The sequence below is a fragment of the Colletotrichum navitas genome, assembly GCF_030913465.1.
Source record: "Colletotrichum navitas strain CBS 125086 chromosome Unknown LY79scaffold_9, whole genome shotgun sequence".
Taxonomy (NCBI): domain Eukaryota; kingdom Fungi; phylum Ascomycota; class Sordariomycetes; order Glomerellales; family Glomerellaceae; genus Colletotrichum; species Colletotrichum navitas.
The window spans coordinates 1-128997 of record NW_026850555.1 but is presented as its reverse complement, the minus strand read 5'-3'; the positions used below and the strand labels follow the sequence as shown (position 1 = coordinate 128997).

General features: G+C 54.4%; 46 protein-coding genes across 46 annotated transcripts in view; 23 read left to right on the top strand and 23 right to left on the bottom strand.

Moving 5' to 3' along the window:
- LY79DRAFT_404237 (uncharacterized protein) overlaps positions 1-14 on the top strand; it is a 913-nt gene extending 899 nt beyond the window's left edge. Inside the window, exon 2 of the mRNA XM_060553044.1 lies at positions 1-14. This exon is cut by the window's left edge and continues 439 nt beyond it. The gene's annotated coding sequence lies outside the window, so the exon portion shown is untranslated.
- Positions 1-430, top strand: part of LY79DRAFT_404217 (uncharacterized protein) — an 877-nt gene extending 447 nt beyond the window's left edge. Inside the window, exon 1 of the mRNA XM_060553043.1 lies at positions 1-430. This exon is cut by the window's left edge and continues 447 nt beyond it. Within this exon, the coding sequence (XP_060417882.1) occupies positions 1-330 (330 nt within the window). The 3' untranslated portion in view covers positions 331-430.
- Positions 431-4133: 3703 nt separating this feature from the next.
- On the bottom strand, positions 4134-6352 carry LY79DRAFT_576825 (copper amine oxidase; the record flags this gene model as incomplete). The annotated part of the gene is made up of 4 exons (XM_060559831.1): positions 4134-5383; positions 5440-5805; positions 5860-6067; positions 6125-6352. 4 exons carry the CDS (start codon positions 6350-6352, stop codon positions 4134-4136), a joined length of 2052 nt encoding a protein of 683 aa, XP_060417881.1.
- A 202-nt stretch (positions 6353-6554) lies between these two features.
- On the bottom strand, positions 6555-8546 carry LY79DRAFT_404212 (fungal-specific transcription factor domain-containing protein). Its single transcript, XM_060553042.1, has 3 exons — positions 8075-8546; positions 7495-8017; positions 6555-7441 (listed from the first exon to the last, which is right to left on the bottom strand). Exons 1-3 carry the CDS (start codon positions 8508-8510, stop codon positions 6757-6759), a joined length of 1644 nt encoding a protein of 547 aa, XP_060417880.1. The 5' UTR covers positions 8511-8546; the 3' UTR covers positions 6555-6756.
- A 3348-nt stretch (positions 8547-11894) lies between these two features.
- Positions 11895-13407, top strand: LY79DRAFT_587548 (transmembrane amino acid transporter; the record flags this gene model as incomplete). The annotated part of the gene is made up of 2 exons (XM_060560783.1): positions 11895-13295; positions 13354-13407. 2 exons carry the CDS (start codon positions 11895-11897, stop codon positions 13405-13407), a joined length of 1455 nt encoding a protein of 484 aa, XP_060417879.1.
- Positions 13408-14230: 823 nt separating this feature from the next.
- Positions 14231-15217, top strand: LY79DRAFT_587547 (acyl-CoA thioesterase II; the record flags this gene model as incomplete). The annotated part of the gene is made up of 1 exon (XM_060560782.1): positions 14231-15217. One exon carries the CDS (start codon positions 14231-14233, stop codon positions 15215-15217), a length of 987 nt encoding a protein of 328 aa, XP_060417878.1.
- A 772-nt stretch (positions 15218-15989) lies between these two features.
- Positions 15990-17834, bottom strand: LY79DRAFT_666826 (polysaccharide deacetylase; the record flags this gene model as incomplete). Its single annotated transcript, XM_060563285.1, has 5 exons — positions 15990-16857; positions 16912-17060; positions 17117-17212; positions 17263-17500; positions 17560-17834. 5 exons carry the CDS (start codon positions 17832-17834, stop codon positions 15990-15992), a joined length of 1626 nt encoding a protein of 541 aa, XP_060417877.1.
- Positions 17835-22712: 4878 nt separating this feature from the next.
- On the bottom strand, positions 22713-24542 carry LY79DRAFT_508483 (family 2 glycosyltransferase; the record flags this gene model as incomplete). Its single annotated transcript, XM_060553951.1, has 3 exons — positions 22713-22940; positions 23036-24445; positions 24501-24542. 3 exons carry the CDS (start codon positions 24540-24542, stop codon positions 22713-22715), a joined length of 1680 nt encoding a protein of 559 aa, XP_060417876.1.
- A 5923-nt stretch (positions 24543-30465) lies between these two features.
- LY79DRAFT_508389 (polysaccharide deacetylase) lies at positions 30466-31917 on the bottom strand (the record flags this gene model as incomplete). Its single annotated transcript, XM_060553933.1, has 4 exons — positions 30466-30505; positions 30607-31516; positions 31572-31636; positions 31709-31917. The coding sequence occupies 4 exons, from the start codon at positions 31915-31917 to the stop codon at positions 30466-30468; spliced, it is 1224 nt and encodes a 407-aa protein (XP_060417875.1).
- Positions 31918-34058: 2141 nt separating this feature from the next.
- On the bottom strand, positions 34059-35383 carry LY79DRAFT_403554 (uncharacterized protein). The gene is made up of 4 exons (XM_060553041.1): positions 35072-35383; positions 34930-35001; positions 34418-34630; positions 34059-34354 (listed from the first exon to the last, which is right to left on the bottom strand). The coding sequence occupies exons 1-4, from the start codon at positions 35128-35130 to the stop codon at positions 34093-34095; spliced, it is 606 nt and encodes a 201-aa protein (XP_060417874.1). The 5' UTR covers positions 35131-35383; the 3' UTR covers positions 34059-34092.
- A 1640-nt stretch (positions 35384-37023) lies between these two features.
- LY79DRAFT_576818 (nucleotide sugar dehydrogenase) lies at positions 37024-38385 on the top strand (the record flags this gene model as incomplete). The annotated part of the gene is made up of 1 exon (XM_060559830.1): positions 37024-38385. One exon carries the CDS (start codon positions 37024-37026, stop codon positions 38383-38385), a length of 1362 nt encoding a protein of 453 aa, XP_060417873.1.
- A 2169-nt stretch (positions 38386-40554) lies between these two features.
- Positions 40555-41393, bottom strand: LY79DRAFT_576817 (uncharacterized protein; the record flags this gene model as incomplete). The annotated part of the gene is made up of 2 exons (XM_060559829.1): positions 40555-41220; positions 41388-41393. The coding sequence occupies 2 exons, from the start codon at positions 41391-41393 to the stop codon at positions 40555-40557; spliced, it is 672 nt and encodes a 223-aa protein (XP_060417872.1).
- Positions 41394-42367: 974 nt separating this feature from the next.
- Positions 42368-44990, bottom strand: LY79DRAFT_576816 (PX domain-containing protein; the record flags this gene model as incomplete). The annotated part of the gene is made up of 5 exons (XM_060559828.1): positions 42368-42577; positions 42633-43232; positions 43286-43425; positions 43473-44279; positions 44498-44990. The coding sequence occupies 5 exons, from the start codon at positions 44988-44990 to the stop codon at positions 42368-42370; spliced, it is 2250 nt and encodes a 749-aa protein (XP_060417871.1).
- A 1260-nt stretch (positions 44991-46250) lies between these two features.
- On the top strand, positions 46251-47261 carry LY79DRAFT_587541 (ribosomal protein L15; the record flags this gene model as incomplete). Its single annotated transcript, XM_060560781.1, has 2 exons — positions 46251-46600; positions 46676-47261. The coding sequence occupies 2 exons, from the start codon at positions 46251-46253 to the stop codon at positions 47259-47261; spliced, it is 936 nt and encodes a 311-aa protein (XP_060417870.1).
- Positions 47262-47971: 710 nt separating this feature from the next.
- On the top strand, positions 47972-48922 carry LY79DRAFT_508229 (short chain dehydrogenase; the record flags this gene model as incomplete). The annotated part of the gene is made up of 1 exon (XM_060553913.1): positions 47972-48922. The coding sequence occupies one exon, from the start codon at positions 47972-47974 to the stop codon at positions 48920-48922; it is 951 nt and encodes a 316-aa protein (XP_060417869.1).
- A 1747-nt stretch (positions 48923-50669) lies between these two features.
- On the bottom strand, positions 50670-51246 carry LY79DRAFT_542037 (uncharacterized protein). The gene has a single exon (XM_060556972.1). It carries the CDS (start codon positions 51033-51035, stop codon positions 50811-50813), a length of 225 nt encoding a protein of 74 aa, XP_060417868.1. The 5' UTR covers positions 51036-51246; the 3' UTR covers positions 50670-50810.
- Positions 51247-52119: 873 nt separating this feature from the next.
- Positions 52120-53848, top strand: LY79DRAFT_508275 (glycolipid 2-alpha-mannosyltransferase; the record flags this gene model as incomplete). Its single annotated transcript, XM_060553918.1, has 5 exons — positions 52120-52409; positions 52467-52865; positions 52918-53004; positions 53053-53455; positions 53507-53848. 5 exons carry the CDS (start codon positions 52120-52122, stop codon positions 53846-53848), a joined length of 1521 nt encoding a protein of 506 aa, XP_060417867.1.
- Positions 53849-54868: 1020 nt separating this feature from the next.
- On the bottom strand, positions 54869-57407 carry LY79DRAFT_700899 (dihydroxy-acid dehydratase). The gene is made up of 5 exons (XM_060564914.1): positions 57006-57407; positions 56728-56825; positions 56649-56656; positions 56480-56587; positions 54869-56409 (listed from the first exon to the last, which is right to left on the bottom strand). The coding sequence occupies exons 1-5, from the start codon at positions 57162-57164 to the stop codon at positions 54938-54940; spliced, it is 1845 nt and encodes a 614-aa protein (XP_060417866.1). The 5' UTR covers positions 57165-57407; the 3' UTR covers positions 54869-54937.
- A 3964-nt stretch (positions 57408-61371) lies between these two features.
- Positions 61372-62432, bottom strand: LY79DRAFT_587537 (uncharacterized protein; the record flags this gene model as incomplete). Its single annotated transcript, XM_060560780.1, has 2 exons — positions 61372-62223; positions 62292-62432. The coding sequence occupies 2 exons, from the start codon at positions 62430-62432 to the stop codon at positions 61372-61374; spliced, it is 993 nt and encodes a 330-aa protein (XP_060417865.1).
- Positions 62433-64118: 1686 nt separating this feature from the next.
- LY79DRAFT_403320 (uncharacterized protein) lies at positions 64119-64975 on the bottom strand. Its single transcript, XM_060553040.1, has one exon. It carries the CDS (start codon positions 64930-64932, stop codon positions 64381-64383), a length of 552 nt encoding a protein of 183 aa, XP_060417864.1. The 5' UTR covers positions 64933-64975; the 3' UTR covers positions 64119-64380.
- A 2551-nt stretch (positions 64976-67526) lies between these two features.
- Positions 67527-69031, bottom strand: LY79DRAFT_576809 (uncharacterized protein; the record flags this gene model as incomplete). Its single annotated transcript, XM_060559827.1, has 3 exons — positions 67527-67726; positions 68338-68459; positions 68790-69031. The coding sequence occupies 3 exons, from the start codon at positions 69029-69031 to the stop codon at positions 67527-67529; spliced, it is 564 nt and encodes a 187-aa protein (XP_060417863.1).
- Positions 69032-69200: 169 nt separating this feature from the next.
- On the bottom strand, positions 69201-70437 carry LY79DRAFT_403308 (uncharacterized protein). Its single transcript, XM_060553039.1, has one exon. The coding sequence runs from the start codon at positions 70214-70216 to the stop codon at positions 69371-69373; it is 846 nt and encodes a 281-aa protein (XP_060417862.1). The 5' UTR covers positions 70217-70437; the 3' UTR covers positions 69201-69370.
- Positions 70438-75452: 5015 nt separating this feature from the next.
- Positions 75453-76092, top strand: LY79DRAFT_508164 (uncharacterized protein; the record flags this gene model as incomplete). The annotated part of the gene is made up of 4 exons (XM_060553907.1): positions 75453-75683; positions 75741-75821; positions 75879-75996; positions 76064-76092. 4 exons carry the CDS (start codon positions 75453-75455, stop codon positions 76090-76092), a joined length of 459 nt encoding a protein of 152 aa, XP_060417861.1.
- A 985-nt stretch (positions 76093-77077) lies between these two features.
- Positions 77078-78944, bottom strand: LY79DRAFT_576807 (uncharacterized protein; the record flags this gene model as incomplete). Its single annotated transcript, XM_060559826.1, has 5 exons — positions 77078-77230; positions 77812-77900; positions 78071-78315; positions 78684-78757; positions 78873-78944. 5 exons carry the CDS (start codon positions 78942-78944, stop codon positions 77078-77080), a joined length of 633 nt encoding a protein of 210 aa, XP_060417860.1.
- A 2348-nt stretch (positions 78945-81292) lies between these two features.
- LY79DRAFT_508402 (family 16 glycosyl hydrolase) lies at positions 81293-82800 on the top strand (the record flags this gene model as incomplete). Its single annotated transcript, XM_060553938.1, has 3 exons — positions 81293-81410; positions 81461-81901; positions 81956-82800. 3 exons carry the CDS (start codon positions 81293-81295, stop codon positions 82798-82800), a joined length of 1404 nt encoding a protein of 467 aa, XP_060417859.1.
- Positions 82801-86675: 3875 nt separating this feature from the next.
- Positions 86676-87995, top strand: LY79DRAFT_508212 (Lactonase, 7-bladed beta-propeller-domain-containing protein; the record flags this gene model as incomplete). Its single annotated transcript, XM_060553911.1, has 3 exons — positions 86676-86933; positions 86993-87102; positions 87158-87995. The coding sequence occupies 3 exons, from the start codon at positions 86676-86678 to the stop codon at positions 87993-87995; spliced, it is 1206 nt and encodes a 401-aa protein (XP_060417858.1).
- Positions 87996-88316: 321 nt separating this feature from the next.
- LY79DRAFT_541979 (uncharacterized protein) lies at positions 88317-89414 on the top strand. The gene has a single exon (XM_060556971.1). The coding sequence runs from the start codon at positions 88724-88726 to the stop codon at positions 89216-89218; it is 495 nt and encodes a 164-aa protein (XP_060417857.1). The 5' UTR covers positions 88317-88723; the 3' UTR covers positions 89219-89414.
- On the bottom strand, positions 89415-90790 carry LY79DRAFT_541977 (cytochrome c oxidase subunit VB). The gene is made up of 5 exons (XM_060556970.1): positions 90482-90790; positions 90308-90355; positions 89958-90116; positions 89797-89897; positions 89415-89725 (listed from the first exon to the last, which is right to left on the bottom strand). The coding sequence occupies exons 1-5, from the start codon at positions 90570-90572 to the stop codon at positions 89558-89560; spliced, it is 567 nt and encodes a 188-aa protein (XP_060417856.1). The 5' UTR covers positions 90573-90790; the 3' UTR covers positions 89415-89557.
- A 45-nt stretch (positions 90791-90835) lies between these two features.
- Positions 90836-92566, bottom strand: LY79DRAFT_541973 (uncharacterized protein). The gene has a single exon (XM_060556969.1). It carries the CDS (start codon positions 92506-92508, stop codon positions 91078-91080), a length of 1431 nt encoding a protein of 476 aa, XP_060417855.1. The 5' UTR covers positions 92509-92566; the 3' UTR covers positions 90836-91077.
- Positions 92567-93747: 1181 nt separating this feature from the next.
- On the bottom strand, positions 93748-94911 carry LY79DRAFT_508267 (acyl-CoA thioesterase II; the record flags this gene model as incomplete). The annotated part of the gene is made up of 2 exons (XM_060553917.1): positions 93748-94581; positions 94636-94911. 2 exons carry the CDS (start codon positions 94909-94911, stop codon positions 93748-93750), a joined length of 1110 nt encoding a protein of 369 aa, XP_060417854.1.
- A 3235-nt stretch (positions 94912-98146) lies between these two features.
- Positions 98147-99340, top strand: LY79DRAFT_576801 (uncharacterized protein; the record flags this gene model as incomplete). Its single annotated transcript, XM_060559825.1, has 1 exon — positions 98147-99340. The coding sequence occupies one exon, from the start codon at positions 98147-98149 to the stop codon at positions 99338-99340; it is 1194 nt and encodes a 397-aa protein (XP_060417853.1).
- Positions 99341-99961: 621 nt separating this feature from the next.
- LY79DRAFT_508301 (flavin-containing amine oxidoreductase) lies at positions 99962-101535 on the top strand (the record flags this gene model as incomplete). Its single annotated transcript, XM_060553922.1, has 3 exons — positions 99962-100219; positions 100282-100330; positions 100400-101535. 3 exons carry the CDS (start codon positions 99962-99964, stop codon positions 101533-101535), a joined length of 1443 nt encoding a protein of 480 aa, XP_060417852.1.
- An 88-nt stretch (positions 101536-101623) lies between these two features.
- On the bottom strand, positions 101624-102501 carry LY79DRAFT_402617 (OHCU decarboxylase). The gene is made up of 2 exons (XM_060553038.1): positions 101888-102501; positions 101624-101839 (listed from the first exon to the last, which is right to left on the bottom strand). The coding sequence occupies exons 1-2, from the start codon at positions 102356-102358 to the stop codon at positions 101783-101785; spliced, it is 528 nt and encodes a 175-aa protein (XP_060417851.1). The 5' UTR covers positions 102359-102501; the 3' UTR covers positions 101624-101782.
- Positions 102502-102616: 115 nt separating this feature from the next.
- LY79DRAFT_541963 (WD40-repeat-containing domain protein) lies at positions 102617-104575 on the top strand. The gene is made up of 5 exons (XM_060556968.1): positions 102617-102721; positions 102774-102818; positions 102873-103311; positions 103366-103823; positions 103876-104575. The coding sequence occupies exons 1-5, from the start codon at positions 102709-102711 to the stop codon at positions 104343-104345; spliced, it is 1425 nt and encodes a 474-aa protein (XP_060417850.1). The 5' UTR covers positions 102617-102708; the 3' UTR covers positions 104346-104575.
- A 1111-nt stretch (positions 104576-105686) lies between these two features.
- Positions 105687-106703, top strand: LY79DRAFT_508464 (uncharacterized protein; the record flags this gene model as incomplete). Its single annotated transcript, XM_060553946.1, has 2 exons — positions 105687-106493; positions 106548-106703. The coding sequence occupies 2 exons, from the start codon at positions 105687-105689 to the stop codon at positions 106701-106703; spliced, it is 963 nt and encodes a 320-aa protein (XP_060417849.1).
- Positions 106704-107004: 301 nt separating this feature from the next.
- Positions 107005-109353, bottom strand: LY79DRAFT_541958 (uncharacterized protein). Its single transcript, XM_060556967.1, has one exon. The coding sequence runs from the start codon at positions 109244-109246 to the stop codon at positions 107324-107326; it is 1923 nt and encodes a 640-aa protein (XP_060417848.1). The 5' UTR covers positions 109247-109353; the 3' UTR covers positions 107005-107323.
- A 185-nt stretch (positions 109354-109538) lies between these two features.
- LY79DRAFT_541956 (WD domain-containing protein) lies at positions 109539-111265 on the top strand. The gene is made up of 2 exons (XM_060556966.1): positions 109539-109830; positions 109884-111265. Exons 1-2 carry the CDS (start codon positions 109626-109628, stop codon positions 111149-111151), a joined length of 1473 nt encoding a protein of 490 aa, XP_060417847.1. The 5' UTR covers positions 109539-109625; the 3' UTR covers positions 111152-111265.
- Positions 111266-111807: 542 nt separating this feature from the next.
- LY79DRAFT_625399 (uncharacterized protein) lies at positions 111808-112393 on the top strand (the record flags this gene model as incomplete). Its single annotated transcript, XM_060562096.1, has 2 exons — positions 111808-111926; positions 111983-112393. The coding sequence occupies 2 exons, from the start codon at positions 111808-111810 to the stop codon at positions 112353-112355; spliced, it is 492 nt and encodes a 163-aa protein (XP_060417846.1). The 3' UTR covers positions 112356-112393.
- An 80-nt stretch (positions 112394-112473) lies between these two features.
- LY79DRAFT_508331 (uncharacterized protein) lies at positions 112474-113424 on the bottom strand (the record flags this gene model as incomplete). The annotated part of the gene is made up of 4 exons (XM_060553926.1): positions 112474-112509; positions 112562-113153; positions 113207-113270; positions 113331-113424. 4 exons carry the CDS (start codon positions 113422-113424, stop codon positions 112474-112476), a joined length of 786 nt encoding a protein of 261 aa, XP_060417845.1.
- Positions 113425-114086: 662 nt separating this feature from the next.
- Positions 114087-115092, bottom strand: LY79DRAFT_508109 (putative amidoligase enzyme-domain-containing protein; the record flags this gene model as incomplete). The annotated part of the gene is made up of 2 exons (XM_060553898.1): positions 114087-114814; positions 114873-115092. The coding sequence occupies 2 exons, from the start codon at positions 115090-115092 to the stop codon at positions 114087-114089; spliced, it is 948 nt and encodes a 315-aa protein (XP_060417844.1).
- Positions 115093-117187: 2095 nt separating this feature from the next.
- LY79DRAFT_508440 (thioredoxin) lies at positions 117188-117703 on the top strand (the record flags this gene model as incomplete). The annotated part of the gene is made up of 1 exon (XM_060553941.1): positions 117188-117703. The coding sequence occupies one exon, from the start codon at positions 117188-117190 to the stop codon at positions 117701-117703; it is 516 nt and encodes a 171-aa protein (XP_060417843.1).
- Positions 117704-117917: 214 nt separating this feature from the next.
- LY79DRAFT_402373 (WD repeat domain-containing protein) lies at positions 117918-121532 on the bottom strand. The gene is made up of 4 exons (XM_060553037.1): positions 121146-121532; positions 120846-120985; positions 120651-120784; positions 117918-120595 (listed from the first exon to the last, which is right to left on the bottom strand). Exons 1-4 carry the CDS (start codon positions 121318-121320, stop codon positions 118132-118134), a joined length of 2913 nt encoding a protein of 970 aa, XP_060417842.1. The 5' UTR covers positions 121321-121532; the 3' UTR covers positions 117918-118131.
- Positions 121533-123545: 2013 nt separating this feature from the next.
- On the top strand, positions 123546-124872 carry LY79DRAFT_666799 (eRF1 domain 1; the record flags this gene model as incomplete). The annotated part of the gene is made up of 2 exons (XM_060563284.1): positions 123546-123626; positions 123754-124872. The coding sequence occupies 2 exons, from the start codon at positions 123546-123548 to the stop codon at positions 124870-124872; spliced, it is 1200 nt and encodes a 399-aa protein (XP_060417841.1).
- Positions 124873-125345: 473 nt separating this feature from the next.
- LY79DRAFT_576791 (aldo/keto reductase) lies at positions 125346-126403 on the top strand (the record flags this gene model as incomplete). The annotated part of the gene is made up of 3 exons (XM_060559824.1): positions 125346-125473; positions 125528-125603; positions 125660-126403. 3 exons carry the CDS (start codon positions 125346-125348, stop codon positions 126401-126403), a joined length of 948 nt encoding a protein of 315 aa, XP_060417840.1.
- Positions 126404-126855: 452 nt separating this feature from the next.
- On the top strand, positions 126856-127768 carry LY79DRAFT_656698 (uncharacterized protein; the record flags this gene model as incomplete). The annotated part of the gene is made up of 3 exons (XM_060562695.1): positions 126856-126940; positions 127242-127449; positions 127511-127768. The coding sequence occupies 3 exons, from the start codon at positions 126856-126858 to the stop codon at positions 127680-127682; spliced, it is 465 nt and encodes a 154-aa protein (XP_060417839.1). The 3' UTR covers positions 127683-127768.
- A 563-nt stretch (positions 127769-128331) lies between these two features.
- Positions 128332-128655, top strand: LY79DRAFT_666797 (uncharacterized protein; the record flags this gene model as incomplete). The annotated part of the gene is made up of 1 exon (XM_060563283.1): positions 128332-128655. The coding sequence occupies one exon, from the start codon at positions 128332-128334 to the stop codon at positions 128653-128655; it is 324 nt and encodes a 107-aa protein (XP_060417838.1).
- Positions 128656-128997: the final 342 nt, after the last annotated feature.

Sequence of the window (128997 nt, the reverse complement as noted above, 5' to 3'; positions counted from 1 at the left end):
GAGCTTCCTATTTGTACCAGGATAGCACACACCTTCAAGAGAACACGAAGCGTCCTGATGGCCGCTGCCTCATTAGCACTGTTGGGCTTGGGGATCCCGGGAGCTCGGTCAGCGCAACATATAGCTACACATACGACCTACCCCCGCCAACGATCGCTGATCAGTTGGGGGTCGTTTTTGATGAAAACTCGTTCTTGTCGAAGGTCATTCAACAGAATTCTCCAAAACAGATTCGACGACCCAGGCGTCGAAGACGACCTTCATCCAGGACCCGCTGCCATTCGAACCTCAGGGCATCACTCGTATCCCAGACTGGTCTGCGAAGTGTAGCTGGCAATCTCGAGCGACCTGGGGCTGGACAGTCTCTCTCATCCCTCATCTCATCACCACACGAGACATCAGCTCAGGAAGACAAATTCATTCAGCCAGTCGGAGACATCAGAGAAGACATTTATATTGGCCAAGAAGACTGTCGGGCATCTCCAATTGAGAAGGGTAGTACGAAAGACATACGACGCCTCAGCCTTCTTTCACTCCGGCGTGTGCGGCTTTGCATACAGAAGCGAGGTGGCCAGAGGGATATCATCGTCCACGTCATCCTCGTCATCACCACCATCCGTGATAACGTCTCTCTTGTCCCTGACAATCATCCGGCGGTTGTTCGTGGAGTAGGACATGAGGATCAGGGTTCTTCGCCGTGTCGGGGTTGTGTGCCTCTGCCCTGAAGCCGTCCATAGGCTCCACAAGTTGCCTGGCATCGCTCACAGTGGCCTTTGCTCGATGTTTTGGTGCTGTTGATGCGGACTGATAGAAGACGTGGACCACGAACAGGTGGGAAAACTTGTCCGATATCACCTTAAAGGTCTGATCGAGTCCATCGTCCCCCCATGGCCTACCAAGTCCCACACATCGACATCCTTCTACTCTTTTTTGTCAATCCTTCTTAGCTTATCGAAGCTAAAATTCATAGAAGTGTGTGCCCATCAACACCATCGAACCGGGCAGCTGGTTGGTGAAGGGCCTCTTTGCCATGTTAGTGCCTGCTTCGCAATATGCTTTCAATAGAGCTTTGCGTTCGGTGGCGAGTAATCCAGAGTACTTGTGGTCGGTGAGCCCGAACCGTCCGCGATTGACGAAATCCTTGGACCGGGTTTGTTGGCTTGGCGGCAGTCCCCGAATCCATGACTATAACTTCAATTTCTTCCCCCCCCTTAAAGTCCTTCGCCTTGTCCTACACTTGAGAAAAGTTCGCGGTCGACGCAAGGACAAGAGTTGGGTAAAATGGACCGTTGAGCCCCCCCCCCCCCCCCCCCCCACCGAGGGTGGCACAGGACAAGTGGCCGAGAATAACCAAGAAGTGGCCGCAGAGCAGTGGGCGGTGGATAACTCCACTAACACGTGTTCATTCACGTGCCCGTAGAGTATATATTCTATTGCCCAACGCCTCATCGACGACATCACCGCCAATTTACGCAAGAAGGCGGATAAGGCGCACGACCATGAGTAGCGCCTTGACGATCTGAAGACCCAGGCTGAAAAGGCGAACAACAAGATTGCGCTTCTTAACAAGAAGGCCGATAATCTCGATGCGCTCACCAAATTCAAGAACAGCACATTTAAGGAGTTAACAGAGAAGGTCAACCAAATTGCTGCCAAGCTCAACAAACAGGGAGCTACAGTCAACACTCGTGCCCTAACCGCGCAGTCTAAGACTATTACGCCAACGGTCTAGCGCAGTTAGACAGACAAACAACCCTATGACACCAACACAGACGACCTAGCCCAGGCGCCGCCTAAGACTAAGCGCTCTTAACGCAACTTTAGAGACAATAAGTAATAGGGTTATTACACAGGGAAGACAGCAATTACTACACTTTTATATTTATATAAGCCACTATTTAGCATATTCTCTTAGCAGAAGAAGACAAAGTCTTTTAAAGGGGGGGCACTTGTCATAGGACAAGAACATCATATTATAGATAAATAGGTAGGACAAGGGATAGCCCCGCTAGCACATGTCTAGGCATATGCCCATAGGGTATATATCCCATTGTCCATTGCCTCCTATTAGGGGAGGCAACCTAAATACACAATCTACACCCATACCTAGCTTTTGTCCTATGTCAATCGTTCAGCTCCTTGTTTATTGCTTGCCTCGTTTCACTGCTCTACTGTTACACTTCACCTTCGGACTGCGTCGCTTCACGTCACCATCGCAGCCTAGCTCCTCCTGTTAGATCCGCAACGGCTGGCAGGAAGGCTGTGTCAGAGGGTCGTCAGGATTCCCCAGGTGAGTTCCTTGCTTGGAGCCTGTCTTGGGTGCTTGGACCGGGGTTCTTCCCAGGATGCTTGGAAAACTAACCTTTTGGGACACATTCTACGTCACAGGGGTAAGGAGGATAAGGAAAGTAAAGGAACTCTGGGACGCCGATTGAAGAATAGGGCCTCTACCTTCTTGCCAAGACCAAGAACGACCACGCCAGTATCGAGGCCGGGATCGATGAAAGTACACCCGAGTATGCGAGACGAGGCGCAATCACGACAACTGGAACGGTTGCCGCTAGCCTTGGCGTAGAGAACAAGGGCTACAAGGATGTCTGGCCGAAGCTGGCTGAATTTCGTCAGGTCCAAGAAATCTACTTCCTCAGCCTCGTTTTTGTCGACAAGGCACACGATGTACGCAACGAGACGTCCAAGTTCGCCCAGGCGCTCTTCAACGTGGTGCGGCGGCAGACGCTGTGTCCCCTCTTTGAGTTCGCCATAGGCCGGGACGTCGTAGTGCTCTCCCAGGGCGTAGTTTGCGTAGACGGCGCCCAGCGCGAGGGACCAGTACTCTCTCAGCTTCTCGCTCTCGTCGGCCGACAGCTCGACGACGTGACAGAAGATGTCTCGCTGCTTCTTCGTCTGCCAAGTCACGTCGCGGGACATAATGGACTTGAAGCACGCCTTCTTAATGACGGGACTGTGGTTGTTGACGTGCTCGCGTACGGCGTTCTCGCGTTTAACTGCGTTGCCGATTCTCTTGGTTGTCATCGTGCTGAACCATATGCGGGCGCGCCTCTCTGGCTCCCGGTCGCTGAGATTCTTCATGGCCACATGGCCGCTGCACTCCTCCTCGAACTCCATGGCTAGATCCTCGACTGTTCACAGCTCCTCGAACTCGGGGTCTTCGTCCCAGTCCTCCGGCATGTTGTCCTACTCGGGCGGGGAATAGTACCGGAACCCCGGTGACGGACAACCTCGCCGAAATGAAGCTAATGTTCACCCTCGTACGCGGCAAGCACGGCACCAGTGACTTCAAAGCTGTTACTAGTTAATGAGTACAGCCAGGTTTCACAAGTAGTACCGGAGCGGGGATGGGGAACGCTGACACGTGCATGGATCGATCAGAGATTATACTTCTGATCAGAGGTATATTAGATAGAGGACCTGCGCATACGATAAGCGAGAGACAACATACTTTTTCCGACACTTCTCTTCTTCTGAAATCTGAACAAGAGCCTTACAACCTCTTCGAGACAGTCGTACGTGGTAACTCAGGCGATCGGGAGTTCCTTGCCATCTCTGATTAGAGTCTGGTACCTCTGATCGGTCCTTGAAAGCGCTGATCAGAGATCCCCTACTCAAGATGATCGGAGTTGGAACCTGAGTTGCTTTGTGTTGTGTAGTGTTGTTGTGTCTATTCACAGCTCCGCCACGACCAAAGTCCCCAACCACACCTCTACACGCTTTCAGTACATATCACGCGTCCCGATGCTGGAGGGTCTTGCCAGAAAAGTCAGTTTACTTGCACTGTTCTGACAAAATTGCGCCAATTCCGCCGGACTTTGGTGAAAAAGATAAGGAAAAGAAGAAGAACGAGGAGAGGAGAAGCAATGCAAGAAAGACTCCATCTATAGCATTATAATACATAACGTGTGAAAGTCGAGGTGAAAGTTAAAGTGAAAATCAAGATGAAATGTATGTTGAGAGATCCCTTGCTCTTCGCCTATGACCAGGCGTCTGGGTGGGTTCCTGATTCATCTGCCAACATGATCGCATAGGGGTTTCTTGCAGCTTGTGCACTTGATGTAGCATGTAGAATATGTATTGAAATCTACGCTAGAAGCTTTTATCAAACCGTCTATCCATTTTCAGAGCTTTGACGACGGTGCCCCGCAGCCACATCCATCATCATCCCCTCCGCCGCCAACATCCTTGCGCGATTCCACCAAGGTGCTCTTGTTGAAACTCTGCTGGCTCGGGGGTACGTCGAGAGCAGGGTTCTTGTCAAAGAAGTTGACCGGCTTCAAGTGCACCTTCAAGATCTCGACCGGCATCACGGGGAAATCCTCGATTCTCGGCACGTGGTTGATGCCGAACTGCACCCAGACCACAATGTCCGACTCGGGCGTCAGGGTCTCGTTGCGCTGCGACCAGCCTCGGACGCCGGTCCCTCCGCGGGACTGGTTCGTGTACCAGCCACCCGCGTAGAGCTCCCGGTCTCTGTGGGTTGTGACGTAGATGTTGTGGTCCGCGAACTCGGCGCGCTTGTAGTTGAAGCTGTCGCTGTCGCTCATGAGCTTCTGGAAGGGCGGGGCCACGATCTTGTAGGCCACCGGCTTGCCATTGACGGGGTTCAACGATTTCGGGTTGGTGATCTTGAACGTCCTGTTCAAGTCGACGTCGAGGTCCAGGCCTGCCGTCTTCTCAACGGCCTTATCCACAACTTCGTACCCGGTGCCGTGGGGGTTCCATTCGGGATCCCGCGGCATCTTGCGAGCTTCCGAGTAGACCAGCTGGTTGGTGTGGCCGTCGATCATCGGGTCGACGCGCAGGGAGAAGATGTGCTGATGGTGGCAGGCAAGAACGCCGGGATGGACGACGGTGCCGAACGACGTGCCCACCTTGTCCAGGTCGTGGTCGATGGGTTGCGTAGAGAGGATACCTGTGGCCCGGACCTCGTACGTCACTTCGCCCGCCTGGTTGAAGATGAACATGAGGATGTACTCGTAGTTGGAGACGGTGATGATGCTCTGGAGAACCAGTTCCCGAGATCGGACGACGGCGGCCCGTCCGGTCCGGTAGTTGGTGTGCTTCCAGGAGATCCCGGCGTCCTGCTCGTGGATACAGATGCAGTTCTCCCTCGGGTCCGGCTGTCCGCGGTCATCGGAGATGACGCCGCTGAGATACTGGATGCTTCCAAGGCAGTCGCAGCCCAGCTGGAGGTTGTTGGCGGTGGTGCCGGCACCCACGTCACCCAGGTCGAAGGCGGCCTTCTTGTGGAAAGGGTGGCGAGGGTCGCCGTAGGGCACGCTCATCTCCGAGAGGGATAGCCTGTAGAACAGCGAACGGCCATCGTACTTGACGTTGTAAAGCACCATGCCTTCACGCTGGTTAAATCCTACTCGAGAGTTAGTCGCTCGTGTGAATGTCCAGGCCATCACAGTCTCAACATACCAACGAAGAAACTCCACTTCTGCCATTCAACAACATTACCGGTCTCTCCGACAGGGGTGACGGTGAAACTGGGCCCCTCAGGCTGGCTGACGTGAAGTGGCTTGAGGTCCTTCCGCAAGTTCTGGCATTCGGGGATGTACTCGTTTCCGGGCTTGGGCCTGTAAGGGCTCAAAGGCTTGACGGTGTTGTCCGCACCGGTCGGCAAGATGTCGATGCGGATGATCTTGTACTCGTTGCATTCAACAACGGGCAAGATAGGAAGCGGGAACGCGTAGTGGTTTGAGTCGGGCTCGGCGCTGTTGTTCGGGTCTCTCATATAGAGGAAGACCTGATAGAGACGCTCGTCGTCGTTGACACCATCCGACCCTCGTGAACGTCAGCCTCCCCATTCCGTCGCTGTCAGGCAAACAGAGTCCTTACCGTAGATCCAAGGATCGGCGCAGACAACGGCGCCCTCTGGAAGTTCGAGTTTCTTGATCTCAGCCACGACCTTGGGGTCCTCGAGGGCAATCTTCTCCACAATCTGTGCCTCGTCGTAGTCGACGTTGCCATGGAGGTTGGCTCCCAGCTTGACGTTGCTTTCAACCTTCCCTGTCGTCAGATTGGCAACGGCTTCATGGAAGAGGTCCTATTTTGAGTCAGTGAGCATTCAGTTGATCCTCATGAGGCACTCTGATCTTCTTACCGTCCCCCTAACGTAGTAGGTCAGGAAAGCACGACGATCAGGTTGAGGCGGAGACTGTCCTTTGTCCCTCGCATCCAAGTAAGGCGCCAGTTGCGCCTTGGCTGGTTCGCTGAGCGTCACCACCTTGAACTGAAGAGAGACAGACTGTGGCCAACAAGTCTGGATTAACTGTGCAGCGGCTTGGATCTCCGCACCTGAGAGGGGGCAGAGGGGATGCGGGGCAGACATCTTGTGAGTTGTTGAGTGGCCGAAGTAACGCAATGACTTGAAACAATGACGAGAAAATCAAAGAATGAATGATGAAGGGAAAACATGCAAAGTTATAAGACCAGATGCGGAAGGCCTGATATGGTGGCCTCAAACTGCGGCGGCAGAAACTCTGCTTCTTATCAGTCCCCGGTTTTCCAACGTGAGTTCCGGCGCATGGGGCCTTCATTTGAGGGGTTGCACACGGGCTCCCGGTTTTGGGATGGCAGCGCGGCCGACCCGCTTCTTCCGTCCGGGGTTAAGCGTCCTGCAGCATTTGGTCGCGTCACGGCCTCCTCTTGGCTACAAGCCTTGCAAACAAGCGTGACCCTTGTCTGTCATCCCCGAGATCCGATGGTCTACCTGTATGGAGGCCAGTCCCATAACTAGAGAAACAACCAGCTGTCTTCCAGATCCCAAACGTACTGCAACCACGATTTCGACGCGCTTTCAAACGCACTCCGTGCCCACAGCCGTTCCAGCACGTTGATGGCGTTTCTGACATTGTAGCAGCATGAGGAAATCCAAACATCCCAATAGAGTGCTCGGACCATGTTTCTGAGCTCGATAGTCTGCGCTTCTGCTCCGAGAATGAACGCTGGCCATACCAGACTCTTGACGTGGAAGTCCTGGGCGGGTATTGACAACATGTGGAGTATGGCAGATGGGATATTTGCATCGAGATACTGTCTCGACAAATAGTCAGTTTCGGGAGCGACTCCGATAACCTGAGAGGCATAAACTTCAACTGCCGCCTTATAGGCATATGCAAGATGGGAGCGCGATTCGTGGTAGTTTGAATCCGAGAAGTCTGTGGCCCACACTGGAGGCGAGAAGGTCTGTAAGCTGTTGCACAGCTCTCTAATAACGGCCAGCCGTCCGGTGACAGTTGAAGAATCCGAGCGCAACGAGTTCACAACCGAAATCAAGTAGAGTAGCTCGGCAGGACAACCAACCCAGGTTTGGGTTTCGGACTGTCGCAGAGCTTGCATAAGAAATGGATCTAGTGAATCGAGGCGTTGGAAGAAAGAACCCTTTGCCGGTGCTAGCGTTGCGCCCAGAACTCCGAATCTAGCACAAGGGTCAGCATTGGGAAGATGGGGAGCCCAAAGTGATGTTCTCACGTCGTGTAGGCTGTGTCAAAATACTCCAGCCAGGGGGAAGATTCGTAATGCCCACTTTCTAGGGCCCTCCTGCGCTTCTGAAGAATCTCCCCGGCGCCTTCCAGATGGTACTCCCAACCCCGGCTACCGAACTCCACTACGTCCATGCATACGAAGAGAACGATGGCTGCAACCACCGCATCGTTGTTAGTCACGTCCTGGATACCTATCTCAGACTTCAGATATTCCAAGGCCTTCTGCTTGTGCGCCAGAGCTGTCTGCAGTGATGGAGAGAAACATGGTTGAGTCAACTGCCAGTCGTGGTCATGCGACGCATACAGCGAGGCAATATCAACAACTCTAGGTTCGCCTGAGGGGGGCTGCGCCTTGTTGATAAGCATTCGATGGGAGTAGTGAAAGGCGGATATCGCAACTACTGCATGAGACAGCGCCCGACTCTTGGTCATGAGTGGCATCAAAGCCAAGAAGGGGTTCCTGGATGTCTGATAGTAGACCACGCACTCCTTCGACATTTCCAAGTCGACTGGCACATCACTTCGGATTAGCGCTTTGGACATGGAGAAATCGGGTTGCAGCTTACAGTAGCGTATGTAATTCCGGAAGTCATCAGACATGTCCTGCAGATCGGGGTCTATAAGCGGCCTTGATAGTTCAGCCGAGAAGCGGCATGCATCTTGCATTGTCTCCGCCAAGCGATTCAGCATCCCAGACCTTGGGAGAGTAGGCCTGTCAAGCGCAAGCTTATCTGTCGACTCGCTCGTACCGAACGTAGCTCTTCCCATCATTCTGCCCCTGCTGGCCACGCTATTGGTCCAGACAAGCTTCTTCGGCCGGTCATAGCCTTGGCATCGCAGCTTCAGGGAGGAACAGCGGAGACAAGCTGGGAGGAGTCTATCGCACTTGGCCCGCTTCTGCCGGCAAGTCCAGCACGAGTTGGAGGCGTAAGACGCGTCAGGCATGGCTGTCCGGACATGTTTGGTTGGCCGGCAAGTGTTTCGCGCCGTCCGAGGTTGCATGAAGTTGGGTCGGGTTGTAGAGTTGTCAGAGTGGAAAGGTGACAGCGGGTCTTTTCTTATCGAAAGTTGGCCCGGCGGATCGGGGCCCGGCATCTTGCACGATTCGCGCTAGGCCATATTAGGAAGCCAAGACGCGGCCCTGGTCCAAACCCCAGATCCACCCTTCACTTACACGTCTGGATCCGGAAGTCTGGGGAAATGCAAATGACTTTGCAAACTGTAGACTATGATTCATCCCACCACGTAATTATCGATACTATCAAGTACCTGAGTATACAAGCCCGAGATAGAAACCGGGGCAATTCAAGACAGTAAAAACTGGGCCAGCCCCTGTGAAAGACAGCAATAAGCATCAGCTCAAAGTCGAAGGTGTGAAGTCTACAAACACCGCGGCAAGCCTCCCTTTAGTGCACCTTCAGGAGAATTTTGGGCATCTTTTCAGAGTTTGTAGCTTGTGATGGAGCTTTTTGTAGAGCTAGATTTTGTCGGGCTTCCCACATCCGAGTCGGTAAATAGGTTAAAGGTAGCCTCTCTCCGCTGCATGCGTCCTAATCTCAAGTGGTTCGAAGGGTATCCGTGGAACTAAGTACGATGTGACAAAGTCGTGCTAGAACCGCAACATGATGACCCGCACGCCAAGAGGGGGTGACCAGCTTTACAAGGGTTTTGGAATTCGCCATCTAGATAACTTTCGTCTGCACGTCTTTCTTCTCCTTCATGACTAGCACATTCGAAAAAAAAAGTTTACAGGCATCTCAACACCGCGCGCGCCATGCTGTGACCAGCCAAACTCGCCGTGACCATGGCTTCGCGGCTGAGTCGTTTCTGGGCCGATTCTACTCGATATCGACCTCTGACTCGGCTGCAGGCATTCTCGCTCTCTGCAATCAGGACGGGAGTGAGTGATAGAAACATGGAGGACCTTGCTGTTTACAGCGGAACTGTCCCGCATCGAAACCCGCCAGGGTGGGGTAAGAGCGACGACCTCCTCGTTCACGGGATTCGACACGTGGAAGTATCCAAAAACATCAGTGATTCCTGGTTACGTACGCGGTTAGATACATCCAAACTGACCTAACCATACTAGTACTAAGTGATATAATTCCAATTATCCTTACTTGTATATATTAAGTAAATCTCAAAAATCTCCTAGTTTGCTATAATCCCATATTAACTATAAAGTAGTTACTTACTATGAAGCGCACAAGGCCTCTAGCTATTTAAGCAACGGAGTAGGGTAGGGCGCATAGCTTAGAGGCATACTAGAGACTCAGGAGTGTTTTTTAGGTTAAATAAGCCAAGAGTCAGAGGTTAGAGAAGTTGTAAGGAAGAATCTCACTCTGATCCAGAGCAAGACATGCACAATTCGGCTTAGTCTGCAGCCTAGCATCCTCCTTCATTAATGACCATCGCTACCATTCCACCCGAGACGACGTACTGGGCCTACAGCTTCCCCGCCATGTGTCTATGCTTCAGTATCGAGATTGTTTAGCCCGTCGTTAGCTTGCCCATAGCCGCCAGGCTATCCTCCGCCGATCAGGTCATGGATAGTGGGCTGTTGCAGAGCTCCAATAATGTCGGTCACGCGCTGGGGCTCGCAGTTGCGACTGCACTCCAGACGAGTACGCAGGGGGTTGATTGGGACGGCGGCGGGTTTGCAGCTACGGTCCTGGGTATTGCTGTTGCTTTCTTTCGGGACCTGGGGCATGCCTAAGAATCGCCATTCCCGCAAATAGGTGCAATACGGAGGGACACATACATACGAGACCGTACCGTAGGAGATCACCCGACTGTCGATATATTTTACTTGAGTGGTCTGTACATGTGGTAAGCCACATCTGTGGCGGGCAGAACTGGTACTAGCCACACGAAGATGTTCCCAGCTTCACGATACGGTACTTGTGTAGCGGACAACTGCAGGCTCCGAGTATTATTAGCGGAGGCATTCTATTAGGACAGTTGAATTTGAATGTGCAATCTGAATTTGATAGATAAAGTCAAATTTCCAGACCTAGCTCAGTTAATTATCTTCTGCACTACCAATAGCTCTGTTGCGATATCACCGACCGGCCCAACCGGTGGTGAAGTGGAGCCGCTCCGAGGTCACGTGCCCACCTCGGTTGCTCACCTTCACCATGGTGATATCCACGGCAGTGACCACTTTCTCCTTCTTCTTCTTCTCTACTTATCAACAACTTCAGCAACCAATAGTCAATATACGCTATTGCTGCTATTCGATCGATCGCCTGTGATACCAACAAGCTCCCATAAATTCAAACCTCAAAAGGGTTTTACCTAGCTTGAAGCACGCAGCCGCTATCCGGCAGAGATTTCTCAAGATATAGGCAAGGGTCGAGACACACAAGCACGGAGGAGCCCTGCCAAAAGGCTCGTCATTGCCTGGGCAATCGGGTCGGCTCTACACGATTCAACAACCGAGCCGCGTTCTCATCTCCGTGGGACGGTGAGCAGGTTTGCCTCGGAAGTGGCTAGACGGCGAAGACTTCAAAGCCTGCAAAGCAACGGGCCCAACCCTTGCAAAGAAACGTGCAACCCCGGGAGGCCCGCCCCAATGGAGAGATTTCACAGACGTAATACGGCCCCTCTTGGTCTTCCGGACAGGCTCCGTGCCAAGCGAGCCGCGAAAGGAAGAAAAAAGTCTTCGGCGGCTTGTGGTATTGCCGCAGTGGCTAGTGGCGGGTTTTGCTCGGCTTTACGACAAGTAAAAATTCTTTTGCATTCATCTGAATGTCCTTGGTCATCCACCGTTTTACATAAAAGTTCCTCGCTTATGTTTCTGGATCGAGCAAAAGGCTCCGCAAGGAACCGCCGGGCGGATCTCTTAGCGCGGCTCAAACGAGCAATGCGAAGCTTCTTTTACGGCATCGAAACTTGGTTAATACGCCCTCCGCAATATCCCCCATGAAGGACAGTCCGAAGAACGCCCTGTAAGGGACCACGCAATTCAGAAATGACGGGGCCGTTTGACATCAATGACACACAACTATTAGATCTTATCAGCGTAGAATTGCGTTCTCCCCGTGTTTTGCAGACCCGTACGGGATTCTTGTTATCTGTCGCCCGTGGGGGCGAGATCATTCTGTGGAGGAGGCCCGGCTTCCACCGGCCAAGCTACTGACGACAGCCTCTTTTCAAGGATGCCTCCAATCCATCCACGACCATGTGGAACCTGATCCATCTGACTCGCACCTTGGGATAGCCGTTTAAAAGTAGCTAACGTCAGACGCGTCTTGTCTGCCTGCCTCCCTGAGTGCTTCGTTTACTCGTTGGCTTCTTTACATCTCCAAACTCTTCTCGATCCAACGTCGTCCACCAATCAGTTCCCAACTCTGCCGCCGCGGTTGAATCGAGCCTCTTCCCACCATGTCCAACGGTATCTCCACCACGATCAGCTCTGGTCACCACAAGGAGCCCAAGAGCAAAGATGGCTCGGATGCCGAGATGGGCCAGTCTCCTGATCCTTGGCCCGCGAACGACAACACCATGCTCGGCGAGACGAGCGATGAGATGAACGACGCCCGCCTGAAGCAGATCGCGGCTCAGGGCAGCGCTCACTTCCACCGCTTGGGCTGGAAGCGCCTGGCCATCGTGACCATCGTCGAGGCTGTCGCGCTCGGTGCGCTCAGCTTGCCTTCCGCCTATCACACACTCGGCATGTTCCCTGGTGTTTTCCTCACCATCACCATTGGGATGCTTTCCATCTTCACCAGCTACCTCGTTGGTCAAGTCAAGCTGGCCCACCCTCACGTTGCCAACTACGCCGAAGCCGGCAGACTCTTGTTTGGCCGGTACGGACGTGTCGGATACGAACTGTTCGGAGCCGCTCTTGTCCTCGAGCTTGTCATGGTTGTGGGGTCGCACGCCCTCACCGGAAGCATCGCACTGCTCGACATCAATGGCGGCCATGCCTGCTCCATTGTATTCTCCGCCGTGTCGGCCATCATCCTCCTCATCCTTGCCATCCCGCCCTCCTTCACCGAAGTAGCTATCCTCGGTTACATCGACTTCGTCTCCATCGTTGCTGCCATTGGAATCACCGTCATCGCCACGGGAGTCCAGGCCAACCAGGCTCCGGGCGGTCTTTCGGCTGTCGAATGGTCTGCTTGGCCCAAGGAAGGCGTCTCCTTCTCCGAGGCCTTTGTTGCCGTCAGCAACATCATCTTCGCCTTCAGTTTTGCCATTGGTCAATTCTCTTTCATGGATGAGATGCATACCCCTACCGATTACATGAAGTCCATGTGGGCGTCCGGCGTAATCCAGATCATCATCTACACAGTCACCGGCGCCCTGTGCTACGCTTTTATCGGTTCCTCGGTTCAGTCGCCGGCTCTTCTCTCGGCCGGACCTCTGATTTCCAAGATTGCCTTTGGAGTTGCCATCCCGGTCATCTTCATCTCCGGTTCGATCAACTCGACTGTTGCCCTCCGATACATCCACGGCCGCATGTACAAGAACTCGCATCTCAAGTATATCAACACCCCAATGGGCTGGGCCAGCTGGATCATCCTCGTTGTAATCTTCACCATCGTCGCTTGGGTTATTGCCGAGGCCATTCCCATCTTCTCCGACCTGCTTTCACTAGCTTCGGCCCTGTTCGTTTCGGGCTTCTCGTTCTACATCCCGGCCATCATGTGGTTTACAATCCTCTGCAAGGGCAAGTGGTTCGCCCGCGAGAACATCCTCATCAGCCTTGGAAGTATTCTGGCCTTCATTGTCGGCGCTGTGGTTTTGGTTGCCGGCACCTACTCGACGATTGTTGATATTGTAAGTCCCAGCTTCATCCCCGACGCCGGTCCCTCGTTTACCAACTAATTGATACCAGATTGACGAAACAACCAATGGCAGTGCTCATAAGCCATTTGCTTGCCGATCTTAGATCTCAGCATGTTGTATATTGTACTTAATTACTAGTTCTGGAAGGTCTTTTTGGACTGATCATGAGATACCCATTGTCAAAATTATTGCTTGCAGGAGAGCAACGTGCATGTGTCTCGTCTATACATACGGTGACAGGCTCAGGCTCAACGCCATTGCGTTGTAATGAGGACTTATGGAGGTATTTCAGCAGCACTCTGAGAGGCTAATACTGGACGCTAATTAACGTCCATCTTCAAGGCGCACCTCCTCGGTAGTATTATGCGGCACACCGTCGCTTAGCATGAGTCAGCGGTGAGCCAATCGGTAGCACCCCAGTCGCACTTGTAACGAGTGACCTTCTGGCACGAGGGAGTTCCCCGGATTTCCCGTTATGGAACCAACTCGAGAGCGGTTCTGTCAACTTGGGGGTTGGAATTGAGCTAACTGATTGGGAATTGACGTATAGTTCCCATCTGGCCATGGCGTTAGCCTCGCATACACCTCACGGAGTCGAATCTCAGTCAAATCCCCTAGTGACTTGTGCTTCGGCCTTTAACCGTCTCAAAACGTCCCTGAAGCCTGTTTAGGCATATGACCCATGGCCCCCCCACCTTCGCATTCCTCCGAAACCGAACCTCGGTTGGCGTCGGCGCCACGCTAAAACCCGACGCCGTGCCAACGTGACAATCCAATGGGGCTAGATTGGAAGCATCTCCAGGTCCGACAAAACGTTGCGTGATTACTTATCACTCTGGCCTTACAAGTAACAGTGTAACTTCGTCCAATCTCTGTGTGGTGAGAACAGGGCCAGCCCGGCACGTCAACTGGGAGTAGTACCGAACATGACCGACTCAGCGATGGCCGCCACGCTGCGGGAGCAGGTCGCGGTAGACGACTTGGGTTCTGACCAGTTCGTCAGCCGCGCGAACCCAGCCCGTATGGGAAACGCGGCGAACATCGCCTACGGAGGTTGCACCATCGGCGTCGGCGTCCAGGCAGCATGCAGTACCGTGCCGGCGCACTACCTCCTCTACTCGACCACGGGCAACTACTTGGGCCCGGCCTTGACGGACCGCAAGCTCAAATGTTCGGTCCGCAGAGTCCGCGACACAAGGACCTTCGCCACCCGGCTCGTCGAGATCAGCCAAGACCAAGACTACGGCAAGTCGAGGTTGTGCATGATCATGCTTGCCGACTTCCAAGTGAAGGAGGAGAAGTCTCTTTTCGTATACTCGGCACCGCCATCCATGCCCTATTCGTCCCCCGAGGAGTGCCCCGCCGTGGAGGAGCGGACAAAAGACTTGGTGCGAAGGGGAATCGTGACAGAAAAGGAGGTCAAGCTATACATGGCTTCTTTCGGCTTGAACGAGCGCTTCCTGGAGACCCGCGGCGTGCCAGAGACCGTCGGCCCAAACAACCTCCTCGGCATCGCCAAGAAGGCAAAGACGCCCCAGGACGACCTGCACCTCACCTCCAAGACATCTGCCGACTGGTTCCGTTGTCGGCATCCCATCGGACGCCTCCAGGACCGGCTTGCCGGCCTCGCTTTCATCTTGGACGGGGCCGTGTCCTTCGTCCCCCTGACACACAGCAACAAGTTCCTTGACGACGCAGGCCCTTGCTCTTCGCTCGACTTTGCCCTGAGGTTCTTCACGGGCGATGTCGACCTGGCAAAGTGGCACATCAGAGAGATGAAGACCATCACGGGCAACGACGGGCGGACCTACACCGAAGCTCGGCTCTGGGACCGAGAGGGGAATATGGTTGCAATCATGAACCAGCAGTCCATCATGCGGCCTCCGAAAGGGTTGGCTCGAGCTTCACTTTGAGACTGCCATTATGTTTACACTTGATCATGGGCTTACCGGCTTTGTTCTGTGACGAATGTCTGGGGAGACCATCCTAGACGCACCGGATGACGACGATAATGTAGAGAGATTCGTTCCGACATGTATAGAACTTGTATGCTATTCACAGTTTCCAGTTCCAGGTTGTTAGATGTTTTGAGAACAGCTCCAATTAGAATTCGCTATTGATCGAGGGGGCGGGCCTATGACCTCTGCAACCTGTGCAGACTTGCTAGACCATGCGATTGAACTTGATCGGGCTCTGAAAGAGAAGTCGAGTCTGAATGCAATCTAGCGTTCCTCCAATTGAACTCCTTTATTGGGAAGCAACAATGCCCCTGTTGAAGTCAGTGCCTTGGGAGATACTTGCTGCGATGATACTACAAGGGATAGCTGATGGACTGACAGATTGCATGGTCGCATGACCGCTGAGACTGTACTGTTTAAAAGGCAAAACGTATTATGAGTTTATCCCTTTCCCATCTCACCTATATATCATGTTCGTACATGTCTTGGTGTCGTCAAACCGTGCACCCCGTATACTTTTCCAATCCCGGATTCCCTTGACCTCAAACGCCGACGCACACACACTCTCTCTAAAGCCTCTACTTCTACTGGCTTAGCACTTTCGTTAAAACATTATACGCTAAGTAATCATCCCCATTGCGTAAGTTGGGAAGGTACAAGGAAGGAAAGAAACACATGCAAAAGACACGTCGAGTCATATGAAGTCCCGGACACGGGCAATGCCCGCTTAGTTGGACTTGCCACAGGTACCGAAGCCGGCCTGGCATCCTGTACCGCAGTGATCCGTCGTGGCGCCGCACCAGCCGTACTGGGAGCAACACGTCGCGCCAGGCTCCTGGATGCACGATGTGCCTCCTTGAGTGGTGCCACAGCGGCCGTTGGTGCTCAATGGCGGAGACACCGGCGTGCCGGTGGTCGCCGCTGCGGAGCTTGTGCGGGACGAGGTGGCGACGGTCGCGGGGGCGGAAGATGACGACGAGCTAACGCGGACGGACGAAGTCGGAGCCCCGGCTGTCGTTATCTGACAGTTCCCATAGAGCGGCTGGCACGCCGCCCCGCAGTGGTCGGCGGTATTTCCGCACCAACCAGCAGCTGAACAGCAGGTCGCGCCGGGCTCGTTGATGCAGGTGGTGCTGCCGAAGTTGGGCCCGCAACGACCGTCCTTGGAAGGGGCCAGACTGCCGGTGGGGCTAGACACGCCGGATGTGCCGGTAGTGGTGCGGGAGGAGGCGGCGGTGCTTCCGGTACTGCTTGAGGGCGGCGTGTTCCCGACGGCGCGGTACCAATTCTCTGCGGGGTCATTGAGGCATTCGCCGACGGTGACGGAACGGAAGCCATTGCGAAAGAGGGACTCGAGCATGTGATCGGTCAGGTTGTATACACTCTGATAGACGGGGTCATGCTCGATCTGGAGCCACTTGGTGGTCGCGGGAGACATGCCCTCAACATTGCTGTCCCAGATGTCCTTGGAGGTTTCGATCAGGACGGGACTGTCGTGCAGGTAACCCTCGGTGTCGAGGTTGAAGTATGTGATGTGGTAACCGAGATCATTCAGGTAGCCCTCACAAGTGGCATCGCAGGCCGAGTAAGGGGGCCTATAAGGCAGATTAGCTTGATGGCAATATCGCAGAATAGGCATGTCGGTCTACCTCATGTAAGTGGGGAAGTAACCCAGGAGGTCGGCGAACGCAATCTCGTTGTATATCATCTGGTTACGAAACTTCTCCGCGCTCACGGTTGTGAGTCGCTGGTGAGACCAGGTGTGGCTGGCAATCTGATGGCCTTCGGCAACCATGCGCTGTGACAGAGTCAATCGATGTACGTGAACGGCCATAGGAGAGGCAGCAAACAAACCTTGATGAGGGCCGGCCATGGGGTGGTGGGGTCATTGATCTTGCCCTTGCCCAGGTTGTTACCCGTAATGTAGAAGGTGGCCTTGGCATTGTACGCCTATATGCCCATTAGCACATATCATCAACTGCCAGCTGCAGGGTGCCTACCTTGAGCTTGTTTAGGAGATCCTCGGTGTAGATGTACGGCCCGTCATCAAAGGTGAGCGCGATGTCGCCGTATTGCTCACAGTGATAGATGGCCTGGCCATATGGAACCGCCCCGATCTTGGGACGGGCAATATTTGCCGTGTCCGGCCCATCGGGACGGATGTTGGCATCACATGCTGGACCATACTCAATCATGCAGGACGGCGCGGAGCAGTAGAGGTACCCTTGACCACACCATCTGTCGCACCGTTAGTATTGCGTGGTCCCAAGGTACACAAGCCAAAAGCAACAACGTACCCCGCGCTGGAACAGCAGTAACCGTCATCGCAGACCTGATTGCCGAAGTCGGGACCGCAACGGCCAACTGACTGACGCTTCTCCAGCTCGGAAGCCTCGCGAACGGGCTCAATGTGGGCGGCGCGGCGCTTGACTTGGCGACGGGCTGAGGTGAAATCCTGCAGAGCCCGTCTTCCAGCCATGATGTTGGGGAGTGGCAGCCCATCGCCGCCGTGGGCGCCGTGAGCGGCAGCCAGACCCCAACTGGCAGCGAGAGCAAAGGTGGTGAGAAGCATGGCGATCGAAAGGCTGCAGGAGAAGACCAATGTATGTACCAGGGAAATGTGAGTGTTGTCAAACGAACGACTGTCCCCCGGGTCAAAGCAAAGGGCGCTTAACGAGTGGAATGTGGCAGGGCAAGATTCAATCAAGAAGAAGCCGAGCCGAGTTAGAACAGAGGTAACGAATGCAGCAGGCAGGGACGAAGGCATGCACTGCTTTTGACGACTTACACTTGGGGAGAGCAACAAGACGGAGGGGCCGGCTCGGGGCCGGGAAATGTGTGATATAACAGTGAGTTATGCCGATCGGCCAGTTACAGCTATACGCAGCCGGGGACTATAAGCTGAAAATCCGGCTCTGACCAAGTGTGTGAGCGACTTACTGCATGTTGGGCCAATCCACCTGTTGCCCCATCCAGCTCAGATGGGGAGTCTGACTGCGGAGTACCCAGCGCAGATCAGTTCAGGCTTAGGGCAGCAGAGATATTGGCCAGGTCATGTTATGCGCCAGGTGTTGGTAGCGAACAGGCGTGCATGGAAAGACGTCCTGTACTGTCCGAAGTAGGGGTGCCTCAGTGATCTGTCGTTTCCTGGCGGTCTTGGCCTCCTGTTCTCGTGGGCCTCTGATACGAGCTCCAGAGGGCCGCGAATTTTACGCAGTGAGCGAAAAGCAACGACAGTGTGGCGCGGCAAGGAGACATGGGGTAGTTTCGAGCACAACAGCTGAACTATATTCAGAACGGCGAACGCTTTATGCCGACGGCCGGGATTGGCTCCGCCATTCGGACTGTGAACCATTCGGCACGCCGACTACTTCAAGTATGTCTAAGAAGCGATCCGCGACAGCCTGCTGTCTTGAAGGCACCAGCGCCCAGGAGCCTATACATGTGTGCCGAGGACCAGCGGCGCTGACATTATTGATCTCGTACATGACTCCATTGTTTGCCTGGTCTGGGAAGTGGTGTACGAAAGAAGCTCGATCGAGACACAAGTCGACGACGAATGTAAGCGGGGATGGATTCCGAACCAGGGCGACGGTCAGCTTTTGCGGGGACGTTGGAGGGCGTGAAGCATGAACTCCCGAAAAGAAACAATTGGTAATATAAGGACCCTAGTGTGAAAACTTTCCTTCCTGTTGCCGCATTGTGCCTTGCCTAGCGGTCGGTACCTTGCCTTTTCATGGACTCTCGCAGATCTGTCGAGTAACAGCGCGGTGACTGACAATGGTGCGATGGGATTGAAGACTGCATATTCCCAAGTTGGGTCTGTCACCCCGTCGACCCATGGGTTAACCGTTTTTTGACGAGTGGCAATCACCAGTGTGGGCTGACTGCTGACGACGGAGCCGATTCTGGTGATAACTTTCGGGTTCTCCGGCTGTAGTTCGTCCATTCCATGAAGGTGAGACCGGAAGGATGGTTGATGACATGCATTCAGAGTTTGTATCAATGAGAGATGGAAGGGCTAGGTAGGTTGTTGTGACAGAGGCGTGAGGGCAGTGACGCGATATGAGAGGGAGAAAGTGGATGAGTGGATAGAGTGAGAATGTGAGTGAGCGATCGAGCGCAGTGAGCCGGGGAGGGGTGTGTGTGTGTTTGCTCATCGAAGCGGCTTCTAAGAATATGCATAAATTTAAAACGCACGCCATGTCACAATCGGTGGAAACACCCACCCTGTCGCCCCTTTATCGTCATAAAACTCCATATTTGCTACCAACAGTAAGTTGTAGTTTACCGAGGATAAGCAGAGAAATGCTACGTACACCGTACATAGCAAGCAGACAAGCGCCTAAAGAAAGGACGAGTTACAGCATCCGCCACGTCTTATGGCAGCCACTCGCCTGCCGGAATATTGGCTTGGCGTCCCTTTCAATATGCGCCTGGGTGCCGTTGAAAGATGCCTATTCTCGCCTGTAAGCATGTTGTACGTGTACTTCGTAGGTGCCCCAGGACCGGTACCACCCAGCAGCCGGTGGCAGCACCCAGGGGCCCGGTGATGCAAGCCTGTCCGTGATTTTCTCCGTCACTCTCCTCGAAGCAACCACCTGGGTGCTCCAGTGTCGTGCAGACACGGGTTTGCCCAGACTTTGGGAACAGCCAACCACATTCCCCATTACACCAAGTTGAAGTCTTCTGGCTTGCCTGCCACGTTTCTATCCTTCTCGGTTCATAAATCCATCGTGATTCCCGCTGGCGCCACGAAGCAACTGCAAGCTTAACTCCGGGGCTCGGTACCAGCTTTTGACGGCTTGGGCCTCCTCCCTAAGGATTGCTCGCTTCGCTGGTTGCTGACGTCGTCCACTCACGCGCCCCCCCGCGACGCACGGGGCTTATGCTGCATCACGACCCAAAAGGAGCTATGCGCATCCCGTCGTATTCGGTCGTTGTACACTAGCACAGAGCATCACGTACTTCTAGGTGGAAACTTTTCCTTCTCATGGATAGAAAAAATCTGCCTCAGCTCCGTCGCCCGGCAGTTTCTTGTTCGGCTATGGAGCTCATGCCAAGAAAGCTGAAATATCTCACATGATGGCTATGGCGATAGATAGTACCGGTATCAAGGGGGGATGGTGTCCCAGTAATACGGCTGAGATGACCCCCCTCGGTAAGTCCTCCCCGCTGGCGTTGGCAGACCGCCACATCATGGTTGTGACACCCCAGCCTCTTCCCAAGACACGCCCTTACTTTGTCGAGGAACGAGTGAGACATCGTATCAAGCCGTCGATGGCTGGGATGCGACAAGAGATGTAGATGAGATGAGGGGTAACGCGGGCGGGCCTCAGGGTTTCCAGCCGAGTCGTGATGCATGATGTGTCTTGCTTGACTGCTCGCTAGGCTCTGGAAAGAGAATACCCGGGAACATTTTAATTTCATCCCACCGGCTGAGTGGGAATATGCCGGCGAATCGCGTCAAGGCGTTCCAATGGCCCACGCTTGATGCGTTCGAGCTGGAGCTTTCTTCCTGCGTTTGGTTCTTGATTCCCCGCCAGCTCCCTCATAACCAACCCCATTGAACTCCACCCCTGCACGAACTGTGCTGGATGAAGGACTGTTTGTTGCGAAAGATTGGTATTTCGGGCGCCGTTTACCGGAGGGGAGATGCGCCCCTGTCCGGAAAGCTTCCCCAGGCGGAGACCTTCGAGCCCGGTCTCTGCCCCACTGTGATCCGTGTGATTCAAACCGTGGTCGCTCGGGAGAAGCGCGGCGATCCAAGACAATTCGCATCGTTGCGTGGCCGGTGGGCTACGATCCCACAAGCCCCTATTGTTGGCCCAGATCTACGATACGATCCCTCTCCACGCGGCAAGGAAAACCGTTGCTGACTCAGGGGCCCTAGGTAGTGTGTTTTGAGTTTCAGCGCGATTAGGGTGAGAACGAGAGCGAGAAAAGCAAGGTGTGTGGGCGGGTTCGCGCGCCAGCTCGAAAGCTATCAAACTAGCCTAGCGCCGATGGTGCTGGCACACGGGCTTGGCCACCGCGGGCCGCGCTGCACGACCAGTGCTGACGTGCCTGTTCGAACGTTTCTTGACCCGAACGGCCTTGGGACGGGCCTTGGCAGCGAGTTCGTCTCCTGCTTACGGCGGACGTCGTGGAGCTCTCAAAGGGCGAGGGAGACGTAACAACGGAGGCATCTAGAAGGCAAGGGAGGCAGCATCCTCCCAGCTGGTGTTGTGCTTAGGTTCTCTGCGTCCCCGAAAGTTGGGACGAACTCATGACTAGATGCTTGGCCAAGACAGTTCGTCTCAACGACACATGCCGAAAGAGTTCAGCATGAGTGGCAAAGCGTTCTCCGCATAACCCGCTGAATGCCTCAGTTTTTACATGCTTCGCTGCGAAGTGGCCGGCTGCGAAAAGTTGGGCAAGACAGCAAAGCCATCGCTTCATCTGAGGAGGCCCTGCAGAGAGCAACACGTCGACTTCAGCTACCATATCGCAACGCCACAATTTCTGTTTGCGGAATCGATTTCGCACAGCGTGCCGTGTTTCGCCATCCATCCGCTGCTCTTGAGCTGGAGGTGTGGCAGCCACACGTCGCGCCTCAGGCGTCCTTGGTGCATGAGACTCACTAATACGGCCCATACGCTGAGTGGCTTGTCGAGTCAGAGTCTGCCGTGAGTGGCCGATGGCACGTAGAAGGGCATACTATTGATATCTTTTCTCGAGATATCTATCAATATTGACGCACGACGATGGAATGAATCCATTATGGCCTTTGCACGGTATTCTATTGACTAAACGGGAAACTTTAGGGAAAAGTGTATTATATGCTTAATGTATTTGGTATATATGCTTCATACGTCGTTTCATGGAGCCCACCACGCCTATACATTACATTAAATTGAGAAAGAAAAAAACGAAGACATCGAAAACAGCCACATGCGGTCCCAGCACGTCGGGAGATGCAACAAAAATGCAAAGAATCGAAAGCGTGGAAGAATCGGAAAGATCAAGGTCAGGCAGGGCCAGAGCCCGGACGCCGTCACCATCCGCTCATCCCCAGTGCCGTCTGTACAAGATGTCTCCAGTATGTGCAAATTCTCCAGCTCTCTCAAGATATGTATCTGATGATGGCGATCGGTGGCTGTGTGTTGTGTGATGTGTGCAAAAAGCGAATGAACCAATCCCAAACCCCCTCCTTTTTCTTTTTTCAGCCCGCCTCGTTCAGGAAACCCGTACGCTTCTCTCACCCCCACCACATTCGTCTGGTTGACGAGTCTAGTGTCCCCGGTTTTTTCTCCCCAGCCTTGAACAGGTGAAAACGCCATGTCAATAATTGAAAAATTAGTAAGAAAGCGAGGAAATCGACGGCCGCTAGGACGCCGACATCGTATCCCGACCTAAGATTCGGGGGAGGCGAGCAGCAGCGAACCCTCGCATCCACAAGAGACGCTTCTTAGAGAGTGCCACGACCGCCCTCGGCATCCATTTTCTCGTCGTCTCCCCCCTTGATGACCTCGCGGGTCTTGCCCCACTTGAAGTCGTCGGAGTACACGAGCGAGTAGCCGAGGATGATCATGTTGAGGAACGGCGACGTGGCCAGGTGGAAGAAGTAGCCGACAAAGTACTGCATGCGTTCGAGCATGTTTCTCGGCAGCCAGATACCGATGCAGAAAGTGTAGATCTGTGACGTGCCTCAGTCAGCAATCGTTGTCTCAGTTGGCGCGAGCCTCTCGGTCAAGGGGGAGAGGGAGAAGTAACACAAGGGAGAGCACTTACGTATCGGAACAGGAGAAGGGCGAACAGCGACATGAATACCGGATCTCTGACCAGCTCGTCGCCACGGCGGGCGAGGATGATGATCAAAGCGATGACGGCGGCCATGATGAAGGGAGTGATGAACCAAGTCATGACGGCGACGATGGACTGGAGACGCTCGATGGGGATGATGCCGGGGCGGAAGATCATGACGAACTCGTTGGAGATGGAACCGAGAGCCCAGCGCTTGCGCTGCGACAGGAAGACCTTCCAGTCCTGGGGCACGATGGTGAAGGCCTTGGCGCGAAGGGCCTGGGCGGTCTGGCGTTTTGGGAAGAGCGAGAAGATGATGCTGGCGTGGATCGAGTCCTCCGAGTAGTTGCCCATGATGTGCTGCGTCATGAGGTCGTTGGGCTTGGGGCAGTATCCGAAACGATTGCGGAGGACCTCGTCGCCGAAGGTGGCCTCGTCAATCTTAATCAGCTGACAACATCCAGGGAGGCAGTTAACCTTGCCAGTAATGCGGGACTGGAACATGCGGCGGAGGCCCTGCGTCTGGGAATACTCGACTGATTGGTACAGCGACCAGAGACCCCAGTTCTTGCCGTCGTAGTCGACACAGACGTGGCCGCATACACCGACTAGCTTGGGATTCTTGCGGATCTCCCTCAACATCTCCCAGATGCAGTACTCATCGAAGACGGTGTCGGCATCCATACCGACCAGGTACTCGACGTTCTCGAGGCCCTGTGAGACGAAGGCGTTGCCGAGATGCTCAAACAGCTCGTTGCTGAACATGGTCATGACGTTGGCGGAGCGCTTCTGGAAGTGGTATAGGAACGAACGAGCGAAGCATAGACTATCACGCTTGCCCTGGTTGTAACGCTTGCCGACGAAGAGGTAGGGGATGCCCTTGTAGTAACCGGTCTGGATCTTGGTCGGCATGAACAGCCCGTCGCGAGCGCGGTAGCCGTTCTCGAAAAAGCGCGTGGGGCCGGGCTCGAGGATGTCCTGGAGAAGATATTCCTGGGTGGTCTTCTCCATGCCGGCGCCCTTGACGTTGCCGTCGACGACGATGAAGATCATGCGCGGGTGTTCGTCAATATTCTTCTGCGCGACAAGGGAGTCCAGTGACCGCGTGAGCTCCTCAAACGTCTCGTTGTAGCAGGGAAGCAACATGACCATCTTCTCGGGCGTTTCCGGCACCTTCTCCTTACGGCGGAAGCAGAAGAAGATGGTCTTGAAGAGGAAGTGACCGAGGATGAAGATGATCATGATGAACTGGAGAACGGTGTTGGAGCTGAGGAGAACCATGAAGAAGTAATGGGCAACGTGGTACGTGAACGACACGTAGATGAGGGCAGCGTTAATGCAGAGCAGGCCGATGAGCAGACACCACTTCTGGAACTTCAACAGAGACTTTGATACCATCTTCAGCTCCGAGTCAGAGTCCCATCTCGGCTTTGCCTCCTCTTGTGTAACAGACGACACAAAGGAGGCAGCGGATTCGCCTCCACGAGATTGCCATGATTGATGGCCAGAGCCTGGTGTGCGGGCACCGAAGGGCAGGTCCTCGACGTTGAAGCCAACGACAGACTAAAAAGTCAGCACGGAGAGAACATAGGGAAGAGGATACTTCAACTTACTGAGCCCTGCGACTGGATTCTAGAACCAAAGGGCTGCGGGATAGAAAGACTACGGTGGCTGCGAGCCGGGGTAGACACCCCAGAGAGGCGAGACAACGGAGCACGGCTGCTCTCCGCCATGGGAGGATGAGAGGGAGGTGGGTGCATGGCGATTATTCAAGTATATGGATGGGAGTGAAATGTAAGAGATTCTCCAACTGAAGGACCTCGACAACGACAGATGAGTATCGAGCAGACGCAACGAAGAGCGAGAGACGGTGGGCGAGAAGGGGGGGCGATGGGAGATGCCAGGGATCTAATCAAGATCCTGAGAGTCGGGCCAACAACAAAACGAATGTGATGACTGCCGGAGGCAACAGAGTGAAGTTCCTGCCGAGGGAGGAGAGAGTGAGGAGGGGAGGAGTGGAGGATGAATCTTTATTCCTGAGGGAAGGGTCAACAGAATAAAAAGAGGGCCGGCATGGGGTAATAGAGGGTTGCATCAGCACGGCGGACCTGGGCGCGAATTTGGAGCTAGCCTCACGAGGCGGATGGTTCGACCAGCTGTCTGGGTCGGAATCAAAGCTCTTCTCAAGGTCAGGCAGACAGAGCAGGACGTCGGCAGCTCGCTCGGGGATGGGCAGGGTCCACCAGGGTCCGCCGCCGTCAACAGATTGGACTTGCTTTCTGACGGGAACGACATGTGTTGATGTCTCGCACGTACGAACTATTGCCTACGTGCAGTTCTGGACCGAGTGGACAACGACAGATACACGCCTGGCATGGCGGCAAAGACAGGACATCTGGCGTCAGCCGGGCAAGCATCATATGTGGAAGAGGTGAGGCCGAAGTCTACTCTTGCCCACTCAACCGGCCACGAGGTACATTAGAACGCCATCGGGTACCATGTCAGGAGGGTTCAAAAAGGACCAGGAGAAGCTTGGCCAGTCATTCATCGCCGTAGTTACCAAACGTGTGTGCGGTTGGCAAGTGGAGATGAGACAGCAAGCCCATGTCGGGGGGCGAGGGGGCGAGAGGGCTTCAGCAACATACGGAGGCGGCTGCAGGTGAATGAGTGGTGGACGGACTACGGTACGTCTGGCTGATGGCCGTTCACGCCCCCCCCGGATTTGATGCCGGCCGCTTGGCATATGGCCATTCGACCCTCATTGTTTAGCAGATTCGGTCGAGTGCGAGGACACCATGATGGCTAGAGACAAACCAGGGTTCGGTCCAGCCAGCTCGAACAACACATACATGCCAATCATAGCCATGTTAAACGGAACGAGATTCGTCCCATAGGACGGGCTCCAAATGAAGACAGTGAGGCGTAGAAACAAAAGAAAACAACAACACATTCGGGAACAGGAAGAAACGAGCACGCACACAGACGAAAGATGGCGTCCGGAGATGGCGCAGAAAGAAATGCACGGCCGATTATCCTCGCAAGGCGGGAGCCGCTCGCTAAGCAAGACAAGCGGAACAGCGTCGACTTTTGGTTGAGCGGTATGAGGTCGCAATTCGGGCCCTTGGCTTAGCGCCGTGATGATCCGAAGACCCCTGTCCAGTATACATGTCAGTTTCAACTTCAGGACACCGCTGCTTGGGAACTCACGTCGAATCGCGGCAGCTACAATAACCGCACTACGAGAGATAGTTTATTTCGGGCGTGGATTAACAGCGGAGAGGGGGCCCACACGAAGTAACCCAAACCAACCTTTTCCAGCAGTGTTCGCGGCTGATCACCGCTTCGATAAACCCCCGTCCACGGGGGTGTAGGGGCCGAGGAAAGAAGAGCCGCAGATGGAGAGCTCTTGATCAAGTTGGGCTGGACTTTTGCCTCGCCTTGCTAGTGCAGACGTCTAGAAGGAGACAGACACACAAACGGACGGCGCTGATAGACCAATCTCTTTGCTCTGTCTGCAGAAACAAACTGCATGGAAGGATCCGAGGGGCGAAAAGAGGAGATCAACATGTTGTGCTTCCTGCAGAAGTGAGCTGTAAATCGAACCAAGCCGGGTCAACCCTGTCGTGCCAAGCCCGTGTTCATGGATTCACAAGCTACACGAGCCAGCGAGAGGTTGTACAGTGCCTGCTCATGTACAAGGATGCCTATGAATGCAAAAGTAAGCTTGAAATCCGAACATCCGGTGAGCTCAACGGGGTTTAGGGGAACGTTGCTGTCATCAAGCACGCACGGACGTTGTTTCCGTGAGAGCAACCGCTGCCTGTTCTCCAATGCGCGCACGCTGACCGACAGCATCCGGGGAGTCATGCGCAGGGCAGCCCAGTGTCTGTGTGGTCGACCCAATCCTGCATCACTGTAGCCTGGCTGTATGCAACTTCGGACGACTGGAAGAACGGCGCGTGATGGGATGGCGTTGACTGAGCTGGACTCGACCACGTCCGCTTTCCTCTTCTTAGCTGCAATATCTGCTCTATGAACGGTTCGTGCGAGCGCCACGCAGCGCGATCAGCCCCAGGGTAGGAAGCGAAATTCAAGGCCGATCAAACAAGGTCAGCAAGACCTCCTTTTGCGCTCTTTTCCTCATCTGGGTCTCGATTAATCTGCTTTGGGCGATCAGAAATTAAAGATTTTTCTTTTCGGCTTTATCGAAGACCCCTGGGTAATAGATTCAGGTATCCCTCTCTCGAGACTTGTGCTGCTACCCGGCTGGGCAGATGTTTGGCGGTAGACCCAAAGAAGATTCCGCATGGGAATTGCGTGGGTACGGGAGCGGCCAGGCAGTCGACAGCCAGCCGCGGAAGAAGAAAGATGTGGCGTTGATGCATCGTCACACCATTGATGGCAACGTCATGCATCAAGGCCAAGGGTGAAAAGTCGTTTCCTCCGTGCCTCTCCCGGTCCCAAGTCTCAGCCCCCCCTCCAAAAAGAAAAGTGTGACTGTATGCGGATCGTGAGTGAGAGCGGAGGACACACAGGAGAGAGAGGGGGGGCGTCTAGAAGTCTGGAAACGGCTTACATGTCATTGCGATGAGGATGTGATGCGATTGGTGAGCGCGTTTGGTGGAGTGGTCGCAAGAATATGGGGAGGGGTATGCATCGTCGTTGGTGCTGTTAGGTAAATGTGAAGGAGGAGACTTTACTTGACTGGGAAAATGGGAACTGGGAACGCGGGGTTGCCACACGCCCCCCCTTTGGTTAGGTATATGTTTATGCTCATATCCGTTTACCCCGATAGTGTAAGATGGATGGATCAGGGATCCGGGGGGTTGGTTGTGTGGGTTAGTCGTCGGCGGCGGAAGCGGCCCCATATTTACACGTACTACCGTATCCTCTGACTTAACTGAATAACCGCACAGACCATACGCTAGACCCCTTATAGAAAGCGGTCAATCTATTTCTACACACACCCACCCATGTAACCCTAACCCTTGCCGCCTAACTTGCTGCTGACGTAAATGACTCCCTGTATTTGCCACATCTAGATCCCTGTTTCTGCCACCACGCCAGCCCCTTTTCAGCAGCCCGCGGTCTGTGCGGTTATTCAGTTAAGTCAGAGGATACGGTAAGTACCTGTACGATGTGCGATGTAGGTAGTAGTAGTAGTAGTTTAAAAGCCCCGGTGAGGGGCTAGAGTGACGCTAAACACGCAGAATCCCAGTTCCTGCGTTAGCCAGGGTCTAGTCTTCCAAGGCGACGCGCTCTTGGCAGCTTCCGAGGAGAGGGGGGGGGGGTTCTCGAAGTTGAACAGGGGTCGCGGAAGTCAATGGGAAAGTCGAAGTCGAGGGAACAGGTAATGTGCCTCGCAGTGTACGTAGTAGGAGCAAGAAACGGCGCTAGGAGATGGAGGCATTTCGTCCGAGGCCCGGCAGACCGTAGCAACTCTTGTCGGATGTAACGCACCTGTCCTTCAGGCAAATGGCGGCGAAGCAGACCAGAGGATCCCCACCCCCCTCTTCATGACCTTACAGTGGCCCGAGGCGTCATAAATGGGCACAGGTAGCTTTCGTGTATGCACCGGATCAGATCGATGCCTGACCATATGGCCTTCTGCAGCGGCCACCTGCTGGACGAGCCAGTACGGGCCATGGCAGCAGCAGCATCGGGCCTCCCCCGCGAAATGCTACGGTGTGGCGTCCCCTTTCTCCTCCCTGCAAGTTTTTTTTTAGTGTTTTTTCTTTCTTTTTCTTTTCTTTTCTTTCTTTGCTGTCCCTGAACCGGGTGCCGTCGTCCAGTCTCTATTAGACCTAGTCTATTTCCAACGGCACGCGGGCCGTGGTCCGTCATGGCCTAGCTTTGTCAACTTCAACGGGAGAGATTGAACGACGACTGAAGGTCTGGCGTCCGAATCGCGACGGCTGGGGCGTTTGTCCCTCCGGCAATCATCTTACTCTAGATCTCGTCTCCCGTTCGACTCGTTGCTTCGCCAGCAAGTGAGCGGGCAGGGCTTTACAAGCCATTGAGCGCTCTGCTTACTTGCGTCCTGGGCTGCTTCTCGACTGCCTTGGCATAGCGGAGACGAGGTCTGGGCTATGCAATCGGATGGATACTTTGTCAGGTCATGGTTACCCATAAACAGCTGGTCCAGCCCCACTGAAACATCCCATATCCATCGCCCGTTGACGAGGCAAAAGGCTCGTCGTACGTCGTAGCACGGCCACAAGAAGAAAAAAATCCTTTTTCTGTTTAGGGAGCCAATCACGGATAGTCGGAGCACGTCGTCCCCTCCTTCTTGGTGTTATGTGGTATAGCGGGATAGCGCTTGCTATGATGATATTTTCAGGCCCCAGTTCACCCACGGGCCGCTACGGGTAATTGCGTTTCGTTAGCACCACTCACTACCTACACATGGCCAGTTTAGTTTAGTTATTTTATTTTGTTTTCTTTTCTTGTTTCTCTCGATCTCTCGTATTTCAAAGTTGACAAACGAACATCGGCTCTTGTCGTTGAAATAACCACCTACCCAAGGCCAAGGGATGGTTCCATCCGGTGAGACAGAGGAGGCCGCCGTTGAGATGTCGCAAACGCGGGATACGGGCTGAGACGTGTTGCACTTACTCCGTACTCAATTATGCATTATTATCAAGCTATTTGCTCCTCGTTCTGCCTTGCCCTTAGTTCCGCAATATCCCAACGGTTTGTTTCCACTGCCGCGATGCGCAAAAGTCGCGTCAATCCCCCAACTCCAATCTCCATCGTATTTTGTCGGCCGTAAGAGTATACACCGTGAAGATAGATGGACCTAGTGAATAGGTGGTAGTGCATCGATGCCGACAGACAGCCTTGGCATTGTCGATGGATTAGAGCCCATCGATTCCATGACCCGTCTGCCCGCCTGCCCGCCTGCCCGTAAAAACTAAGCACGAGGATAACAAGGTTTACAACCTTTGCCCCTCATGTTCCTTGCCTAGTGCTACTACTAAATTATATTGCAAATTGTATTGCGGAGGGGCGGATATATTCAAGATAGGTACCCAGCTGCTTGCGGGTGAGGGCTCTCCCATTGGCTTTCGATAGTGCGAGCATAGTGGTCGTTCGCAAGGTTAGACGCAAGCGGCAGTATCCGCAGCTTGGCCCAGCATATTTCGATCAATTGCAGATCCCGAAAAGCGATTGGCATCCTGTTCCACAGTGGGCTGCGGAGCTTCCGCTGTAGTAATTTATGTGTCAGTAATTCGAATCGTTCAATAATGTCGCCTACGAATCGGCGAATGGCGCCCATGCCCAGAAACACCGGTAACAGGGAATTGAAGGGAGCGCAGTCACGTACCAGTATCCATATTGCGAGCAGCAATTCTTTTCGCCGTAGTGCTTGCAGGTTGCCTTGTACTGACTACCGCAAAGCCCGTTGGTAGTATCACTCACGTCTGGAGCTTGTGGCGCACAAGAACCAAAGCCTGCCTGGCAGCCCGTTCCGCAGTACGTCAGGCTCGAGCCGCTGTGATAAGGAGAAATCGTCAGCCGTCCCATTCATAGTATCACGGGGCGTTCTGGAGGCTTACCAGAACCCATATGGTGAGCAGCAGTTGCCAAATGTCGAGTCAAGACACGTGTAACCAGCGGTTCCACCGCAGGTCTGGTCCGGCGAGACCTTGGCCGTGGATGCAGGGGGTCTGGATGAGGTGGAGGATGTTCGCGACTGGCTCGTCGAGGTAGTCAAGGCCGTGCTACGCGTGGGCACGGAAGTTGTTGTACTCGTACTCGTGGACAGGGGCGCGATGCCGGAGCTAATGGCACCACCGGCAGGCCTGTACCAGTTCTCCTTGGGATCATTGAGACACTCGCCCACGGTCACAAGACGGTATCCGCGTGCCTTTGCTGTGTCGATCATAAACTGGGTCAGGTTGAACACGGTCTGATAGTGGACGTCGTGGGACAGCTCGATGTAGCTATTGGCAGCCGCATTTGTCGAGATCCCGCTAGAGAAGCGGTCTTTAGCGGTCTGGATTGTCTCAGAAGAATCATACATATAGTCCTTGGTATCGATGTTAACATTGATGATATGGTAGCCGAGCGTCTTGAGCAGGTTCTGGCAGCCGGAGCCCGCGTCGCATTCGAGGTAAGGCGGACGCATGTACGTGGGGATCCAGCCGAAGAGGTTACGGAATGACATTTCGTTGTAGATGATTTCAGTCCTCTGAATGGTGCTGTTGACCAAATTCAAGTTGCGATGGCTCCAGGTATGGCTCGCAATGTGGTGGCCAGCAGCGTGCATCCGGCGCATGACGGCCGGCCAAGCAGTATCCGGGTTATCCATCCGCAGCTTGCCCTTGTTGTTCCCGGCAACGAAGAAGGTGGCGGTGACATTCTGGGCCTCAAGGATGTCGAGCAACTGCGATGTGTAGATGTATGGGCCGTCATCGAACGTCAATGCCAAGGTACCGGGCACGGCGCAGGTGGTAATTATTGAGCCTGGAACAGACGCACGTTAGGCCTGTTCTGCAATGCACGATGAAGATGAACACACCATAAGGTACGGAACCCACGAGGGGACGGGCGATACTCTCCGTACTAGCGCCTGGTGGTGGAAAGCTAGTGAGGCCCTGTTAGCAACTCCGCTATGTGGACATCTGGAAGCGGGAAAAAAGTCTCAGTTTAACTTACAAGGTGTCGCAAGAGTCGCTGAACTCAATCTGGCATTGCGATCCGCCGCAGTAATCTGCCGTCGTTCCACACCAGCCGGCCTCTGAGCAACACTGTCCCGGAGCGCAGGACCCGATTCCAGGCCCGCACTCGGCTCGTTTGACGAGGGGACTGTGAATAGTGGCGGCTTTGACCGCCCCGGACAGAATGAATGGCAGTAGTCTATGCATGTTTTGGGGCAATATATGCTGCAACGAGGGTGTGGTTATGGAGATCGACGCTGCGGGCACAAACGAGGGATAGAATGCAAAGTTATCCAGGGATGGCGAGGAGCGGTATTTACAAGTGATGTTGGAAGCAGTAGCCAGCCAGTCTTTCTGGTCATACAAGAACGGTGCTCGTCTCGTCCAGTCCTGCCAAGGGCGCCGGTTGTCCTGGTATTCCTTGGGTCGGTCTTAGAAAAAGAGACGGAGTAAGTCGGTCTGAAGTGACGTGCAACTTGGCAGTCGGAGCAACGGCGCTGACAAGATGTATACGTTTGGCTGGGACCAGCCTTGGAAAATTCAATACGAGACGGCTCCCCGTTGCGCGTCGAACCAAGACCCGAGTGTATAGCATGACACGTTTCAACCACATCGCTGGATCCATCCATGTCTTCGGAGTGGCATTGGGACTTTGTCATGCCTACATGAGGAGAGAGACAACGGATGAGGCGTTCAGCAGGCGGCATACAAGTTGCAGCGCCACGCCAGTCGCGACAGACACGAGAACCTCTGAGAACTTGGGCAGGGTAATCTGTCTGAGAGTTGTTTCCCGATGGCGGACCCGGCTCGCCCGACTAAAGGCTGGGATCGACCGATATCACTCGGGGTACGAGTCCTCAAGCGCATCGCCGTGAAGGTGTGTGTTGGCAGGCTAACGGTGAGAAGCAAGAAAAAAAACTACTTTTCATCTGTCAATACAGCAAATGCAGAGTGAGACCAGATACATTGAGCCCCTGCAGGAGATGCAGAAGCTGACCAATACCTCACGGAGCTCTAGCCATTCACACCGAATTGACTGATGATGTGCCCTAAGAGGAAGACCAGGAAAGACTTAGCGGAAGATCAGACACCAAGAACTAGGGTGTGACTGGTAGGAGTTGACTAGGGGCCCTGACTGAGGGTAGATAACCCTTGTCGATTCCATTCATGCCATTAGTAGTTATCCGAGGGTTCCAAGGATAGGCCAAGCGGGAGGGGGGGAGGTGCGTCCTTGTCGTCCTTATTTTCTCATCAGAAGTACAACGTTTCTTTTCTGCTTGTCTCTCTTCCTCGCCCAGGGTCTGGCGGGAGGGATTGTGTCTGGGCTCGGCATCCGTATCTCGTTGAATCCGGGAGGATGAACTCTGGGATCCGTTGTCTTGCGATCTGCCATATTTGAACTTGGAAAGCAACACCACTTAAGACAACGATAGCGATGGGCATGAATGAAAACGTCTGGCAAGCTCACATGAATGAAGGGCGATTGTGTCTCCCCACAGACGGGCCAGCGGTCGAAAACCCCATCCCTTAGTCTTTTGTTGGCTTTCCGAGGACTTGGCAGCCTAAAGGGACCACAGTGAAGTCACCGGTCCCAGCTCAAACACTGCTCAGCCCAGTGTTGGAACCCAAGACCCGTTCGACTTGACTGACTTATGCCTCGTGGTATACGGCAAGCTTCATTTCGATTTTTGTTGCCTCCTTGGGACACATCGGCAACTCTTTGGCGCTCGGTCCAGGAAACAAAGCAAGACAATACTCCGATCTTTCTAGTGCCGTCAGCATCCTACTCTAATCCTTCCAACCTTTTTGGTGGATGAAGGAGACTCTGACTTGGAACTTTTCTTCATTCCGTTTCCATCAAAAACGCTGGTCGGCACAAGCGTATCAGGACATTGATGTCATTCTGGGCTGGACCGGCTCTTGAAATGGCAAAGGTCGAGTAAGAGCTGCAGCCAATCGAGTTTCGATCATGGACCTCGTATAACGAGAGACCGAGGGAGCACAGGTCATCAAACGGAAGCGGTGCTATGATGTCTGGAGCCAATGGTAACCCCAGCCCCGCACAAAAGCTGAGATGCACCTCGTCTTCTTTGCATCGTTGGCCCAACTTGGTAAGGCTACGGCTTCAATGCCAATCCTTAGACACCTGGCGGTGCCTCTGCAGTGTTCTAAATTCGCAATGCATCTTGCATTTGTCGTGCAGATGGCATCAGTGCAGAAGCCTCAGCATCGCATGTTTTGGTTCGTCAGCTAGTAACGAGGCGGTAGAGTTGCACCAATCATGCCAATGCCAAGGGCACACGCGGCGAGGATGATGGCGAGCCCCATCTTCGGAGAAGCTAAAGACTCTTACAGGTCGCACACAGTCAGGCTCTCTCGCGCTCACTGGCGTCGCGCAGACATCCACGGACGACATTGCGTCGGATTTTTGGCGTCCGAGACATTTCGGTAAGCGTTGTAGCGATGGGAGGCGGAAACCAGGGCCGCCGTAGTTCCCAGACTATAGCGACTGTCATGATGAGAGAGATTTGGGTTCTCGAATCTTGATCCCTTTTCAAGACAAGTCTTCATGCTTGGAATCAGCTCAATAAGTAGCGAGGTTATTCCAGTCGACGCGGCAGTCCGATCCCGCCGGTTAGTAAATCTTGTTGCCATATTAGGAGCTGAGGTCATTGCTTGTTTGGGCGAAGCATCATGCGATAGCTACCTGGGCGGAGTTGTTGCTCGAAGGAAAGCCGCGTACGCATAACAGTGTCTTTCGCCTGTGGCGCTACGCCAGTCCCTAGCAGACGACGACAAGCTTTGATGCGGACGGAAAGGGCAGAAAAAGGCGTCGAGGAGGGACAACCGGTCCATTGTCGTAGCTCTCATAGCACGTGTACGCGTGGATCGATGAAAGGGGCGTTTTGCGACGCGGAAGCTTGAGTCGAGATGGTAAGTGACTGACGGCATCGTGGAGAGCGGTCCGGATTGCCATCGACGAGCTCGCACCCCTCCCCTCAGCGTCTTCGTAGGCTAACCGAGGTACGTATCCAAGGCGGTCCCTCGCAAAGTCGCACAGACCCTTCGTCAGCCCAAGGAGCGTATTGAGATGAACATGGGAAGAGATGAAGGAGGGGATGTGTGTAAACTACTTCCTAGTAGGGAACCGAACAGATGGGGGGAATCGGGAAGTGATGGAGGGGCGTGAGAAGTTGAGTGAAGAGAAACACTACGTACCTTGGGGGAGTGGTCGGAGAGGCAACTCCGGCTCTATGCAATAAAGCCCTGGTATGAGTGTTATGCAATAATCTTAATCAACTGAGACTTGCATCCAGGGGGGCGGGTATAATGTATAACATATGCATATCAAGGTACGTACCTATTGAACCCGTGGAAAGCTGACCGAACGCCGCCCGCGCCGTTTCTCCCGCCAATCATCCCCGTACGCAACGTCCTTCCTTCTTTCTATGGCGCATCAACCACACGACATCGTTCTCATTTCCATCCCGACAGAGCTCGGCCTGCCAAGACAATAGCTTCCTGTCAACACCTCGAGTGGATACGCGTGCGCTTGACGGAATACGGGCTTGATGCCCATGCCATGCCCAACGACCTCGCCGTGTGTGCTCTGCAACGCAACGCAACGTAACGCAACCCAGGCAAGCGAGCTCGTCCCGGTGTGCTGCTCTCTTCCTCTTGCTCAGCCTCCATCCAGCCATCTCACCCCTCCCCCTCGCCTTCCGCTCGCTCTGACGGCCCCCTGCTGACGTATTCGCAAGCCTTCCATCAGAGAAAACTTTCAAGACCTCCAAGACAAGACCTCGCCAGGAAGTGAAATCTCTTTCGCCAAGAAAGAATGGCGGGGCCAGGCGAGATCGTCGGGCCCAAGACCGGTAGTCGACTAAGTCGTCTTCTCTCCGGCCCTTGGAGATGCGAGAGCGGCCCTAGGGTGCGCTTCCCGACCTTGTCGATTCACCTCGATCCGTGAGTACCCTGTCAGGCTTGCTCACGCACTTCCAAGTATGACCATGCAGCGGGCTGTGATATTCAACTCCGCGCCAGTTCCCAAGGAAGCATACCTCCCTCCCTCCCTTTGGGGCCCAGCCGTGCAGGCCGCAGCTTTGTCTGGCTTCTCTCAAAGTCCTCGACAGCAACTTTTTTGACGGGAAGGGGGAAGGGGGGGCGGCGCTCTGCACGGCCTCAAGCATTGTCGGGAGGCAACTCGGCGAGAAGTGCAACGAACTGACAGGGGATATGAGTGTCTCTGCCTGCTTCATGCATCCGAGTTTGCCATCTTGGCGATTCCACGGCCGAGTGATATTGCTGCTGAGTGACAATACGGTCTTCTTTCGGAGAAGTACTGTCTTATGTCGATGGTCTAGACACCTTGACCGGGGCAGAATGCCGCCATTGTCGTTGTGCTGATGCCATATCGCACTACTGCTTCCCTCTCTCCCGTGCAGTCCATGTTCGTCTTTGCCGAGGCGCGCCTGTGTTTTTCTTGTAGTTGCGTTTAGAGGGTGGAACCGTCAGCCACCTTCGAACTGCTTGCCATGGACGAGCTCTTCCCAGATGGACGGACTATTGCTGATGATCACCCGTTTGCCCCCCCCCCCCCCCCCCCTCCGGGTTCCGAGTCCTGTCTCTGCACAGGTGCCAGCCTGGACCTGAAACTATCATCTCGACTTCGTTTTCCTGGCTATTTTTCCTGTTGATTTGCTCACAGCCCTGTCGCTACCCCAGCCGCGTACCGCCGGCTATCTCTTGGGGTGGCTTCACCTCACCACTACCACTATGGCACGGCGTTCACGCCTGCTGCAGACGTGGATCCCGATTAGGACCGGCGGCAAATTCAGCTCGGCTTCGTAGCCATGTCTCAACCTTTGCTTGCCGCAGGTGCTGCCATGGTCCATGGAGAGAGACAGAGGCAGAGGGAGGGAGGGAGAGAGAGGCTGCCGCAACGATCTGGGTCTGTACAAGCTCGAGTAGGTGACGCCAGTGGCATGGTCACATCGAGTGAGCTGTCTCCTCCTTCTTACTCCTTGCGTCTGCTCATCATGTTGGCACCTCGGTTGGCAAGTCTTTTTAATTCCCGTCTCCGTTCTTTCCGACAAAGCTTCTCTTCCCTCTCTACCCATGCACCCCTCTCTCCCTTCTTCACATCTTGTCCCCGACAGCTGGCCACTTGGCAGTGTAGTTGACCACTTCGACAAGAAGATATCAAGAGGGTATCCTCCCTTTCCTCTTCCATAGATATCTCATCCCCACCACATATCCCGCCTCTACCAACATCCAGTTGTTCGTTTATACCTTCGCCTTATCATATTCGTAATGGATGCCCAGGTTCTTACCCCCGACACCCCAGAGCGATCTCCGACATGTCGCAACACCTACCCCTTTGAATCGACGGAAGGCAAGCCGGGGACTTGGGGATTCTCCCACGATGACTACTACCCCATCACTCCTCCCACCGAGGAGTGCGAGTCGGATGAGGAGCTCGCGACCGTTGCCAGTTCCATTGACCTTGAGGCGGAGCCGCTGGTGGCCGTTATTGGTGTCGGATATGTCGGAGAGCACCTCGTGGGCAACTTTGCTCGCAAGTTCAACGTCCTCGGATTCGACGTTTCCGAAGCGCGCGTGCAGGGCCTCGAGAAAGAGTTCGGCCCGGACAGCAAAGCCAAGTTCACCTGCAAACCCAGCGACATGGCGGCGGCTACCCACTTCCTCATCTCCGTCCCTACGCTCTTGCGCCCCGACCAGAGCATTGACTCGTCCTTCCTGAGATCCGCCCTCAAGAATGTCGCCACGTACGCACGTCCTGGCTCTGTGGTTGTCGTCGAATCCTCTGTCGCAGTCGGCATGACGAGAGAGCTGCTAGGCCCCCTCGCCAAGGAGCGTCACTTCTTTGCCGGCATGTCTCCCGAGCGTGTCGACCCCGGTCGTATCGAGCCCCCTGCCTTTGCCATCCCCAAGATCGTATCCGGCTTGGACGACGTGGTGCCTGGCTCATTAAACGCTATTGTCCGCCTCTACTCGCAGGTTTTCGACCACGTCGTTCCCGTTTCGCGGCCCGAGGTCGCCGAGATGACCAAGTTGTACGAGAACTGCCAGCGCATGATGTGCATTGCGTTCGCAAACGAGATGGCCGACGCGTGCTTGGGCCACGGTGTCGACCCCTACGAGGTGTCTGGCGCAGCGGCAACCAAGCCTTTCGGATACATGCCCTTCACTCCCAGTCTCGGTGTCGGTGGTCACTGTATCCCGGTAAACCCATACTACCTTCTCTCCAACAGCCAGTTCCCTCTCCTGCAACACGCAACAGAGAAAATGCGCGCCCGTCCAGCGGCCATCGCTCAGCGCGCGGTCGAGGCGCTATGTGCCGAGAAGCCGCGCCCCAGCGTCCTTGTCGTCGGCATGGGCTTCAAAAAGGGCCAGTCTCACCTGGCCAACTCCCCTGGCCTCGAGCTCGCAAAGAGCCTCGTGCTGACCGAGAAGGTCGATGTGTGCTGGGCCGATCCTCTCGTCAAACAGGAGGCGGTGCCACAGATTAACCGTCTGGACGTCGAGGACTGGAATATCAAGTCGCTCGAGCAGCGCTTCGACATGATCATTGTTGCCTTCCGGCAAACGGGGCTCGACTTTGATGTCCTGGGCCAGCTCGAAACGACTCGGGTCGAGATGTGGTGCAACTGAAGCTTCGGCCAAGGTTTGCGGCTACAATCGGGCTGACTGTGGCGCCTTCTCTTCAGCGTCACCGCCATCCAATCCATCTCTTTTCCAGTGTCTTGCTATGACGATTCTTTCCTCCTTTCCTCCAATCAGTGAATTATCACTACCTTGGCTTCGGGCCCCATGAGGACCTGTTGTGTCGGATGGTATCCATGGGAGCAAACGGCAGGCTGAACCACACACATAACGTGCCTCCTTGCAGCACGACGGATGTAATACTTTGGGCTTTTTCCCTTGCCTTTTTGGCCTCTTTTCCTTTGTCCTCTTCGGGAGGTGCCATGGATTATTCGGTAGATAGAAAAAATGGTCGGGTTGTTGCGTTTGGACGAGAATCGATTTGGGGAAGAGCATTGACGGCCTGTCGGCAATAAATTGTGGAATACATATCCCAGGAATCCATTCCTGTTCCTGATGCCGACCCAGGATTCGAATGCAGTGCGATGTCGTCCCATGTAGTGACGTATAAATATCTGACGTGTGTCGTGTTGCCATACACCTGGTAGTCGAGAGAGAAGTGCCTGTTCATATTGGGCGTCGCCCTTATAAATCCTGCGAAAAACTGTTGCCTCTGGAAGGTCTGTCGGTAAAGACGGCACAAGTTATTCAGCTAGCCTCCGTCTGCGCCTCTTCCGAAGGAACACAGTCACGTTGTCAGCCGTGCCGAGCTGCCGAGCTGACCCATCTTCGTCGGTGCTGCGAGCGTTTCGAAAATAAAGGTTGCCACGCGGTGTCGCCCGCGCTGCACGACTAGTAGCACTGGGTGGTTGATATATATGATAAGTTGGTGCTGTGTCTCTAATCAGCCCTGAGATACGCTGGCGCCCATATTGCGGTGCATTATCTATTGGCATGCGCGACGCCAGCAACTAGCCAGGGGTCTCGTCCTCTAGTTGGCAGCCTTACCCATACTATGCCGTCCACCATCTCGAACCTGGAGATAAGAGCGTTGCTTTTTGGATCTCTTTGGGACGGCCCGCTTGACATGTTGACTATCTGGCAGGAAACGATGCAGGACGGGACGATACGAGGCCGTGATGAAAATCGAGCTGCAGCTGCTAAGTGAAGATGGTGTGTACGAGGCGGTGAGCGATATGTTTTTGGACGAGGAGAGATGATATTGACGAGATTAGGTGAGTGCTGCTCTCATCATTTGCCTCCCCAAGGGCACTGTAAACACGTGCTTTCTCACAGTCGAAGAAGATGCGCGCGCCCCTTCTGCATGAGCAAGGAGGTGTTGGTGCTGTGAAGCTAGCGGCACAGCCTTATCGCGGGCCGTAAAGCCCGTCCGTTTACATCGCTTGGCGAGGATGATAATGGTGATAAGGTCAAGCCAAGAGCCTTCCAATCTCTTACAGGGAGGGCTGAGAGGACAGACAATCAGCCACTAAGGTATTTATTATTTTATTTTATTTTATTTTTTGCCCCGGCGTGCCAATCACCGAACAGCTCACAGCCACAAGAGTTCGCTGATTGAAACTCAAAATACCCAGCTAAACAAGACAAAAGCAGGAGCTTCCTAAAAAGCTGTACAGGCAGCAGCATGCCTACGTTATTTATTAATCATGCTTTGCTATGTAAGCCCCTCTAAAAGCTTATTAAAAGGGGAGGGGGGAGGAAAGAAAGAAACAAAAACCGGATACTTATGATTTGTCAGACTTCAATGTCAATATCCCAACTACAAGCGACTGTGTTTACAATCCATCAAGCTTTTTGAAGAAGCTTTGTGCTCCGGATATCATTTGACTTTCGGGTCCAAGAGCCGGTATATCGTGTTGAGCTCGCGCAGATACTTGTGCCTCACTTATGTCAAGTCGCAACCGCTCTCCCGATCTTTCCTTCCCGTCATTCAATCGATATTCCATCCGAAATCGGCAGTTATTTCAAACTGCTTATATCTCATTTTGAGTCTGCTGCTCATTGTATTGAAGATATGACGATGAGAGAGGAAAGCAATTCACTCGGAGAGTTAAGTACATCCGTCGCCCTTTCCTTAGAAGTTTAATCCAGTATTCGTCTCGTCCCCAGACTGCAGACTTTTCTTTCTGTGTCATCCCATATTATTCCATGCCACCCCATGTCGTCGCCTCTCATGTTGACTGCTGCCGGCGAGAAAAAGCCCGTGAGGTGCCTCCCTCAGTGGCCAGCGATCAGGGTACCGCCAATCTCACCACCGGACGAGCCGTCCATGCCGTTGAGGTCTTCGTCGTCCGAATCGGGCCCCCGACGGGGCGTCTCGTTAACGGGCTTTCCGCAATGGAAGAAACGGCCAACCCTGGCCTTGTCCCTCCACTCCTTGGTCTTAGCCGCCTTCGCCTTCTTGCGCTCGGCCTTGTCGCCAATGCGGCGGGTCTCGGAGTGCGCTCGACAGGCGTGGCAGGTCCGGCACGTGACGAAGCCGTTCTTGTCCGTGAAGTTAATCTCGGGCTTGCACTTCTTCTGGCGGCTGCAGAAGCACCACGTGGCAAAGGCCGGGTTGTGCCGGACTGCCTTGCAGCGGCGGACGTTGTTTCCAGTGTAGTCCTGGCCGTCCTGGAGGTAAGCGCGCGCCGTGCAGCTGCTGTGGGGGTCGTCCTTGCCACGACGGCGGCCTTGGAGGTTGAGGGCGCGGCCGTTGGCGTCGATGCTGCTTGTAAAGGACTCGGCCTCGCTGACGGGCTCGTCGGCAGACTCGAGGACGGATTCGTCGGCGGTGGTGTTTGCGTCAGTGCCAGAGCCCTCGTCGTCGCTGACAAACAGTCTGACCCCCTCCTCCTCCTCCTCCTCCTCCTCCTCCTCCTCCTCTTCCTCGGGCTTCTTGCTCTGTGGATCGTCAGAAACCAAGCGTCTTGATTGCGGGAAAATAAGAAGATCGAATGAATCCAGAAGAGGCAAAATTGTCTTGAAGCTCGCCGAGCCTACAGATGAAATCATGAAAGGAATCCTCGCAGCAAGAACAATGAAAGAAATATAGATGAAAGAACACTTACAGGCATTATGGGTAGTGACACTCAGGTTTCTGATTCTTGTTGCTTTATGATGGTATCGTGATGTCCCCCAAGCTCACAAAGGTGGATTTCTTATAATTTTCAGTCTGGAGAGGGAACAAGAAACAAAGAAGAACAGGATGTAGCAAAACAGCTTCCTTCAGATACTTCTTTTGCGTGTCTTGTTTCACAGTGTTCTGCTCGACGACCAATTGACCTAATAGTTTGGGTAGTGGCTCACCCGCTGTTATGATACCAATAGATTGTGCCCATCAACCCTCCCGCCCTCGTCCTGTTTGGCGATAGAGCGGGGCCAGAAGAGTGAAGGGAATTCACATTGATGATCATGAAGAAACCGGGTAGTTTGATTGTGTGGCTGAGGAATGAATATACCTTGTTACTGGTATGGATGGGAGTGTTGAGGACCTTTAGAGGTAATGGGGGAAACGTAAAGGGGTCCCAAAGCAGGATATCCAAGAATGAGCTTTTGCTACCCTGATATCAGGGCATATATAGAATGACTTGAAGACGTCAAGCTGGTGATGATAAATTCAAGTCGCTAGTCCAAGGAGTCACATAAGCTGGGAAATGATTGAACTTCATCTCGACAGTCCACTGTATCCCAGTAAATGGACCAAGTGCTCTTCAGACCTCGGACGACGATGATGGAGCAATCACACAAGGTAGAAACTAAATACTGGAACAGCGAAGATGGGAATTAAGTACCACGTATTAAAAGCAACTTGCGCAACCAAAGGGTATTCGGCAACGGGTTCCTGCTCTGAGATGTACATCTGGTCTGGGAAAATATCGCGTTCAGAAAAGGACGACACGATTTCGTTTAAGACTAGGGCTGCCGCCGACCAGTCCAACGGGTAAGTTGAATAGTCTGGCGGATGTAGGGAAAAGACCGGAACGCCAGGGATGGAGAAGACGCTGATATGCAAAGTCGAGGCTTGGAGATAGGCGAGGGGGAGGAGACATTAGTCGCCGAGGGGCATGCCCTCAAGCTCGTCAAGAAGACGGCGCCAGTTGTCGGCCAACATCTCGGAATACTTGACACGCTCCTGAGCCCAGTCCTGGTTCCATCGCGAGACGTGGAACTGCGTCTGCTGGAAGTAGATGAGCTCATCGCGGATGCATTCCTTGATGAAGATGGACCGGTTGTGCTGGTTGACGATGGACTCTTTATCCTGCGGGGTTCGTTAATATCGTCGTCCCGTGAGGTGTGGAAACACATTTACGTACCTTGATGATCGCGTCAACCACCTTCTCGATCTCACCCGGCTTCACAAGGTCAACGGGTTTGCTGCGAAGATTGGCCAGCTTTGTCTCGTTCGTCTGGATCCTCCGCTCGAGGTAAGGGATATTGTCCTTGTCAAGACGTTCCCTCCGATCGAACAAGTCACGGATGCTGACGAGCGCGTCGCGCTGGCGCTTCAAGTCCTCCAGCACTCCCTCGTCCCAAGCCTTGCTTTCATCTTCCAACAGAGTCTGACACGTTCTCAGATGCCTGCTCATGGATGTCAGGCCATCGTTGAGCAGAGGTACTTCGTTGGTGTCGGTTGCGTAGGTGTCGGCACTCGCTTCCGTCAGGGAAGTGAGAGACATGGCGATGCGGGCATGGTCGGCTGCAACTCCCTCGCTACGCTTCACTAAGCGGTCCATGATGTTGCAAATGTTGATGTACAGCTCAGCTGAACGTCGAATGCCGGCCCGCGTCTTGTCAAACAGTGCCTCGAGGGTAGGAGGCAACGAGTCCTCCAGTCCGGGCGGCAAAACACGCCCTTGAAACTCGTCTTGGACAGAGATGGTAGCCTGCTTGCGCCACACGGCCAATTCCTGATACTAACAATTAGCGAGATTCAATGGGTCGGCAAAGAGTGGTGGCGGTGGCTTACAGTTGGCACAGTCAGGAACATGATGATGAGCTGCTCCTGGCCAAGGATAGGATGGCGAACGAGCGCGTTCAGGAACCTCGCCAAACCCCTGCGACGCTTCTCGATAAAGGCGCCATCGTTGGAAAAGTGGTTGCCATTAACTTGTGTTGTCAGTAGAAAGTCGACGAGTGCGAGGCGCTAAACTTACCAGCGACACGCTTGGGCGGCAACAGAGGCAGCGCACGGAAAGGATATCGCTTGTGCAGACAGTCCAAAAGCCATACGAAGTCGCTATACCGTCGGATAACCTTGCTGCCCCGCCGGATGCTCGAAACCTCGTAGTTGTGGTGCTGGAACATAAACAGACCCTCCTTCTCGGGTAGCAAAGAGACGACAATGTTCTCCTCCACAGGGCCTCCCGATCGGGCGCTCACGGTAGGGCGCAGAGACGGCACAGTAGCGGGGTTTCCAGTCTCGTCACGTGCGCTGCTCGTGCCGCCGAAAGGACTTGTAATCTGGCTAGGGACGGGTTCGTTGAAGCCGCCGCTCGTGGTGCTGCCATCGAAATAGCCGCCCCAGCCGCCGCCCGGTGACGTGCCGCTGTTTACATTCTGACGTCCGGAACCTGTCGGAGAGCTAGCCGCGTAGGCAGATATGGTTCGACCGGCGATGGCAGTGCTCGGCGACGAGCTGTAATTGCCGTTGCCGTTGCCGTTTCCGTTGCCGTTACCGTTGGCATTAGGTGCAGGGCGCTGGGGGCTGGCGCCGTTGGTCCTGCTGGGGGATTCAGCGATGGCGTGCGCGTGGCCCTTGTGCACGTCAGGGGAGTTCCACGGGTCCTCGGATTCTGGGAACTCCATCGGAGATCGACGCAGAGTGCTTGGCTGAGACGGCGGCGGCGATGCGGATTCTTGAACGGGGGTTGCAGGAGCTTGGGGAGGTTTGGCAGCAAGCTCGGAGACGGGAGGCATCTCGGGCGCAGCAGTCAGGCCGGCAAGCTTGGGGAGTGGAAGGTCTGGATTTAGCGTATTGGCAATTAGCAAGGAACAGGACCCCACACAGATTGCGGCGCACTGATAAGTGGTAAGGTAAGGTCAGGTCCAGGGAGCTGCGATAGTCGATAGCTCGGGGGGGCTGGGCCAGGGTACCAAGGTCATGACATAAAGTGCGAGGTGGATGGACGATAGGCAATGATGGGGTGGGAGAGAATGAAAGATGAAAAGATGCACTCACTTCTGCGTTGCTCATCTACAGTGTCGAGACTGATGGTCTCGCCCTGTTGCGCCAAGGCAATGAGGGCCAGAAGGACGTTGAACTCGCCTCGTCCGACGGCAATGTCGCCACCTGCAGCTGGCACAACCATGGACATGATCTGCGCCTGGTGGTCGGCTGGCAGGCGCGCGGCGGCAAACAGCTTGGCCACGCCGCCAGCTTTGACGCGCCCTCCTGCGCCATCCTCGCGCGCGACGGTATCAAAAGTCTCGATGTAGGCGTCGGGTACGTCGGAGGCGGGCAGCAGGTTGCGGACAACGTCGGCGCGGGACTGCTTCTTCCTCGGGGTGGGCATATCCCAGGGCGAGTTGTCGGCGCCGGCGAGGTCGTCGTCGGCGAAGAGGGAGTTGGAACCGGACTTGGACATGGGCTCGTCGTCGAATAGGGAGCGCGAGGGTGCAGCAGAGGTGTTGGACGGAGAATCCGCCGGCGGTGACGAGCCGAAGAGCGACATTGTATGGCGACTATGTATCGGCCGCCAATTGGGGGAAAGGGTAGAGTGCGGCGTCGGAGATCAAGCGTCGTCAAGGTGATACAGGATCTGGCTGGTGGTACTGTGCTCGTAGCTAGCTATGCTATGTGACCCGTCGTCGGATGGTTGTGTGAGTTCCCCTCCAATGACAATTGGATGGCCGGCTGCTGCCTGGGGTTCGAAACAGAGAAGAGGCGAGGTGTCGTAAGTGAACGAGGCCTCGTAATTGATGCGTAATTGCGAGTTGGAGGAGGGCGGCTGGGAGAGTGACAAGATAAGAGCAGCGTGAGGACCAAATTCCGGAATCAGTTGGTAGCAGACAAGCACCGCGCGCAGCGAGCTTACAGCAAGGTATGGTATGTATACCCAGAGAGCTTTGCACTGCCTTCGTTGCAACACCAGACAGAAGATCAAGGGATGCACGCGCAAATGGGAGGATGTGAGAGGCCACAATGAGATTCTACGCAACCTCAATTGATGACGCACATGGATAGTATATTTATGTGTGTGTAGGTACGTAGGGAAAACAGATGATGGTCCTACGGGCAGGGTATTGGGAGGGGGAAGCCTGAAACTTAGTCTCCAATCCGGCCAGGAGGGCAGAGCTATGAAGCCGAAGCTTGAGACACTCTTCAAGAGTCAAGGCGGGCCGTGGGCTTCGGGAAAGAGACGACGGGAACGACGGGAACTGGGACGAGGGATACATGCCTGTAGGCAGTACTAGGTATGTAAACCCAGAAGCCCAAATCCCCATCGTTGGGTCTAAGTTGTCTGTGCCTGAGTTGTCTGTGCCTTGGCCTGGGTCCTCCCGTCAGTGAAGGTGAAGTCGTGAACACTGGTTGTTCCGACCAGGACACCATGCTACCTACAGCGGAGCAAACAGTCCCTGTCGGCGAGAACACGCGCAGCTAGGGGGGGGCGCTGGGCTGCGACCAGGGGAGCTTCAGGCACAGGCAGCTAGCTTGGACGCAAGTCATGACTCCATCCAGTGGAGGTTCCCTGCTCCACCGACAAAGCTTACCTAACACACCAGCCACATTCATTTTGGAATCCCACCCACCGCCACGCAGCTCCATGGTGTGGCTGTGTGGTCCCGGCGTTTCTTCGCGTGGTTCTGCCGGCTGCGCGACTGCAGCTCCTGTGTGAGGCTCCATTGGAAATTTTGGAGGACCCAAGCTGGAACTGGGCCATCTTGGGCGTGTCACTGTCGTTGACCACCACCACCACACACCAATCGTCACAATGCCTCCACGGTTACTGTCCCCATTGCATCTCACGACATGCTGTAGTCGAGCCCTGCGACCTTCCACGAACCCCCCGAGCCTCGTCTCCGTCTTCGCCGGCCTGTCCATCGGTACCACCACCATCACCACCACCACCATCCGCAATGCATCCATCCTCGCGAGCTTGAGCGACAACAAGAGCGCCTACAACAAGCGCATCCGCCTGGGTCGAGGTGCCTCCTCCGGTAAGGGCAAGACGTCCGGAAGAGGTCACAAGGGTCAGGGACAGCACGGCCACGTCAAGCCGTGGTTCCAGGGTGGCCAGACGCCCTTGATCGTGCAAAGGGGAACCAAGGGTTTCGACAACAAGTAGGTGGTTTCCCCCGCGGTCATGCGCCGCCAATTACGTCGAGACCGACTGAGAGCTGTCACTAATCCGATCAGGCGCGCCCCCCGCATGTCCAGGCTGAACCTCGACAAGCTCCAGCAATGGATCGACGCCGGCCGCATCGACCCCACGAAGCAAATCACCGTCAAGGAGATTATCGAGTCAGGCCTCGTCGGCACCGTTAAGGACGGCATCAAGCTCCTCGGCCGCGGCAAGCAGGACCTGCGCCAGCCCATCGACATCATGGTCTCGCGCGCCTCCGCCTCCGCCATCGACGCCGTCGAGGCCAACGGCGGCAAGATTCTCACGAGGTTCTACACCAAGCAGTCCATCAAGCGCATCCTGCGCGGCGAGAGTGAGAACACGGATAAGCCGCTGCCCGTCGGCAAGGAGTACGTCGCTGGCGTCCTCGCCGAGGCTCGCTCAAAGCCCTTCAAGTACCGCCTGCCCGACCCCACGAGCCGTGAGGACATCGAGTACTACCGTGACCCCGCCCACCGCGGCTACCTGAGCCACCTGCTCAAGGAGGGCGAGTCGCCCAGTCTGTACTTCAAGGTGCCCATCCCGAAAAAGCGTGTGGAGAATGTCAACCGCCAGGTCCACAGGCAGGAGAAGAAGAATGAGGACAACCTGCTCTGGTAAACTGCGAGGCCGACGGAACGGACAGGAAAGGAGGTTCGGGGTGGTGTGTGCAGAGACAAAGCACGGCGGACGAAGCGCAGAAAGAAAAGAAAAACTGTACTATTATTTTTCCGGCGACATGTATGTACAGACATTGTATACTACCCCATGCAAAGAGCGCTGGGCCTTTTCTCGCTTGCCGTTTTCCGTCCGATATTGACAACAGCCTCTCGTGTACGGGATCAAGCATAAGAGCACATAAGCGCAGAGCAGAAGGTGGGGAGAGTTCAGCTCAACGTTCTCCCGGTCGCGGGATTATTACCTACCGTTACTGAGAAGCCCCCATCCACACACCGGCCACGGCACGCACGGGAGGATCTGGCGCACGTTCCGAGAACCATTTGACTCCCGAGAACGAGTGGGAGGAGAGCGTATCCGTGTCCCGGAACGTTGTGCCGTCGTCTCTGGCAATGCCTTGTTTTCGGATGGCGAGCGCCCACGCGGAGAGCATGAAGAGCGAACGTTTTATGTTTCCTCGCCATATCCCTGCCTCGGGAGTTGGTTTCGCAGACATCATCAACTGGATGACTGATCTGATCATTGGTGCTCGTGTTTCCTTGCATATCAGGGAAATGTTTAAATAGGAAGCGGCGGAAACATTTGGGGAAGAGGGGGATGGTAGATTCATTCCTCTTTTGCTGTCAAGAATTACCAGTACCCCGTTCAATAACATGGCCCCCCTCGGTTTCCTGCCATCCGTCGGGGTTCTTGCCCTCGTCGCCATTGCATACAATCTCGCCTGGCCCTTCTTCCCCTTCTTCCGCAAATCCGGACTCGGCCGCTACCTCAGGGCCGTCGACGGAAAACCCGCGTGGGCCCTCGTCACCGGCGCGAGCGACGGCATCGGCAAGGGCCTCGCCGACGAGCTCGCCCGCCGCGGCTTCAACGTCATCCTTCACGGCCGCAACGAAGCCAAGCTGGGGGACGTCCGGCGCGGCCTGGCCCTGCGACACCCGGGCCGGGAGTTCCGGATCGTGGTCGGCGACGCAGTGGCCCTGGGCGCCGGCGCGCGGCCGTGGGATGCCATGCTGGCCCCACTGAAGGACCTCAACTTGAGGGTGTTGGTGAATAACGTCGGTGGCGTGCCGATGGCCCCCGTCCTGCGGCGTCTCGACGAGTCTACGGTGGAAGAGATCGCGGACAACGTGCACATGAACGCCCTGTTCCCGACTCTGCTGTCCGCGATCCTCTTGCCGAGGCTCAGGAACCCGGCGGCGCCCGCGCTCGTTATCAACGTGGGCTCAATTGCCGACATGGGGCTGCCGCTGCTGTCGTTCTACGGTGGCTGCAAGGCGTACCTGGCCGCGCTGTCGATGAGTATGGGTCGCGAGCTCGCGATCGCCCGGGCGGATGTCGAAGTGCTCGGGATGAGGGTCGGGGCGGTGGCGACAAGGAGAGATGTGATGCAGCCGCGGATATTCTGGCCCTCGGTCGAGACGATAGCAGAGAGCATCCTGGACCGGGTTGGATGTGGGCGCGCGGTGGTGGTGCCGTATTGGGGGCATGCGCTACAGATGTGGCTCGCGGACTTGATGCCGGCGGTCTTGGAGGAACCGCTGGTCAATATCATTATGGGGAGACTAAGCTTCATGGAGAAGAAGCTATACAGCAAGGCGAAGTGATTCCAGACACTACGAGACCAATATTGGTATGGAAGAATATGACTGTGATAGTATATGATGAAGCTATGCCATCCGGGAGTTGGACGACTGAGATCTGGTGGTATTGACGATGTGATATTTGAACTGGCCATTTTGGCGCAACTGGGGGGAGGGGGGGCAGCATCTTGTCATAAACCCTGCCCACCAGTGAGATATAGCATCTTGTAAACGTTGAAGGGTGTTATAAGCTGGAACATGACCTTTTATTGTTCGATTATAATGTTTCTAGCAACAAATGGCCTTGACCTTCAACCCACCATGTGTTGCGTAATCAACAGCCGACTGGGTATCTGATAGGCCTGGTATGTTAAGAATCGTGTAAGCTTAACATCAACGCATCGCGATCAAGGTAAGACATGAGGCCGTTGGCGTTCTTCGAGGGAGGCGAGATATGCTCGACGAGGGGGTTGTGGTGTGTGTGTGTGTGGCTTGAGCGGACAGCGCAACGGCATGGAACGACACGTTGAGGCATTGGAGCTTCAAAAAGAGCAACAGCTACAAGTCGAAGCAGCAAGGTGCACTAGTCATACGTTACTTTGTATTACCATGCGGCTAATTGATATGGTTGAAGTCATGGTTATCCAGTTGTGAGCTAATGGGACGGATGTGAGCTCATGAAAGTTTACCACAGGCACGAAAAATACGTATCGGTTGCGTTGCGTTGAGCAGAGGAACAATCAGAAGCCGCTGTCACGTGGGGGAGATGGCAGTGTGGCATGCGCTGAAGGAGGGACGAACAGGTTGCGCGATTGGGCGGGAATGCCGCCGCTATCAGGGACAGAGTTGGATATCATTACCCTGGAATTACCTTGGGATTACCTTAACTTACCTCGGGACTTGGGTAGTGTGCCCTAAGGAAGGAATACAGGTACAAAATGGTTTAGAAGCAAGCTAGGACACCTGGCATTCGGGTAGCCAATAATATCAAGTTGGCTCTTGTTTCCTCCGGAGGTCGCTGGCATTGGCGCAAGTGCTGGTGCAGCAGGTTGCGGGAGATTCAAACGAAGGACAGGAAGTGGGAAATTGGCAGTAGGGGGGAAAGGGGATGATGCGATGCAATTCGATGTTGACGGCAGCTGGCAGCTGGCAGGACAATGGAAAGCATTAAGAAAAGAAATTCCCTCGGGTCACAACTCGCAGTGATGATGAGATGCAGACGGTGTCAAGAAGGAGAGGAAGGTCCAGATTGCTTTGAATCCTTGATTGCACTGCACCTCATACCTGGGTACCTAGATAGGTACGAACAAGACGGTACGTACAGTAAAAGGAGGGATCGATCCACTTCCTCCTTTCCGCGCTCCTTGGCAAGACGATTTATCCAATGATGTGACGTACTTGGGCCCGTCGGAGTCCGCTAGAGGTCCCCGGTACCCACCATAGTTTCCTTGGACTTGACCTGGTTGGCTGCATGGACTAGGAACTCGTTGCAGCTCCCCGTCCAGATGCAGTCCAGTGCGGTCTGGTCTCTGGCGCGCCCGTCAGACAGATATACAAGTGATTAAAAAAAAAAAAAAAAAAGGACGTGATTGGGGAAAAGCAAAGTGGCCCAAGGCCGGTCGAAGCAAAGATGAAGCAACAAGGCGACCCGAAGATGGGAGGAGGGTGGATAAGGGTGCAACGGGTGGGTGATGGAGGGTGGCAGTGGCAGTGGCAGTGGTAACGGCCAGAATCTCACAAATAGATACCTAGCAGGAACAGGGGCCTTTTTGTCTTGTTGGCCATCCACAAGGCAAGTGAACAAAGGAGCGCTAACGGATCGAATACCGGTTGGCGGTCCCTCTTTTCCTTGTCATGCCATATCTTTAACATCTGCCCTCGTGTCCTTTCAGGTTCGTCCTGCATCGCCACCCTACCCAGATAGACTACCTAGGTATCTAGGTATGTGACTTATCTGAGGTACCTTGGTACCTGTACTATGTAGATAGGTAGTTATGTATCTCAGTGTGCGCTTCTCTTCCTCTGTGCCCCCACTGTCCAAGAGTCTCCCCGGTACCCCGGGCTTCCTATCACCAAAGACAAGGAGTAATAGAAGAAGAAGAAGGGGAAAGGAAAGGGGGGGAAAAAGAATCCCCATACCAGCCGGCTGACATTAACTCTACTTCTCATCCGTATCCGTGACATCTGTCAGCCTCTTTTCCCACACCCCCCCTAAAAAAAAAGTTGGTTTCTTTCCCGATTAACCAGCCCAATCCCTTTCTTCTCCCGTACTTCCTCCAACTTTACGAACCCACCCCTCTCTGTCGACGAACTTCCCTCTCCAACCTCCCTCCTCCTCCTCCTCCTCCTCTTACTCCTCCTACTCCTCCTACTCCTCCTACTCCGTCTCCTCCCCGACCCGACTACGAAAGACAACGACAGCGTTTGGGGTCACGCGATTCTCTCCTCTCGTGCGATCGCCCACTGGCCTACGTCGCCTGCCGAGAGACATCTCCTCGACGCAGTTGGCTATCGACTTTGTTCAACCTGTCGGTCTCCGGGGGGTTCTGTGGACATCGCTACGGCACGACAGGGCAGTCAGCCATCCGACGTGCCATTGACCATTGCGCTGGTTTGCTGTGCCGTGCGCCGCTGCCGCATCCGCATCCACATCTCACACCCTCCATCAGGGACAGCCCCGGCCCCGTCACTGCTCGTGTGCTGATACCCGTGTCTCCCTGGACGCGTAAGGTAGCCTGAAAACTGTTTAGTCTCAGCTTCTCCCGTCTTCGGTCAGCTCAGCACTCCACCATCAACACAACTACCACAACCGTAGCCGAAGCCGACATCGACGCCTTGCTCGAGGGAAACTTCGTCCCTGCCGCTCGTTCACGTCTCCTCGCAATTCGCATCGTCCGCCTCACCCCCTGCGGCCAACTGGAACGGACCCCTTACTCTATTGATTTGATTTTCGCTGCTTCGACGAGACGTAGCCTTGCTTTTGTTTCGCGGTTTGCGAGTTCATCCAAAAATATTAATCGGCCCATCGTACCCCAAACCGCACTCCCACCCCTTATCCGATCCCAATCAACCTCGACACGTCTCTCCCCAGCGCCACCTTCGCAGCCATCCCATCTCTCTCTCACCCGCCTTCACCCCTCAACACCCGCTTGAGCACCTGACCGACCGACCTCTTCTTCTCGTCGCACCTCTGCTGGCCACGGTACGCCGCAGCCGCAGCCATGGATCTCTTTAGACGGGCCGTCAAGGCCATCCCCTCAACAACGCCGCAACTGCCCACCGCCGACGAGAAGCCTGCCACGAAGCATGCTCGCCAGAACAGACTGACGTCGCGCCTCGCCTTCTTCAGAAGACCTCTGCGGCTCCGCGGCAATTCGAGCATCTCGGTGCCTCTCGGCGTCGTCATCCTCTTCCCTCTGATCGTTGTCATCCTCATCCTCGTACTATTCGTCAGACACCCCAGCTCGCCTGGGAGGATATTGATGCCCGCAGGTGCGCCCCCCGCCATCAGGTATGTACAATCTCCTCCCCGTCCATAATCGACAAGTCTGACGTGGATTGCGCGCAGGAAAATCAGCGAAGAGCATGATAAGGTGTTCGTTACCGGATGCCTCGAGCCCGACACGAGCAGACCCAGAGCTAACGGTGCCTTCGTCGTCCTGGCCCGCAACAAGGAGCTGGACGGTGTCATCCAATCGATCAAATCCATCGAGCGTCACTTCAACCGCTGGTACCACTACCCTTATGTCTTCCTGAACGACGGCGACTTCAACGAGACCTTCAAGGAGGTCGTCAGGAACTACACTTCTGCCCCCGTCGAGTTTGGCAAGGTTGGCCCTGAAATGTGGGGCTACCCCGACTGGATTGACCACAAGGTCGCCAAGGAAGGTATCGCCAAGCAGGGCGACGCCGCCGTCATGTACGGTGGCTTGGAGAGCTACCACGCCATGTGCCGTTTCTACTCTGGGTAAGCAGGTCTTTTCACAGACGACGGCTGATTGGGCACTAACATCTCTCAGATTCTTCTACAAGCATGAGCTCCTCGCCAAGTACAACTGGTACTGGCGTCTTGAGCCCGAGATCAAGTACTTCTGTGACATTACCTAGTAAGTGGTGGTTCCCGGGGCCGCTAACCCAGTTGTTGACCATCTCAGTGATCCCTTCTGGGCCATGATCGACGCCAACAAGACTTACGGCTTCACCATCGCCGTCAAGGAGCTCCGCGAGACCGTTCCCAATATCTTCCGCTACGCCTCCGCCTACAAGCGCCTCAAGGGCCTCAAGTCCAAGGGCTTATGGGAGATGTTCGTTGACCCCGTCGAGAAGAAGGAGGAGCCGCCTACCGACCAAAGCCCTCTCCCTGAGGAGGTCCTGCGTAGCGACCCGAACCGCAACAACCTTCCCGAGATTGATCCCGAGGCTATGGAAGGCGAATCGTACAACATGTGCCATTTCTGGTCCAACTTTGAGATTGCCAGCCTTGACTGGTTCCGCAGCAAGGAGTACGAGGAGTTCTTCGAGATGATGGACCGCAGTGGAGGCTTCTGGATGGAACGCGTGAGTCTATGGATGCATACGACACGGTCGAGACTGAGCTAACAAATGCAGTGGGGTGATGCTCCTATCCACTCCTTGGCTGCCGGCGCCCTCCTCGCGCCCCGCGACATCCACTACTTCCGCGACTTCGGTTACCGACACACCACCATCCAGCACTGCCCTGCGAACGCCCCGGCGAGACAACTGCCCAGAGAACCCTACCTTGAGAAGACCACGCTCGACGAAAAGAAGCGTATCGAAGAAGACAAGTACTGGGAAGACTGGGACGCTGAGAAGGAGAACGGAGTCGGATGCAGATGCAGATGCGACACAGACATTGTCGACGTCGAGGGCAAGGAGGGATCGTGCCTCGCCGAATGGGTTGATGTTGCAGGTGGATGGGCCAGCCCGTAATTGCAAAACAACAACAACTGCAACAGCGACGACACAACATGGCATACGATGTCACGAGTCACACCCATCACGCATGCTTCTGGCACCAGTTACGGGGAAAACGACGAAAAAGGAATTGCATATTGACGAAGTGGGGACATCAGACCCTCTGTCTTCAGCGGGTTTCAGTCATGTTCGCACGTGTGTAGCGGCATTGCCAGTATCGGTCTTGCTCGAGTTCTTTGGGAGTTAAAGGGTATCAAAGTGTTCGGTCATTGTCCATAATCAGCTTTTTCTTCATCCTTCACCACACACCACACGAGGGATCGCGACGCATGAAATAGAAAGGTGGAAAGCTACAGAAACGACTGGCTTGGGTCATCATCATCCCCTAGGCCAAGCGAAGTCTATTTGGTTTTGGTTCTTCAAGAGAAGGGGGAAGAGAGACAAGGGGGCTGAACAAACCTCTTTTCCGCGTGCACAAGGATACCAATGGGACGCGTAAGCAACGAAATATGGACGTCTATTGTCAGTATTAGAGAGGAGTGCATGCTAGAACGGCCTGGCCCTCCGGCGGAATTGTATATATGTGGCATCCTGAGATTCACCTACCTTGACGATGCTGCTGCCGACTCTTTGCGCATGTCGATGAGGCATATGTGATTGTAGTGTATTTTGGATGGGCCTCTTGCTCATGGTGAGGCTATCGGCACCATGCAGTCCCCGGGATTTGACTGTATGCACACCGAGAAGTTTGATTAAAGGAGGCGCCCCCCCCATTCACGCCTGGACTTGAGTACTCGATTGCTTTTTTGATGCCGGATTGAGTCCGGAACCACAAAGGATCTCATCATCTCATGTGGGAGAGTTCAACAGCTGGAAACCCGGCTTTCGAAGCGGATGGCCGATTGACAGTTTTCACTTTGGAACAGGGCTCGACACTCTGCCACGCTGATTTGCATCAAATTATGCCGAGTATCTACGTCTATGCAATAAGATATGCTCATCATCTTTGTTTTTGTTCCCCCCCCCCCCCCCCCCCCCCCTTTCGTTTTACCTCACTTCCTCACAGGTCGGCGGGCGGGCATCTCACAACAAGCAGCCGGCCCGTCACCATGAGGGGTCCGACTGATCCGTCACGGCGCCGTGGCTGGCATCTCCAACCAAGCGCGCGTACTTGCCCAGCACGCCCCTCCTCACGTGGGGTGGCGGGGCCTTCCACTCCTTCCTCCGCCTCTCGAACTCGGCCTCGTCGACGTCGACGGCGTCGATGCGGTTCGTCTCTGCGTTGATGGTGACGGTGTCCCCGTCCCGGACGAGCGCGAGCGGCCCGCCGACCGCGGCCTCGGGGCACACGTGGCCGACGATGAAGCCGTGGGAGGCGCCGCTGTACCGCCCGTCGGTGACGAGCGCGACGTTGTCGAGGCCGGCGCCCATGATGGCCGCGCTGGCGCGGAGCTGCTCCGGCATGCCGGGCCCGCCCTTGGGGCCCTCGTGGCGGACGATCAGCACGAGGTTGCCGTCCTCGCGGCGGATGGACCCCGCCGACAGGGCGGCGTCGAGCTCGTGCTCCTTGTCGAAGACGCGGGCGGCGCCGGTGAAGGAGAGGCCCTCCTTGCCGGTGATCTTGGCGACGGCGCCCCCCGGGGCGAGGTTGCCGCGGAGGATGCGGATGTGGCCCGTCTTCTTGATCGGGTCCGAGAGGGGGCGGATGATCTTCTGGTTCGGGTCGAGGGACGGCCAGTCGGCGACGTTCTCGGCGAGGGTGCGGCCCGTCACGGTCATGATGGTGCCGTCGATGAGGCCCGCGGCGACGAGCATCTTGAGGACGGACGGGGTGCCGCCGACCTTGTAGAGGTCTTCCATGTAGTACTGGCCCGAGGGCGCGAGGTCGGCGAGGAAGGGGACGCGGTTGCTGGTGCGGTCGATGTCGTCGATGGTCAGGGGCACGTCGGCCGTGTTGGCCATGGCGAGGAAGTGCAGCACGCCGTTGGTGGAGCCGCCGAGGATCATGGTCAGCACGAGGGCGTTCTCGAACGCCGCGCGGGTCATGAGGTCGCGCGGGCGGAGGCCCTTCTCCATGACGACCTTGATGGCCTCGGCGGCGCGCTCGCACTCGCGCGCCTTTTCCGGAGAGAGGGCCGGGTACGACGAGGACCCGGGCAGAGAGAGGCCCATGGCCTCGATGGCGGTGGCCATGGTGTTGGCGGTGTACATGCCGCCGCAGGCGCCGGCGCCGGGGCAGGCGTGCTGCTCAATGTCGTCGAGGACGTCGGAGGGGGTGCGGCCCTCCGCGCCCGGGTTGCACTTGGCGTGCAGGCGGTCGTAGGTGAAGGCGCCGCGGGCCTCGTAGCAGGTGCTGATGTTGATGGGCTTCTCGAGGAGGTCCGAGTGGCCCTTCATGATGGTGCCGCCGTAGATCATGATGAACGGCCGGTTGTGGCGCGCCGCGGCCATGATGGTGCCAGGCATGTTCTTGTCGCACCCGGGGATCGAGATGTTGGCGTCGTGGTGCTGCGCGCACGTCACGGACTCGATGCTGTCGGCGATGATCTCACGGGTCTGCAGGGAGAAGCGCATACCTGGGCATGCGTGTGAGAGAGCGTGTGCTGGTCGTGTTGTGATTCGAGATCTGGGAGGGCGCAGACGTACCTTCTCCCCCCATGGTGATGGCGTCTGACACGCCGACGGTGTTGAACTGCCATCCGAGCATGCCCTGTTTCTCAACAGCCTTCTTCACGATCTTTCCAAAGTCCAGCACTGCTTCCTATTAGTCATGTTGCTACTCGGCGGCAACCTCCGTCAATATGTATGTGCTCACGGTGTGTGCTGCGCCTTTGTGTTAGTCGTTGCCGTCACGAGAAGCAAGCTCGCTCGGTCGGGGAAAGGAAGATGCATACTTGCAAGGGTTGCCCTCCCACCAGACCGTCGCAATACCGACATGCGGCGCCTTCTTCATCATTTCCTTGTTCGGCACGCCGGCGCCGTACAACATGGCCTACGGACACCGGTCAGCCATCTTCCCGTCGGCGTTTCTGCAACCCTCCCACGCGGGGCAACACCCCGCAATCGCCGGCCGCGACCCCACATTTTCCGCAACCCCACGACCAAGCACACACACACAAGAGAGGCGGAAAGAAAGAGAAGGGGGGGAGGAGGCACGCTTGCGTCTCCATACCTGTGCTCCGGGAAAGTCATGTTCCCTTGTGATCGTGTGCGACCAGCGATTCAACTGGCCGTCAATGGCGTGCTCCTGGAACTGGATGTAGTCGTGGCTGTCCTTGTAGCCAGTCTCCGCGGCGTCGCTGGGGACGTGGTCTGCTTGTTCACCATTCATCGTCAAAAAAGGCACTTGTGATGTTTTATCCAGGCGGGGAAAAGTGGTGATTCGTTTCAGTTGCGAGTCAGGAGGGGGGAAAGACTGGTGTTGCGTCGAGGACGTCGATAGTACGCGGGAACACAGAGGGTAAAGTTTACGTATCGTATCGTTGCTACCGTATCTACCAGGCGGCGGCGGCGTTGCAACAAGAAGGAGGAGGCGTTTGTCAACAAAGATGAACGGAGAGCGGGGGAGGTGGGGGGGGAGAGAAAGAATTCAGATGTTAGGAGCTAGCTAAGCGTCGAGAGCAAAGACGCGACTAGGGGGGAGGCCACCTCTTTTGAACCTTATCCCACACATAGAGTTCGAGATCACAGCTCTCGGAAGCGGTAGGCATATTTTGACAATGCGGGCAAAAGTGGGGGAACAACTGCAACACTGCGTACCCCTCGCTCTGTGATTGCAATACATAGACTATGGAGGGGGAACATCGCCAGCGTTCCACCGAACCTCGGGGGAAATCAGACCCGCTCGGGGCCCCTCCTCAACCCGGTTCTGCTTATTGCACGCGATCCCATTGGGAGGACTACTGAAGGAGATGAGGCGGCTCGAAGCTCTCTCAGTCGGCTGATCCTAGCCAGCTGCGGCCGGGGAGGAGGTCGGGTATGTCGGGGTGTAGTCCGCGGGGGTGTGTGGAGTCAGGACGGTCAACGGGTTCCAATTGACTTTTTGCGGGAGAATTGAACGGGAGTTTGGTGGGGGGATGGATATATGGTGAAGAGAGGGGTAACGAGATGGAGAAGATGCGTCGACGGCTATGTCGGAAAAAGGAATGCCATGAGGTGAGGGATGCCGGAAAATGGCACTTGGCTCCACGGAATTGTCATCTCCCAATCATGGAGGTTAGGAGTCGAAGAGACATTCGACATTGTGTAACGTGGCCGGAGCCTCGACTGCATCGCATCGGCACCGGCATTCTTTCCGATGGAGGTTTGTGTTCCACAACCCTCATTGGTTGTTCGTCGACCGTCATCACTCGCGTTGCCACGAATCAGGAGGGAACCCAACAAGGAACGATACGTCAAAGAAAGAGAGGGCCAAGGGTCAATGGGGTCGACTGAACGGGCGACTGCATGGCGCCAGTCTGAGGCACAATGAGCCGATGAATGGGGGGCAGACAACGCAGCGCCGGCTGCCCGTGGGCATGTTCTCTGCTACGTTAGTGACCTCAGTTAGCTCACCTTGGCGCGGGTGGTAAAACCAAGATACACCCCATCATGACTGGTTCCTGGACGGAGGGTGTTGTTGCTGCTAGCATTCGAGCGATGATGCATGATGCGCTGGGGACAAGTTAGTCTGGATGCAATGCCCGCACTTGTGGGTAAGAAGACCGTATCGATGCCCCCACCTAATCCGTGAGTGTGCCCCCCCCCCCCCAAAAGAAAAACAAAAAAAACTACGACAAAGGTGTTCATGTTGAGCGGTAGTTGGCTGCCGGCGAGTTACATTGGACGCCGTTTCGCGACGTGGGTCAGAGTAGCGAGAATCTGAACAAATCAGAGAGAAATGAACGGTATTACATAGTCTTTTGTTATAAGAAAAAAAAAAGGACTAAAAAAAAAATCCTTACTTCTTCCTCACCGCTATATAAACGTTTTCGACGAGCCCTTGTCGTCTCAAGGCAGGAAGACACCAGGCATGTAATGGCTAGGCTTTTGACTGGTGGTGTACGTGAAAGACCCAGCAAAATCCGCCCGAGGGTGGAAGAAATCTGGGGCCGAGGAACAGGTCATCGTCGGCTCACGACTCGGGGATTGAGGTCCGACACTCGGGGTCTTTTGGTGCGAGGCAGGTTGGTTACGACTGGTCAGCGGCCTCTCCGCACCCCAAGGCTCGAGCGGTCGACGGATGGTGACTGTCTGGGCGCGGGGTTGGTTCGACGCAACCTTGCGAGGAAATCTCCCTCGCCTATCGATACGCACACTTGTCTGTCGTATGCAGCGTGTGCGTTGTGCGTCCGAGTCGGATGCGCGAGTGCTGCTGCTGCTGCTGCTGCTGCCGGTGGAAGAGTGCGTATGCAGGCAACACCGGCTCTGCAACAAAACCGTTTCTTGGATGAAAGGGGATTTGTTGGGGCGGTTTCGCAGAGCGGAAACAACAAACGTGCCAACAACCTTGTTTTGTTCGTGTGAGGTCAGGAAAGGTCAGAGAGAGAGGGGGGGAGAGAGAGAGAAAGAGAGAGAGAGAGAGAGACTCAGCTCGGATTTGAACGAGACTCGCTGGCAGGAACGGACCCATGTTCCCTGACCCCGCCCTTCGGCCCTCTAACCAGCGGGATGGGATGACAATCTGCTGGATGCTATGTTTGGATCGACACGGAAGACGGGCTGGTGTTGGAAGTACGGTAGGAAGGAAAGTAATGGATGAGGAAGAGAAGGGTGTTCGTCGTGCCACCCGCATCATCCGAGCTATCCCGCCCAACTCTGTTCGTTTCAAGATCCAGATGGATGGCGCAGCCCATGACGAGGCCCTCTCCTCTTTGGTCCCCTATTTGTGGCCGCTGCTGCTCGCCGTCATAACAGGTCCAGGGACGATGCTTGGCGTCCGTGTAGCCCAGCCTGTCCCAAACCATTTATGCTTCACGAGATGAGAGGAAAGAAGGTTTCGGAGGGGGGTCAAGTGATGCAGATCAGTGGGGACTGACGGCAAAACAACCAGAGGGAGGCTTGGGGGTTTTCAGCCCAATATGGGCGGACGGCTAGGTATCGCTGTCGAGAAGAGGGGGGGGAGGGGTGAACAGAAGGAAAGCCGAGCTGGACCAAGATAGAAGTATATATCTGGACAGCTAAGGTACGTACTCATCCGGACTTCATGCAATCGGTGATTCCGATATCATACACACACACACACACACACACCCAAGCACACTTCGTACTTGATTGACCTTTGATCCAAAATAGACTGTCCAAGCTGGAAACCTGAAGTTTCCGCGGGGAAACCATGGCCGTGTTTTATCCCATATTCCGGCTGCAGCCATCTCACAAGACTCCAGCTTATCAACGGGTTTGATCGACCGTATGTCCATGTATGAACGTTTGTCCTGAAGCAACATTCGCGTCTGCGTTTGCATCGGCGACTGCGACTGCGACTGGAGCCTGGACGATCAAAGCCCTGCCAGAGTGTGTCAACCATAAGTCACGATGACATGTTAACCTCGTCGAGGGGATTTTAGAATGCCGGAAAAAAAAAAAGGCTGAGAAACAAGGCAAGCAAACACGCCGCGGGTAATAGCAAGTGTCAAAACACCACGCACGCTTGGACAAACTTGTTTCTCTCCATCATCGTCGTATGAATCACCCTCGTTGACAATGAGAACACACAAACACACAACACACTCACTCGGCACCGAGGACGTGACATCACCGCATCCAGGACAAATTTCTCTCAAAAACTGTGACTTCTCAATTCGCCGTTTTGAACTAGAAATAGGGAGGAAAACAGAAAAAGCAAAAGCGATCGTCATCTGCGTGAAATACCACTCTTTGACCCGGAGGGCCAACTTTCTATTGTACAAATAAACCTGCCAAAACACATCTGGTAGAAACAATGCATGTTGGCGCGAGGCTGTGTGGTTCGTGTCATCACTTCATTCCCGCAACGGGTTGAAAAGATATCCCCAACAAGATGGAAGATATGTGAAATCTCATCCACACTGCTCGTTGAGCCTGACCACCCCGTTTCAGGAATGCGGTTCTCGGTTCCATCACATGAGCCTCCTCGATCACTAGGGTGTGCCCAGCTGACTCAAAGCAAACAAAATTGGAAATTGGAAAGGGAAAAAAACGAAAAGAAAAAAAAAAAAAACCAGAAAAAGAAACCAGAAAAACAAAAGGGGGGGGCCCTTCCTCCAAAGCCCCCAGGCAACCGTTCCCCCCTGCGCCGGATATCGCTCGCAACTGTATTTGCAGTTTTCCTCCATTTTGTTTGATCGTGTACGATCTAGAAAATTGTGTGCCATCCAAAGTCCAAGACAAATAAAGCGACTCGCGTGAGAGAATCCCATAGAAGCAAAGAACAAGGCTGTCCGGCTTCATGCTGTAGTCTTGTTTCGCTGCCGTTCAAGGATAGCATACACCCCCCCAAGTAAGGTCAGACGCAAAAAGGTGAAGTAATACACTGGTAGAAGTAATTAAGGTGCGGGACAGGGTCAAAAGCTCGAGTTGGCTCAGGCTCCGACGCGCTGTTCCTCCATGCGTCTCACCAACTCGCGCTCGCGGGGGGAGCGTGGGTTGGCGTCAATGCCTAGAATAGCAGAGATACGGGTCTTGTCTTGGGGCTTGTCGTAGCTATCACGATCCAGGTTGTCAGGGCTGGAAGTGGGGGTGATGGGCGTGCTGGCCTGGTTCTGGCCGCAGCACGCGCCGGTTTTCCATGCCTGCTCCAGGACGACAGGGCTGGCACCCGAGCCGTAGTCGTTGGCAATGGCAGCCCAGAACGAAGCGCGGTGAGCGGTGTAGACGGACTGCAGGCGGTTCATGTCGACATGTTGGTGGCTGACGGGGGGCTGAGCAGGGGGGAGAGCACACTCAAGACGCAGCGGCGGCGTCATGGGGAGGCTGCTAGACATAGGCTGGAAGGAAGGAGGGGGGAGAGCGGCGCTGTGAGGCTCGGGGAGAGGGGTGGGGTATCCTCTGTTGGGAGAGGACGTGCGGGGCGGCATGGTCATGCAGACCGGCTTGGGGAGAATGGCTGGAAGCCGAGGGGAAGCACCGTTGCCCATGATGCTGGGGAGTTGCATAGGAGCGGGAGAGACGGGGGCGTAGCTCGTCGCGCGGCCGGGAGGAGACACAGAGCGAGGCGTCGGCTCTCGGATCGGAGAAGGCATGGTCGGCTGCATGACAGGGGAGTGGTTCGCAGAGGAACCAGAAGAGACCGAAGTCGTGCGCTGCTTGCGTCGGTTGCTGCCATGGCTAAGCTGGTGGTAGTGAAGGCGGCATGCCAGCTCAGTCTTCTTCAAGTGAGCGGCAATGTGCTTGTAGGGCATCTTTTGAAGACGGGTCTGGAGAAGATAGACTTCCTGTTCAGGGGTTAGAGGGATTGATTCTAAGCGCGTGGGTCGGAGCCACGGGTTGTGGTGAAACATACCTCATCCTCGCTCCATGCTCTACCGCCGCCGGTCGAAGCCGCCTTGCGGTTCTTGGTGACACCATACTCGTGACGATCCATGGCGTCGGAAGTGGGAGTGTATGTGGCCGTGTGGGGCGCCAATTGCATCGTGGGAGACATTTTTTTCCTTCGCGAATTCGTTTCCGAACAGTCGATGTCGATGGGTTGGTAGCTCTGAGGGTAAAGTAGACTTTTTTTCTTCTTTGGTCTACTGGCGTAGAGTTCCCTCGGGTGGGCGGCTTTGGCGTAATCCTGGAAGCTGGGTTTGGATATCAGAGAAGACAGAAGCCTGCTGCCGACGAATCGAAAGTTATAAATCGGTTGTGAATAAGGAGGAATTCCGTCCGGGAGCTCGCAACAACGAAGTCGGCTTTCTGCAGATCCGTCAAGGAGAGGAAACGGATAGGCGTTGTTTGAGCGGAGGGGAATGGTCCGAAAGAAGCGAAGTTGTTCGTTTGAATAAACCGAATAGGCCAAGTGTATTGACAAAAAAGGTGGTGTTCAAGAAGCGTAGTCAAATGAATGTGTGCAGCCAATCCAGTTGGACAATGAAGGAACGCGAAACCCTAGCTGCGGGACAAGAAAAGAAGGACACGCAACTGCGCTTCAAGAAGAGGAAGAAAAGGGATGTTGATGATGAACCCAAGAAAGTAGTGAAGGTAAACAGAGGAATGGAAAGTCGAGATGGGGAGGGGAGAGGGCCGAGATAAAGTAATAATGTCAGCTGCAGCCATATTGGGGTCTCTGACAAGTGGTGGGCCGTGACATGACAAGACAAGCAAGGCCTGCCAGCATTAGACCGTCCCTGGACGGGTACCACCCACTCACACACGCACACCATGAAAAGAAGAGCGGGTAGGCAGGCATAGCAAACATTGCCTCATCATGTTCGGGCGCTGGTACATGCAAGACAAGGGTCTAGCACACCGTCAAGTCCAGCCCTGTTGCAGATATTCAGCAATGATGCCAGCAAACCCTGGAGAAGATGGGGTGGATGTGACAGAATTAGCAGAGCATAACGTTTGGTCTGATCCGCCGCCGCCTGCTGCCATCCCCATTTTTCAAAGGGAAGGGAAGAGACAAGGGAGGGAGTGAGGGGAGGGGGGCAAAAAAAAAAAAAGCGAATAGGACACGCCCATGACGGCTTGCAGTAGTGTAGGTAGTATGTATACATACTATGTATATGTACACTACAAGCCACACACCCTGTCCCGGCCGCACCCCTGTACCCAACTTGTTCGAGGGCAGGCCCAAAAAGAGGAGACGGACGAGGAACATGCATGGGTGCGAGATTATGGATCCGGTGAGAGATGAACGTGCGTCTCAACCGGCCGCCATGATGGATTGAAAAGTGAGCAGCCACTTGTGTCAACCAAGAGGCCAGCCAAAGCGAAATGGAAACCCGCCGGCAACGAGCTGGAGCCTCGGAGGCTGGCTGGGGTGTACACCAGGTTTGGGGAAGCATAGACCAGGCCAAGGGCTCGAGAGGGATGGGGCCGTTGAAGAGTAAAACGGAAACCGAGGGATGAAAACGAGGAGGCTCTTGTAAACCTGGAACGCGGGAGGAGAAAAAAGCCACCAAACCCGCGTGAAGTAACGTCCGGTTACCGGAAAGAGCGGTGTTACGCCTCCAGTTTGTTTCTTGGCTTTCTTCGTCGAGGGAGAGGGCCCGGTCTGAGCCAGGCTGGGCTCTATTCAGATTCAGAGGCTCAAGTGCCTAGGAAGCAAAGTTGCACTCGCAAGCATGTCGACGGCCTGCCAGCCGGTTGGGAATTTTAATTTTTTTAATTTTTTAAATTTTTTTTTTGGTTTCGGCCACGGCACATGGCCAGTGGGTCTGGTTCATCATGACTGGTGAAGAGGAGCCTCCATTCCTTCTTCTGAGGTAGCGTGGCGCGCCGCATAGAATATAGGGAGGGGCATGGCATAGGATGGGCACGACCTGGCCGAAGGGTGTTTGGGATGCGCAGCTTGACTCGAAAACAAACGACCACTCCCCAGACATGCTACGACAAAGTCGACACCGCCCGGCTGGGTCGGACGGCTTGCAGCAAGGAAGAGGGCGTTACTATTTGCGGCCGACATCTGTTCTGGAGTGACGGACAATAAAGCATGCGACAACTCGCCGTCGATCTCGTGGAGGGAGGGAGAGGACTGTAGAGTGTGGCAGGGTTGTAGGGGTCTGGAGGCTCTGTAGAGGATGACACGAGAACAGTTGGAACGAAGAGAGCGAGGTGCTGCCAGAGCAGCAGAGTGCAAAGCGCAGACAGACAGGCAGGCAGGCAGGCTGGGAACGGACAGGTACGCGCGATGCGCAAGTTCGCAGCATATGCCCAATCGAGAGAGGGGGAGGGGTATCAAGAAAGGTTGTCGTCTCTGCGTCGGGTCTCTCGGTCTGTGGTGCGAGCAGTGCGGCGGCGAGCGATAGGCGCCCCGTGCATATCATCAACGTCGTTGTTGTTGTTGTTGTGGTCGTCACGTGTAGTAGGTAGTCGACGCCCGTCGTCCTACCCGCCGTGCTCATGTTTTTATTTTTGTTTTTATTCTGTGTTTCTTGTTGCTGTTGTTGTTGCAACAGCCCGGTGGTTGAGGCGTTTGTGATGGTGGTGATGGGCATCATCTGGCTCGTCCTGGTCGTGGGAAAAGCGACCCTGTGTCTGAAGGTTGTGTGAGGATGTCTGTCTGACGTTTGATGGCGGGGTCAAGCGATGGACGGGTACGTGTTACAGAGGCGCGCCTGCGACTGCTATTGGCCCGTTTTCGCGACCACCCCCTGGATCCACCCGGCCTGCCGGCGGGGTACGTACCACGACATCATGAGACTAATCCGGATCGGGTCAAGTCAGGAACAGAAGGTGCTTCCGCCCCGGTCAGCCTCCCAGCCGCAGAAGGGAACGAGGGGTACGTACTTCCCAAAACAGAAGTCCATATTTCCTTTCTTTATTACTACACTACGTACCTACCTTACTTCGTACATACCACGTACGCTACTACGGATGCTAGCGCATACGTTATATGAGCTTTAATATACACAAGTAATCGGTCAATCGGTGCGGCGGGGCCGATTGCCCCTGTCCCAATAATACGGTACCTACTAGGTTGTCCGTTCGTGAAAGAGGCTCCCAAAAGGTAATTTTCCCGCCAGAGCCGCTCGCTCCTAGGTAGTAGGTAGGTAGGTAAGTAGGTAGGTAGGTTGGTAGATCGGTACGACATCGACAGGCTCAGACCCAATACTACGCAACCCGGCTGTTTGGTTGAATGTCACGGCCTCTCCCCTTCACGAACAAATGTTGTTCTCGCCGCTGTATCACTAGGCGTACCTCGTTGATAACCGTCTCGAACTAAGAGCCGCCCGGCTGGGCTGGGCTGGGCCGGGCTACGCCAGGTCGTGCGTACACGTCCCATGATCCATCAGATCGACCATCTCCAACACCCCCTACCCGGACCTATACCTACTGTGGTATACTATGTTGTTTTAGAACCACCTCTACCGAGGTGTTGGCGCGTCCAGGTGTCTGGTATCCTCCCGGGCAAGAGCATCGGCATTACCATTGGTGTTGGCATCGAAACATGAGGCTGTTTCTTGTTCGTCTGTCCCTGGCGACGCCTCGGCCCTGGCGTCAAAGGTCGGTCTCCGTCCGTCACTTTCCCGCTCTGCAGTCATTGGACCGCACTGCATAGCGGCATGTTTGTCGATATTGACTGCCCTACACTACAGCATCCCGATGCATTGAAGTCTGAATTGCGTGCATGCATGCATGCGCCCACATCGATACTTTGATTAGCTTTACCCACGCCTCCATTCGTGCGTCATCACGTCGCCGTACTAAATGTAAGTGCAATGAGGGGGTGGCAGCAAGCGCGGCTGCTATCCATAAGACCTGCCAATCGTTTTCCGATCCGAAATTTCTTGCGTCTGCCCAGCCATATCCGGCCATCGCACGACACACGAAATAAGGCCTTGTTCCCTTCTCCCGCGTGTCTCCTGCTGAGTGTCCCCTCGTGGGTGCCGCGGTACACAAAAATATCAACGAGGGAGGCCAGCCAGCCTCACACCACTTTTCCCCGCCAAGATGTGGAGAGGGCAATGAAAACGCTTCACCTGTTTTCGTAACAGCAGCACAATCAAACGATCGTTTCTTCCTAGAGAAGAAAAAAAAAATTTCCGGCCCTCAGGGGGCGGGCGTTTGGTAAGGGAGGTTTCTAATGACTTGTTGCTTGCCTGGCTGTCTTCATTTGGGAATCCCACCCATATTGGTCGAGTTCTGGCCCTGGGCCCACGTCCCTTGAAACTCGCTAGCCAGCAGGTGCAATTTCACCCACGTATCAGCCCTTTCCCTCCTGGTTGCCATTTTCCCCTCCCAGAACTCTATCGGTACGTACCGAAAGGGCCCATCGATACACCATCTGAGCCACTCAGGCATCATCAACGCGGCTCCTAGGACGTCTCAGCCAATCAATTGTGTGTCTGCGAGCTTCACCTTCCCCTCTCTCCCTTCAGTCTTAGTCTTCCAACCACTCCCCCCCCCGGGTACAATCACCACGACCACCAACCAGATCAGTCACTCGCCATCCCGATCATCCGTATCCGTAACCTTACCACAAACCCAAACACGCACACGGCGAACAGACAGCCGGCCAATCACACACACACCCTCGAACAACCGGCGGGACGAACATGGATCGTGAGAAACAACCAGATGGACTTTACTGCAGGAATCCTGATTTGTTTCTCGAATCTGTATCTGGTTTGCACTTCTCTAACGAGGGGCTTTCCCCTCCTTGGACTCCTGGCCATTGAGCTCCCCGCCTAAATCGCCCCCCCCCCCCCTTTGACCTTCCCTTCCCGCTAACCTCCGGTCACCAACTGACGGTTGAGTTGGGTTGAGTTGGCCTGTTGGAGAGTCCCAGTCGAGGGTCTGGGCTGGGCCCGCAGTCCGAGAGTTTGACATGTCTGAGCCAACCTTCGGCCCCGGGCCTCCACCGTTTGCGCCCACATCAAGCTTCATCTGACGTTTCTGCCCTGTCAAACCAGACTGGCGGTGTGCTGCATAACCTAACAGACGGGTCGCCGTCCGAGTCAGACCAGTCTCGTCTTTCACCACTAATCGTAATTTAACCCCCTAGAAGACAGACGAGAAACATACTACAGCCACAAAAAACCGCTTGGTAGAACCAGGCCATCCCTTGAGTGGCCTCGCTACCTCACTCTCACTACTCGAGGTAATGCGAAAATCTGGAACTAACAATGGGGCGGTGAAGATCGAAACACAGCCCGCCGCGCTCCTCATGGCCCCAATTGTCCGTGGCAGAACCATAACTCGTAGTAGTCCGTTCCGTATTTCGGGCGCCGTAGGATTTACCCCTTCTCGCCATGTAAACCCCGTGAGCTTTGGCAAAGCCACGACGTTGAGCTAAGGAACGAACCAGATTTGGTCATTGTTTCAAGCGCCAGCCATGGTGCCGTTTTGATTTCGTATTCTGGTATTCAAATTGCAATATGGCAGCCAAAAAAAAAAAAAAAAAGACCTGGGCGTGTGAAAACCGTAAGAGCCAAGCACTGGCGGGAACAAAAGACCTTTCGTTCCTACCACCTCAGACCACCACCAAGACGTGAGGGTTGCATGCCACGGGGCGGGATCCCCATCATCCGGTTGATTAGTAGCCGCATCGTTTCCCATTCACCCATGCAATCCGCTGTCGGCAAAGCGGAAGTATCAGAAGGGCTGCCACCCCCAAAGTTGGTGAGACTTGTCCAACGCCCGCAGCCTGATCGATCCGGTGGAGACCGCAAACCGTAGTAGTCTCCAACTCTCCCAGAGGAGTCAGCAACTGTGACATCCCGTATCCATTGCTCTGCCATCTTGTCTCGTTTCTGGCGATGGTGATGATGATCCTCGGGAAGCCCATGCACCGAATGCTACTGTTGACCAGAGACAATGTGTGGTTGGTGGACTTTGTCTGTTAGAAACGCAGACGTGGCCGTATCAACTGAGCCTCTGTCTCGGGACCAGATTCACCTTACTTTGTATAAGCTCCCAGAAAAGCCCGCTGCTGGGTTCGTATAAAGTATATCCTGTCCTCAACTGGACGAATAGTACCACCTGGTCTCTTGGCAGGAGCTCAGCATTACTTCTCTCGTCTGATCTATTCAGAGATGGATTGGGGGACACTCCGCATTCAACAGTCCTGCAACAGTATAAGCGCATCCACCGGGGACGGAGTTTGTGAGAATGGCGAAATTGCAGGCCCCGGCTGGGACTCTGCCCGCTGCAGATGCTCGTTCAGGGCTTGACTCCTGTGTTTGCAATCGCCAGAAACGGAAAGCCCTTTTTTTTTTTTTTTCTGGTCATCTCTCGGTTGCCGAACCTTGCACAGCTCCTAGAATCCGGTTCCGCTTGATTTTCCCAACAAGTCGATAGATGCCCAGGGATCTGGCTTTTTTTTTTTTTAATGAAGTTGCAGTGTAACTGGTACCTGAGTCCGTTCCACGGTCTTGCTCGGCCGAGTGCGGTGGCTGGCTGGCCGAGCCCAGCCTTGTGGGCCTGCCTGCGCTGCCACTTTCCGACTGGGTGCACCTTGCGAATCACCTCCTTCTCGTCCATCGACGCCTCCAAGAATACAAGGCTGGCGCGGAAGAACACGCTTGGAAACTTCCAGCGGCCGTCCCAACCCTCCGTGTTTGCGCGTGTTTTCACCACGGATCGCCGCTGGGTCATCTGTTCGTCGGCCGTCTCACCACACGCGCATGAATCCTGGCCGTCCAATGTCTCTTCGTCCGCATCCTGAAAAGATCAACGAAAGGAGACAAAACCGTTCGCTGCAGGCACAGGCAAGGGCACCCAATCCGCGGCTTGGCCGATCCAAGGATAACCAGGCGCACAGTTTTGTGGTGGACATGTCTTCGTTTTTCAGCCGCCAGAGGGTCGCGAGTCTCAAACACTTTGTGCCGGAGCCCTGCGACCAACGCCGTTTCGAAGCCGGGGCCTCTTATCGCGACCCCCCGGGGAGGCATAAACTCTGTCCATGTTCGGAACGAACATACAAGGTCGAGTGGGCTAGAATGTCGTCACAGAGCCTGGCCGCCATACAAGCATGAAATTAAGAGACGGGATGGCAGTAGACAACAACTGGGACAGGGTGTATGAGGCCGTTTTAGGTTTCCTGTCGACAACATGAAGCTCAACGAGGGTTCCTCTTTGTGATACCCTACAATGGATCGCCTTGGCTAGGTACCTCGGCTCCTCTCTGTGGTCATCGGGCTCTTTCCCTCTTCGTCTTTTTTTCTGCGCCTGGTACGGCCATGGGGGCAGTCGCCAGGGTCGGACGAGCCACCTTGTTTCGTCGTCTCTTTCTCGGTGTTTGAAACAATCTCTGTCTTGGGCAACTACCGTAGCAACCTCGCGTTTGTTTGGGCGGTGAGCATGCCTGATTGGGTGCGATACGCAGCTGGCCTTACAGTCAACGTATTGCGGGATCAGTGTCTCATCTTGGTCGCTTCGTGACCAGTAGGCAAGGTGTCGCCCAAGTGCTCTCCGTACGGTGTTGACACACGGGAAGCCGGCGTTGGAGAGACCCCGCCTGCACGGCACACGGACGGGGGTGTATAGCGGAACGGCGCCGAGTACCCGCTCACTAGTGCTTCGATCTGGAGGGCGACCAAAGAGCTGGCCGGATGCAATTGCAACCGTGCACTGTGAGACAGTTCGGTCTTGAGGATCTCCGCCCCGACACCCCCTCCCGATGCGATCTGGGAATTCGGGCCTTCGGTCCGTTGCCGTGGGGTTTCTGGAGCCCGCGCCGTGGTTACGAAGAACGGGGATGGCCGCCGGGGCTCCGGGACGCGGCATTCTCAGAGACCCAGGGTGCTGACGAAGAAACCGCTTTGCGAACTCGACATCCATAGAATGGCTTGGTTCGCGAAGGGGATACCCATTGGGCTATGGACGCGAGCTCAAACCCGATAATTCTGGAACTATGAGACGCGTATTCGCAGACACCGAGGCGTATCTCAACCAACACAAGATGATGAATGTCGCGAGGCTCCTCCTCTCTCTCTCTCTCATGGACCTTGAACGCTGGGACGGCGGAAAGCAGAGAGACAGTACCTAGAATAGGCTTGCTCGTGCTGTCAGTGCCACGCTGGCCTATGAGCAACGCCCGGGCAGCCGAACGCACAGAGAGAGGTGTCACGACGGAACCGTGGGTGACGAGGGGCCGGGATGTGAGATAATCCGTTCTCTACCTATTTTTGTCCACCCCTCGGACACGCTCACTGAGGCAAGAGGTTGTTGCTCTTTCGGGCAGCCGCATCATCATTTCCGTTGTGGCCCACGGCGAGGTACGCATGGGAATACAAAGCCCAAGGTGCCCAGGTCATGAGGTCGAGAAGAGTACATGCAGCGACCTCGTCGAGCAGAGGTACCCAACGAGATCAGAGGTACTGTACGTACCGTCTAGAGTCGGATGGTTTGATGGGTGTCCACCGGCAGTACCGCTAACAGAAGGTACATAAGGCGAGGATCAAGTACATGGACCATGCAGACGGTACTTCGAGTACATGTTGGGAAAGGCTGCACGGGAGGGACACAGTAGGCACAGGTCACATTCGCGCCATGGCTGGCATTTAAGCTCATTCTATCAAAGGGCAGGAGACGATGAGACTTTTGGCTGGATTCTTTTTTTTTTTTTTTTTTTTTTTGTGATTCTCCATCGCGCTTGTTTCCCCCCTCCCCTCAGTTGGAGGGGGAGAGGTCACTTAGCTGCTTGGTTGATGCCTCGCCCGCCAGGCCCGCCAGACACGTCAGGCAAACAGGAAATGAATGTGGCGCAGGACCCGATTGTGCGATTGGCATCGAGCGATTGCGACTGATTTACACTACTTGGTGCCGTTGACCTGGGGGTTGGGGATTCGGCATGATAATGATAGAAGTGGCTGGGTTTCCCCGCAAGAAGAAACGCTGCTTCTGCTTCGGCCTGTGACTACTACGTAAGGTCATCAATCAGCACAGCCAATGCCGGGCCGGGGATACGACGACGACTGACGGGGTAAGCATCTGTCAAACTCCGTCGTATCCGACCTGTCCGTCCGCACCGATACCATGGCCGACGGGAGCCTATTCGCACGAGCTAGGCTGGGCCGGGCTGAGCTGAGCTGAGCTGAGCTAAACCGGGCTAGACTGGACTCGCATCTGCATCGCGTCCAATTGCTAACTGAGGAAAACCAAGAATTCCCTACGATGGATGACAGGGAGCGGCGGTACAGGTGCCACTGGGCTTACTTGTAAAGTCGACGACGGCTTCCTTGGATTGGGAAGTAGCGAGCCCATGTGCTTGGAAGGAACAGAGCGGAGAAGTGACCGGGCACGGAGCAGCCAGTGAGCATCGGCCCATGACGAGGTGACGAGTGACCACTGACAAGCGACATGGCCTGTGCAGTACGAGCCGAGCATGAGTCTGTGCATTTGTCTGAAAAGTCGACGGCCGAGATGTCCAGATAGCTGAATGCTATCAAAGCCAGCATTTCGGCTAATGTTCGGCGTCTATGATGGACTTGGTGACTGGTCTTATGGACCCACACTTGCTATCGTGTGGCCACCCCGGCGTCGCCCCCCCCCCCCCCCGCTTCCTTCCCTCCCTTCGTTTCTTTTCCATGTTCCCTCGCCCTTTCCCTCAGCAATTTTCCCTCTTGACCCGTCCGTCACCCCCTTCCACCACCCACTTTCTCTCACCAGCCGAAGAAAAAGAGGGCAACCGGTCCAAAACATCACCGTGAACCAGGAAGTTACTTCCATCAAAGGTACATCCGCCACGTCCTTGGGCCTTCGCATCCCAACTCCTAACCTACTACATACATTCAATACATCCATCCATCCATCCATACATCCATCATCCATCACCGCTCTCTCCACCTTCGCTACCGCAGCCGCCCGATACCTATTACCTACCTAGGTAGCTACATCTACCTACACGGTCGCGGTACCTGCCCACCGCTCACTACCTCTGGCTCAGTTCACCCAAAAAGAGGACCAGCTCTCAAAAGACAACTGCACGACATCATTTCCCTCTAGACGCGAGCGTGCGCGGCTGTTGAGACAGCACCATCACGTCTCCAGAAAAAACGCCCATCGTCAACGCCGTCGTTGTCGCCGTCGCCGTCGCCGTTGCTGTCTTTGCACTCGCCACAGTCTGCCGGCCGGTGATTACACGCATAACTCAATCCGCCTTGGGATACTTCACCCAAGCCAATTCATCACCTCTCTCTCCCTCTCTCTATCTCTCTTCCCCTCCCCTCCCACGGGCCCTCGCATCACCTTGAGGTGGTTCCAGGCCCATCATCTCATCTACTGCTACGGCTTCATCGCTTCACTACTACACTGTCCACACTACCTCCCCTCTTGACATTGGGCCGCGCCTTAGCTCATTGTCCACGCAATACCATCACGTCACCGCTAATCGGCTCTTCCTGGTTTTCTGGTTGCTATTATTATTCTTGCACTACAGCAAACGGCCTTTTCTCTTGCGGTCGCTTTCTCTTTCATTGCCAGCCAGCCACGCGCCCGTCTCGGTTCGACAGTCGTGACTCTTGGCCCGAGTCCCCCGCCACTGCACAAACCCTGCACCCAATCTAATCCTTCCGCACATAACCGGGGGGGTTCCAGCCAACCTAACGCACGGCACATTTCGCGCACTGCCTCGACACCTGTCTACTTCTGGGCCTCTGCCTGAACCTCTGTGTCCTCGACGGATACATCACGCTACCTTTGTCGGCACCCGCCTGTACTTCCCTCTACCTATCTCATCTTCTCCACGACCTCACCTCGCCAGGTCTAGCCTGAAGCTCTCTACCTGGTTTTCATCGGACAGCGACGCGATAGAGCACATCAACACCCACTGCCATCTGTTCTCCTCGCCTTTTTCCTTCTTCTTGCCGTCTTCTGCTGCCCTTCCATCGCACTCTACTCTCCGCACCATAGGGGAAATCAATCCCATTCCTTGCCGGTACCCGTCGGTCTCGGTTCGACAAACCCACGCGCCGCGTCAACTCCTCTCGGCCGCAGCGCTCATTCACCTGATTTTATCCTCTCAAATCCTTGCCCTGCCTGTTCTTCCGTCCAGGTTTACCGGCTCAATACCTGGTTGCTACTGCTACTACGGCTGCGCCGCCACCTGGTTCTTTTTCTTTTTTTTCTTTCCTCCTTCTCCCACCTTCTTCCTGCTGCTGCTGCGTGTCGTATCGCGTTGCTTTCGCCCAACCCGCACCACGCACACATACACACGCACCACGCGCACTGCCGCACTGCCGCGCCAACAAACCCCAGAAACAAGAGTACTTGAAGCAAACACGTCCTCGGCCTCGCCCGCCTTGTATCTTTGTCCCTTTTATCTCGACTCTACTTTCCATTACTTCCCCCAACCATCTCACCGACCATCCCTTCCCCCCTTCCTTCCCACATCCGAGGAAGGAAAGAAAGAGAGAGAGAAAAAAAAAGCCCTTCCCAATCCCGGGCGTGTGTGCGTGACCCGCTTCTTGCTCTTGCGACGTCAGGCTTGGTCCAAGTCGCTTTTCCACCCCCGAGAGACAATATTCTCCATCCATCAACCAGTTGGTTTATGCATCGTTGTTGAGTTAATACTACTACATTGCCCGTAAGTACCTACACCCTATTTTCCTAGGTCTCTTTTCATCCCTCGTCCCGATTGAGGAGCGACTCATCGTATGTACCTCAACGATTGAATTGTCGCGCGTCTTGTATCGATCTCGTCGGCGCTCACACTGTCGCGTCTTTCCCGTTCCCCCCGTTACCTAGTCAAAATTTTCTTTCTCCTTTCGTCTCTTCACCTTCACCTCTCCCCGTATCGAGCGTAGACACGTTGTCGCCTCATTTCTACCTACGGACTCTCAATCATATCGAGCCCATCATGTCTCTATCACTACCCGATTGAAGAACCTGCTTTTTTATTTCTCTTCCCGTCATCATCATCGTCAGCGCCATCGTTGGCACCACACACCTGATACCGATTTCGTTCCTTGTCCACAAGTCACGACATCATGTACCCTCCATCGCGAGCGGCCCGTGTCGCGTTCGCGCGTCACGTACACGGACTAGATGGACCCGCCCTCTCACCCTGCCCCTATGACTTGCGCGACACCTCGCTTCCTCCGGTTGCGAAACATTCACACGCGGTGCTAACGGTTTGGCCCATTAGAACATGCAGCAGTGGCAAGTCGGCCCCGTGCCGGAGTACATCTACTCCAACTCCACCCATCAGCCTAGCGACATGCAGTAAGTACCTCCTCCACCTTGTACCCCTCGACCTCTACATTTTGTCCGCAAAATACCTAAAGTCACTCCCGCTTCCCCTCCCATCCCATCCCAACCCATCCATCCCCCTTCCTATTCCATCCTCCGCCCCGTGAGGCTGCGTACCGGTGCCACCCACTCAACGGGTTTCTCGAGTACATCCTCATGTACCCTTCGGCATGTCTTTCCCTCAAGCAAACCCCGGCCACGCTTGGCCTTGCTTGACGGTGTGTAATGGAGGGTGTAACGGGCAATAACAACAACAACAACAACAAAAAGCACCTCCCCCCTGGCTACCGGCGATGGTGCAGACTCGCTGTCGCTTGCTAATTGCGATCCCGTTAAGGGGGGGGGTGGGGGGCGGGAGAGAGAGAGAACCCGTCACTTCACATCACGTCACGTCACATATTCACCCGCCATGCCGATTCATGTTGCAACGAAACTTGACTAACCACTCCATCCTAGTCCTCAACACCCTTATCAGCAGGACATGTCTCGTCGGGACCAGCACCCGCAGTTCCAGTATGGAGCGCCGCCTCACCAGAGCCCGGCCCCTCAACACCACCAGCCCACTCCGGTGCAGCCTCCGATGAGCGTGCCCCAGCCGCCGCCCCAGCCGTCTCAGGCCCAAGCCCAGCCTCATCACCAGCAACATCACCAGCAGCAACAGCAGCACGTCCAGCAGCAACACGCCCAGCAGCACGCTCAGCAGCAACAGCACGCCCAGCAGCCGCAACATGCACCGCAGCCCCCGGCACAGCCCCAGAGAAACCGCAAGCGTCCGGCCCCGGCTCCGGCTCAACAGGCTCCGCCAGTCGTCACAAGCGCCCCTTCTATGCCGGCTGCCCCCGCCGCGCCTACTGCAACCCCCATCCCGCCACCCGTTGCCCCTCCCGCCGCTGCTCCTCCCGCTCAGGCCCAGCCTGCGGCGACGGAAGACGCTGCTGCTGCTCCTCAACCTCCTCCGGCCAAAAAGAGCCGGACGAATACTCCATGGACCCCGGCAGAGGAGCTTCGCCTGAAGCAGATGAGAGATGCCGGCAGCAGCTGGGCCGAGATTGCCAAGGTTCGTAATTATTCCAATGCCACTATTTCGCCGCTATCAGCAACTAACGTATACCAGACTTTCCCCACTCGTACTGAGGGCAGTGTCAAGAAGCATTGGTACAAGGATATGCACTACGCCGAGTTCGCGGAAGACGAGGTTCGTTGCGGACTCCCTTGGACGCTGTCGCCGCGACGTACCGCTAACAGTTCACAGAGCCAAGCCCTCCTCAACGCCATCAAGGAGTACGAAAACAACAAGTGGAAGGTCATCGGGCAAAAGGTCGGCAAGCCCGCCAAGGCTTGCGAACAGTACGCCAAGGAGCACTTTCCCGGTATGCCCTCTCTCAACATCGCGTCGGCACGGCCGCATCCACATCAACGATACTAAATAATTCGTAGACCTCTACGCCAAGCCGACCAACCGGTAGAGGGCCCCTCGGTTTCTCGGCTGTTCTGAGGATACTCGGGAGATGGGCAACACTGCGAAACGGCGCTGGGGAGTGTCTCAATGCGTTGGGTTTATACCAAATGTGTTTCTTCTTTGTCGTTCTGACGATCTCAACGACCCGGACTCGAAAAGACGATTCCCCCTTTGCACTTTTTCATTATTATTTTACCCCCCCCTATTATTCTTTCTTTCTTTTCTTCTTTCGGGGGTCGAGCTTTAATTCTCGTTCAACCAACCATTGTATCCTGTGCTTCTCTCGCCGGCATGGACAGACTGGCTCGATATCACTGGCTCTGACGGACAGTGGTGGGGGGGTTAGCCTGCTTGGGAACACCATCGATTGCCATGTACGCGGATGTTCCCGGTAGGTCGCTGCGGCTTTTATCAATGTGCTCCGAATTTTATAGCGCAACACGAAAAGGACGTTGATTGATGGCGGGTGATTTTCATACCCGTTCGAGATGCGGTCTGCGCACGCGCACGCATGGGGAAGGGCTTCATCTCTGTGGTGGTGAAATGCGTTGGCCTGCGGTGGAGATATTCCCCCTCTGTTACGTCCCCTAGACTCAAGAAGGATGTAATGTGCCTGGGCGGATGTTTATCGAGAAAGATGGGGGTTACTTGGAGGATGGACAAAAGACTTGTTCGGTGTGGCCGGTCTCTTGGAGGGATGGATGGCAGAATTTTGGACGGTGAAATTGTTCGATTCATGATGAGTCTATACCCTTACTGAGTGAAGAACTGTGTTCTGTTTTCGGGCCCAAGAAAGACGTGGTGTGCAGTTGTGTGTATGACCAGACATGGGCCATCGATATGCTCAATTTGGCACGACAATGTCGATGTGATTCTTTTGATTTGGCGATGTCGAAATATGTTGGTCTTTGAAGACTTTACCCGTCAGTCTATTGAACACGGTTATTCATAGGCGCTCTTCGCCCGTTGACTGGATCCCAAACAATTTGCTACTAAGTCCAAAACTTGGCATTATGGACATCGTCAAAGCCCCAGCTGGACTCCTCTTTCCCTCTCAAAACGGGCCTTCTGCGAGCCCGTCCCCCTGACTGGCCCCATTCTCTTCGCGATGGTGGCCTTTCCTTCATGACGTGGATGGCGAGGGCCTTGCCTGCCGAGTATGGAGGGGCCCTCGAGGAGTGCTGCTCCACAACCGATGGTTATCGGTGTTCGAGATCGACCGGCTTTTCGGTCCTGCCCCACTCCCTCCCGACTGGCGGCCTCAGATGCGAAGGACAAGGGCAGAAGTACCTCGCCGGGGTTCATGGCGGCGAAGTACTGTACATGGACTCGAAGGGCTCATCTCACACCACCCCCTACCCCCGGCTGCATATAATGCGTGGACAGACACAGTACCACTGGAAACGGGACCAGATGACGGACATTTTCGACAGCGTAGCCTCATGAAAGGTCCAGCCGCTGGACCAGGACGGCTCGCACACCTTCACCGTTTTAACGTTTCTGGCCCTATAGCCCGATCACGGCGGACGAGTTTGAGAAGACCGTCGCCGCTAGACCTGGAACTGGAAGTAGCTGGGCATAAGTCAGGTGTTGGCGTAGACGTGGCCTCGGATGATGGTATTCTACAAATACCGGCTGCCTGGAAAAGCGGTCTTGTCAAATGCGAGCCTGTTCGTCTCATCAACCAAGGTGCTAGGAAGGCGTTGGCGTAGTGGTGAACTCTTACCTGCATCAGTAGACGGCTTGAATGACATCGAGTTTCAGCCCACGCAAAAGAACCTGCTTGACTTGGCACTCTGGCGTCGGCAGCTCGACCTAGTAATTTCAACGCATTATTAGTCTTACAGAGCCGCAAGTCGACGAGATAGTTCAAGGGACAACACCGCCAGTCTCACTCAACGAGCAGGTCATAGCCTAGATAGTCGACGAGTAAAGACGTTCTGTCTGTGGTCACGTTGATCTGCTTTGGGTCCAATAAGACTTACTCCCTTCACATCCAGCGTCCACAGGGTTACAACTGGTGGCATCTTCCTTCTTAGACGAGTGACGAGGCTCTGCGGCACAGGTGGTCAAGGTTACAACGCCATCCCGAAGAGGCGTCGGGGTCTTGAATCCTTGGGACAATGAAGAGCCCGCCACTTCTTCTGGATGTAGAGTTCTACTATTGTCGCGGGAGGCCTTTGCCCTTGTAGTGGGTGACAGGAAGCCGAATATCGCTCGAGCTTGCAGCCTAAGCTCGGGTCATGGAGAGTAACACAGCTCATCACGTGGTAATGGATTGCAGTTGTATTGGCAAGGGACCCAGGAAAAAGTTTAATGCAAGAGCAAGTTATCTATCTGCGCCATTCTATCGCCTGGCTTGTATATGATGGGTGAGCCTGGATCAAGTTGGTGTTTTGTCTGTTGGTTCTCGGAAGCTTCGCCTTAGCTATAAAGCCCAGGCGAGAGATGGCTATGTTACGCCTTCTATTAATAAATAGGAGAAGAAGAAATGCCTGCATCATCTAGATGGTGTGAGGAAGGCCGAGTAGATGCCGAACATCCGACAACCGCATACGTAGATAAGCCTGGTATGCTGTGACAGCTAGCCAAGCTTACATCTGCTCGCAGCCGCTCTCGGACCACCAGGTTGACAAGCTAGGGTTTCTATCGGTAGTACGGCGCAAGGCCGTCTTTGTGATGATATTAAAGACGCCTCGGCGGCTTTAACTGACAAACAACAATGTTGAATCAGCGACGACAATTTGCGGCGACGACCATTTGCGGCGGGCAGGTGCCGTGACTTACATAGGCATTCAACGGTGCGTGGTGTGATGGTGATGGGGCGGTGATTGGGTGATGCCCGCATTCAGTGTGCATGTCTCACAGCGTTAGGTAAGAGAATGCCTATCTACTCGTATTATTGTTATTTGTTTGTTTTCTCGGATGGGACGGCATGGTGATTGTGGCGGAGAAGCTAGCAAGAATGTACGATGTAACGTACGTATTTTACAAGTGGTAAACAAATAACGGGCACTAAGTAATTAAAACACAGCGTCCCAACGGTGGCAAACAGACAATGGTTAGAGAGTGTTGGTTGACGGGACAGTCACGTTAGCATGTTTCTGGCGCAACAGCACCAAAATTAGGAAACGGGTAACCGGGTGGCTATCGATTGATGACCGACTATAGATGGCAGGCGCAGGCGCAGCATCTGTCAGTCAAGCCTCGCTCGATAGCAGATGGCGCCCGTAGGATACATGGTGTAATGCAACCGCCGCTGTGAGCTGATGCAGTGGCACATTGTCAGTGTCCTGTCCTGTCCGTACCATATAGCGTACATGACTGCAGAGCCCGAGGCAATTTCTCTGTGCCTGCAGCGAGGCAACTGTCAAAACAACAGACAACGTTGAGAGAAGAAACATATTGTATATTCCTCCGCGCTTTGCAGTGCGTGCGTGCTGTGCACGGTGCACCGGGAAGCAAGCACATGGCCGAAAATCACTGCAGACCGAGACTCTATCGAATTGAAAAAGTGGACGGACGGGGAGAGAGCAAGGGAACACGCTGGAGGAGAGAGCCGAGGAAGGCGACAGGGGCGGAAACTCTGATGATCTTTCAGGTTCTATTCGGGGGCTAGTGCCCAATCGGGTTTAGCGAACACGCGAAAATCGTGATCGGGGAGGCGGACCTTGGGACGCGGAGGAGTCGGTCGGAGCCAATGAGGGGCGAGGATCAGCAGCCACCTCATTTGGGTACGAGAGCAGGGGGGCAGGGCAGGCTTACGCAGTACCGGTATGTAGCATCTCTCCCCCCGTACTTGTTTTTTTCATGTTCACGAGCATGGCATGGCACGGCATTGCATGGCATGACAGGAGAGGGGCACTGGGGCACTGGGGCACTGGGGCACTGGGGGCACAGGGACAACAAGCCTGAACCGGTTCTGGCTACCTAAATTGAACGCACTTGGCCCGATGAGGGAATGAAGAGTGGCGCTGCGACCCCCATTGGTATGCCCCGGATAGGTTGACTTCGAGAGAAGAGGGGGAGAAGCCTGGGGGATGACCTCTCCATTTCTTCTCCCCCTTGCGTACCGGACCCTGAAAAGAACCGAGTAGGATCAGCGAAGAGAAGCGAGAGGCAGATAGGCACACGCAGAAAAGGGGCAGACACAGGGAGGGAATGCGAGCGCGAGATGCTGATAGTGTTGTGGCCGTGTGCACTTAGCGCACCAGATCGACAGAGAAGTTCATTGTTGGCCCGGCTCTCGGTAGGTACAGGCAATGAATGCACTGTATCCGTATGTAGATATCTACCTGGGTAGGCAAGTAGGTACGTAACGTCACCGTAGATACCTGTGTGGGTATGTGTGAGGAGAGTACCTACATGTAGTTTCCATCGTCTACCTACCTGGCTCCCTAGGTAGGTAAGTAGGTAGGTGCGTATGTATGCTTGGTCGACAAAGGGCCAAGAAAGAGAAGGCTCGCTCGCACGATTGACTTCCCGCGCATGCCTGCTCCTCCTACCGTCCCCATCCCTTCCCATCCCTTCCCATCCTGAATTAATACTTGTGGCTTCCCTCCTCGAGTCACCACCAACCGTCTTCCCTACTGTCGCTCGCGGTCGTCACTCGTTCTTGACCTGCACTGCCTTGCTTCCTTTCGCTACCTACGTTACTATCGCTTAATACCTACCTAGGTACACTCTCGTCTCATCTCGTCTCGTCTCGACACCAGCCGGTTCACTCTCCGTGTGTTAACCCAAGACCATCGTTTCCCGCGCGACCAGACGAATACGAACCCCAACGCCCTTGCGTCCGTCGTCCCAAATCGACTCGAGCCAACCCACGGAGTTGGGATCCCCAGATCATCCACCAAAGTCTGTTTCGTCGCCCATCTCGACTTCGATATCCAACGTCGACCTCGGCAGACGCACCATTTGTTTAACGTCCGACAAACCAAGTCTCGGCGTTGTTTGTCCCGACGGGACCACGAGCCATCAGACACTTGAACTCCTCCCCGCCGCGGCTGTAAACATATACGCATCCCCCCGTCGCCTGCGGTCAGCGAGCGTCGAGTTCAATACCAGTCGAGGGACCTTCGCTCAAAACAGCTCGCACCACATCGTCTCCTCCAAGAACCTTCGGGCTTCGAAGCCATTCATCCTCCTCCTGTCGTGATACCGTAGCCCTCCCCCCTTCCATTCATAATCACCACCCGTACGCCATAATGCTGTCAATTCTGCCCTTGGGCTTTGCCCTTCTCGGCGCCTCGACTGTTCTCGCCCAGACCCCTCCTTCCTGCTCCCTGACCAACAAGTGCCCAGAGGACGCCCCCTGCTGTTCCCGTAAGTCAAAAGCAGCCTCAGTACGTTGTATCATCAACTGACAAATCCAGAATATGGCCAGTGCGGAACTGGCGCCTTCTGTCTTGGCGGTTGCGACCCCCGCATGTCCTTTTCGCTCGATGCCTGCGTTCCCTCCCCCGTCTGCCAGGACAAGAAGCTGCCTATGAACTCGCTCGACAACATTGTCGACATTAGCAAGTATTTGGGTGACCCGAGCAAGGCCGACTGGGTCGCACAGGGCGAGCCCGCGCTGTACAATAATGAGGCTGTGCTCCTGACCATGCCTGCAAAGAGTGTCGGGACTGTCCTCGCCTCAACCACATACTTGTGGTATGGCAACGTCAAGGCCACCATCAGGACCTCGCGTGGTCCTGGTGTCGTGACCGCCTTTATCCTGTTCGGAGACGTCAAGGACGAAATCGACTACGAATGGGTTGGTGCCGATCTCGAGATGTCCCAGACCAACTACTACTTCCAGGGTATCCCCAATTGTAAGCCGAGTCCACCTTATAAACTGTAAATTTCATTGCTGACCCTGATGCCAGACGATAATTCTGGCAACATCTCTCTCTCCAATACATTCAGCAACTGGCATACGTACGAGATCTCGTGGACCCCCGACGAGATCCAGTGGCTGGTCGATGGCCAGATTGGCCGCACCAAGAAGCGCTCTGACACGTGGAACGCGACCGCCCAGCAGTGGAACTACCCGCAGACGCCCGCCCGCGTCCAGCTGTCTATCTGGCCCGGTGGTGCCGACACCAATGCCAAGGGAACCATTGACTGGGCCGGTGGCCCCATCGACTGGGACAGCGAGGATATCAAGACCGCCGGGTACTACTACGCCATGGTCAAGGACGTCGAGATTAGCTGCTTCAACGCCAAGACCCCCCCGGGCACCAACAACAATAAGAGTTACTACTACGACAACATCAGGGCCACCAACGACACCGTTGTGGACAGCGACAAGGGCACCATCTTACAGAGCTTTCTCGGCACCGGTCTCGACATGGATGCCGGCGCCACCACCGCCTCTGGCACTGTTGCAAAGCCCACGGTCACCGCGGCCACTATCCCCGGCGGCAGCAACGCCGGACCAGGCAACGACCACAGCAATGACAACAGCTCGCCAAGCTCAGGATCTGGTTCCGGGTCCGGCTCAGGATCTGGTTCCGGGTCCGGCTCGGGCGATTCCGGGTCCGGGTCTGGCTCCGGATCCGGGTCCGGGTCTGGTAGCAGCTCTTGTGGCACCGGTGGCTTCTCGCAGGACTGCAACAGCAACGGCAACTCCGGTTCTAACAACACAAGCGACGGCGTCTGCCGCAAGTCGTCGTTTGGCGCAAGTGCTTTCGCCGCACTTGTGGCAGCATCAGCCCTCTTCTGGCTGTAGGCTGGAAGCCCATGCTTCAGTTTCATCGTTTGAAAAGGTTTAATGGAAAAACTTGGCTCGCCCACTGGGTTTCGATTCGGGCTCGTTATACGTAACGAGATCATTTTTTGGTGGAGCATATTTCATGAGGCATTTGGTGGTAATGGCGTTTGCCGTCCCTTCCTTTAGCAAAGAGGTTGAGCCGCCTCATTGCATTCGTAGGCGGCCGTTTGTAAGCTTTGGGTTCAGTTCAGAGTCGCGTCCGTATATATGGAGAGGTGCGCAATCGATTTGTGGTTCAAGTTCAATGCCGTATGTGCAACCCTGTCTGTCTTGTGTAAGCCGCTTGTGAGATGACCAAAGTTAAGGGGGCTCGACCCGACAGCCAGAACCATTGAACTGCGATGGCATGCTTGCAGTAGTCCGCAATGGTGCCTGGAAGTGTCAAGAAGTGTGCCATTGGACTTGCACGGCAGATGCCGTCACATCCGAAGAGATCGGACAGAGTCGTGGGACGTGCGTCGCCGGCGACGACGGGAGATGAGACGATCATTGGAGATGGAGATGATCGATCTGGGGGCTCGACCATGGCCTAAGAGCAGCCTGGGCACTTGGTGTGCCCATCATGTTGAGTTTGAGGCATTGGCTCGCCTGTCGTCGATCGTCACGAAAGAGGAAAAACTTTTGAGTGAGCAAGGCGCGAGCTGAGCCACGTTTGGGTCTTTTGGTCAAAGTGGGATGCTATTTGTTGTTAGTGGGCGTCGTCGGACACCGCAGGGGTGCGATAGAGAGTATGTCGAGCACTATCATTTTAATAGGCGCGCCGGTTGGGTCGACAGGGATGGCGAGCGTGGGTGGATCCTTCAGATGTCTTCCTCGATCACGTCTTGGGGCGCCGGAAAGTTACTGTCGAACGGGGCAATCATCGGACTGGGGCGCGCCCCATGCCTTCTTTCTCCTTTGTCGGTAAGATTTTCGTGATTGCGCGTTTGCTGGACGGATTTCTCGAAGTTATCTCGTGGCCAGTAGTGTGTGCAGCTGGGTCGGGGCACACCTGTCATGATACATACGTACAACCACATACACACAAACGCATAATAGCTCGAGTCAATTTTTTGTTGTCTCTGTGGCACGGATGATGCGTCTAGTGAGGATCCTTGAGTTGTTCAAGCGCGGCCGAACCAAACCTTTTACAACTCCCATATGAATCGTTGCCGTTCGCTGTTCCGCGGACTTTTTTGAAAACATCTAGTTTGTGGCCAGAAACATCATCTTCAAAGTTGCAGAAATACTGGTCCCACGGGTTTCCATGCGCCCCGAGTTCGTCTAATGGAAGTCAAGTAGGCTCGCCGAGTTATCGGCTGCGTTGCCGTGATGACTGCCAAACAGCCCTGGCCAAAGCTTAACGAGTGTCAGGACCCAGACATTGATGCCGCCAACGCAATGCTGCACCAATCTCTAAGTTGATATAGAGAAAGCGGCCGATGGCCTTTGAATATCCTAGACAGCGGCTATATACTGGCAATCCCCGTTGTTGCTTCCATGGCAGCGGTACATGCCACCATCGCGGCGTTCGCAAACCAGAGACCCAGCCAACAAAGTTCCAGGCGCGCGGGATTTCCGTATGTACGACACTTCGACGCAGTGTGCGTCGAGCCTTCTTCGGAGCTATCGGACGAACATCTCAACCACGGGCGGTTCCAGGGTGCAGGCCTCGATGACCACGGCTCTGTTTGAGTTGCCGGTTTCCCGTCCCCCCCCCCCCCCCCCCCTGCTGGGTTAGTGCTGAGCTTGACCGTTGATGTGTTACCTATTGGAACCTTGCATGTTCTTTCCTCATGGTCAACCTTATGTCACCTGGCTGGATGCGGATGCGCAGTTGTCGCCGGCGGACCCCGTCCGGAGAGATACGGTTGGTTCTCGAAGCGCAGCCACTTCGAGAATAGACGTAATATGAGGTGGGTTGCCGATACTATAGGTATAAGCCGCTATGGGATCCACTGGGGCGCCAGCAAAGCCCCTGCCCCGGACCCGTCGTCTGCGGGTGCTGGCGGTTCGCAGCTCGATTCTCCGAAGTCCAGGTTTCTCATATACACAGTACATCATATTCAAGCACATAACCCAAGGCAAAAAGATTGGGTCGCGAACTCGCATATGACGAAATAGGGGGACAAGCCGAACAGTCTTCCCTGCCGACTCTTTTTTGACTTTCAAGCCTGGACGCACACCGTGAATGCAGCTCGGAATGTTTGTCGTCCAATACCTTTGCGGCCAAGGATGTTGGTTGAACGAATGTGTTTCGAAACACTGCCCTCGCTCAGCCCCTCCCAGACCAACGGCAGCGCCTAAAGGGAGTGAGTGGCCTTTGGCCCTCTGACGACCTCTTGGCATGCTAGCCCCTGTTTCATCGGTATTGGGGTAGCGCAAGGAACAAGGTTTCGTGGACTTGAATTGTCGCCTCCCGATTGCGTGTCCAACAAGGTGTATTGGACTTGCTAGACTGGAATCTACCTCTCCGACTTCCGGACTCCTCAGTGAGATTCCGCGGGCTCATAACGCGTCTGTTTTGGCTCCTGTGCCTGCCCGCCGACAGGACAGGAGCGGCTCACGGCTGGAACTGTGGGCGGGATGACAGGATCCAATCTCTGTGGACAGTCAGACGACACAGACCGCTCAACAACGGCATCTGACTGGACTTGTGCTGACCTGACGCTCTGCAGAAAGGTCTACGTGCCTACGTTATTTGCGGTTTGGTTTGGGGGAGGCTGCAGCAAACATGTCCCACAGTCGACGTCTGGCGTCTGCGCGCCCAGTTGTAGGCTGGCTGTAAGCTGCCCAAGGTCTGATCCCGGAAGGAAACACATCGCACAATGAGATAGATGCAAAAAGGGGCAGCTGGGTATGCGCCCTTTGGGGTGGGGGGTGGTTATGCGGTGCAACGAACCTGGCCAAAGGGGGCTTAATCGCCCATCTCTGACCCGCCGCCAATCGTTTCCTCGTTAAGAGTCATGATCCTGACATGCACTCTCTCTTGTCTATTTCGTCCTGCCCTTTCGAACAGGACTCGTGGAGTAAAAGGCCCCCCTCGCTGAAAGGATTTGTAAGATGCGGGGGCCTGATCCAATGAACCCAAATGGTGTAAGCAAAGGCACAGCATGCATAGGAACGACTTAGAAGGAAGAGATAGAGAGAGAGGGGGAAAATGGGTGCTATTTGTGGTGTTAGATGGCCGTGAGGCGGTGCGTCTTAGGCTGGCAAAGCTGACTGGTTGGCTGGGCTGAGTGTGGACTGACTGGGCTCGCCGTCCCATCTCACCCTATCCCTTCCCTTTTGCTTCCATTCATTTTCATTCAGACTCAGCCGTGGCTGGGGTTGAGACTGGGTGTACCTTTGGGTTCTTAGGGAGTCAAAGTAAGGAGGATTGCTTAATGCCACAGTGGACTGACGGACCGGAGTCAATGTATGCATATCCCTACGCACCAATATACATACGACCTTGCCCGGTCTCCTTGTTGGTATAGCAGTCTTATAAGGTTGCAGGTCTGCCTCCCGTTGTTCCTGGACTTCTTGCTCTATCCTTCGAATGAAATATCAAACTTGCGTACTCACCTTAAAACACATATTCACTTCTAGGAGCGGTAATTTTTCTCCAAGCTGTTGTTCATTTGACGCTTTGCCTCCCTTCCCCTCTCTATCTACTTCTTCCCATAAAAACCAACGAAACCCACACCCCCTTATAACCACAACTGACTCGATTATCTTTGACGATCGCCTTTATCTCACACGCTCCACTCCACTCACTCACTTGCTGAATACCTCACCCATTTCTCGTTTCTGACCTCCCAAACTCAACCACATCACTTTGCTCTTCAGTTTGAAATCCACAGCAACTCACGATGCGGTTTGCTTCTGTTATCGTGTCAGTCACCGCCGCCTCAGCCGCAGTCATCAGCAGACAGGATGCGCCCTCCTCCACCGCCAAGGTCTTGATTGGTGCCCCCGGGACAATTGCTGTTGCCGACTTTGACGGCAAGGAGTTCAAGATCGTTGCCAACGACTCCCGACCTGGCACCAGTCCCAGTTGGATGGCGTTCAAGGAGCCTAATCTCATCTACGCCGTTGACGAGAACTCAAATAGCACACGTTTGTTCAACGTAAGTGATGCCTCTCCCTCTGGACATTGGAAGGATTCATTGCGCTAACCCCTCTGAAGTTCAACACTGCTACAAATGAGCTTAAGTTTGTCCAGGCTGCCAACGGCTCGGCTGGTGTTGTATCCCTCGAGTTCAATGCTGACAAGACCCGTCTCGTGGGCGCTTCCTTGTAAGAGCCTCTGGCGTCGTTGATACTCGTCTCATCAACTAACAATCTTCTCTAGCGGCCAAGGTACGGTAGACGTCTGGGACATCTCTGACGCGAGCTCCCTCAAGCTTCTGAAGCAGATCACCCTCGGTGGCACTGTCGGCCCCAACAAGGCTCGCCAGGACCAGTCGCGCGCCCACCAGGCTGTCCTTGACCCCTCCGGTCGCTTCTTCGCCATTAATGACCTCGGCACCGACAGCGTCGTCATCATCGACTCCAAGGATGACGCCTACGAGATCGCCTCTCGCAACAGCGTCGGCACTGCTGGCTGCGGTCCCCGGCACGGCGCCTGGTACCCTCCCAATGGCGACAAGCCGTTGGCCTACATCGTCGCTTGCGAGCTGACCAACACCCTCGAGGTCTTGTCCGTCTCCAACAACGGTTCCTCCGTCTCCCTCACTCGAACCCAGGAGCTCAGCACCTACGGCGAGGCCTTCCCTCCGGCCAATGCCACCAGCGCCGCGGCCGGTGAAATCGTCATCTCGGGAGACGGCAAGGACGTCTACGTCTCCAACCGTCTCACCGGCAACGCGACTGACTCCATTTCCCACTTCAAGATCACGCAGGAGGCAGCCAAGGCCGGTTCCTCCTGCAAGGCGGCCGGCGCTGGCATCACACTCGAGTTCGTCGAGGCCATCTCGTCTGGCGGCCAGCTCCCACGCATGTTCAGCCTGTCCAAGGACGACAAGACACTCTTCTCCACGAATCAGCAGGGAGACGGCGCTCTTGGCTTGTTGGCGCTCAACCGCGCCCCTGATGCGGGCAAGCTGACTGCAACCGCCGTGGCGTCCCTACCCGTGACGCTCTTCGGACCTGAGGGCTTTGGACCCCAGTTCGTCAAGCAGATTGTCTGAATCGGGCGAGAGCGGCTGCCCATATTTATATATGTCCCCAAGAAACGGGTCTGTTTATTTCAAAATCGGATTTGGCGTTACAAACGGATGAAGTGGCGTTGGAGGGCGGAAAACATGGAGTGGCTGGTACATACATGAGGCCGCTTTCTTTCACTCGGTTTTCGCTATAAGATACCATAGTCATTAGAAGTCAGTTTAACTAGTCAGCAACGCTGTTTATTTAATCAGACCGTTTGTATGAATATCCTGTTGCTTTCTTCGTCTTCCATCGTGATAAATGCCGGGTCAGACTAAGGAGTAAGCAAGTGCGGCGAAGGAGATGCAGTTGGTGAAGAAAGGAGACTGGCGAGCCGTGCGGCGCGCAACCTTGATGGGTCAGGCGTCGAGTTTGCAGGAGCGTCCGCTGTAACTTAGCGAGGCATTGATGTGCTACAACGTCGGAAAGGTCGCTAATCGGCTAGACCACCCGCTAAAGACCACGGTTGACCACTGGAGATCCTCGCCCCCGCATCCATTGACCCAAGAAATTCGACGCACTGGAGATGGCCGCTTGTCGCATCGCATCCTCTCCTCAGCCTCAACGCCCATCTCGCTTCCACCAAAAGCCACCCGATCACGAACACCCTCCCGGGCTGGTACGGCATGGTGCAATAATACCGTAGACGAGATTGAGTCGACGAAGAACCTACCGCCAACCACGTGCTGCGCAGCGGCACCCCCTGCCCGCCATGTCGGACAAAATTACCTCCAAAAACCTCTCCTATGACACCACGATCCCGCCCTTCCTGCGTGCCCTCCACGCCCAGGCGGCCGGCAATGCGGCGGACCCAGACCCCATCCTCTCGAAGAGGCGGCGAGCGGGCAAGAAGCGCTCCGACAGCGAGGAGGCAGAGGACGCACCGCTCGTGGTGGACGACGAGGGCAACGTTGTCGACGTGCGGGTGAACAAGGACGGCGGCGTTGATGAGGAGGCACTGAAGAAGGAGGGGAAGGGAGGCGAGACAGCGACCATGAAGGAGGAGAGAAGGGAGGCGGAGAAGCTTGCGGGGATCGGGGCGAGCAAGAAGCGGAAAGCTGGCAAGGTTGTTGGTGGTGACGCTGCCGAGGATGCTGGAGACGACAGGGACATGTTCAAGGATGCGAAGAAGGACGACGAGGGCGCTAAGAAGAAGGCTCCCAAGAAGAAGGGCAAGAAGATTAAGCTAAGCTTCGACCCGGAGTGACATCGTGGCGATGGCGGGCACGGCATCATCAATATTACCACAACTGGCGGATATAACCGCGGGCGGGGGCTGCTGTTGCTTATAGCAGTGTCAGCGCTTCGCCATGGCCTCAACATCAGTCTACTAGGATCAGACCATCGCAACTTCGCAGACCGGCTAGCCAAGACATTCTGGAGGGAACCTGCCACGAGGCAGAAGCCGGGAGAAAAAAAAAAGGTTCTATACAGCAACAACTAAGGTAATCTACACATCTGCCGTGCTTACTCCAGAGCCACCCCGATGCCGTCTCGCCCCCAGTCTCGCCATTGTTACTACATGTCCCGCCGTCGGGCGATGCATCTATTGGTATCGGTACTCGGGCTTAACGAAGTCGGCAAAGGTCTTGGGCTCCTCGTAGCCGTGGCCGTGGTGGTGGTCGTGGTGGTGGTCGTCGGTGGGGCCGACGTACTCCATCTTGTAAACGGAGCCGCACTCGGGGCAGCGCTCGATGGGGCGGTCGCGGGAGATCTGTAAAATCATTTGGTCAGGTCATCTTGTTCCTCAATGAGAATGAACCAGGGTCCGGCGAAGGCACGTACGGTCAGCCAGATGGTGACGTGGGAGTCGACCGGGACACCGGTGCAACCGAGGTACTGCTCCTCACCGGCGGAGCGGACGGGGATGGGGTTCTCCATGGTGCCTAATTCAGCGGGTTAGATTCCTGGTGGCCGCGTGAGAGGACAAGGGGTGGGTCGCGTACCCTTGCGGGAGGCATCGAGGGGGCGCATGTCGAAGATGTCGACGCCCTCCATCTTTCCGAGGATCTCAAGACGCTCAAGACCGGTGGACTGCTCGAGGTCGGTAGGGACGGTACCGGGCTTGGCACCGGGACCCGTGAGGTCCTCCTCGACCTGGATTTCTGTGTTGTTGCATTTGATTAGCCTCGTCTTTCCGTGCAGGTTTCGATTCGAGATATCGTCCGTCGCTCCATATCGTATGACGCGGCCCGAAAGGGATGCGGGTGGTGCGTGTGCATTCCATAGGGCCGCGCCTGTCCGGGCGCGCGGCGTCGACGATGATTTCGGATCAATTGACGCAGATATTCCTTACCCTTGATGGTCTTATAAGGCTTGGCGGGGGTAGAAGGGTTGGCGTCGCCTGGTTGTGGCCACGGATGGCCGTAGAGTCAGCGACATGGGAACTTTCGGAAAGGCTTCGCTCGCGGGCCTTATTTTTTTTCCTTGGCTCGGGATCTTGAGGGGGGGAGTCAATTGGGGTTCGTACGGCGGATCATGGAGGTCGCAAAAGTGCGTCTGGCGAGGGGAGCGACGGCGGCCCGGCGGGCAGCCATGATGGCGGAGCGTTGCAAGAACATGGCGATGGCAATTGGGGGTGCAGAGAGGAGAGGTTCGTTGTTGTGACGTCGGATTTGGTTGAAGAGAGAGGGATTTGTCTATGGCCTGATTTGATGGTCGTTTGATGTTCTGCGGCTGGTCGGGTAAGCTACGGGCACCACTCGAGGTGAGCACTGGCCAAGGTACTTGCCGTAACCGGCATCATAAGCGACTTTTCCTATCACGTGATACCCTTTACAAGACACAGGCTGCCAAATGAGATGCACGACATTACTGAGCTTCCCCCCATTTATACTCACCAAGGACGCTGATGGTCTGATTTGGGAGTGTTACCTTCTGCTGCTATTGTACAAAGTTGTTACAGTCCATCATCTAAACGTCGCATTCAATCGTTCCTGAGAAAGCAAAGGGGGGATACCCCGGAACTCCCCTATTTGGTCAGAGAGCTGAGTTCGATTCGACCAGCATTCGTCAAGCCGCTTCTGCCTCATCCGTCTGTCAACTGTTTAGGTTCAGCCGCTTCTTCTACCAGCTCTCATCGGCCCTGCGAGCTGCTTCGCAGCAGTACCAGGGAAAGATGAATCCATGCGAGACCTTTTTCCCAGTCTTCGGGAACGGACTCTCTCCGACCTCAGCCCGAAGCTCTGAAATGTCTTTCTGGGTGCCGGGTACCTCGTCATCCTGGCCGACGAGAATGAAGTAGCCTGAAGCGTCTTGGCGAGGGCTTTCTATCTTTGGGGAACGGGTTCGCCTCTCAACTTCCTCGGCGTACTCGCTCCAAGCCTGCGCACTTCTGCCGCTTGCGCTGTTTGGCCTGACGTCGTGAACTTGCTGGGGAAGCTCGTTGTCCGTAACATGTGTCTCTTTCTCTCCTTGTGATGACAGAGACATGTTCTTCATCGCTGTATCATTTGCGAATAGCGAGATCTTAGGGGAATCCGAGGCCAGGCTCTCGGCTGAAGACACCGGTCGCAACGCAAGTTGCATTCCTTTCCATTCCGCTTTGCGCGCCTTCTTGGTAGATATTGCGTCCCTGTCTCCCTCCAAAGTCTGCTGCTCGACTGTTGCCGCGGATCGTCGTCTCTTACGTTGATGTTGTTGCAAGTCGTGGGTCGTTGGTTCTTCTTTAGCGGCCAAGGTGGTCATTGGCAAGCCCACAGGACGAGGGGCAGATGTTGCAGTGGTGGCTGGCGTGGACTGATATTGGTCGTAACGGGACTTACGAGAAGGGGTCGTGGGTTGGCCCGGAGGGTGGAGGGCTGTGTTGGTTGCACTGGGAGAGACAACAGGCTGTCGCCTTTGGTCCTTCGCAGATACTGTCTTCTTCCATCGACGGTTGTAGAAGTTGTAGTCGCCCATGTGCTGGGCGCCTCTGATCTCGGCCTTGCGTAGGACTTCGTCGTAAGCGACGTGGTCTTCGTCGATGATGACACGCCAGAATGACTTCATATGGGTACGCGGCTGTCGGTCGAGGGAGACGCTCATTCTCCACATGAGGAAGTAAAGAGGCGGCATCCTCAGCTCTCCACGTTCATGCAATGCCCCGAGATGTGTGAGGATATTGCAGATCTTGTAGAGGACATGGGCAATGCACAGTCCCATATCGGGCAGATGATGCTTGGCCATGATTTGGTTAGGGTGAACCGTGCTGCCGGGGCGGAACCACTTCTTGATGACCCTGGCTTGGTTGAGGTTGCGCTGGTATCTCTTGAATCCTCTCTCGAGATCTTGCTCTTCTGCCAAGGGGTCTCCCTGCTGAGTTAGCTTGTGCCAGGCATCGAGCTCCTGCCGATACTCTCTCTCCACCCTGTCCTCGTCGATAGCCTCGTTGAATTTGACCCATGTTGCCTCCCAATACTTATCACTCTCGTTGATGGGCTCGACCGGGACTCCTCGAAGCATCGCAGGATTGACATACGTCTTGCCGTCATCACTGATGGCGAAGACCTCACTCATCTGGGTGCTTGTGATCTCGAGAAGGGCTGCAGCTTCCTTGTCGTCTTCAGGACTCGGCGCGTTTGCAAATTCAACTGAAGGAATGGACGCGAGCTTTGCAACCCTTCTATTCAGCTTATCTTTCAAGACTGCAATCTCCTCTTTCTTGCTGTCAAGGTCGTCATGAATCCGCTCACACTCAGACTTGGCGCGTTTGATGGCTCTGTCAAAGGCGATTGTGGGCCCATCGTGAGCAATCCTATCGAACTTTAGGTCTTCGATCTGAGCCTTTTTGTAAGCTAAATTAGTCTCAATTTTCTCAGCTTCGTTCTCAGCATTTCGGATGATATCTTCCAATTGTGTGACTGATGCAGCGAGACGAGACTGCTGCAGGGGCGCAACCGCCTTGGAGGGAGAGAGCAAGACCATGTTGACGGTTAAATGTTGGCCCTTGATATGAAAGGCTGATAGTAAAAGAGTGTGGGGTTCTTTGATAATGGTGAATGAGGTCGGTGGTGTTGAGTTTTGCAGCACTGCAGTGCCAACACCTTGAGATTTACTGCAAAAAGGTGAAGGTAGGTGAAGTCTGTGATGGTTCGATGATGTGGATGAAAGGATGATGTGTTGGAGGCAAATCCTGTCAGAGCAACAAGAGATCGCAAACCTCCTCTCCTTTGTAAGTGAAAGGTAAAATCACTTGAGAAAGAACAAAGATAGGTGAGGCTTGTGAACAATGAGTACTAGAAGGAAGATGGAAAGGTGGTTGCGGAGGTTAAGGGAGGTGAAGTTCAAATTTTGGTCGTGTGGAAAACAAAACGAGCGCAGTCTGGTTCCCTGCAAGCAGAAGGTATGTAAAGGAAGAGGAAACAATGGAGTGAGATATTGAAGGTCTTGGGTTGATTTAAATGAGGAAGTAAACAATATGCTTCTTCCATTCAGCTGGGAGTGAATGTACTTGCTGTTTTCTTCATGCAAAGAAGTGGGAAGGCAAGAGCACTTGCGCGCCAAGTCGCACTTTCCTCACAACTTTTACACAGACTAGCAACTGGTCGGGTGCAGAAGAGAGAGAGATAATTCGCAGTAAGATCAAGACCAAAAAACAAGACCAAGACTGAGACTGAGACTGCCGACGCCTTTGCAAAACATGGAGAGGCAAATAAAGCTCTATGTCTATGTGCATTTGGTAGATCTAAACATAGATGTATTGCAAGCAATATCGTCTAGACCATCTTGCTCAATATTGCGACGCTATTGTGTATGTTATAGCTTTTCAATGATTTTGAGCCCCTCTCCCTTCCTTTCCCTGACAATACCATCTTGATATCCAGTCGCAACATGGATTCCCTCGGGACTCCACATCTTACACATCAATGCCCCTCGTCCCTGACCGACGCGAGGGAATGATGCCTCCTGAATCCACCAGCCGTCGTCCGGCCCCGAAGGATTCTTCATCACGGCCTGGTCGGCGTTGACGTGGACAACAAATTTGTATGTCAGGCTGGCTGCTGTCCCGAGGTTCCACCCAAGGCCATTGTGATTCCCTATCATCAAAAGCCCGTTGCGGTCCGACTCGAATGCATGAACAGCGATATGCGAGTTCGGGTCCTTGGCTGTGAGCGGGCCCTTGAGCCGGTAGAGAATGAGCTCCTTCCTCTGTGTTGCGGGCTTGCCCTCATTGTACGCTGTCAAATCGACCTTGTGCATGTCAACAACGGGAAACGTTGTCTCGCCAACATCCGGAAACATGGCCTTGATCTCTTCCACGTCTACCGCCGGCGCATGAGGCCAGTCCCTTGGAGATTTGGTCGCAAGGATATCGGCAAAGCGTTTTTGCGGAGGTTCTTCTTGCGAGTCGATTCGTCCTTCTTCTGGTCGCTTGAAGGTGCATATGCAGGTGAAGCACACATTGCCCAATTCACCTTCTGCATCCTGTGGCAGAAAATTGTCATCGTGCTCTTTTCTGCTGCTCATTGCTTGTGGCTGCCGCGCAGTTACCAGCTTGGAGCAGAAAGTTCGGCCGGTTGAGAGACCAGAGACCTCGTATACCAAAGGCCTGTCTGACCTAGTAGCAGCACAAAAAACACCTTGAATGGTCTAGAACGCGTATTAGTAACCTTACGCGGCAGCGATAACGCCGTGTAATCTCACATGAAGCCCGAAATCTCCTGTTGATCCCGTAGGCTCCTCTTCCTTGATAGCGCGGCTTGCTGCCAGAGCCGCCTGGCAGTAGACATGCCCGCCATAGGCAGGTCGAGGGTCGGCCTTGGATCCGCGGCTTTGTCCACCCACGAGTTCTGAGCCGGGTATCCAGGCTGGATATAGACTCATGTATCGTTTGACTGCGCTACCAGTGGGCGTTGTATGGTTCGGGGACGTGGCTGACGGTGCCAGCGCCAAGACGTCGTGGAAGAGAAGCTTAGGCATAACGAATGGGCAGAGAGAGAGAGATAGGATCACCCAAAAAGGAAACCAAGGAAACAAGGAACACTGAATCGGGCAGTTGCCGAGGATGACGGTAGCTCATGCGAGGGCCCGGAATGTCTTAATGAGATGAGTCTTGCTAGGTAGTCGAGAAATATTAGATCTCGAAGCCTGGGGATTAGCTTAGCTTTACCCAACTAGATCTGCGACGTGCGACGTGGGACGTGGGACGTGGGGGGGAATTGGACCTCGGGACGAGAGCCACTATGTGCTGTAGCAGGGCCGTGGCCGTGCGTGAGGGAGCTCCTCGAGACTTTTCGGGGCAGGGCCGAGGCATTCATGTGAGGGTAAAAGTTCGAACTATCGGTTGTTGCAGCATCTTGCCGAGGTAGGTACCGTTATCGAGCCACCACTTTGTTCTCAGGGAGTAATACTTGGCAGATTGCCGGGAGGCCAGTGACGCCCCGGGGAACACCCATATTTTTTCGGGCTTGATGGAGCATGGACTGGCCGGTTCCCGAGCATCAGGACCGGCCACGTCGGGGCTGCGGTCGGCAGACTGGATTTCATGCCAGCTGGAATATGAGCAGCGATTGCATTGCTACCTGGGTACGGATATATACGGATACAGTACCTATGTTTGCTTAGGGCTGCGGACAGTGGGCCCCTAGCCACTCAGGAGGCCAAAGCCGTTGCTACCCTCAGCCCAGACCCCCTGCCGTAGTTGAACTTCAGCTGAACTCCAGTCGTACTGCCTGCCTGTCACCTTTCACCTACGGCTTGGCGCAACCTCGGTCTCAATGCCTACTTGGTAGTTGGTTTTTGACAACCGATGGAAGCTACGGCCGCTTGGCCCTAGGGGGGACTTGAATAATGGAACAAGCCCGACTCGGGAAAACCGTGGGATTGGCATGCAGCGGATTGCAGAATGTGGCCACTCTACGGATAGGCTTCTGGAATATGAGACTTGTCGTAGGGAAAGTCTCGGTACTGGTATGTATGGTTCAAGCACCATTGAGCGATGGTTGACGCTTGCTACAGTGATCTACATTGAACGCAGCCAAAAATGAAAAAGATGAAATTTAGAAATGGTCATATTGCCCAAGCTGAGAGCCAAGGGACAGGGCACCCTGGTTTCGCTCACCTCTTCTGTGCCCAGTAATTGACAAAAGTCTGCCACCCCAATGTCGCTCATGGCGAAAACACCTAAAGCTGCGCGTGACCCTCCCATTCTAGAGACTTGTAAGCAAACGGAAAGCCGCTATTACCTAGTGCTACCTAAGCAGTAGACCAGCTCGGTGGACGAAACGAGCTACTGCGCATTGCCATCCTGGGCATGTCGCGTTCGCAGTCCCGCCGCGCCATCTGCAGCTCTGCTGGCTGTGAGCGGTCTCGGAAGTATTGTCAATGGGTGGGCAGCAGCGACCACTGCATGACGCACCCCATAGTGATTAACCAAAAGGCATGAACGCGCACACCACCCCAAAGGTAAGACAAGAATCCTGTGGATAGGTGGAGAGGCTGGGCTCGCCGCAGAGAAAGAGGACGAATGGCAAGTGTTTTTGATGTCGCACCAGGTCAATATCTGGCTACTTTCTTCTGGGCACTTGCATCTCGTTTTCCGTGGCTCGAGTTTCTTGGCACCCTAAGGGGGCTGCGGAGGGTACAATAGAATAGTATAGATGCTAACGCTTTGTGGAGGAATTGACAAGACAGGTCGGTACAAGTGTTGTGGACGTCTTAGTCCATGACAAGTTCCCCGGCGGCGGGCTGCAGATCCGTGACGAGAGCGAGCCAACCGTTGAGGGGAAGGGAAGGTGACAGCAACTTGTGGAAGTGAGTGAGGATGCGGGCTTGAATCATTAAGCCAACGAGGATGAATGAAGCCTTCGAGATGGAAACCCGCCGGAATGTCTAGAGATCGCAAATATGTTGGTGAAAATCCAGCAGTGCGGGCGATTCAAGCCACTCCGATTGTGAGGACCTTCGGGCACACCTGCAGAAACACATGGCTTTTCAGCTTGATCGAGGTCCTCTTTCCACTTCCAATAGAGCTTGGATTGTGAATATCAACACGAATCCTCGAGACATGCAATTCGTACATACATTGTTGATATTGCCCATTTGATGTGGAATACAACAGGCTTTTAAGTCACCGCTCAGTAATGCTACGGTATTGATCTGGACAAAAAGACCTGGTCTGGGGTGCAGGATGCCGTGGCTTTAGCTCCCTATCATCCACGAATTGCTATCCGAGTATGAGTGCTTGTACCCGCAGGGGTGAGATGAGATGACTGGCGGTATGATCCAAACTGAGCTCTCAGTATTGTCGCATTGCCAACCAAAAGTGGTACACGTTTACTTGCTTTAGATGGACACGCAGCTTACGCATATCCACGCTTGTCCAAACCTGAAGGCTGAGAAACGCCCCAAATTTCCCGCCCATGTCACCCGCATCTTCCCCCTTCTCAACCCCAGACCGGGGTGGGTTGGTGCATGACCAGGGGTGACCGGCGCATTCCCCGTCATCCTATTCGCTTCACGCCAGCTTTCCCCAGGTTCTTTGCCTTAGTGACCCTTGTCTTCCTCTCTGACACCCACACATCAATCAGTTAACAGAGAGTCATCTCATACTAATCTGACTTGCCTTTGTGTGCCGTAGCATAAATCCCAGGCCCTAAAAAGAAGAGAGGGGTCGAACACGCTGGCCAGGTTGGGTTGAATGTACGCTTACGCCCCGTCGGTTGGCGCTGATCTCCCTTCTCTCCATTCGCTCTCCCCGCTTTCTCTGTCTTCCACCATGATCACTCTGGCGATTAAGAGCAATAAGCAATAAATAGAGGACGGGGTCTCGTGTTCAAACTATTACAGCCAAGAACGACGGCAACCTTTTCGTCTTTCCCGCTCTTCCCGCTCTCTGCCACGCACCCTGCATCAAGAGGACCCCCTCGCTAAGCATCAGGGCCCTGCCTTGTTCAAAGCCGCTCCACTCCCGTCTCGCCTTGGATCTTTGTGTGGCCTTACTCTCTCACCAGACCCCACAAGTCCATCTCACGGTCACTGGTCGTCCACGCCGGCGGTGTACGCCAGCTAGATCGGCGCCGAGCGAATGGTCATGGAATATGAACGGGCCCTGGAACGATTGATATACGCCGATGCAGTCCAGGTGTCCGGGAGAAGTGAACGTGCCGCTTGACCAACTCAATCACGCCACATCAACACGCCGACGGAGATAACAATGGTGGTCGAGGTCGGCTCTTTGGATCGCAGTACTTTGGAACCGTTCAAAATTTGGCGTCTTGAAAGTTCAGCGTGCGAGGATGACGGGGTTATCGACGTTGAGACAGGTTTCTTCCCACCCCTGGCATTGAAGAAGCGTTCTACGAAAGAGATCGACTGTCTCTTGAATACAAGCTGCAGGCCTGTTACGTTATCCTCGAGCAATTACCAGTTGGGGTGTCCTTCGGAAGCACTTACATCTTCATCCGTGGGAAAAGCAGATGCTAACCGGCCACCTGGTTCGCTATTGCACACATCAACAAACCCGTTTGTCATTTTCGCGAACCACGAGCAGGCAACCTTCGTTTTCTTGCGGCAACCGCCGTCACCTAAAGTCGAGAAGCGCCGGAGAGCCAAATCCGATATTGACGGACCACACACAGCCACCTTGAGCTGCAAGAAGCGTCGCTTGAGGCTTCACCTTATAACCAGTCGACTGTCCCAACCGTTCTCTCTGCCCGCAACTCATATCATTAATCGCGAAGCCATTGCTTCGGGCGACAAGCGTTTCGCTAGGCTGGCTGCGGCGGCAACCTTTCCGGATGTCGGCAAGCAGGGCCTGGGCCGGGAGAGCTCAATCATGTTGAGGGCCGCGGTGCTCAACAGGGTCAGAATACGCGTGCGGGACGAGGCGAGGCTACGGGGGGATCTTACCGTCGCCGTGACTGCGGAGAATGCAGCCGTCCTTCATCACGGGCAACAACTGGCCACAGGGGCCAGGTTTATTGCACAACCGTCTGCACTTGCAGAGCAGCGGCAGCAAACACCTGCGGCGAGAGTGGTGTTGATGCGATCAGGAATCTCGCCTAGCACACCTAATGCAACGAACTCTCTTCTGGCATCTTCAAGAACGCCTCAGTCCTCCCGAATACTTCCCAAATCGCCGAGACTGCACCCTACCCGGTCGCCGGTACTAGCTCCTTCCGGCGCGATGCTTGAAGATATGGAGGACGACGGGCTGCTGGCTTTTCCCACAACAGATCACGACTGTTCCTATGCGTGGGCCGAAGACGACGACTTGGAGGATGTGTACTCGGATTTTGGGGCCATATTTGGCGGAGCGGCAAATAATGGAGAGATTGAGGATGATGGTCACTCGTACGAGGAATTTCTCGACGAGCTCGACGGCATATCGTGGGTTGGGGGTAGGTAGACCTAGAGAGAATTGTCGAATAATTCAAAGTTTCCTACAAATTCATTCAATAGAAAGATGACCCCGTCTAACCAGAAGACTTGCCGAATTACCAAACAATCGGTGGGTGGGCGGTCGGCACAGCATTTGCCAGCTGAGCCGATTGCCCTCTGTTAAGATATTAACGTGGTTTTCTGAAAGCACGAATGACGCTAGAAAGTGAACGTGCGGAAGACATGGTAATCAATTGCGGTATCGTGGATAATACTGAGGCTGTCGCTTCGAATCCCTCTTTTGTTACGGTTGGGACAGCCCTCCCTCGGGGAACTATGCTTGTGACAACATATATAACGGTGGCTCACATTAAGTACTGAGAACGGAGTAAGGACGGGCTCGTCAAAGTGGAAGAAACCCAGTTCTTTCTCCAGCAGTTGAGACCTGTCCGTTCCGATGATCGGCCCGGTCGGACATCTTCCCGAAACCCAGGCTAGGCCCCGCCGTGACGTGACGGGAATAACAACCGAACCATTGGGATTGGCGGGGTCACTCGACGCGGGGTGATTCATCCAAGTAGATGGAGCAACATCACCAAACTATCAAGGTCCGACACTTTTTTTTAGACCTCAAACGGTCAGTCAACATATGTTTAAACGCAGCATCATGGCGACGAACCAAGTTTTGGATACCATCATTATTGGGGCTGGCTGGTCCGGTGCCGTTGCCGCACGTGAGCTTGTTCGTAAGGGGCGCAAGGTGTTGGTGCTAGAGGCCAGAGACAGAGTCGGAGGGCGTGCAAACACGTGGGTGAAGGGAGACATCAAAATTGACTTGGGATGCAGCTGGATTCATGGATACAAAGAGGGCAATCCTGCCAGGTATATTGCACAAGATTTTGGTGTTGTAAGTACGAGAAGCTTTTCGGCTGCCTTGAAAACACGGAGCGGATTAACGAGTTGAATCAGGTCGCGCATCTACCTAAAGCTGCCGAAGGTGTGATTTATGGCCCAGACGGTGTGTAGCTGAACTGAACCCTTCATCTTTCAATATTGACCTGTGCACTCACTGATTGCCATTCATCAGGCCGTCTCTCTAGCTCGGAAGCTGACAGCCTGCGTGCATCACTGGGGGCTGCACATGCATCTACCAAGCTCCCGCACCCTACTCCCCCGCCTGATGCTTCACTTGCTTCAGCCCTCTTCGCCGATAACTCCTCGCTGGTTGCATCGAACCAGAAGGACTTGGCCGTCGCACTAGCCCGGTCTCTGGAAATCCCCCTGGGACTCAAGCTCGAGAAGGCATCTTTGAGGTGGGCAGGATGGGAGGCCACGACCGCTTTTGCCGGCTCTGATGCCGCCCCCGAAGGAGGTTATGAGGCTTTGGTCAACAAGGTCATCGAAGATGTCAAGGCGAAAGGAGCAGAGGTGAAATTGAGTACTAAGATTGCTGGCGTGTCACACAGCGAGAACAGAGTTGTCGTGACTGACGCTCAGGGCAACAAATTCACCGCAAAGACGGCCGTTTCCACCATCCCGCTTGGCACCCTCAAAACTCTCCCTGAGAGCACCTTCAACCCTCCGCTCCCCCCTCGCCTGCAACAGGTGATCAAGGGCACTCATGTCGGTGTATTAGAGAAACTTCTGCTTCAATACCCGACAGCCTGGTGGCCCGATGCCGACAAGGCGGGTTCTTACACGTTCTTGCCTACCTCTACGAAGCCTGTCGTCGTCACTGAGTCCTCGACCCCTGCAGAGATTTTTGAGGCATCCACCTTGGTCTGCGCCAACTTCGCCAGCTCGGCCCTCCCTGGCCCCAGCCCGACCCTCCTGACGTATCTTTCAGAAACACCTGCTACCGCCCTTCTACGCTTCGACTCCACGGAAGTCGCAGCAGCTTATCACAAGTTCCTCGTTTCCCGTTTCAAACCTTCCTCTGAGCCTCCGGCACCGGTCGAGACCAGCTTGACGAACTGGCTGACAGACGAGTTCTCGTGCGGTGCTACAACGACCCCATCCATTATCTCAAGTAATGGCGAGCGAAGCCCTCTTGATTTCAAGGAGTTGAGCAGGCCCGTCTGGGACGGCAGACTTGGATTTTCTGGTGAGCACACTGAGATGGAGAATCGCGGAAGCGTCGCTGGTGCAGTCATAAGTGGCTACCGCGAGGCCGAGCGCGTCGAGAGACTCTTGAAGTTTATCGAGGAACATGCCGAGTTGTGATGCTTTCATGACGTGCAAGGTGGTTTCTCATAGACATGCTAGACTTTTGTGGAATGTTACGGGCTTGGAAGGCTATGATATCGAGTTCGCAGAAGATCACATGTGGTCTACATATCGACTTTCCCGTAGCAGGGGCTCTCGCCACCTGAATGTTAACGCATCACCTTTGACGTAACTTGGTCGAAGGAAGATATCTGCGGAACCTGTCGACCAAACTTGTGCTCTGTTTAATCTGTATTCAAACCTTTCACCGCGAGATGGCCTGGAGCTTTGCAGCTCTATCTCTAGCAATTTCGCACATGGCCTATTACAAGATTAGACGAGAGACTCTGGAGCGATATGGTTTCCTTACTTGTACAGCCGCGCGCTCTTCTGAAGCCAAGTCGCCACGTGAAATGCGTTCTCGCATGTTCTCCATAATTTCTGGACGCCCTCTACCGTTGACGAAGACGACATAACGCAGACCCGGGAATTTCGCCTCGTACTCGGCGTTCAGAACAGCCAGTTCGGTTGCATCTCCGCTCTGTAGCTGCGCCTGTTCTGCGGCAGACTGAGCACTCTCTACCTTCTTGGCACCAAGTCGTGGGTGGGAGCCAATAATAGAGTGCAGTTCTGTCTTTTGAGAAGGGTCCGCCGTCAGCGCTTCAAAGATCTTCTGGCAATGAGTGATGAGTTCGTCGTAGGATTGGAACGAAGCTGCTGATATGGAAGGTAGGATAAGTGCATGAATCGCGGGACTCGGTTCAAAGAGGGCATCGAGGACCCTTCTCTGCTCCTCAGCAGACAAGCTGCTCAAGGTGCTGACGTCGGGTAGAGACGCCATTCTCTCAAATGTTAAATTTCACTTTTGTACTCGGTACAAACTATGAGGCGCACTTAAATCCTTCCCAATCAAAATTCCCTCAGATATCGAGCACTTTATTGTCGTTGGATGCTAAAGGTAGGGTGGGGGGTGTTGTAGATGGGCCTCGGCGTGATATTATAGAGCGATAAGGAGAGATAAGATAGCGATACGAGTAAACGCCACACGTGATGAAGCGGCTCGAGCTTTTGAGCTGGAGACCCACCCAGTTGGCAAGCACGCAGCAAGGCTGAAGATTTGTTTTGAAAGGCAAAAGGGTCGACGCGAACGAACCATCCAGCAGCCCATTGAAACCGCGAAATTTTGGGACAATGCTGTGCGCAAGTAGGTTCGAGATGGTTTTGAAGAATTTGAACGGTACTGACAAGGTCTATAGTCTCTGGAGAAGCTCCCCAGGAGCCCGTCGCCTCCAAGAAGTCGGGTAAGTGGCTTGCGATCAGGAGGCAGAGTCGCTAGGCTAACTAACGGTGACCAGGCACCATCTTCGAGAAACGATTGATCGAGAAGTACATTGAGGAAAACGGCACCGAACCTGGAACCGGCGAAGCCCTCACGAATGATGACCTCCTGCCTCTTACTCAGTCGCGCATTGTTCGACCCAGACCCCCGACGCTCACCTCGATCCCGGCCCTGCTTGCGACTTTCCAAAACGAGTGGGATGCCCTCGCCCTTGAGACGTTCAACTTGAAGGAGCAGCTTTCCAGAACACGGGAAGAGCTTGCAACAGCTCTGTACCAGCATGATGCCGCTGTCCGTGTTATTGCGCGACTGTCAAAGGAGCGAGACGAGGCCAGAGACGCACTTTCCAAAATCAGCGTCACTGCTGGAGCTACGAATGGAGATGCAATGGCCATCGACTCGGCCGAGAGCCTTCCCGAGGAGTGGGTTGAAAAAGTCGATGCAAAGCAGCAAGAGTAAGTCAATTCGAAAGTAGCCGTATGCTGGACCAACGCACTAACGCGTTGCAGACTTTCCAAGGGTCGCCCGAAGCGCCCAGTCCCAGGAGGTTGGGCCACCTCTGAAGATATTGCCTCGCTAGCCACCGTGGCTTCGACAGCAGTACCAGTTTCCAACGCCTCCTCTCTCGCGCTCGAAGGAGGCTATGCGGCGGTGGGCGGTCGGGGGGGAGAAGCCGCGATATACTCGCTTGAGGCCAACCAGGTGGAGCGGCAAGTTGCAGTCAACGAGCCGGTAATTGATTCTCTGTGGACGGGTAGTAAGCTGGTTTTCGCTACGAGCAAAGGAACAGTCAAGGTCTTTGAGGGTGGCAGCGAGGTTGCGTCGTTTTCCGAGCACGCGGGACCTGCCACATCCTTGAGCATTCACCCGACTGGTGACCTGCTCGCGTCCGTCGGTTCTGACAAGAGCATCGTGTTCTACGACCTCAATGCCCTGAAGAGGGTTGGCCGCGCTTATGCCGATGCTGGTAAGTTATCAACGCTTCGTGATATCGGCTCTTCAGCTGCTAACTGGCGTAGCCTTGACATCTTCGGCCTTCCACCCCGATGGCCACCTCTTTGCGGCTGGCACAACCACGGGCGACATCAAACTCTTCATGACCACGAGTTTGGAGATCGCACTCGTTTTTAACCTTGGGGCGCCCATTGAGGCTCTGACCTTCTCAGAAAACGGATTCTGGCTTGCGGCAACAGCCAAGGGCCAGAGCTCGGTCGCCATCTTCGACCTGCGCAAGGAGGCCATAGTCAAGACTCTCGAGACCGGCGGACCAGTTCAGTCTCTGGCTTGGGATTACACCGGACAATACCTCGCCACTGCGGGTTCTGGCGGCATCACGGTGCAGCAGTACACCAAGCGCTCCAAGTCATGGACGGAGCCCCTTAGGACTTCGGTTGCGGCGCTGTCGGTTCAGTGGGGTGCTGGTGCCAAGCAGTTGGTTTCCGTCAACGAGGAAGGAGTTGTATCAGTGTTTGGAGTCAAGCAGGAATAAGCCTTCAGGGTCTGGTATTTGTATTATACGTAAAAGGGGCGGAAGTGTCTAACAAAAACGATATCCGATGTCTTGGGCTCAGACTATTGTTTGTACACGGCGTCTCAATTCTGTATTCGCGGAGTGTTGAGACTGTTGGGAATATATCTTGCCGTGACCAGAATAGTGACAGGCTCACCTTGAACCTCGGTGAGGCAAGGTTAGGAGATAACCTGGTGCATCACGACGTTTTGTGTTGCCTTTCTTTTTTGCGACTATGACATAAGCACTGTAGACGGAATGCCTACTTTACACCGTGGGCGCAGCACGGCTGCTTCATTCGGCCGCAAAACTTCCGCGGGTCCTGTAAGTCTAGAGGGGTTTCTGCTTATCGGAGTAATTGCCCCTACACTGTGCGGGCTTATCTAAGGCTGAAGCGCCAAACCATCGGTCCTGTCGTGGCCTGGGCCTGTGCTTGACCCTACCCTCAATCGCGTCCGTCGTAGGAGATCCACTCCTACCTACCCTGTTGATATCTTAATACTGCTCGGGGTTAAGATCTCGGCCCTCCCTGACGAACACAAGACGCTCGAGTGACGGACGGTTTGTTCGTGGAAACCTCGCCCCCTTCTGCCTCGCATCTTTGGTTTGAGCTGACTCTCCTTCTCTCTTTCCAGCGCCAACCCATATTGGCCCCATCCACAGAACATGAGCTCAGCGTCTCCACCATCTTCCCCTTTGATATCGAGTTCCCCATCCATTCAGTCTTCTTACTCAATACCCGTCAGCTCTTCAAACTCACCCACGCCCCCGAATCGAGAGTCCTCCTCGACACCTTCTTCTCCGTCGATAGCGAGTTTTGCGACCCCTCCACTTTCGCATTTAATACGCATCAGCAGCTCTTCAAACGAACCTACATCTCCGTTCCGAACGTCCTCAGCGTCTTCCTCCCCGTCGTCCCCGCTCCCTCAGCTTCTGGACGTCGATTCAAACGCATCTACCCCTTCGATTAATTCAGACATTTGGGGCGAAATCAATAACGAGGTTACCTACTACCCGGTTTACCAAGGTCCCGACTATTCTTCCGACGTCTTTGACCATCGCTCAAGTACATTCGACTCCGAAGCAGACGCTCAACAGGATTGGGACCCCGACTCTGACTCGCAGTCACCATCACATCATTCGGATTCCGATTTGGAGTCGTCCATGTCAGACGATATCGTCGCACACGAACCCTTGTTTGATGACCCGTTTTCCTCCGATCTCGCCGACGAACTTGAGCTTGCGCTTCTCGCCGAGATGGACCAGTTGCCACAATTACGCGAGCAACGACTGCCACGCGCGGAGAATCGTGAGGGGACTATGGCCGAACTACGTCAAGGTGGCACAGCAAATCGCCACAGTCCAGCGGATGTTCTGGTGGATTTGGAGCTGTATTTTCAGCAAGGACAGGGACGTCCTGAAAGAAGATCCCAAAACAACCAAAACGGCTCTGCGGATGTCATTGATCTTACAAACGAACCCGACAGCCCCGTCCAAACTCATGCCGCTCGCCCCGTGGCAAATCCAAGAAGACAGAACTCTCAGGGCAGGAATCCTCCGTCATTCGCTCGCAGCGACAGTAGTATTCTCGCTGGCAACGCACCAGTCATTGACCTCACCGACGACTCCCCCGATGTTCCGCGCAGGCATGCACCTGTATTACCTCCCCCAGGCCCTCGACCTCGTGAGCGTAGCAGACAACCAGGAGGGTTTGGCTTGTACAACTCGACCGCTGCATTTAGTGGAATAGCAGCGAACATACGGCGTCATCTCTATCCGTTTCGGCTTTTTCCTGGTCCTGAGGATGAAGTGCAAATCCTCGGCATTTTGCATAATAGAATTAACCAAGGTGCCGACCTCAATAACCCGCTGGAAAACATTCAGCTTCAGTACGGGCACGGCGCTTTCGACCGAGCCGAGTCACCGAAGCCGATCCACCAACCTCCGCCACCGGCCAAGTCGGGCTTCACTCGAGACACTGGCTCTGACCTCGTTGTTATATGTCCGGCTTGCAACGAGGAGTTGGCTTACGACCCCGATGTTCCCACCAGTGAGAGTCATCCCACGCGCAAAGGTAAGCGCCAGCGTAGCGAGCATCACTTCTGGGCTCTCAAGGGATGTGGGCATGTAGGTTTTGTCTCTCCAGATAAAATTCCGTGTTCAGTGCTTACGCCGAATCAGGTTTACTGCGAGGACTGTTTCGAGAACCGCAAGCCAGCAGCCAAACGTCCTCACACTGGGTTCCGACGCGACCAAGAAAGCAAGATAATTTGCGCGGTTGACGGCTGCGAGACGCAAGCTACGAACAAGACGGGCTGGGTCGGGATCTACCTTTGAGGAGCTACGGAAGGATATTGGCGTCACCCGGATAAGTGTGAAGCATTGGCTTGGCGTTTGGGGGTGGCGAGGTATCGTATGATCAGAGATTCCCACGGTCACGATATAGGATTGCTTTTGATTTACACTGCATGGAACCCTGCGGCAAGGGCCAGCGAGAGCCAGCGGGAGACAGCGAGACATCACCTCTACATGCGTTATTCTCTGTATTGACTCGAGGTGTACATGTCTCGAGGCGCGAGAACAACACATAGTTAGGCTCTGGGCCGCAGAGTTGCTGCCGAGCCCCTTGTATAGAGATTTCTCTTGCTGAATATATTATCAGTTGCTCATATCATAAGTGTTGTGTCCTAGTCCCACCCTTCATGCCCGTGGTGCCCATCCATGGGCCCCACGGCCGTGAAGGGCCGGGCGATATTCTATGAGTCTTCTCGACTCTTAAAGGGTTTCTCCCAACATGCTATAGTGATCTAAAGGGTATAAGTATAAGTGTTACAAATAAGCATTCCCTGATGCCGACGGACTCTAATTGCGTCTCTGTCCGTAGGAGGGGAAAAGCACAGTCCCACGCTCGCAAACGCAACGCAATAACTCCCGCAATGCCGTTTTCCTCTAATGCGTCAAAAGTCATCCAAGTCATCATCCCAGTCAATAGCCGCCAGGTCCATCTCGAGGAAAGGCAATTGGTTTGGAGGCGATTGACCAGAGGACTGCGTCGTGTTCTTGGTCGTGGATTCTATGTCCAACACCTCTTGGGACGACATCATCAAGTCCTGGGTGCATATCAATGGGAAGAAGTCGTCAAAGTGAGTGGGTAGCTGCGGTTTCATTGCTGTGGCCATGGGGTTCGGTGTTGGGCTGTGATTGCCACTGATTTCCTGCAAGACACCGCGCTTTGTTTTTGCCGACCGGTCTTGGAGGCGAGAGGGCTTTGTTGGTGGCGGCATCGTTCTTGTTGCAGCGTTTCTTGAGTGAGTGTTGACTGAATGGGAATCCAAAGCCCTTGAAGAAGTGCTGACTTGTGATTGCTTCTCTTGTTTCTGGGACCTGTGCTCGAGCCCCTGGGGCTCCTCGTGGGCTTTCGTTGATGCTTGTAATCTTGTGGAGCCTCTTAACAGTGCAGAAGGGTTTGGATATATGGCACTAGCACTCAAAGATGCAAGATGACGAGCGGTCGGATTACCACAAGTGCTTTTATCCGGCTTTCGATAGCCGTTGTCTGCAGCTTGGGTTTGTTCCCCAGCTTTCTCCATTGCGCTTGAACGTACTACATGCTCGCCATGAGCCACTTTAGCTGCCACTGGATCATCTGACTGCTGATCTAAAGCCTCCCCAGGCTGTGTATCTGAGTCACTATCTTGCTCAAGCTCCATAGCGAGCTGTGAAGCTGTTGGAAAGAAGTCGTCGAAGCAATCTTGTACAATAGCTTGTGTGCTTGGCGGGGGCGCTTGAGGCTGCGGCCTTGACAGCGGAGGTGTTTGCACCGACAGATTCTGTGAGGTGGGATCCTTTGAAAGAGACTTGAGTAAAGGCGTTGGAACTGTAGACTTTGGCGGTGGTTTCTGTGATGGTACTTGGGGTGGAGGCATTTGCGGCGGCTCTCCCAGCGGTGCTGGGCTGGGTAGAGACAACTTCTGTTGCAGTGACGGCCCCGATAGCGGAGGAATAGGAGTAGACTTGGAAGGAGGATTGTGCTTGAAAACCTTGTGTCCAGGTAGTTGCTGAACTGGTAGGGTTACCCGAGGCATCATGAACGGTTTGGATTTTGACTTCAACGGCAGCCGGAGGGGAGGGCCCATGGACACCGGAACTGCCAAGGTTTTGTCCGGTACATGATTCGAAGAGTCGGCAACTTTGAGTAAGCTAGAAGGTGGCACAGCAGGATCATCTTTGGAACGATGCATGGGTGGTGGAGGAATGTCCCAGGATGGAGGTTGGTTGGGCGGGTTGGGCAAGGATTGTGGAGGCTTGTTGACTGCCCTGGACTTCTGCGACGGGCGAGGCGGTGGTGCCATGGAGATAGCAGGAGGTTTGGGTCGTTCGGGAGTTGTAGGTGGAGGACACGACACAGATGAAGCCGCTCTCGCAGCCGACGGTGCCAGCGAGGTTTTAGGCTTATTCTCAAGTGAACTTGCCGGGGTGTCTTCGTCCTTTGGTACCGGTTCCCCTGATGAGTCTCTCTTCCGGCTTGTGCCATTTCCTCGAACAAATCGAGCGATTGTATCTTGGCTCGGTCGGCAGTCGAACAATGGCTGTCCAGCCCTCTGTCGGCTCTTGCGCGCTTCCTCTTCCTTGGCCTTCTTCCGCTCTCGTGCCGCCCTGGCTTTAGCTGCAGCGCGCTCCTTTTCCAGCTCTTTGCGGATCTCCTCCTGTCTTTCTTTTTCCCATCTCCGCTGTTCGGATTTGGATCGTCGTGGCTCCTTATTCGCTTGCTTGTAGAGCTTCTGGGCCTGCTTCGAGGTCATCGGTGGTTTGCTGGGGGCGCCGCCAACACGGCCGGGGGCGGCTGGGATGACGGCAAAAGTGTTCTGTTGCGGCGCCATGATGACGATACTCCTCTCGGAGACATCTTCAATACCAAAGGCGTCGTCACAGGTTGCCACTAAAGAGAGCGACAGTCAGACGGCACAGGAGATGTCAGCAGTCCAATTGTTGCCAGGCGTGGCGGGACAATCAACACTTACTGAAAGACGACGCGACGCAGATACGAGATCACATGACCCTGAACTCCAGCCACACTCAACCCCTGATGCCGATCACTGAGGTGGAGTACCTGCCACGCGGGGTACCAAACCAGCCACAAATCGCGGGGCCTTAATTTTTTTTTCTCCCTTCCTGCAACACGGCCGTTTTTGAAGGTTGCAGCTAAATTAGGCGGCTCCTTGTTTTTGTACATATTTGCGACGGCAGAACACTGAGATCATGTCGAAACGATCTGCTGACGTTGAAATGGGCGACGCTCCCCTGAAGGGCGGTGATCGCCCGGAGGGTATGGAGATTGACGAGAAGGACCCTGGCATGGGTGAGTTTGAAGACGAATTCGAGGATGAGTTCGAGGAGGATGAGATCATGGAGGCTGGTGTAGACGGACGGCCCGATGCGGAAAGAGAGGCTGAAGAGAAGGAAGGTATGCAAAATTTGACCTTTCCCTCCAGTTGCGCACAAAGCTGACGTGCTTAGCTGCGGTTGACCAGGGCACCTTCATCGTCGGACGAAACAAGCTCGAGGCCGGACAGACACTTGCGCCAGATGTGTCGACATATGAGATGCTGCACAACATAAGCACCCCGTGGCCTTGCTTGTCGTTCGATATACTCCGCGACAATCTTGGTGACAACCGCAAGGTTTACCCTGCCACCATGTACACGGTGGCCGGCACACAGGCAGAGAGCGCCAGGGCTGGCGACAACCAGCTGATGGTCATGAAGTTTAGCGGTCTGAGCCGCACGGAGAAGGGCGAAGAGGAATCTGACGAAGAGGACGACGATGACGAGGATGCCGACCCCATCCTGGAGCACAAGGCCATTCCCTTAAACTCGACCACGAACCGAGTCCGCGCGCACCAGATCCCATCTCAGGACGCCTCCAGACCCCCGACTACCCTTACTGCGACCATGACCGAGTCCTCCAACGTATATATTCACGACATTACCCCCCACCTCTACTCTTTCGACAACCCCGGCACCGTCATTTCCGCCCAGCAAAACAAGCCGGTGTCGACTATCCGCGCCCACAAGGCGGAAGGTTACGCTCTTGACTGGTCCCCACTTGTTCCCGGCGGAAAGCTCTTGACCGGCGACAACGATGGCCTCATCTATCTCACAACGCGTACTGACGGCGGCGGTTTCGTCACCGATACCCGGCCATTCCAGGGCCACACCAGCAGTGTCGAGGAGATCATCTGGAGCCCCTCTGAGCAGTCGGTCTTCTCATCCGCCTCGAGCGACGGCACAATTCGCGTGTGGGACATTCGCAGCAAGAGCAGAAAGCCCGCTTTGTCTATGCAGGTCAGCTCGACCGATGTCAACGTCATGTCATGGTCACATCTCACAACACATCTGCTCGCTTCGGGCGCGGACGACGGCGAGTTTGCTGTCTGGGACCTGCGCCAGTGGAAGCAAAGTTCGACCTCGGCTTCGGACAAGCCCTCCCCTATTGCCAGCTTCAACTACCACAAGGAACAGGTCACGAGCATTGAGTGGCACCCCACAGACGACAGCATCATCGCCGTCGCGGCGGGCGACAGCACCGTCACCCTATGGGACTTGGCGGTCGAGCTCGATGACGAGGAGAGCAAGGATACCGGCGGCGTCAAGGATGTGCCGCCTCAGCTGTTGTTTGTTCACTACCTGTCCAACGTTAAGGAGCTGCATTGGCACCCTCAGATTACTGGCAGCTTGGTGGCCACAGGTGACGAGTTTAGCATCTTCCGTACGATCAGCGTTTAGACAAGGGTCAGTCCAAGGGTTAGTCAAAAGTCAATGGGATACCAAATTTGTTTGCCAATGAATGCCGGATGCTTGTGCATGCTGCTTCTCGAAAAAATACCCGCGGTGCGTCAACTGGCAATACGTGGACATGAAGATTTCTCTGTTCAGCTCACCGGGAGAAACCGATTGGCAGGACGCCGGTGCCGTTGCTTGGTTACACCAAGGGCGGTAGTTGCCTCGTATAGCGGACTTATATAGCCATGTTTGTGCTTTCAGGTCTTACCCGCTGGTCACTCAAACGTCCTTTTACAGGAGTTCCGGCCAGTTTGCTTAACCGGTCAAGAGGACCAAAAGTTGCCCACGGCATCATAGTGGGAACACCCGTGGCATTTCACCGGTGATATCTTAAGGCGGTCGAAATTTTCGCGTAATTATTTGACGATGATGATATCGTCATCAGGACGATTTTGTGTATGACGGTTAGTAAAGGGGCATATCAGAAATGAGCTGAGGAAGGAATAAATATCAGTATTCGCCCCTCTGGTGCACATTCGGACCCCAGAACTCAATTGAGTGCTTTGGACGCTAGGATATACAGTATGCAATTCCTCAAGAGCCTTGTAATTTTCTGCTCTACGGTCCTTGGTGCACCATATGCATTCCCCAACGGCGCCATGAAGTCTAGCCTTGGAGGAGTCTCGCAACGTCCTGCAAAAGAGGTTGCGCGCACTGCGGCAGTCTTCAAGATCGAGAATCTTTACGCTGGAGGCCGACCAAACTCAGAGTGGAACTAGTAAGGACCAAAGCGCAACCACCAACTTGCAACAGCTCTAACACCCGTCCTTTTAGTGTCAGGTTTGATGTCCAGATCACCGGCGGGGCAGCCTTTACCGAGTGTTCTATCGCTACCAACACCGGGCCGAAAGTGCCTACAATTGAGAAGACGGACTGCAGAAACGCTGAAGCTGTCAACAGGGCTATCAAATGGAGTATCGAGCCAATGGGAACTGGTATGATGCACTTCAACGTCTGGTGGGAGTTCACAAGCCACGCTCACCTATATGGTGGTGTGCATATGTACCAGTCATGGTTCAAAGAGTGGACGACACAGGATGGTAGCAAGTTGCAGGAATACGTTGGTCCACGCAACTTTACTCTGGATACTACGATGAGCCCAACTGAGCCAGGGAAGAAGAGAGATATGGAAGTAAAGCACGTGTGAAGGGTTGAAAGCGTCGGGGTCTGGAAGATAGATTTGATAAAATCTGGTTCATACCAAGCAACAACAGTATCGAGAAACAGGGGCTTTGAAGCCAGAACACGGCAAGAGAGCAATAGATTCAGAGGTCCGCCGTAGACCCCCCGTACGAGTGTATCTATGCCTGATCAGTGCCACGTACCAAAAGAACTGTAGGGCCTTTTACTCACAGTCTGGTCAAAACACCCGGCAGGCGTCTGGTATAAATATGCCCCCGTGTTGATGAAAACCTGCTGGCTCTCACAGACAAGCCACGCAGCAAGGTTCGGGCGGTTGATGTCCGGCGTGCTCCATGTGAGAGTATCGCCCTGAAAGGCGAACGTACCGTATGTGTTTTTGCTCGTGCTGAACCACGTCTCAAGCTTCCGCTGCGTCTTGTCCGTCGGGTTCTCGACGTTGAGGTACAGGGAGGATGATCCTGTCAGATGAACCAGTTGACCAGCATCTATCTTGAATTGGCCTGCACTGCTGGGGGCCTCGAGGTAGGCTTTGCTGGGTGTGAGGGTGGGCTTGGCCTGGAGATAGCTGTGGAAGTTGGGCGAGGCGACGGCACGTATCCAGTACCACCCTGAGACGAGAGTTGTGGGCACAGTGCCACCGTCACCTGCTGCTGTGGTGGTTACGGTGGTAAGAGTCGTCGAAGCGCGGGTGGTAGTACGGGTGTCGGTAGGTGTTACGACGGGCGTGGTCGAAGTAGAGACGGGTCCGGCGGAAGTGATCGTAGGGGTGCTGGACCCCGGGATGCACTGATGATAGAATGGGCTTTCATAAAGTTAGCGAATATTTCGAGACCAAGCTGTTTGGGCTTGTAGTACTTGAGGATTGAACAGGTGTAGCCGCTCACGCAAGTCGTGGCGCCACTCCAACCATTACCACCGCCTACGGTCGTGTCAGGTTTCGAAGGGTTTCAAGCCAAGCAAACCGGCACGCATAACTTACATTGTCCCCAGGCCGGAACCGTGCTCTGCGCCAAAACAGAATTGATGTAGAGTGTCGTTGAAAGGCTAGCGGCTAGAATACTCAGTAAACCCATCTTGATTGGGTAGGGGAGGATGTTTTGTTTGGCAACGATTCCTAGATATGTGGAAGACTTAGTAGCCAAACAGACCCGATGCCAAGTTCAGGCATTTATATACTCAACCCTTGCTGATAAGGCGTAGATTTACGTTGCATTGACTCCCGATAGCCCCGTTAGCTGAGTTGGCCAGGCGGAGGTGACCTGTTCCGCTATGGTACTGAAGTTTGGCCCCTGCAATGAGAAGCCTCGGAATTAGCCATTGCACACGGGGTATGAACACGTTCATCTGTCAGGACAGATTGCGTCCCGAGTATATTAATTGAGTATTAGAGGGTGGCGGTCTACCTGGAGGCTACGTCTGGACTTGGTCCCGATCCTAAAAGGGGTGGTGTCAGTTGTGCGGAGCGCGCCCGGATGCCGGCACGAAGTGGGATTTTGCGGAGGCCAAACCTCCGGGCCGGATCTAGCCCCCAATTGAAGTCGGTGACAACACATGCAGCAGATAATGGATCACCTGAATTGAAATAGAATCAGCTCCTCCGAAGTAGCATCAATTAATCGAACAAGACAGCATGGAGAGTGTACGTGTAAGGAAGTTAAAGAGTTGCGCGTTTAAGAGATGGAAGAGGCGAGACAACTCTGCATGTTGACTGCCGAGGCAAGGAGAAGCAAACCGGTCAGACTGGACTTTTGCCCAAAAAGTTCCTCAGAACATCGAGCAAGAACGAGTCAAGTCCGAGGACCACTGCGCCGTGACACAGAAGATGCCAAAGTTCCAGTCTGTCGCCGGCGCCGCCAGGATCTAATGACCCGAGACAATTCCCACCCCCAGTTGCTCCCGCAACGAACGTCAGCGTCAGCAAGACCCAGCCGACGGCATCTTCCATACATGTACTGCCGGAAGGCTGTCGAAACTCAATAGTCCGACTGTTGTCGTGCCCCAGCAGAGGAGCAAAGTTCCACTTGTAGACCTTGCCGTGCACAAAGTCCTTCTTCCGCCCATGAGCACGTCCGTAGGCGCTTGAGGCTGGGAACAAACACATGGCCTCGACGATGGCGGCAGTTCCTCGCTGCGATGCCATTTCAATGAGGCCAAGGCAGTCTTCGAGGGTCTTGCAGCGAGATAAAACAGGATTACGGCGGTTGCTTTGGCACCAATATGCGGATGCCCTGTCCTTGGACACGAGGGCATCGAAGCAAGACTCATACACAAGGATTGCCTTGCCTAAGGCCGCCAGTTGCGATGGGGTGAAGTCTTGACTGGCCTGGCTGATGTGAACATGGGTGCTGCACTGGGGAAGTCTTTGTACAGATGAGTGCTTTTGGATAGCAGAGAATATGTGGTCGGTGTCGTCCATCCAAGGAGAATCCAGCCCGAAGATAGGAGATACTAGCTCAAGTGCCCCTGAGTTGGTTATGTCATCATTCTGATACCACTTTGTAGCCCAATCCTGCGTACTAACAAATGTTCTTGGCTGGATTCTGAGGAATCGTAATCTCTTGGACAATGGACCACTTGCGGTAGTTCCCGTCCACCACCTCCTTAACATGGTTGTTGATCCCCTTCTTGGCCAGTCGCGCACCTGTGTCCTGAGCCATGGAGAGCCATGTCTTGTGTCTCTTGCTGCTATTGAGAGACAGCTCAAGCTCAAAGCCAAAGTTGAAGGACTGATAGCCAGCCATCTTAAGAAACAATCGCGGAAGATTGAAGGCGAAAAAGGATCCAGTAGGGGGATATGATAAATGAGAATGAGAGTTCACCATGAATACCAACTCGATGTACGGAGCAAAGATGAAGCCTTTTATATGGGACCATCCTGGATGGCGGCCATATCATTCATCTCTATCCGAGTCTTCCTGGACTATATCCATCCCTCCATGAACCACTAGGAGGCGTCTGGACGTTGATGCGGGATCGGTCTGCCAGTTTTGGACCTTTCCAACGGCCCACATGGTCAAGGTTGACCTAGAAATGAATCCTTTGAGGGCATGAGACAGAAAACCCCGGAGGCCCAAGACGTCAGAACGTTGCGTCGTGCCGAAAGTCAGACCGACTTCAGTCATCCATAGGGCGATAATATTGGAACCACCCAAGAGACACGGCGACACGCTCATTGTTAGCGCTTGATCTCTCGAAAGAATGATCAACTGTTGACTAAGGCGGTCATGAGAGGCAGGGTGTCTATCCCTGAGGCTCAACCTTGCCCTTGTCCGTCGATGGTTGGAGTCGGCGAGGTTGAAAGCCCTGTCCCACTTCCCGTCGAATGAGCTTGGACCGTCGGCACACGAAGCGCTTTCAAATTCATCGGGGCAGCCTGAGATTCTGGAAGACGTTCTACTCGACAGGGCAAGTACCTGTAGGGTCAGCTCAAAGCTAGACGGAAGTCGGGCGTCACCGCACGAAAAAAGTCCCCGATATCCCTGGAGTAAACATGGATGTCCTTGGGAGGCTCCGCGCTTGATAGCCGCCGGCGAGGGTTGAAGAGGTGTGAAGAACCAATTCGGAGGGGTGGTGAAAGCCACAGAGAGTTGAAAGTAGGGGCGGCGGGCGCTTTGAGGGTTGGGGTTTGCGACCCTGCGCGACACTTGGAGGGGTCATCTGACGCGGTGATAAAGGACGGATGAGGGGTTGTGAGTGGATGGTCCCGAAGATCCTGGACATGTTTTCGACCAAGCCGAAATGGGCAGAGAAACATCAGGGAGCGAGCCACAGATGAGCAGTATCTTGTGTCTATTCTGTTTGAAGCTAGCCAGCCATGGCCCAGATGGGTGACCGAACAGCTCAGGCGGCACTGTGGTTTGGGGGCTATAACAAGGCGTTGCGGCAAATGTCCTAGAACCGCGAGAAATGAGAGCAATGGCTGAGCAGTAGACAATAAAGCCCAAGCCAGCAGGGTGTGATGAAGCTATCGTCGTTGGGTGAATAAATTAGATAAGAAACGGAATGATGTTCCCTTCCTCTTGGCATAGCCTCGGCGAGAATCAAGATAATATGTGAGCGTCTGGTGATAGCAGCGGACGGAAATACTGCCTTGATCTGACACACAGCAGTCAATAGCGAACGAGAGAACGGCCATCGAGCAACCGAACCTGACCGCGTACTGTACTCGGAGAATCCACAGGGACTCGAGTCTTCGCTAAGGATTCGTCCAGATCCAGTGACTTGGGCAGCATGCAGAAGAAGCCATTTCGGCGACCCGCATGAGTTGCGTTAGCGATCTGGAGCGCATGCAGCCAGCCGAGGTTTAGGGAACCATTCAACGTAGATGTCCTTCCTGTAAGACGCGAGGAGGCAATGCAACCCAGTGGGCGACTTCAGGGGCAAGCGATGGACGTGAATGGGTGACAAATCGATGGGGACTAGAATCATTCCCCTGTAGACTGATTACGACAACAGGCGAGTGGATGACCAATGGGTCCAGGGGCCGTAGCGCTTCATCCTAGGTACCCTACAAAACGCTGTAGAGGCAGATAGGGGTACCTGGAAGGTTCCTCCGGAGGGGGTGGCCCCACCTTTTGCCGCTCGCTTCTGCCGTTGCTGAATGCCCTCACTCTAATCTGACAAATTCAAATTGAAATCTCACCAAAGGCATCACTTATACCATTAACACTGATAAAAAGAAAGTCCCAAGCCAAGCCAAAACATATACAGAATTGTGATTCAAAAAGCACCAGAAAACCCACCCACTTAGACGCCATCTTAGACGCAATATCAGAGGTAGACACCACCTGTTTGTTTGACGCTGCAGCACCCGCCCACCCCCAACTCAACACCAAAATGGTCGTCCTCCAAGCAACATCTCTTACAGAATTCACCAACCTGCTATCAGCAAACACCTACGTCATTGTCGACTTCTACGCAGACTGGTGCGGGCCGTGCCACGCAATCAAGCCTATCTACGAGTCACTCTCCAACACCCACGGCCAGCCGGGCTCCCTCGCCTTCGTCAAGGTCAACGTCGACGCCGCCCAGGACATCGCCCGCCGCTACAGCGTCACAGCCATGCCGACCTTCATGTTCTTTGAGAACGGCCAGCCCTACAACGGCGGTCGGAGCGTCGTGCGCGGCGCCGATCCGAGGACCCTGCAGGCCACCGTCCAGGAGCTGAGCGGGCTCGCCAGGAAGCAGGCTGCCGAGGCTGCCGCAAAGAAGGCCGAGGCCGAGAGGAAAAAGAAGGAAGCTACCTCCAACAAGGAAAATAACCCTGATGACGGCTCCACTGTCTCTGGCGGCTATACTCTCGGCGGTAACACCGGCGCAAGGTCTGACTGGAAAATGTCCTTGCGGGGCTGAAGTTTCCCTCCATCTCTCGTCCTCTCATCGTCCGCACCCAATGTCGCCGAAGAACAATCTGTTAGCACCAAAAGTGAAGGAGTTTCGCTAATGCACTTTCCAAGATACCAATGCTGAATTTTATTTCTGTCTAGCTCGAACCTTGTTTTGCGTCCGTGGATAATTGCCTAGCTGGTCGCTCACGCTTTGCAAAGTTGGCTTTAATGTCGGGGAAGACGGTGGACAAAGCGCCCCTGTGTATGTTTATATGAATAAACGCTGTCGTCACAAATCTCTTCACTTGTTACTATCTGGGGGTATATGGTATCCTTGTTGATGATATATGCGCTTCGTCATGTTGTGCCCAATTTCAAATCCATCGCTGCGGAAATCATGCAAACAAGAGCCCGTCTCCGAAAGAAGTGGACTTTTCTCATACCTTTATCTCGTCATTGCTTGCCGTCGTCAGCAAGCTTGCCACAATGTACGCAAATGAGGCGTTGTCTGCCGCCCACTCTCTTCGCCTTGAAGTCCTTATTCGCGCACTTTTGACAAGGTAGTTGCTCCCCACCATCGCTGCTGAGTTCCGAGCTCAGGCGACTGACAACAGCATTCAAGAATCGAATGTTGGAACCATTGCCGACAGGCCGCAGAAGCTGACCATCGTTCTCGGCTTTGTCATTCGCATTCTCCAGCACCCTCGTCTTACCATCCTGCTCTTCCTCGACCGCCTTGTCGTATATGCCTGGGCCGATGCTCTTACGTCGAGAAGCCTTGGTGCCGTTGCTGGCAGCTGTGTGTGTCGTGTCTGCTGCCCCTATGCTGTTTCGCCCCTGTCCCACTTGCGAGAGCGATGTGTTGGCATTGCTGAATGATACGGATGACCTCAGGGATGAGATCCCTTTCCAGCGGTTAAGATTCCAGAAAGAATGATTGGGCCCTGTAGTGTCGCGTTGCAGCTCGTCGCTGTCGTCGTCTGCAGAGAGAAACGAGAAACTTGGAGTGGGTGGGATGGAAGGAGCCCGGTCACGGGAGGCCCGGCTCGACGTGGGACTCGCCGGAAGTTGCGGACGTGTCTGTGGTGACCCGTACGGTTGTCTTCGTGCCCCAGATGCAATGTTCGCAGCACTTGCGTTGACGGGCGTTTGCGATGGTTTGCCAGGCGACAAGGAGTATTCGCTTTGCGAAGGAGTGATGATCATGGAGTTCGGGCGCCCATTCTCGATCCCATGCCGCCAAGTATTGATGTCCGAGCTCAACTGAGCAGCGCCAGGGGCGGCCAGGCGTGATATTGACCCGCGTCTAGAACGAGGATGACTGCCGACACTAGTGCGCGTCGCTACACTCCCACTACGTCCTATGATGCTGCCTCCAAGCCGACGAGAGAATGTTGAGCCGGTCTCCCAGCTCTCATGACGCCGTTTAATGTATGCGCAATCTTGACGGAAAACCTTGATAACACCGGATTGATCCGTGGTCACAAGAATCTGGCCGTCAAAATGGTTAGACTTCTCAATGTATGCTGGCGATTCCTCCGGTTTCTTGATTTGCGGTTTCTCTTCATCTGAAATGCCCTTTTGACTGGCAATTGATTCTTGAAGGCTCATGAGAGTCACTGGCGGTGGGTTACAAAGGTCGTACAGAGGATCCCCCGAGCCGCCAAGGAGCTGCCGTGACTTTGTTGGCGCAAACACTGCTGTTGTTACTCGATCGGAATGCGCATCGAAATACTCGCAAGATTTGTCCCTTTCCGAGTCCTCGGAATGCACCGACCAGATATACGTTCTCTTATCTTCGCTCCCAGAGACAATCCACTGTCCATTGTCGCTAAAACCGGCATGGATCTGACTGCAGGTATTCTCGTAGCCCTTGAACTTGGACTGTAGACTTTTGTCGCGCAGGTTGTAGATGCGGACTCTCGAATCATTGGACGTGATCAAGACCTTGACCTCGTCATCAATGGCCATTGTCTTGATGCCCGTGATTTTGCTTCCCTTGGCATTCTTGCCCCTTGACGAACGAACATGAAGCTGGGTAGTCTGCTTAAGGCCCTCGGTGTCATGAAACATGCACATTCCTGAGAGACCTCCAGCAATGGCCGTCTTTCCATCAGGCGAAAAGGCCACTGCCGTGATCAGGTCCGACAACTGAGTGGAATAGGCCACCGCCTTGTCGGGAATGCTCCACAGACGTAGCGACGAGTCTAGAGATCCCGCCAAGAAGAATCTGTCGTCGGTGGGATGGAATGCAATTGAGGTGACAAAATCCTTGTGCTTGAACGTGCAAAGACACTCCTTCCTGCTCATGTGCCAAAGACGGACAGTCTTATCCATCGAAGAGGACAACAAAAAGTTGTTTTTGCTCCAGCTGAGGTCAAGTACTTCACCGGTGTGCCCTTGGAACTCGTGGACTGGCTTACTCCGAAAGACAGGCGCACTTAACCTTTCTCCATGGTCTCCTCTGGCATTTTCTTCCTCTTCATGCCGCCGTCGTTCTTCGTGAGTTGATATCACTGCCCAGACCCTCACGACTTGGTCTTTGCCCGCGGCAGCAAAGTACTTGCCATCAGTGCTGAATTCAGTAGCCCAGATGGCCCCATTGTTGTTCAATCGCCCGGTGTCGATCGACGCTATCACGGCCGTGTTCTTGTCGCTAGTTGATTTGGATTCCGGAGTTATCAGCTCCTGGGCAAGGAACATGCGGTTGAATTCGCGTGTTTTCTTGTTATGTGCCTTGACCCGGATGTATCTTGGTGGCTCCTTGTGGTGAGGGATGTATCCTGAGCCAATGGCTGAGGAAAATGCCTGGGCGTTCGTCCCGTCGATTCGGTGGTCGCTGAAGACAGAGTCCTCGTCATCGTCGCGTCGCCTCCCTCCTCGTATGTTCAATCGACTCAGAAACGACGGCCCTTTCCTTCGGCACAGTTAGTCGAGCCCATACGATCAGGGCTGCCGAGTGTGGAACATACTTTTTGTCTTTGTTGGCATCAAAGGTGTAAGGCGGCAGCTTGGAAGGTTGTTCTGGGTCAGGGTTTGGGCTTTCGGGACGTCTCCGAAGCTGAAGAGGGACGGTGTGATCGGTGTTTGTTCGAATCAGGATGTGCTGCGGAAGGTTAGCATCTAGCATACAACCTCTCTACTAATGCCAACGACAAACAACGAACCTGTGATAGCGGATCGATTGCGGCGGGGGATTGGACGGTAGCAGGCGAAGCCTTGGCAGGCTTGACGTCTTTTGCGTTCGGGGTTGTAGATCGGACGAGCTTCGTGGGTGTCTTCTTGGCAAACGTAGGAAAGCTGCTGCCTATATCACGATGAGCATCTGCTGTGTCTGCGCCACTCATAGTCTATTGGCTTCCCCAGACGCAACTCGGAAGAGATGAGGTGGTCCCAATGGATCCCAGAACACAACAAGCAAGCAAAGGAAGAAAGGGAGGGGAGCTTCTCCGCACGCGCTTACGTACCATGAGAGTCTGATCCGCCCGGCGACTTCTGAGCGGTTGAGGACCCTTCGCGGCTAATGGGGGTTGAAAGTCGAGGCTCGAAGACGGAGACGGGAGGCGGTGGTGGGCTTGGCTCCTGGCCGTCATTGCGACGGCCAGCATCCATGGACTTCATTGCGGATGTAGTGGTCGACATTTTCCATTTTGCGAGTGCCGACAGAGGAGAAGAAGCAGTCAAAAGAAGTGCTAGGACTGTGCTCTCTGGTTTGTATGCGTGCGCGCGCCAAGTCAGCGCGGATAAGCTGATAGGTTGCTGGTGCCAGATTCAAGATATGTTGGTTGGCGACGGTTGGTTTGGCAGCTCAAGATGTGGTAATACACTCGACCCGAAAGATCAGGAATTCACAAATGGGATGGGGGCCGAGGCAGCGGTGGGTGGGATAATCCCGACAGTCCAGCGGAAAGCCCGGGGTTAGTTTAGTTGGTGGCGGGTATTGCGGTCGCCGCGGAAGGGATGGCCTGATTTGGACGCGTGTTTTCGTTCCCGTCGTCTGCGATGTGAAAAAATGGAAGTAAAAATGGGCAGACCCTGGCCGCGGCGCGCGTATCGCCTCGGGTGGGATGATGGTGTTTACCCAAGTGTCGCTGGCTCGTCGCGGGGTGCGCGATGGTTTCTTGGTGGTTGGGAATGGGTACAGGATACGGAGTAATTGCGCGCCAGGCAACACCTCTTACATACACCCTTTCAATCTCGAGGACTGGGACCAAGTAGGACCGAAGTGACCCAGAGGAAGGGGTCGAATCGGCTAAACATTGATTAGTATAAGCAGTAAAGGCAAGCTGCGGATTAGCGGCTGATCCCGACAGCTTCCTTACTGTTGGGGGGGGGGGGGAGAAAATGAGAAGCAAGGATGCGGTGCAGAGTAAAATGATGTTGGTGATGATGCATTTGCGAGGGGGTTATCTCATATGAAGGAAACAATGCAGGCATATGAGTACTCGGTCGGATAAGAAGTGGGCGACTGAGCGCCAACAGAGGAGAGGTTTACCTAAAACAGCAGGTCTGCTTCTTCTGATGTAACAGGAAGGGAAGGCACTAGCTAGAAGCAGTGGGCCAAGCCCTTGGATTTCGAGCGCGCTTCTTGGCCCGAAGGTGTTCCAACTTTTGGTTACGCTTTACAGCTAGGCACCGGAACTATGAGAACCAAGGATCCGATGCATGTATTGGGCTTACTCAAGAACCGTTGCTCGCCCCGTCTATCGGTTGCGCCGTAAAGTGATAGGCATCAGGCGAGTAGGCGAGGATCAGAACATAGCATCGGTGATGGATGGGAACATTTGGGCGCGGCCATGACGTCGTTTGACTACCTACCTACCTACCTACCTAGGAGTCGCCTGATTAGGTATGCCCAAAGCTCAACCTCCGGGCCAAGAGTGTGCACACACCACCAGCTGACTGGCGGGTTGGAGTCGAGGGCGGAAAGGATAACCTTGGTCGCCTCGACCGTGACAGCACCTGCGTCTGTGATCCAGATCAAGAGCCAATCTCCGAGCGATTTTGATGGATTGATCGAGCTAAAGGCTGAAAAAAAAGGGGAAAAAAAAAGACTTCGGCAGCTCGGACCTTTTCTGAGGCGTCGAGGATTCGTCCAGTGTGTCACTCAGTAGCTGGGTGAGTTTCCCCGAGCCCATACCTAACCACCTAACTAAGGTATAAACAAGTAAGTCTCCGAATCCTCGACAACTAGGTACGTTTTGTCTGACGTACGTCTCCCAAACGGCCGGGATCATGGAGGGTAGAAGAGAAAAGCCAGTTCGAATTGCCTTGCCGGTTTCTCGCCAGAAGCTCATTAGAGCTAAAGATGGTTGCTCAGAAATTATACCAAAGGGCATAAAAAGAAAGACAGGAAAGTAGGGCGAGTCAACCAGTGATGGCTCATACTTTTGAAAGAGCAACGCATAGACTCGCCTTGGACGCACTTTGACGTCTTGGTGTTGCGCTCAATTGTAGTGTATGACCTGACCTGATGCTGGGCACGTAACAATACACAAGCTATCATCGTTATCGTACTTGATTTTCGATAATGATAAGCTACCTAGCCAGCGACCTGCATTCACTGTCAGTGTCTTCTTCTTCTTTCTTCTTCTTTTGACCCTCGCTCTGCCGTCACTGAAGTGGAGATGCAACGCTGTGGCTCCCTAAAGGTAGCCGCTGGACCAGTCCGGGCGTGGCAGCATCACACACCCCCTAGCCCAGCGGTTAGCGCATCATCTACCAATCTGCGTCGGGATAATTCCAATAACGTACCTAGTTAGTACCTACCAACGAGCGCTTCTTCGCAATTTTATTTTGGTTTGTTCCTCTTTCGCAACCATAAAAAATCTTCCCATGACATGTACACATAGGATCGCCAATCAACCATGAAGCTCGTTCCAACCAAGGCGTCGACGGACATTGGCGAAGATGCCGTCACCCTCCTGCCAGAGGACTCCGAGGACATGGTGAGTCTGTCGCCTGATTTGCGTCTCCCCCCTCGTCGCTTTTTTTATTATTATCCCCGCCCCTTCTAACCTGCGCGAACCCGCCGTGTGCGACGCGCAGCTCCCAGCTAACCCTTTGCGCGAACAGTGGCACGCCTACAACCTCATCAGTCCTGGCGACCTCGTTATGGCGCACGCGGTGCGGAAAGTCGTGCAGGAGACAAAGACAGGCAGCACCATCTCCGAGCGAGTCCACACCGTCCTCGCAATACAAGTCAAGAGCACCTTCTTCGATCCCATCGTCGGCCAGCTGCAGGTCAGCGGCACCGTCAAATCCGAGAATGCCTACGTCAGCATGGGCCAATACCATACCCTCGATCTCGAGGTCTCGCGCCCCTTCACGATAAGCAAACCAGAGGGATGGGATACGGTCGCAAAGGAGACGCTCTCCGAGAGTTTGTCGGACGACAAGGATGGCGCCATGGCAGCGATTGTCATGCAGGAGGGCATCGCCAACATCTGCCTCATCAGCCAGTTTCGCACCGTCATCAAGCAGCGCGTCGAGAGCATCATCCCCAAGAAGCGGAGCACCGCCTCTGAAACCTCCCAGGGCATGAGGCGCTTTTATGACAAAACCTTGACCGCTCTCCTCCGAACCGTCAACTTCGACAAGCCGAGACCGTTACTGCTTGCAAGTCCGGGATTTGTCGCAACCGACTTCAAGAAGTACATTGCAGATGAAGGCAGAGACAAGGCTGACAAGAAACTTTCGGGGATTGCCAAGGAGGCCATCGTCATCCACACAAACTCGGGTCATGTTCACAGTCTCAACGAGGTCTTGAAGAGTCCGGAGATGGGCAACAAGCTGAAGGACTTCAAGTTTACAAAGGAGACAAAATTGATGGACCAGTTCTTCGAGAGACTTCGGTTAGAGGACGGACGGGCGTGGTATGGAGCGTCGGCGGTGACCAAAGCCGTCAATGAAGGTGCCATCGGCCCTGGCGGTGGTGTCCTCATTATGAACAACTCGCTGTTCCGCAGCTCTGACATTCCGACAAGGAAAAAGTATGTGGGGCTGGTCGATAAGGTCAAGGCAGACGGTGGCGAGGTCAGAATCCTCAGCAGCGACCACGAGAGCGGTCAGAGGCTCGACATGCTGGGCAGCGTCGCCGCCATCCTGTCATACCCGATTCATGACCTGGACGACGACGAGGAGGACGATGACGAGGCCACTGGTGGTGATGCTGGCGGAGGAACGATCATATGATTGAATGAATGATTTCTAAAGCGGCATCACGATGAAATGTCTGCATAAAGTCTCGCGGCGCGTCTCAAATCGGTGAATGGCCAGATGGCGGGGCATTGATGGCGGGGCATTGATGGCGGGGTAAAAACATGGAATGGCCTAGGGTTACCCCCTCCCCCAATGACGTAAGCCTGTTCATAGGTTCTTACATGGCAGCCCCAACGCGATTCGCAGGATATGACCCCGGGATGTGACCTGTGGCACACAACAGCTCGGCACAACAACACCGAACGCGCAGCCATCGGAGGACACAATGGGCGAGGTGCCGTTTCTCCTCGCTCCAATGACTAATGGCCTTATTCGGAAGGACGTTCCGTGCGACTAAATCAACTTTCCGACTACTTGAGGGCGGAGGAAATACTTCTTTCACTTTTGATCTTTACCCTCATTACCAGACACTACGAGTCACCCCCCCAACACGTTGTATTCACATAATGGCGGCCTCGCTCACCCTCCAGTCCAAGCAGAAGCTCAACAACGGCTATGAGATCCCCGTGTTGGGATATGGCGTACGCCCTACTCCTCCTCTTGCGCGAATATTGTGCACGTCGCTGACAGTCCCGTAGCTCTGGAAGACGTGAGTTCATTTGGATGCCTTCCACTACGAGTTTCACAGTAACCAATTCCAACTCAGTCCCCCTGAACAGGCCGAGGAGGTCACCACTGAGGCCATCAAGGTCGGCTACCGTCATGTGAGCCCCATCATCCGTGCTGCATTTCCCACCTCCCTTCTGACCACCAACATCAGATTGACTCGGCAGCCTCTTACAAGAATGAGGCTGGCGCCGGTGGAGCCATCCGCAAAGCTAAGGATGTCTCCCGCCCCGAGATTTTCTTCACCTCCAAGGTCCGTTATATCCACTACGAGGGCGCCAAGGACCAGGTAGAGAAGACCTTAAACGAGACGGGCCTTGAGTATGTCGACCTGATGCTCTTGCACTGCCCGTATGGTGGCTCGGCCGGCCGCAAAGGTGCTTGGAAAGCCCTCGTCGAGGCCCAGGAGGCTGGCAAGGTCCGCTCCATCGGCGTCAGCAACTATGGTGTGCATCACCTCGACGAGCTTGAAACGCATATCAAGGAGCTCGAAGAAGAGCGTGGAGGTCCGGGAAAGGGCGGCGCCATCAACGTTGCCCAGTACGAGATTCACCCTTGGTGCGCGAGAAACGACATTGTCCAGTGGCTGCAGAAGCGCAACGTGGCCATCGAGGCTTATAGCCCTCTCGTGCGAGGCGAGAGGTGGGGAGAGAAGAACCTCAAAGCCCTGGCCGATAAATATGGCAAGTCAGAGGCCCAGATCCTGTTGCGCTGGAGCTCGCAGAAAGGATACATTCCCCTCCCCAAGAGTGTTACCCCTTCTCGTATTGTCGACAACACGAAGATCTACGATTTCCAGCTGTCGGAGGAGGACTTGAAGACCCTGGAAACTGATGAGTATGCCCCAGTCTGCTGGGACCCAACTGTCAGCCCCTTGGACGGACCTCAAAGCGGCTGAAATTATGTCTTTTTTTAATGATCGTGTAATCACGTCTCATGGCGGTTCACCGTTACAGCGACATGCCACGTTCAATTAAATATATATACATATATATGTATATTCATACCCTCTCCGTGTTGTGCCTGAGTCGTATCCTCGTCTAATTATTCCGGTGCGAGTACTACCGGGCTAGTTTGAGGCTACTAAACACAAGCTGGTTGCTTGAAACTGTTTCGTACTTTTACAGTAGACCAGCGAATGTCTAGATTCGGACAAAAGCACCAAGGGCATTTGGTTTGGAATCGCTGGGTCAAGGTGCAGCTGCTTTGGAACCCCAACTGCTACACGCGAGAAGTCCCGGCATACCGAAGCTGGCCATTGTCTCAACCCCCCTTAACGAAAAGGGCGAAGTCAACTCATACTTCTGCGACGCAAAAAAGACTGCTGCCATTCAGAATGCTGTGAAATGGATGCATTATTACGCCGGATCAGCATCTGAATTTCTTGGCCAACACGACGCTGGCCATACAGCTGCATTCGTCAATTGGTTCGGTTGTAAGTCATTCCAATCCAATCCCAATCAAAGCTATAATGTGGATAAAAAGACTTACAATGTCTTGATTCATTCTAGACACGAATCGAAATTTGGCGGCTGATATAAAACTGAATGTCTTTCGCCCTATTCACGCACTAGGCTCTACTATCGCCAGCTTTGTGCCTAAAGTTCAAAAAAGCGATGACATTATACATTTCGGCTGCGGAATGATACCTGAAGAGGCAACAACTTGCCGCGACAAACCCAATAGAATAGCGTATGCCCTTAAAGAGTTTAATACTGTTGTTATCTGCCCTATAGCTTTTACCAAAGAGGGGTTTGATGGAAAAGATACAGCAGAACAGTATGCACAATCAGAATGGGCGAACCGTGGAATGATGCGATCTTCGGCTGGGTTCTACCTGCTGCATGAAATGACACACCTACCTGTTTTAGTAGAAGGATTCAAATATTGGATACTGAATAAGGGTGCGTATCGGTCTTCTGATTTTGGATATACGCCTTCTGAGTAAGTAGTACACTCTACCTACCTACATCTCGTCGAGACCCTAGCTAATGGAAAACAATAGGTGCTCTAACCTACCTGAAAAACGAAGGATCAGCAACGCCCAGAGTTACGCCATTTTTGCACTAGAGGTCGCATCAAACAGCAAGCATGCAAGTCAGAAAGTCAAGGGTAATGTTAAAGATAAAGATAATGAAGCATGTTGGTTGTTGAGAAAAGGACGGAGTAAAGCCTAAATATAGCATTAGGAACTAAAAGAGGAGGGGGGCCTAACAGCGAGGTGTTGTTGTTGTTATTGTTATTTTCATGAAGGCAAAGCGCTGGAAAGGTAAAATCTAGTATTAGCTAGCTAAAGAAAAGCTAGATACCTAGGTAGGTACTCTAAATTTTACCTACCTAGATAGTACCTAGTATACCAATAACTGACACTAAGTAGAAGTATAATATACAACTAAATAGAACTAGATCTAATATATCTACTCTTAGTAAGCTTGGTTTGCGACAGTTGCCTAGCGAGCTAGCTTAATTAAACAACAGAAACGAAATAGCGAAGGCATAAGAAAGGACTAAAAGTACTACCCAATACAATCTTCTACAAGACCAGGTTCTAAATTCATTGAAATTACTCTAGGCTAACCTGCTTAGATTGTCGAGGCTCTAAAAGGACAATAATACCTTATCATCACCTTGAAAAGCACAGTATGTCAAGACATTCAGCTGAAGCTCATCAGAGCCGCAGCTAAGGCTGGTGTTCCTTAAATCATGCCCAATACCTGGGGGACGGACCCAAAGAACAGCTTCTTGATAGCTGATACCGTCCTTGGCACTCATTTTGAAGGTGCAGTGAAGGAGATTGAGTAACTAGGCGTCAGTGAATGGATCATCATGTCTTGCGGTTTCTGGTACGAACACAGCTTGGCCGGTTGTTCAGATCGGTTCGGTCTTGACATCAGGAATAAGTCAATCACGTTCCTTGATGGTGGTAACATCAAGGTGAAATCTTCCACCTGGGTCCAGTGTGGTCGTGGTCTGGCTGCGTTTCTCAGTTTCAAGCGGCTCTCAGACGACGAGAAAGATGCCCCCTTCGCTGTCCAGAGCTATTCAAACGACGTGTTCTATATATCGAGCTTCTTGATATCTCGGCACGAAATGTTTGAGAGCATCAAGCGGGTGACGGGCATGGTAGACTTTGACTGGGATGTCAAATAAGAGGACTCTGAAGAGAGGTGGAAGGCTGGTCATGAGTTATTGAGGCGAGGAGACAGGAGTGGCTTTTGAAGATCGATGTACGCACGCCATTTCTTCCCATACAAGGACGGAGATTTCGAGAACAAGCATGGATTGGCAAACGAGGCTTTGGCATTGCCGAAGGAGGACCTGGATAACGCTACTGAAGAAACAGTGAGACTCTTGATGTCTGGAGTTCTTGACGTCTACTAAGAGTCGCACGTTGAAGTTTCCGCTTTCTAGAACTTCACACAGCGTCTGCTTCAGTATCAAGTACGAAATATACAGATATACTACAGCCACGAAACTTGTAGAGGTACAGAA

Bases quoted from the DNA above. Each gene is read 5' to 3' on its own strand.
- LY79DRAFT_404212 (XM_060553042.1), bottom strand. From the start codon at position 8,510: ATGCAACCTCGGACGGCGCGAAACACTTGCCGGCCAACCAAACATGTC. The intron at 8,018-8,074 runs GTAAGCTGCAAC...GTGATGTGCCAG, and splicing joins CCGGAATTACATACGCTACT to TCGACTTGGAAATGTCGAAG. The intron at 7,442-7,494 runs GTGAGAACATCA...CCCTTGTGCTAG, and splicing joins TTTGACACAGCCTACACGAC to ATTCGGAGTTCTGGGCGCAA.
- LY79DRAFT_403554 (XM_060553041.1), bottom strand. From the start codon at position 35,130: ATGATTGGCGGGAGAAACGGCGCGGGCGGCGTTCGGTCAGCTTTCCAC. The intron at 35,002-35,071 runs GTACGTACCTTG...CAGTTGATTAAG, and splicing joins GCTTTCCACGGGTTCAATAG to ATTATTGCATAACACTCATA. The intron at 34,355-34,417 runs GTAGCTATCGCA...TATGGCAACAAG, and splicing joins CGAGCAACAACTCCGCCCAG to ATTTACTAACCGGCGGGATC.
- LY79DRAFT_542037 (XM_060556972.1), bottom strand. From the start codon at position 51,035: ATGGGGATTCTTTTTCCCCCCCTTTCCTTTCCCCTTCTTCTTCTTCTA.
- LY79DRAFT_700899 (XM_060564914.1), bottom strand. From the start codon at position 57,164: ATGAATGGTGAACAAGCAGACCACGTCCCCAGCGACGCCGCGGAGACT. The intron at 56,826-57,005 runs GTATGGAGACGC...CGGTGTCCGTAG, and splicing joins ATGACTTTCCCGGAGCACAG to GCCATGTTGTACGGCGCCGG. The intron at 56,410-56,479 runs GTACGTCTGCGC...ACGCATGCCCAG, and splicing joins CATCACCATGGGGGGAGAAG to GTATGCGCTTCTCCCTGCAG.
- LY79DRAFT_403320 (XM_060553040.1), bottom strand. From the start codon at position 64,932: ATGATGCCCATCACCACCATCACAAACGCCTCAACCACCGGGCTGTTG.
- LY79DRAFT_403308 (XM_060553039.1), bottom strand. From the start codon at position 70,216: ATGGATGTCGAGTTCGCAAAGCGGTTTCTTCGTCAGCACCCTGGGTCT.
- LY79DRAFT_541979 (XM_060556971.1), top strand. From the start codon at position 88,724: ATGTCGGACAAAATTACCTCCAAAAACCTCTCCTATGACACCACGATC.
- LY79DRAFT_541977 (XM_060556970.1), bottom strand. From the start codon at position 90,572: ATGTTCTTGCAACGCTCCGCCATCATGGCTGCCCGCCGGGCCGCCGTC. The intron at 90,356-90,481 runs GTACGAACCCCA...GGCCACAACCAG, and splicing joins TGCGACCTCCATGATCCGCC to GCGACGCCAACCCTTCTACC. The intron at 89,726-89,796 runs GTACGTGCCTTC...ATGATTTTACAG, and splicing joins ACGTCACCATCTGGCTGACC to ATCTCCCGCGACCGCCCCAT.
- LY79DRAFT_541973 (XM_060556969.1), bottom strand. From the start codon at position 92,508: ATGAGTGAGGTCTTCGCCATCAGTGATGACGGCAAGACGTATGTCAAT.
- LY79DRAFT_402617 (XM_060553038.1), bottom strand. From the start codon at position 102,358: ATGGCGTCTCTACCCGACGTCAGCACCTTGAGCAGCTTGTCTGCTGAG. The intron at 101,840-101,887 runs GTAAGGAAACCA...ATCTTGTAATAG, and splicing joins AAGAGCGCGCGGCTGTACAA to GCCATGTGCGAAATTGCTAG.
- LY79DRAFT_541963 (XM_060556968.1), top strand. The intron at 103,312-103,365 runs GTAAGTCAATTC...AACGCGTTGCAG, and splicing joins GTCGATGCAAAGCAGCAAGA to ACTTTCCAAGGGTCGCCCGA. The intron at 103,824-103,875 runs GTAAGTTATCAA...TAACTGGCGTAG, and splicing joins CCGCGCTTATGCCGATGCTG to CCTTGACATCTTCGGCCTTC.
- LY79DRAFT_541958 (XM_060556967.1), bottom strand. From the start codon at position 109,246: ATGGCGCCGCAACAGAACACTTTTGCCGTCATCCCAGCCGCCCCCGGC.
- LY79DRAFT_541956 (XM_060556966.1), top strand. From the start codon at position 109,626: ATGTCGAAACGATCTGCTGACGTTGAAATGGGCGACGCTCCCCTGAAG. The intron at 109,831-109,883 runs GTATGCAAAATT...TGACGTGCTTAG, and splicing joins AGAGGCTGAAGAGAAGGAAG to CTGCGGTTGACCAGGGCACC.
- LY79DRAFT_402373 (XM_060553037.1), bottom strand. From the start codon at position 121,320: ATGTCGACCACTACATCCGCAATGAAGTCCATGGATGCTGGCCGTCGC. The intron at 120,986-121,145 runs GTACGTAAGCGC...ATCGTGATATAG, and splicing joins GGGCGGATCAGACTCTCATG to GCAGCAGCTTTCCTACGTTT. The intron at 120,596-120,650 runs GTATGTTCCACA...ACTGTGCCGAAG, and splicing joins GATGCCAACAAAGACAAAAA to GAAAGGGCCGTCGTTTCTGA.